The sequence below is a fragment of the Salmo trutta genome, chromosome 21 (assembly GCF_901001165.1).
Source record: "Salmo trutta chromosome 21, fSalTru1.1, whole genome shotgun sequence".
Lineage (NCBI taxonomy): Eukaryota > Metazoa > Chordata > Actinopteri > Salmoniformes > Salmonidae > Salmo > Salmo trutta.
This window is the reverse complement of record NC_042977.1, coordinates 18,791,392-18,935,570: the sequence shown is the minus strand read 5'-3', so window position 1 is coordinate 18,935,570 and position 144,179 is coordinate 18,791,392.

The window sequence follows — 144,179 nt, the reverse complement described above, 5'->3', positions numbered from 1 at the left end:
CTTCTAACATGTAAACACAGCCTCTGATCTGCTGCGAGTGTGTTAAGAGGAACTAACATTACCTCTACAAAGACTGAAATATGATAAATATCTGCTTTCGAGTACACTTGAAATATGAAGCATGCAATATGAATGTTCTTGATCATATGAAGAAGTAACTCCGTTGACCATTTAGCCAATTTATTGGAAGCTATCCAATGTTACAGTTGACTAGACTTGCCAGCTAATACTGTAAAAATCAATGTGCCTGATCAGGAAGCTAATGTTTAATTAGCTATCTCTCTGTCAGTGAATTCAATTTTGAATCCTGTTTTGGCATGATTGTCTCATTTCAAGTAACTAGCTGCAGGCTTAAAGAAACATCAAATCATACAATTTGCATAGAAACACAAATATAAGTATATAGATGTCTGTGTGTGTCATGTATGCTAGAATAAAGGTTTAAAAACTGACAGCTGCATATTAGCCTATACATATGGCACACCTTGCAATACAATCTTCTCTGAAAACAGTCGTACATTGAGCTCTGCAATAAGATAACCAGAGTTTGATTTGTAAACGAGATGACTTCTCAAATAGTAGCTGCCCAAAACCATGGTGGGCATGCGTCACGTTGGATGCATTGGGATAAGGTATGGAGAATGATAAACAGCCAGTAGGATTATAGAAAAAGCAGTTGACAAATACATTTTATGAGTTTCAAATACTAAATGTTCAGTGAATATGAGTATATTTAGTCTGTTTAAATGATTAACTAACCTTTTTAAAAGTTCACGGTGCAAAAACCTTGCCAATACATTCATTATTCTACTAACTATGATTGAGTGTGAGACAATTTCCATAATGTACGTTCCAGCCATATACATTCAAACAAAGAACACCATCACAAATAGTGATAAACCATTTATTGAGTACGGAGACAAATAACAAAGGCGTTTGAGGCAGTATCTGAAGTATCGAAATATAGTGTAACCTACCAATCAATTTATTTCAAGTGCCGTCGAGGGCACAATTTTACAATGTTGCAATCCAGAAATGAGAGCTTTAAGATCTCTGCCTCTGATGGAGACTGTAGAACTGTCATCAACGCATGCTTCAGTATTCTCTCGGAACATTTTTGTGTCCAGGCCCTGTAAGCGTATCAAAAGTACCTTAGCAGAATGCAATCTAAAGCTTGTGTGGTACAGAGACAAGATCTCTACAATTTATGGCAAAAGCCTGGGTTCCTGACGGGGACAATAGAATTCTCACCACTGCATGTTACAATAGTAAAATAACCTGTCACCTGTTAACCTGATTCTACATTGAATTTAGTATATGAGATGCTCAAACAAGCATGTATATCTGTAGTGGGTGTTATACTCTAAAATGCGCTAGACTGTATAAGACAAAATCCACGAAGAAAAGACAACAGGCAAATGCATATGTGGTCCCAATTTCTAAATAGTGACAGCAGGGCTGGTTCAAATAGCACTTGGTTGATCTCTGGGAGCAGGACATAGGAGAGCTGAATAGATAATGTGAGACAAAAGTGAGAGACAAGAATTAATCAAATAAATCGTCACAGCAAAGGAATGTAGTTTGTCAGCAAGAAAATGAACATCCTGACAGTCTGAGGCAGGGTGCTCTGTCATTGTCCTACTCCAACTATTGACAGGGATAATGTGGTATTTATTTTTTGCCAGTACGAATGAAATGAGTGGGTCCTGCCTTGATGAAGGGATTAGCTTTACACTATTTGTCCTATAGATTTTTGTAATGTTAAATTATTACTTAAAATAAACTGATAGCTAAAACGCTCCTTGTCCCAGAATGACATGCACTAGCAAGCTAGCTACAATACTAAGGTGGCTGCGTTTTAAGTTGGGAGTCATTTTACAGTACCAGTCAAAAGTTTGGACACACCTACTCATTCAAGGGTTTTTCTTAATTTGTACTATTTTCTACATTGCAGAATAATAGTGAAGACATCAAAACTATGAAATAGTCCTGGCACCTCTCCGTCAATGTGATCAAGACAAAGGAGACGGACTACAGGAAAAGGAAGGCCGAGCACGTCCCCATTCTCATCGCCGGGGCTGTAGTGGAGCAGGTTGAGAGCTTCAAGTTCCTTGGCGTCCACATCAGCAACAAACTATTATGGTTCAAACACACCAATAGAGTCATGAAGAGGGCTCGACAAAGCCTATACCCCCTTAGGAGACTGAAAAGATTTGGCATGGGTCCTCAGATGCTCAAAAGGTTCTACAGCTGCACCATCGAGAGCATCCTGACTGGTTGCATCACTGCCTGGTATGGCAACTGTTCGGCATCCGACCGCAAGGCACTACAGACAGTAATGCGTAAGGCCCAGTACATCACTAGACCTCAGAGGAAGGCCCTAAAAATTATCAAAGACTCCAGCCACCCTAGTCAGACTGTTTTCTCTGCTGCCGCATGGCAAGAAGTACCGGAGTGCCAAGTCTCGGTCCAAAAGGCTTCTTAACAGCTTCTACCCCCAAGCCATAAGACTCCTGAACAGCTAATCGAATGGCTACCCAGACTATTTGCATTGCCCCCCCTGACTCTTTTACGCTGCTGCTACTCTCTGTTTATTATCTATGCAATGTCATTTTAACTCTACCTACATGTACATATTACCTCAATTACCCCGACTAACCGGTTCCCCCGCACATTGACTCTGTACCGGTATCCCCTGTACTGTATATAGCTTCGCAATTGTTACTTTTCTGCTGCTGTTTAATTAGTTGTTATTTCAATTAAAACATTTCACTTAACACTTATTTTTCTTAAAACTGCGCTATTGGTTTAAGGGCTTGTAAGTAAGCATTTCACCGTAAGGTCTACAACTGTTGTATTCGGCGCATGTGACCAATAACATTTTATTTTATTTGAACACATATGGAATCATGTAGTAACCAAAAAAGTGTTAAACAAATCTAAATATTTTTTTGATTTGAAATTCTTCAAAGTAGCCACCCTTTGCCTTGATGACAGCTTTGCACACTCTTGGAATTCTCTCAACCAGCTTGTTGTTAGTTTAATACTTTAATACTTTTTTAATACTCAGATACTTTGCTATGGCCCACCACCTATTTGGTACAATGTGTTGGAAGATTTTGTTTCCCCCACTGAAGTCCTACATCCAATATTCAAGGTTCTCCAATGAGTATGTCTGTTGAATGAATTTCAAGGTTGAAGATTGAGGTTGGAGAACTTTGATTCCATTCTTTCATCTCTGCATGGGTGAATTTCTCAAAAGCATGAAGATAATCTGTAGCACTAACACCACTGGTAGGAAGTGGCCAAACCATTATCTTAATATAGATTAATAACTATCTATAAATGATTTGCTCAGAACATTGATTGTAAGATGAAAAGCTATTTTAGTGAATTAAATTGTTCACATTACATTTGATCACTTTGGACTGTGGAAAGCAACAAAAGAAAGGTAGCTAGCGCAACACATGCTAATCACTTGATGAATTCAAAATATGTTCTCTCTTCCTGCCACAAGGCATTCTGATATTTGGAGTCCACTAGTATATCCAATACAACAGAAATATGTAAATAGTTTTCAATCAATCACATTAATTACATAGGTAGCCATGAAGTGCTTTGAAAGACTGGTCATGGCTCATATAAACAGCATCCTCCCGGATGCCCTAGACCCACTCCAATTCTCATACCACCCCAACAGATCCAGAGATGACGCAATCTCAATCGCACTCCACACTGCCCTTTCCCACCTGGACAAAAGGAACATCTATGTGAGAATGCTGTTCATTGACTACAGCTCAGCGTTCAACACCATATTGCCCACAAAGCTAATCACTAAGCTAAGGACCCTGGGACTAAACACCTCCCTCTGCAACTGGATCCTGGACTTCCTGACGGGCCGCCCCCAGGTGGTAAGGGTAGGCAACAACACGTCTGCCACGCTAATCTTCAACACTGGCGCCCCTCATGGGTGTGTACTTAGTGCCCTCCTGTACTCACTATTCACCCACGATTGCGTGGATAAACACGACTCTAACACCATCATTAAGTTTGCTGATGACACAACAGTGTCATCAGATCACCGACAAAGATGAGACAGCCTATAGGGAGGAGGTCAGAGAACTGGCATTGTGGTGCCTGGACAACAACCTCTATCAATGTGATCAAGACAAAGGAGCTGATTGTGGAATACAGGAAAAGGTGGGCTTAACAGGCCCCCATTTACATCGACGGGGCTGTAGTGGAGGGGGTCGAGAGTTTCAAGTTCCTTGGTGTCCACATCACCAACGAACTATCATGGTCCAAACACACCAAGAAGAGGGCACGACAAACCCTTTTCCCCCTCAGGAGACTGAAAAGATTTGGCATGGGTCCCCAGGCATGGGTCCCCAGATTATCAAAAAGTTCTACAGCTGCACCATCGAGAGCATCCTGACCAGTTACATCACCGCCTGGTATGGCAAATGCTCGGCATCTGACCGCAAGGTGCTACAGAGGGTAGTGCGTACGGCCCAGTACATCACTGGGGCCAAGCTTCCTGCCATCCAGGACCTATATAATAGGCGGTGTCAGAGGAAAGGCCATAAAATTGTCAAAGACTCCAGTCACCCAAGTCGTAAACTGTTTTCTCTGCTACCGCACAGCAAGCGGTACCGGAGCGCCAAGTCTAGGACCAAAAAGCTCCTTAACAGCTTCTACCCCCAAGCCATAAGACTGCTGAACAATTAATCAAATGGCCACCGGACTATTTACATTTACATTTGTTTTGTACATTGCTGCTACTCGCTGTTTATTATCTATGCATTGTCACTTCACCCCTACCTACATGTAACATTTCCTCAATTAACCTGTACCCCCGCACACTGACTCGGTGCCGGTACCCCCTGTATATAGCCTCGGTGTTGTTATTTTATTGTGTTACTTTTAATTATTTTTTAATTTAGTTTATTTGATAAATATTTTCTTAACTCTTCTTGAACTGCACTGTTGGTTAAGGGCTTGTACGTAAGCATTTCATGTTAAGGCTGACTTGTACTCGGCGCATGTGACAAATAAAGTTTGATTTGATTATAATATAATGCTATTGTATATGACAGATAAATAATATCTGTATATTATTACATTTAAAATAACTCCACCATTTAACTGTAACCATTATAGTAACTGCACAATGTTATCACATTTCAATGAAATATATGACCTATAATTACTTACAATATGAGGGAAATAGTTTTCCTTCCAAAAGATCATATTTAAGTATGTTAAAAAGCAGCTTTTCTGTGTTGGAATGGTGTGGGCAGACCCCAACAACAGAATGGTGTGGGCAGACCCCAACAACAGAATGGTGTGGGCAAATACCGGTCATTAAAAATATTAATGCAAAAATATTAATGCAAGTAGATCGCTGATTGACCAACTCATCCTCCTCTAGACTGCTGATTGAACAGCTCATCCTCCTCAGAGAGATGACTTCATGTTCTATGAGGAAATAGCAAACATTTTTTTAGGTGTTTTTCTTTCTTCTCAGATTTATGCCATGGCCACAAAGACGCATATAGGACGAGTCAACAACATAATTTTGATATGAGTTAAAATATTATGATCTTTTAAAAGTGAGATGGGCAGTTACTTTAAAATTCCAACACTTGATGCTAAAAATCTTTATATGTTTTTGGGAAACTCACCCCGAATTAGTTAAAGTCAGCGACCTCTAATATGAAATACACCATTTGTACAGTGTCATAGCTACAGTAGCTAACTTCAGATTCTGAATCTATGATGCCTATTTAGTCTGATATACAAAGATATCACAAATACAATCAAAGTGACTATAAATCTGACATAAGAGGGTTAGAAAGCTGCACATTTAAAAAAATTCCACTCGTTTTAATTTCTCCGTTGTGAGGATATAAAGGCTTTGTACTACTGTACAATGGGTTCAATTGAATCAGGCTATTCGGGACATTATTTGATTCACAGGTACTGTGGAACTCGAGCAGCTGAATACATATATTAAATTGTATCACAGTATGACCTGCAATTTTCTCCTTCAGTGTTGTTAGAGTATGGCAGAGTGAGTCTATTGTGAGAGTGCATTATGGTAGGGATAATACAGCCTTGTAAAAACCCAATGTCCAACAGTCTAGAGTGTACCAGGTGAATACCAGACTGAAACTCGGGCATTATCACCTGGAACCAGCCAGAGAAAAGGCTTCTTTCACTGAAACCAAAACAGGGTTAGTCCACAGCAAGCATGCACGCGTATACGTACACGTGGGGTTTCCGAGTAGCGCAGCGGTCTAAGGCACTGCATCTCAGTGCTTAGAGGCGTCACTATAGACCCTGGTTCGATTCCAGGCTGTATCACAACTGGCTGCGATTGGGAGTCCCATAGGGCGGCGCACAATAGGCCCAGCGTCGTCCGGCTTAGGGTTTGGACGGGGTAGGCCGTCATTGTAAATAAGAATTGCTCTTAACTAACTTGCCTAATAAAATAAAAAAATAATACATGCATGTGTACACACACAATCCCATCACAATAGATTGAATGTAATGGATTGTTGATCGAGATGCCATTCATCATGACAAATGCTCATTGCCTTGCTTATCTTGGAAACACACAATGTAATTTGTTTGGACATCCTCACAGTATATCGCCATACATGTGTTGGAGTGAAATATTTTCGACAACTGATCTTCCCATTCTAAGTTACAATGATATGGTCCCCACACTGCATGAAAACATGAAACAGCCATCTCATGTATATTCCATTGGCCTGCTGGCTGGCGTGGCATTGCATCAGTGGCATTTTGAATGTGTTTACTTTAGGAGAGAGATCCTCCAGAAGCCAGGGGATCTCAGCCTTCCACAAAATGTTGCGATGATAATGCGAGACTAGCTCCTAACCTCTCTGGCGCATGTGGAACGAACTCGTCCCACCTACGTAACAGCCACTGATATCCAGTGGCGCGATTTTTGAATCGTTAGAAATACTATTACTTCAATTTCTCAAACATATGACTATTTTACAGCTATTTAAAGACAAGAATCTCGTTAATCTAACCACACTGTCCGATTTCAAAAAGGCTTTACAACGAAAGCAAAACATTAGATTATGTCAGCAGAGTGCCCAGCCAGAAATAATCAGACACCCATTTTTCAAGCTAGCATATCATGTCACATAAACCCAAACCACAGCTAAATGCAGCACTAACCTTTTATGATCTTCATCAGATGACACACCTAGGACATTGTGTTATACAATACATGCATGTCTGTTCAATCAAGTTCATATTTATATCAAAAAACAGCTTTTTACATTAGCATGTGACGTTCAGAAAAAGCATAACCCCCGCAAACTTCCGGGGAATTTACTAACAGTTTGCTAAATTACTCACGATAAACGTTCACAAAAAGCATAACAATTATTTTAAGAATTATAGATACATTACTCCTCTATGCACTCGATATGTCCGATTTTAAAATAGCTTTTCGGATGAAGCACATTTTGCAATAATCTAAGTACATAGCCCGGCATCACAGGGCTAGCTATTTAGACACCCACCCAGGTCAGCCTCCACCAAAATCACATTTCCTATAAGAAAAATGTTCTTACCTTGCTTGTTCTTCGTCAGAATACACTGCCAGGACTTCTACTTCAATAACAAATGTTGGTTTGGTCCCAAATAATCCATCGTTATATCCAAACAGCGACGTTTTGTTCGTGAGTTCTAGACACTATCAGAATGCTACATCACGGTCTCGCGCATGGCGCATTGGCGTGACAAAAAATGTCTAAATATTCCATTACCGTACTTCGAAGCATGTCAACCGCTGTTTAAAACCAATTTTTATGCCATTTATCTCGTAGAAAAGCGATAATATTCTGACCGGGAATATGCATTGAGCCTAAACAGCCGAATTAAATTTATCCTCAGGAGCGAATTGTGCACGCGCCTCATTCAAAGGTCCTCTGATCGGCCATTTACCAAAGGCGATAATGTGTTTCAGCCTGAGGCTGCCTCGTCAACCTTCAGGTATTTCCCGGGTTCTGAGAGCCTATCGGAGCCCTGGGAATTGTCACGTTACAGCTAAGATCCTTACTTTTCAATAAACAGATGCAAGACGCACGACTCCTTGTCAGACAGGGTACTTCCTGCATGAAACCTTGTCAGGTTTTTGCCTGCCATAGGAGTTCTGTTATACTCACAGACACCATTCAAACAGTTTTAGAAAATTCAGAGTGTTTTCTATCCAAACCTGAACAATAATATGCATATTCTAGCTTCTGAGTTGGTGTAGGAGGCAGTTAAAAATGGGCACATATTTTTTCCAAAATTCTCAATACTGCCCCCTAGGCCAAAGAGCAATAAAAGACTGCGCCTATAAGCTGTTCCATCAAATAAATAAGTAGAGCGACTGGGACTTTGTATATATAGTATAGTGCAAATGAATTGAGAGAGGACATCAGAGAGGGTCACCCCCCGGAGGATTCTGACCACACAGAGACACAGCCAGGGGTGCGAAAGGTTGCTATATTGGTGGCGGAGGTATCGCTGATGATACATTGTTTAATGATGACACACCGAGTCAAACATTTTGTTTACACTGAGTCGCTGTTGGCCTATTGTCTATAAGATATTGTCTGTTTCCAATATCATGTACAGTTGAAGTCGGAAGTTTACTTACATACACCTTAGCCAAATACATTTTAAACTCAGTTTTTCACATTTCCTGACATCTTAGGTCAGTTAGGATAACCACTTTATTTTAAGAAAGTTAAATGTCAGAATAATAACAGAGAGAATGATTTATTTCAGCTTTTATTTCTTTCATCACATTCCCAGTGGATACACTCAATTTGTATTTGGCAGCATTGCCTTTAAATTGTTTGACTTGGGTCAAACGTTTCAGGTAGCCTTCCACAAGCTTCCCACAATAAGTTGGGTGAATTATGGCCAATTCCTCCTGACAGAGCAGGTGTAACTGAGTCAGGTTTGTAGGCCTCCTTGCTCGCACATGCTTTTTCAGTTCTGCCCACACATTTTCTATAGGATTGAGGTCAGCGCTTTGTGATGGCCACTCCAGTACCTTGACTTTGTTGTCCTTAAGCCATTTTGCCGCTAATTTGGAAGTATGCTTGGGGTCATTGTCCATTTGGAAGACCCATTTGCGACCAAGCTTTAACTTCCTGACTGATGTCTTGAGATGTTGCTTCAATATATCCACATAATTTTACTGCCTCATGATGCCATCTATTTTGTGAAGTGCACCAGTTCCTCCTGCAGCAAAGCACCCCCACAACATGATGCTGCCACCCCCGTGCTTCACAGTTGGGATGGTGTTCTATGGCTTGCAAGCCTCCCCTTTTTCCTCCAAACATAACGATGGTCATTATGGCCTAACAGATATATTTTGTTTCATCAGACCTCATGTGCAGTTGCAAAACGTAGTCTGGCTTTTTTATGGCGGTTTTGGAGCAGTGGCTTCTTCCTTGCTGAGCAGCCTTTCAGGTTATTTCGATATAGGACTCGTTTTACTGTGGATATAGATACTTTTGTACCTGTTTCCTCCAGCATCTTCACATGGTCCTTTGCTGTTGTTCTAGGATTGATTTGCACTTCTCGCACCAAAGTACATTCATCTCTAGAAGACAGAACGCGTCTCCTTCCTGAGCGGTATGACGGCTGCGTGGTCCCATGGTGTTTACACTTGCGTACTGTTGTTTGTACAGATGAACGTGGTACCTTCAGGCGTTTGGAAATTGCTCCCAAGGATGAACCAGACTTGTGGAGGTCTACATTTTTTTTCTGATGTCTTGGCTGATTTCTTTTGATTTTCCCATGATGTCAAGCAAAGAGGCACTGAGTTTGAAGGTAGGCCTTCAGCCTGCAGTTCCTACAAGTGTAGCTCCAGCGACCACTACACCTGATGTACTTACTACAACAGCCTATCAAAAGCAGCTAAAGCCATGACATCATTTTCTGGAATTTTCCAAGCTGTTTAAAGGCACAGTCAACTTAGTGTATGTGAACTTCTGACCCACTGGAATTGTGATGCAATGAATTATATGTGAAATAATCTGTCTGTAAACAATTGTTGGAAAAATTACTTGTGTCATGAACAAAGTAGATGTCCTAACTGACTTGCCAAAACTATAGTTTGTTAACAAGAAATTTGTGGAGTGGTTGAAAAACGAGTTTTAATGACTCCAACCTAAGTGCATGTAAACTTCTGACTTCAACTGTGTATTGCAAGAACGAAGCAGTTTATTCTGAATAGCTGGGTATGGACAAACGTATTGCCAAGCTTTATTTTATGTCGCATGGTTCAAAGTATGAGTGACAAAGTGTTTGTGACATGATATTGATTCAGCTGAAGGATAATTTGCAAATCTAAGAATTACTACCTGCAAATTTGTGCTGTTCAGTTTTGATATTCCATTTGATAAAAGCAGTAGCGGTCAATATTTTTACTCAAACCCCATCCTAGCTCAAGTACCACATTCAGTGTCTTTCCTATATAGATGAGTCCTCATGGAAAATGTAAAAAATGATCTCTTCTGTTCCTGTCTTAATGAGCAGAAATGGACATCGATTCCGTCAGAAACAGAAATTCAAAAGCGGTTCGAGGATAATACACGTCCTTACCTTTTCATTGATTAGCCTTCAACCATATTTGACTACACATCTTTAGAAAATAACAGAATATGGTCAGGGAAAGGATTTATGCCCTGACAGGTCCCTTCTTCTGGAAGTGGTGGTTAAGGGAAAAGCCTTGCTCCAGCATACTTGTGTGTCTGTGTCCAACATTTAATACACCATCCCAATACAACTCCAAGGACTAGAGACTAGAAAGGAGATATTGTACAGACTCACTATACAGTCCACTGTAACACATTTATAAATGTGTTCCTCTAGATTTTCATTTTATTTAACCATTCCTTTGGGGGACATTGCAGCCTTGCAAAGAACATTGCAGTATTTATTATTATATAGTGATGTCTAGTTGAACGGTAGTGATGTGCTATTAAATATGCATGATTAAAGAAACAACATATTGAAACACATTGACCTTGGTTGTGGTTTTCGTTAATTTACTCTTCTTTCTGCATTTCTATATTGTTACTAATTTTCTTATAATGCAGTTATCTCCGTCTCCTGCCATTTCACCAATATCTGTCATTGTTTCCTATTCACTGATATGTACAGTATGACTGAACACACACACACACACACTCACACACACACACACACACACACACACACACACACACACACACACACACACACACACACACACACACACACACACACACACACACACACACACCTCAGAGACACAGGGCATGGTCACCTTGCTCCACATTAGCATGCTTTCTTCACTTGAAGCAGAATTATTAGCATTCTGAGAAGAGAATGGAGCCCAGAGGCCAGGGAGAAAACATGAAAACACAGCCAAATAGAGAGAAAGGAAATTATTTGTTGGGAAGTGTAAATAACAAGGTGGATTAAGCTGTGCATGTAAATAACTGATGACTTGTGGTCAATGGGCTTAAATGGGGCTTAAGTATGGTGGCCCTAAGAAGCAAACCAGCTTTCAAAATAATAGCCTGTGAAGTTTGGTAAAAGACTTCAAAATATTTTGAAGGCCCACAGTTTAATAAAAGCCTGCAGAATATTTTGGCTTGCAAAGTTCAGTAAAAAGCTGTGAAATATTTCCAAGACTTACACATTTTTCAAAGACCTATTACTTTGAGAGATGGTTTGCTCCTTAGGGCCACCGTAGTGTGGTCATAATTCTGTATTTCATGACCTTTGCTATTAGCAATATTTCCTCACTTTGTTAGAAAGTATGTGGTGAAGCGTATCCTCAAGCATAGATTGAATACAATCTCCTGGTGTTTATGTGACCCCATAAATGTTTCTTTCTAAGGCCAAAGTGTCATGGTTCCACCTCCCACCAGAGGGCGCCTGAGACCGTCCTAGAGACATTAACGACACTCAAGTGTGTCCTATTTACTCATTATGATTTCCCTGTTAAAGGAGGTATGTTTTCTGTTGTCTTTTTGCAGAAGCTTGAATTGTTTACCGTGTGTGTTCGTTTCCTGAGTGAGTTTTCGAGACTTAGTGTTTGTTGTTTTTCAAGTGCACTGTGATCCTGCGACTACCGTTTCTCAGTAAAGTATTATGTTTATCCTCAACCACTGATTCCTCGTCTGGTCTCTTCTCTGCACCTCGATCCAACCTCACCATGCCACAAAGGGGAGATACAGTATGTCTTGTTATGGTACAGTTGACTATTTATCTCACTGACATTGTGTGGCTCAGTTGGTAGAGCATGTTGTTTGCAATGCCAGGGTTGTGGGTTCGATTCCCACGGGGGACCAGTACGGGGGGAAAAAAAAAAAAACGTATGAAATGTATAAGAGTGTCTGCTAAATGACGTAAATGAACATTCAATGTGTAGTTATTTACCAATCAAACAAGTGTTTGAATTCTGAATGTACTGTATTGGTTTATCAGGATGGAGCTTTGATATACAAAAAATGGCTTCTTGAGAGTTTAATGACAGCGGCAGAATTAATAGAAGTGCTTTACAAGAGCAATATCTCTTTTCCAGATGTAATTATTCATAACGAAGGCTTTCAAAGTACTGTCTTCAACACACACACACACAGTGTTGTACAGCTAACCTTGTGGGGACACAACTTCTGGTCCCCACAAGAATAGTTAAACATGTCCACACACGGTCTGCTAACACTGATTCGTTGCTGCCTCATTTACCCAGACAGAGCCATGTAAGGACAGCTGATTTAGGTAGTACTAATGTGCTATCCACATATCCCTGTGCCCAGAATTAATGATCATCTCCTTCACAACAGTAACAAACTCAGACGATTCATCCTGGATTGGCTTTCATTTCATTTCCAATTTTAAAGCATGAAATGTTTTCCTCATCCCATTTCCTTATCTCGCTGATTTCTGTCAACAATGTCTTAAGCAATAAGAAAAGCTTTTCAGAAGACTGGCAAAAAAAGTGGAAAAAAAAGAAATCACATTGTTGCCAGAAATATAGCTTGTTAGCGGGTGGAGTGTGTCACTTGGCAGCTCAGATGTGGCAGGTGTGTCGTCCCGCACACATCACCACATCGACGGAGGTGTGTATTTGTATTCATCTGAAAACAAAATACATACTAATCAATTAGGCTTTCAAGGACTCGATGCTCGGCTTGCCCTGCCTAATCAGATACAGATATCTCAGATTTCTCTCTGCCCCCCAAAAAACATACATTTTAGCAGACGCTCTTATCCAGAGCGACTTACAGTAGTGAATGCATACATTTCATTCATTTTTTTCCCGTACTGGTCCCCCCGTGGGAATCGAACCCACAACCCTGGCGTTGCAAACACCATGCTCTACCAACTGAGGGACCACGAAGTTGCTCTAATTAGGAGGAAACATCAGCAATATTAGCCCACCTCTCTCATACACACACACACACACACACCTCACATACAAGGCTAGTAAGCTACCTCGCTAACATCTAAGGTCTAAAGATGTATCACACATCAACCTGGCTATGTCGCTAGACACTAACATCATATCTAAGTATTTGCATTTGCTTTTAGAGATGTGCCACGGTGCCCATTTTAAACATATCACCAAAAAAACTACGCTAGCTAACATCACTCACATCTAACAACATATCTGCTTTTAGAGACGAGCCACCATTCCCATTTTATGTTTTTGACATCTCACCCCGGCTGAGCTGAGGGGGGGGGGTATGTCAGCCATTGAAGTTCCCTGGTCCTATCTACTCATGTAATGATCGAACAGCTGTGACCTTCATGGGAGCAGCTCCAACGACACCGGTGGGTGGATAGCTGCTTCTCTCTGTGTCCCTGGTATTAGCCCTCCACAGTGTTCAGGTAGCAGGAGTAATGAGAGAGGAAATGTTTGGAGAGGAGGAGAGTGTGGCCTGGGGACACTGTAATTTGTCTGCTGCCCTAGTGTGGAGAATGGAGTCAGGGGCATCGCTAGGGTAGCACCAGGGTGAGGACAGGGCACAGTAAACACTAACTGCAGATGATGAGTATGTTACTACGAATTGGTCTGTGGACTCGCAGGGCCACAGTACTATTGGTGAATGCATATGGGAAATGGAGAGCTGACATTCTGCATCAGAAAGATGCTTGATTAACTTTCCAATGCCTATAACCCACTGTAGGTTGAAAAGTAAATAGTTTATACTGTAAGTAATTTAAGCTGTGTGGCATATTCTTGCTTTCAGATGTTTTATTTATATATGTAGGCACCTCAAATGTGCTGATATATAGTACAAGAGATTGGAGAGTAGCAATCTTTTGACTAAGCATTCTTCCGTCAATGTTGGCATTAGCACTGCACTTCAGCCCGGCTATGACGATCATTCCTCCACCTTTTGATTCTCCATTAGGTCTCTCCACAGGCCCCTAAAAGGAAGTCACTGCTCCGCGTTTAGGAGTCTTCTCTAAGAACAGGAGGGGGGTGTGAGGGGTGTGTGTTCTGGGGCCTGTGGCACGGTTCCGTTTCCCATACTGTGAATGTAATTAAATCCGGGAGCTGCCAGTATTTACTGGCAAGGCGGGCCGCCCCACTCTGTTTCTCAAACAGCCCTCCATCTGTCTGATTGGATTCCTGCTCCCAGGCAGCGCCAGAGATGACATGGGCACCAAGCGGCCAGCTTTGGGGTCCTCCCAACATGGTTTCGGGCCTTTTTCAGGACAGCACCGGCGAGCCAGGGGGAGAGGGATTCAGCAGTGGTGGTGTGATAAGAATAGAAACAGGGTTAACCCTCAGGTGGTGTGTTGTGTTTTTCTCTCTGTAAACACTGTGATTAGTATTTACTCCCAGATAAATACATTCCTGTGATATTAAAACATGTCTGTTGAACAGTGCTTGTAGTTTCAGAGAGGATAGTGTTTGGATGTAAATTGTTCACTGGAAAAATCAGAGTATAAATTAAGGGACTTGAAAGAAAGGAGAAAGTGTTTTGCTCTGTTGAGTTCAAGGGTCTGCTGGTAAATAGACAGGAGGGAGAAAAAAGACAAGTGCAAAATAGGACAGGGACTTGCTTTATTGGTTCACAAAAAATCCCTGTCAATGTGGAATCTGGCAGTTTACCTAAGATCATAACAGAATGGGCTGTGTCCAGGGTGTTTTAGTGATGCTGTATAAGTGGTTATGTTCCAGCTGGTTCCTTAGAGGCCATAAGCTGCTGAGTCTCTGTAATGTCTCTCTCTCTCCTATCCTTCTCTCGGCTGAGGACACAGAGGATCTGTTGCAGTAACAAACTCACAAATATGTAGAAACACACCCAACAGGGAGCACACGCACTCTCTCTCACACACACATACACACACTTTCCAGCCAAGGTATTAGCCCTGATTCCACAGCTAAGTTGTTTGGATGATTAGAGTATAATTCCACTGCATTCTTGGGTGGGCAACAGAGTAAAATTGCTCTGTCGATATGGTGCTATAACAATAACCAGTGTCTCTCTTGGAGGACAGTCATTCTGAACAGTCATTCTCCTGGGTTTATAAAGGACGACGAACAGACTGTCCTCGCCCATCAGCACAGAAAGAGACCTGCAGTCACACTTATGGCACCACTTGCTTTACCCAACGACTACGCCAGGGCGAGAACGAAAAGAGAAAAAAGCAATACCCGCTGATTATGGCAGTTAGGGTATATTGTAGTGGAAAATTGTGGTGCTTGACATGCAGGTAGTGGGACGAGCCCTTTGAGTAGGACCCAGGGAGGCCAAGACTAAAGACTGAGGCTTGTGATTAGCGCTGCCTGGTGCTGGGTCCTGGGATGGAGCTGAGCGAGGGGGCATGTGCCCCCCCTGCGGAGCCACTGATTAAACAGCATTCTCTGTACTGTACTCTACCACAGAAGGGGCAGGGTTGGGGAGTAATTGATTACATGTAATCAGTTACAGTTACCAGAAAAAAATATTGTAATTACATTACAAATACTTTTGAAAAACTAGATGATAATTTTAAATTCAGAAAGGATGTTTGCAAAAAAAGTACAATATGATACCTTTGTTTTCCTAATGACATTCAATTCAGCATTGAAAAAAGGTGCAAGTTAAAATTTGTGCAAGTTAAAAGTCTGAGTGCACTATGATTACACACTAAATGCATTTGTTGGATCCTGTTTGTCGTCTTCTAATCCTAAAGTTATGTTGCTGATTACAATTTTGGACAGGTAACAAGTAACGTATTACATTTAGAATGTAACCTACCCACAATTGCGTTCTTTTCTCTATAACCTGTTAGTTCACATGCCTTGCCACCATGATATCAGTGGAGGCTCCTCGGAGGAAGGGGAGGAACATCCTCCTCATTGAAAAATTTATATTTTTTTAAACATTAAAACAATAGTAAATATATTCACGTCACCAAATAATTGATTAAAACACACTATTTTGCAAAGGTCTACAGTAGCCTTAAAAAAACTTCTTCAGGCTATGGTCTATTTTTCTTAATTTTCACCTGACTGACTTGCCCAAAGTAAACTGCCTGTTGCTCAGGCCCTGAAGCCAGGATATGCATATAATTGGTACCATTGGAAGAAAACACTGAAGTTTGTAGAAATGTTAAAATAATGTAGGAGACTTTAACCTGTTTAGGATAGGGGGCAGTATTTTCACGGCCGGATAAAAAACGTACCCGATTTACTCTGGTTATTACTCCTGCCCAGAAACTATAATATGCATATAATTATTTGATTTGGATAGAAAACACCCTAAAGTTTCTAAAACTGTTTGAATGGTGTCTGTGAGTATAACAGAACTCATATGTCAGGCCAAAACCTGAGAAGATTCTCTATGGGAAGTGCCCTGTCTGACCATTTCTTGGCCTTCTGTAGCCTCTTTATTGAAAATAGAGGATCTCTGCTGTAACGTGACATTTTCTAAGGCTCCCATAGGCTCTCAGAAGGCGCCAGAATGGGGAATGATAACTCTGCAGTCTCTGGGCGAAAAACAGTAGGGCTTTTGGAAAGTGCTCCTTCTGAGAACAATGACACTGGTGCGCGCATGCATGTGAAGACTCCATTTTCTATTTTCAGTGTTTGAACGGTTGGAATATTATCGCTTTTTTACGAGAAAAATCGCATAAAAATAGATTTTAAACAGCGTTTGACATGCTTCGAAGTACGGTAATGGAATATTTTGAAATTTTTTGTTACGATACGCACCGGCGCGTCACCCTTCGGATAGTGTCTTGAACGCAAGAACAAAACGCAGCTATTTGGATATAACTATGGATTATTTGGAACCAAAACAACATTGGGTGTTGAAGTAGAAGTCCTGGGAGTGCATTCTGACGAAGAACAGCAAAGGTAATCCAATTTTTCTTATAGTAAATCTGAGATTGGTGAGTGCCAAACTTGGTGGGTGTCAAAATAGCTAGCCATGATGGCCGGGCTATCTACCCAGAATATTGCAAAATGTGCTTTCACCGAAAAGCTATTTTAAAATCGGACATAGCGATTGCATAAAGGAGTTCTGTATCTATAATTCTTAAAATAATTGTTATGTTTTTTTGTCAACGTTTATCATGAGTAATTTAGTAAATTCACCGGAAGTTTTTGGTGGGTATGCTAGTTCTGAACGTCACATGCTAATGTAAAAAGCTGTTTTTGATATAAATATGAACTTGATTGAACAAAACATGCATGTACTGTTTAACATAATGTCCTAGGAGTGTCATCTGATGAAGATCATCAAAGGTTAGTGCTGCATTTAGCTGTGGTTTTGGTTTTTGTGACATTATATGCTAGCTTGAAAAATGGGTGTCTGATTATTTCTGGCTGGGTACTCTGCTGACATAATCTAATGTTTTGCTTTCGCTGTAAAGCCTTTTTGAAATCGGACAGTGTGGTTAGATAAAGGAGAGTCTTGTCTTTAAAATGGTGTAAAATAGTCATATGTTTGAAAAATTGAAGTTTTCGGATTTTCGAGGACTTTTTTATTTCGCGCCACGCCCATCATTGGATATTGGAGCAGGTGTTCCGCTAGTCTTCCAATCCTTTGTGGATGAGGTTCTCAGAGACATTCTCGGACAGGGTGTGGTGGTGTACGTCGATGACATTCTGATCTACTCCGCCACACGCGCCGCGCATGTGGCTCTGGTGTGCAAAGTGCTTGGGCGGCTGCTGGAGCATAACCTATACGTCAAGGCTGAGAAATGTGAGTTCTCCAAACGAGCCGTCTCTTTCCTGGGATATCGCATTTCCACCACAGGGGTGGTGATGGAATGTGACCGCGTTACGGCCGTGCGTAATTGGCCGACCCCTACCACGGTGAAGGAGGTGCAGCGGTTCTTGGGGTTCGCCAATTATTACCGGAGGTTTATCCGGGGTTTTGGTCAGGTGGCAGCTCCCATTACCTCACTGATGAAGGGGGGTCCGGTGCGACTGCGGTGGTCGGCAGAGGCGGACAGAGCCTTCCATCGTCTGAAGGTTCTGTTTACCGACGCTCCAGTGCTGGCGCATCCGGATCCCTCTTTGCCATTCATAGTAGAGGTGGACGCGTCCGAGGCTGGGGTAGGAGCAGTGCTGTCGCAGCGCTCGGGCGCTCCTCCGAAGCTCCGCCCCTGTGCATTCTTTTCTAAGAAGCTGAGTCCGGCAGAGCGCAACTATGACGTGGGGGGCAGGGAGTTGTTGGCCGTGGTCAAGGCTTTGACAGTGTGGAGACATTGGCTTGAGGGGGCACGTCACCCTTTTCTCATCTGGACCGACCACCGTAACCTGGAGTACATCCGAGCACCGAGGAGACTCAATCCTCGTCAGGCCAGGTGGGCCATGTTCTTTACGCGGTTCCAATTCACCCTTTCCTACATTCCGGGTTCTCGGAACCGGAAGGCCGACGCACTGTCTCTACGACACTGAGGAGCGGACCATCGATCCAACTCCCATACTCCCGGCGTCCTGTCTAGTGGCACCGGTGGTATGAGAGGTGGATGCAGACATCGAGCGGGCGGTTCAGTCGGAACCCACTCCCCCTCAATGTCCCGCGGGTCTGAAGTTCGTTCCGCTTGGTGTTCGCGATCGCCTGATCCGATGGTCTCACACTCTACCCTCCTCGGGTCATCCTGGAGTGGAACGGACAGTGCGAGGCCTGAAAGGAAAGTACTGGTGGCCCACCTTGGCTGAGGATGTAAGACACTATGTCTCTTCCTGTTCGGTGTGCGCCCAGTGCAAGGCTCCTAGGCACCTGCCTCGGGGGAAATTACAGCCCCTCCCCGTTCCACAGCGACCTTGGTCTCACCTCTCGGTGGATTTCCTTACGGATCTCCCGCCATCTCAGGGAAACACTACCATCCTGGTTGTTGTGGATCGGTTCTCGAAGTCCTGCCGTCTGCTCCCATTACCCGGTCTTCCTACGGCCCTACAGACCGCGGAGGCCCTATTCACCCATGTCTTCCGGCACTACGGGGTGCCCGAGGACATCGTATCTGACCGAGGTCCCCGGTTTACTTCCAGGGTGTGGAGGTCGTTTATAGAGAGCCTGGGGTCTCGGTCAGCCTGACCTCGGGTTTTCACCCCGAGAGTAATGGGCAGGTAGAGCGCATTAACCAGGATGTGGGCAGGTTCCTGCGGTCATATTGCCAGGACCGGCCAGGGGAGTGGGCGAGGTTCGTGCCATGGGCCGAGATGGCCCAGAACTCTCAGCTCCACTCCTCTACTAACCTGTCACCTTTTCAGGTTGTGTTAGGTTGTGTTAGCCGGTCCTGGTGCCCTGGCAGCAGAGCCAGATGGAGGCTCCTGCGGTGGAGGAATGGCTACAGCGCTCTCAGGAGACCTGGAGGGCTGTCCAGGAATGCCTGAGGCGAGCGATAGGTCGACAGAAGGAGAGTGCTGACCGCCACCGCAGTGAGGCTCCCGTTTATAATCCGGGGGACAGAGTCTGGCTCTTGACCCGGAACCTGCCCCTCCGCCTGCCCTGCCGGAAGCTGGGCCGCGATTTGTGGGGCCGTTCAAAGTCCCGAGGAGAATAAACGAGGTGTGTTATAGGTTGCAACTCCCTTCATACTACCGTATTAACCCCTCGTTTCATGTGTCTCTCCTCAGGCCGGTGGTAGCTGGTCCACTACAGGACGCTGAGGTGCGGGAGGTCCCTCTGCCCCCCCTGGACATCGGGGGGGGGGGGGCCCGGCGTACACAGTCCGGGCCATCCTGGAATCCCGACGTCGGGTAGGGGGCCTGCAGTACCTCGTGGACTGGGAGGGGTACGGCACAGAGGAGAGGTGCTGGGTTCCGGTTCGGGACATTTGTGATCCAGCTATGCTACAGGAGTTTCATCGTCTCTGGCCGGACCGGCCGGCGCCTCGCCCTCCGGGTCGTCCCCGAGGCCGGCGTCGGCGCGCTGCGGGAGCTGCGCGTCAGGGGAGGGGTACTGTCACAGTATCCACCGAGGATGGCGCCTCTCCTCGGTCGGGCGGCGCTCGGCGGTCGTCGTCGCCGGTCTACTAGCTGCCACCGATCTATGTTTCTGTGTTCTTTGGTTTTTGTCTGATCTAGCCCGCACCTGTCTCTTGTCTGTCATTAGTGGGGAGGTATTTAGTTTGTTTCTTTGGGTTCGTCTTTGTGCGGGATTGTTTGTTCGTCAGCGGGCAGGTCTGTGAACGTTCTGTGCTTTTTGCACATTTTTCCCCAGCGGATTCTCGCTAGAGGAATATTGTATTTGCCGGGCTGCGCCCCGTGCGTATTTTTGTTTTCTCGGGGTTTACTGTGTTCCCGTATGGTCTCTGGGCGCACCCTATGCCCCTTTGTTACCCTGAGTGGTTTTTCGGTGAAATAAATATATCGTTCTACGACACTACTGGACTACGTCTCCTGCGTTTGACTCTGCCCTTTCCTCCTGCCTTAAGGAACCGTGACACCAGCAAGGAGGGGAACAAGCTTTTCTTGAAATATTGGCCCAGTGGTCTCATTTTATTTATTTTTTCCTCCTCCAAACACACACTAAAATAATGAAACAAAAATATTTTCTTTGTCTGCAGTCAATCTCAGACAGATTTTTTCAGGCAGATTCAAGTTTGCACTTGAAGTTTAGAGTTGCTACCTTGATCTAGAACTGCATGCTGAGATTACATCACGGAGGTCTTCTTCTAGTGAATACTGTGCCTTCAATTGGACTCACTCTGTGTGCAATAGTGTTTAACATGATTTTTGAATGACTATCTATGACTATGACTAGCCCAAACATACAAAAATCTGTAAGGTCCATCAGTCGAGCAGTGAATTTCAAACACAGATTCAACATCAAAGACCAGGGAGGTTTTCCAATGCCTAACAAAGAAGGGCACGTATTTGTAGATACAAATAAAAAAGCAGACATTGAACATCCCTTTGATATTATTAATTACACTTTGGATGGTGTATCAATACACCCAGTCACTATAAAGACAGAGGTGTCCTTCCTAATTCAGTTGCCGTAGAAGGAAACCGCTCAGGGATTTCACCATGAGGCCAATGGTGGCTTTAAAACCATATCAGAGTTAAATGGCTGTGATAGGAGAAAACTGAGGATTGTAACATTGTAATTACTCCACAATACTAACCTAATAGACAGAGTGAAAAGAAGGAAACCTGTACATCATACAAATATTCTAAAAGATGCATCCTGTTTGCAACAAGGCACTAAGGTAATACTGCAAATAATGTGGCAAAGCAATTACCTTTATGGCCTGAATAGAATGTGTTATACTTGGGGCAAATCCAATACAACACAATACTGAGTACCACTAGCCATATTTTTAACCATAGTGATGGCTGCATCATGTTATGGGTATGCTTGTAATCGTTAAGGACTGGTGAGTTTTTCAGGATAAAGAAAAACGTAATGGAGCTAGGCACAGGCAAATTCCTAGAGGAAAACCTTGTTCACTCTGCTTTCCACCAGACACTGGGAGATTAATTCACCTTTTAGCACAGATGACCAAAAACACAAGGACAAATCTACACTGGAGTTACTTACCAAGACGACAGTGAATGTTCCTGAGTGTCACGTCCTGACCAGTTAAAGGGGTTGTTTGTTATTGTAGTTTGGTCAGGGCGTGGCAGGGGGTGTTTGTTTAGTGTGTTTCGGGGTTTTTGGTTGATGTTTTCTATTTCTATGTAGGTTTTCTAGTTTTTCTATGTCTATGTTAGTTTTGTCAATGACCTCCAATCAGAAGCAGCTGTTTGTTGTTTTCTCTGATTGGAGGCCATATTTAAGTGTGTTTGTTTTCACTTGTGTTTGTGGGTGGCTTTTTCCTCGTATAGTCTGAGCACCTTATGGGACTGTTTTTCGTCATTTGTTTTGTATGAGTATTTTTTTCCCCTTCTAAATAAAAAGAAGATGAGCACCTTAACCGCTGCATATTGGTCCGAGGATTTCTCCTCCTCAGATGATGAACTTTATGACACTGAGTGGCCGAGTTACAGTTTTGACTTAAATCTACTTGAAAATCTATGGCAAGACCTGAAAATGGTTGTCTAGCAATGATCAACAACCAATTTGACAGAGCTTGAAGAATCTTTTAAATAATAATGGCCTAATGTTGCACAGTCCAGATGTGGAAAGCTTTTAGACTTACCCAGAAAGACTCACAGCTGTAATCACTCCCAACAGTGTTTCTACAAAGTATTGACTCAGGGGTGTGAATACTTATGTAAATTAGATACTTATGTATTTCATTGTCATACATTTGCAAAAATTAAATAAAACATGTTTTTACTTTGTCATAATGGGGTATTGTGTGTAGATGGGTGGGTAGATAGAAAAAAATATATTTAATGAATTTTCAATTCAGGCTGTAATACAACAAAATGTGGAATAAGTCAAGGGGTAGGAATACTATCTGAAGGTATTTACATTTTAATCATTTAGCAGACACTCTTATCCAGAGCAACTTACAGTTAGTGCATTCATCTTAAGATATCACAGGCATAAAAATACATATTTCCTCAATAACATAGCTATCAGTAGAGTCAGAGCTAGAAGGGGGGTGGGGGTCAAGTGCAAGTGCTGGTTAAGTGTTTTTGTTGTTTGTTTTTTGGGGGGGGTTGAGTTGAGGAGGAGGACTATTTAAGATATGGTTTGAAGGGGTAGGGTTTCAGATGTTTTCGGAAGATGGGCAAAGACTCTGTTGTCCAATCTCAGGGGCAAGCTGGTTCCACCATTGGGGTGGCAGGACAGAGAAGAGCTTGGACTGGGCTGAGCGAGAGCTGGGCCAAGAGACCTGGGGTGGCAGAACGGAGTGCTCTGGTTGGGGTGTAGGGTTTGAGCATAGCCTGAAGGTAGGGAGGGGCAGGTCCTCTTGCTGCTCCGTAGGTAAGCACCATGGTCTTGTAGTGGATTTGAGCTTCAACTGGAAGCCAATGGAGGGTGCAGAGGAGCGGGGTGACATGAAAGAAATTGGGAAGGTTGAAAACCAAGCGGGCTGCAGCGTTTTGGATAAGTTGCAGGGGTTTGATGGCCCAAGTGGGGAGCCCAGCCAACAGCGAGTTGCAGTAGTCCAGACGGGAGAGGACAAGTGCCTGGATTAGAATCTGCGCCGCTCCCTGTGTGAGGTAGGGTCGTACTCTTCAGATGTTGTAGAGCATGAACCTGCAGGAGTGGGTCACTGCTTTGATGTTTGCAGAGAACAACAGGGTCATGCCAAGGTTCTTCGCACTCTGGGAGGGCACTATAAGTACTTCAATCAGTATCTGCTCCTCAGTGAATATGTCAGTGATGTCACTATATCTGAAACCACAGGATAGTTTAATGATCAGAATAAATCATAATAATCAGCCACCTCTCAGACGGAGCAGAAATACCCATTAGAAGTCACTCTTAATCCTTCATATTATCCCTTTACTTATCTTCCTTTATCTCCTCTCTTCTCTTGACGTTATCCTTTCATTGTCTTTCAATTTCCTCCTCTCCTCCATTCTCTTTTTCGCATTTCTCTTTCTCTTTTGTTTTCCTCCTACAGTACACTGTACTTTCCCCCAACTCCCTCCACACCTGCATGTCTGCATTGATCCCATCACCCAGAAACAGCAGCACAGCCCCAGTTGAGTGTATTAGGAGAGGGGCGTGGGATGCAATCTCGATCTAATTTCCCATAGATGAACGACTCAGAGAGATGCTCACTCAAGAACTCCAGTGACATGCTCCTACAGGATACTATCAGAAGACAATATGATCAGTGTTTTCTGATCCAACTTGAGAGGTAATCATAAATTCCTGCGCTTGCAGGTTTCCAGGTTCTCCTCTGTCTGTCTTTCCCAGAAGCACATCAAACCTCCTCGGTGTATGTCAGGAGGTAGTTTTGTACGAACGTCAGAGGATTAGAAGAGAAACAATACATTATGGACTAATAATACATTACATGTGTGGATTAAATATGTATCGTAGCGCATGTGATCCCTTACTTTCATCCCACTCACTTGGCCTCCCATATTACACCACATACTGTATTTAATCAATCAGAGAACTTCCAGTGAATGTTTTTCCATTGTGACAGCTCCTTCCCAGTCTCATGAATTCTACTGCATTTCTTACACTGGATTTGAAGAGTTGAGTTACTCTAATCTCCTACTCAACATCTCCTGAGTTACCAATACTAATACCTTTAGATATGTCAATTTTGTCCACACCACATCAACAGAATGAACAAAAAATTGCTTAGTATTGACCTGAGCTATACTGTAAGAATCTCAGGAAAGAAACGGATAGGCAAATATGATTTCTGCTGATGCTGAGAGGGGTAAAAACATATTTCGTAAAGAATAGAATAAACCTTGATGTGTCGTTTGAATGAATCTGCAGTGGGTGGCTCTTTAAACCCCTTTCTCTTTTCTCATCTTTTGAACAATTGTGTTGCTTTTCTGGTATACCTCAGAATAACCCAAGGGCATGCATTAAACATTTGCACCCAGCGGCTGCAATTTCATACTTTCATTTACGGTTGTCCATTCAATTCCCATATCAATCTGGTTCCTGACAAACAATATTCACCATATGTAGGTTAGAGAACAATTTAATCATCAGCCTAGCTTTGCTTTTCACACATTGACATCAAAAAGGGACCAATAGTTGGAACAAATGTAACAAGAGACAATATCGAAAGAGGCATTTCTACAGTAGTTACAGGTTCCAGAGTTAAATTGTAACATACAGTACTGTAGCTCTGCTAACTATGAAATTGACAAAAGACTGACAATTATTTAAAAACAGTTTATCACACATTATTGGAGTATACTACTATACTACTGTAATAGCACAATATAATAGTACATTTTATTACAGTTGTTCAGATACAAAGTAATACAAATGCAGGCTTTCTCCCATGATATTACAAAAGGGGGAAAAGGATAATTACATGCAAATTGAATGTTCCTCTACTTCCTTGCTGTTCTATAATAAGCACAGGTATGCTAGCCACAGGGAACGCAGCTTACTGGGAGAAAGCCAGAGAGAGTTTGTTTAGGCTACGTTGTGTGTTAGATTTTATCCAGCATCCACAGGGCATGTGGAGTAAATGCTGTTTTCTACAGAACAAATGTAACTTTTTGAAAGTCATTGAAGACTTTCCGGTGTCCCATTCATATTATATCTGTATATAACATCTGATATTATCTTACAATATCTTTATCAAATGTATGTATCAGCAACCATATAGCACAACCTCAGGCTCTTCCCGTGGGCTCTTCCTGGGAGTAACGCAGTGAAGGTCAAAACTCAGTTTTTCCTATATTTACAGTTGATGTCAGAAGTTTACATACACATGTTGGAGTCATTAGAACTCGTTTTTCAACCACTCCACAAATTTCTTGTTAACAAACTATAGTTTTGACAAGTCGGTTAGGACATCTACTTTGTGCATGACACAAGTAATATTTCCAACAATTGTTTACAGACAGATTATTTCACTTATAATTCACTGTATCACAATTCCAGTGGGTCAGAAGTTTACATACACTAAGTTGACTGTGCCTTTAAACAGCTTGGAAATTCCAGAAAATGATGTAATGGATTTAGAACCTTCTGATAGGCTAATTGACATAATTTGTGTCAACTGGAGGTGTACCTGTGGATGTATTTCAAGGCCTACCTTTCAACTCAGTGCCTCTTTGCTTGACATCATGGGAATATAAAAAGAAATCAGCCAAGACCTCAGAAAACAAATTGTAGACCTCCACAAGTCTGGTTCATCCTTGGGAGCAATTTCCAAACACCTGAAGGTACTATGTTTAACAGCAGAGAAAACACCCTAAATGATCTTTTTTCAACTTGAAAATTGATTACTTTTCCTAGAGTGACCCCAACATTAGAAAAAGTGAAACATCGCCTTTGTTCATATTTTAATGAAAGCTGTACAGCACCAGGGTACAAAGATTGTCTTAGGGTCATTTTTGACCCGGGAGTTATAAAATCATTTACACACCACAAAAACACACAATGAGAAATTGAGATTGTGTGCCATTGATTGAACTCAGACAAAACTAAAACTTTATTGTGCATGTGCAGCATCTCCTCTCCATGACCCCAGACATGACTCAAGTTCAGACAAAATAAACAACATGTCAGACAAAATAAACAAAATTTCAGACAAAATAAACATTTCTTGAAACATTGTTTACTAATGGGGAATGCAGTCAGAGGCTATAAAGGTGATGCAGATGACAGTCCCCCCAGTTCTCTCTTTGCTGATGCCACAACAGGTCGTAGATCAGATTTTTTCAGATGTCCAGGAGGAACAAGAGAACAATGATTTAGAAGAGGAGGAGGTATCTGAAGAAGAAGATGGGGAAGAATTCAACCCAGAGCATGATGCATCATCTTCAGATGAAGAAGAAATTCCCCAAGCTGAAAGAGAAACATTTTTGTCAAAGAACAGCAAAATAACATGGTCCTAGTCACCATATGGCAACCAGGGCAGGATGGCAGCACAAAATGTTATTAAGATGACCCCAGGGCCCACAAGACATGCAGTTGCCCATGCCCAGGACATCGCCTCAATATTCTACATGTTCATCACACCAGTCATCAAAAAATCATCCTGGAGATGACAAATTTGGAGGGTTTCCGTAAATATGGAGACAACTGGAAAAGGATGGATGAGATTGACCTGCGTGCCTACATAGGGCTGCTAATCTTAGTGGGTGTGTATAGGTCCCAAGGTGAGGCTACATGTAGTTTCTGGGACGCTGAGAGTGTAAGGGCGATTTTCCTTGCCACAATGCCACTGAAAGTCTTTCACACTTTCTCAAGAATGCTACGATTTGATAACCGTGAGTCAAGACCTACAAGATGTATGAGAAACAAACTGGAAGCCATAAGAGAGGTCTGGGAGAAGTGGGTGGAGCATCTGCCATACCTCTACAACCCTGTGCCTGAAGTAACAGTGGATGAGCAACTGGTTCCATTCAGAGGTACATTTTTATTTTCATATCTGTAATGTAAGTGATTTTCACTGTTAATTGTATTATGTATTGCTGTAATATCATTGATTTATGAAATTGTTTTCTGTGCCACTGATACTAATTACTGATAGTGATCTCTTTTTTCAAAAGGTCACTGTCCTTTCCGGCAGTATATGCCCAGCAAGCCAGCAAAGTATGGCATCAAGATATGGGTGTCATGTGACGGACAATCCAGCTACGCTTGAAGATACAAGTCTACACAGGGAAGCCGACCAGTGGAGGCCCGGAGAAGAACCAGGGGATGCGGGTTGTGCTTGATGTGACAGATGGACTGAGGGGACACAATGTCACGTGTGACAATTTCTTCATCTCTTATGAACTCAGCCAGCAGCTTCTGAAGAGGAAGATCACCATGGTGGGCACAGTTAGAAAGAACAAGCTTGAGCTCCCCCCTGCACTCCTCACAACAAGGGGGAGAGAGGCCTTCTCATCAAAGTTTGCCTTCACCACCACTCTAGTTTCTTACCTCCCAAAGAGGAACAAGAATGTGGTCCTCTTGAGCACACTGCACAAAATAGCTGAGATCAGTGATCGTGAGGACAGGAAGCCAGCCATCATCCTGGACTACAACCACAACAAAAGAGGCGTGGACAACCTGGGCAAGGTGATTGGAACTTACAACTGCAGGAGGATGACTGCCCACTGGCCCCTGGTCTTCTTCTATAACATCATTGATGTGTCCTCATACAATGCCTTCGTGATATGGAACAAGATCCACCCTACCTGGTGTGGTGGTTAATTTCTTTACTATCAAATGAGGAGAGACAAACTTATCACACAAGTCAGAGTTATACTTAAACTAAATCTTTATTAGTGAGAGCTTTGCAATAGTGATGGCTGGTCAACAAATCACCCTCAGATGATTCGTTGAGAGCCCCGAGACAAAAGTACAAAGGTATTTTATAGCCAAGATTACACCCCTTTCAACCTACATGACGAACAACAGATATATAGAATGGGTCACAAGGTTAAGATTTGTATGAAAGATACCTATAATTCACAGCAGACAGTATCTGCTGTAAAAAAAGTCATCTTTGTGTACAGACCAGGATCTGGCCCTGGAGTCATCTCCCCCTGGTACCATATAGAACAGAAACATTAACTCATGCTCTGGAATGCGGTCTCTTTAAGTTTTATCACCCACACATCCTGTCAGTGTTATCTCCCAAAGGCCCATCCTCAGTAGAACACACACACAATAGTTATAAGAATACTCTAATTTGTTGCATAAAACAACTATTTGATGCAATAAAAGTATTATAACAATCTTGATATTTTCCACCATACTGGATGCCTGATAAGTGGAACAAGAGGAGGGTGTTCCTGGAGCAGATGGAAAAGTCACTTGTAACCCCACACATTCAAAGAAGGGAGCGCCTCCCCTGCACAGCAGCCTCTGCAGCGCTTGTGAAAGCTGTTCAGGGGATGAATCTTGTCCTGATCCACCTGAGGCTGCAGCTGGGGCAGGCAAAATGAGGAGATGCCAATTCTGCCCCCCAAAGGACTGTAAAACAAATACTATGTGCTGCACATGTGAGAAGTACATCTGCAAAGTCTATGCACACACACTTGCATACTATCCTACATGTGCTAATTAGAGTTGATTGATTTATATTCTTCACGTTTTTGTTTTGTATCTATTATCTTATTTTATTCTTTTTTATTGTTGTTGTTTATACACCTTGTGGGTGGAGGCAATGGTTAAAAAAATGGGAGAAGACTAGTATTTTGTAGTTGAACTTCTCATTGTACAGTATATTCGAATATATCACTATGTTGCCAAAAATGTTCAAGACTGTTATTGTTTTCCTTCAATAAAATGCATTCAAAACTACTTTCTGCACATTTCTGCAACTTTCTTAGGCTATACACGTGCTATCTCTTGCTAACAAAAATTGTTTACACCTATGCATTACGTTTAGCAATAATAATAATTATAATAAACCTCTACTATAGTAAAGAAAACAATTATGACAGGTGTGTTGTAATAAAAACAAGTGGTGTCCATTGTGAAGAGGGAAAACCCAGATATTCACAAAGTTTGTGATGAATGACAGGTTGTTTCTTCATGCAAAATAGATTTGTGGTTTAAAATTCAATTAAGCCGTTTTATTTTAGGGGTTTAGTGAAGGTGGGTCATTTTTTACCCTTAGGACAAAGGGAGTATAGAGAATGTTAAGACTATACAAAGGTTAAAGCTGCAATATTTAACTTTTTGGGCAACCCGACCAAATCCACATAGAAATATGAGTTATAGACCTGTCATTCTCCTTGAAAGCAAGTCTAAGAAGCGGTATATCTATTCTATGTACGGTATTTTTTTATACTTCCCGTTCTTAAGTTTAGTCTTTTACTTTCAGTTTTGTACACCAGCTGCAAACAGCTGAAAATACAATATTTTTGCTTATGGAAAATATATCTCACAGCGGTTTAGATAGTACAAGGATTCTCTACACTATACTTGCTTGTTTTGGTACATAAACTAAAATTAGGCAAACTATTGTAATTTTAGCAACCAGGAAATGGCAGAGTGATTTCTGCATAGTGCACCTTTAGATGTATTTTTGAATAGTTGTTAAAATAACTGTAAAGAACACAAAGAAATGACTGAATATCTCTACACAACAATCAGAACATTTCTACAGTACAATTTAGTATTTCCACACAATCCACTAGACTGGAGAGTGGCTGCTTTTTGTTTTCTACTTTCTGTTTACAGGTACAACTGTACACAACAAAGACATGCAGATGTGTCTTTTCTCTGTGAGGCCCATAAGATTAAAATATCCTAACGCATTCTGAAACTCTTTTATATCTCCACTAATGAGACGCTAGCCAGCGGGCAACCAGAGTCCCCCGCTGAGCCACTGCCTTTAGTGGGGACTGTGAGGGGTGAAAACGCACCCATCAACCCCCCCCAGGGCCCCTGAAGTCCCAGGTTACCACCACTACTGCTTTAGAGACAGTGACACACAGAGTTTGCAGACACTCCCAACTCTGATCTGCAGAACACTAGACACCAGGAGTCTCGTATCAAGAAGAGCCAGGAAGTTCCGTTTCAAAAGGAAGCCAACAAGAGACGGTGCTTTCATATAACATGACATATGTCTGAGAATGGGCCCCTGTTATGCTGATTTGACTCGGGCTGAGGTGTTCATTGACACCCCGCAGCAGGTGGCCTGACAATCTCGCAGGCACATTGAGATTCAGGCGATTGTGTGCTGTCGGAGCTCAGTTAGATGGGGTTTTCACTGCCGGATTGAACATTGGTTAAGGAATGGATGAAGGTCCTGAATATTGAATGTAAACAAGACACTGTTTGGGCTTCGTTCACATACAGGTAGCAGTTGTGCCATGACTGCCATCTCCTAGATGCTCTTCTAGCAAATACTATGAGAAGTTGAAAGACAATGAGCAGTATGCTAACAGTGTTGACTGTTGAATTTGAGTATTGATATTCCCCTCCAAAGATGTCACTTTCTATATTTCTCCATCTTTGCAGTCCCATTATGCCAGAGTCAATGTAAAGTTCTTTATCTTTTTGGCATACACAACATGGCAGAAGAGTTGACATTATTCACAGAGGTAACTTTCCCGGTAGCGTAGCCAAAGGCAAGCACAAACCAGAGATAAAAATTGCTATTACAACAGAACAGTTACTGACCAATTATCTACTTTCCTTCTTTTTGTCTATCCTGCACATTCCACCACCTGAAGGTTACACACCCTAATTAGTCTCTTCTCTTCAATTGGAAAGCACCCCATGGATTCCATTACATTTTTAAGCAATAATACATGAGCTCATGTGTTATGACATTTTACCTGTTTTTCAATTGACATTTCTTTGTATATATATCCATAAAAATGATTTTGACTGGCTCAGAAAAGCCGCCTGTGTCTAGTCCCGACTCAGGACATGTTCATAACTATGAATTTCAATAATGTTGGAGATAACCTCTAGATGCTTTTTACAGTGGAGATCAAATGTATAATTTGCATGGCTGGGCAGATGAAACAGTGGATCTGAAAAAGTAGTAGTAGTAGTGTGTTGCTAGGTAAAACCATTGACCACTGTGTGCTGGTTCCAAGGGATTGTTAAATAAATGTAAACTATTTAGTTGTAACTTCATCATCTCTTGAAGAGCATAGTCAGAACTATACATTTAGATCTATAATCAGAATTAGGCCTATACAGCATGCAACTGCATTTTTTTTAGCAAACATTATCCCCTTTTCAACATTATTTTTAAGTGTTTAATCATGACTGCTGCTGACAGACATGATAAGCTACATTGATTAATAGACCATTTTAAATTTATCAGCTATCTAAGAACAGATCATGTCAATATGGCTAGTTAATAAGCTAACTTTCAAAGAATAAACTAGATGGCTATATTATTGCTTGCCATCTATAGTGGTGAAGACAGTAGTCTGACTGACAACTTTACCAGGACGAGGATTTGCTGATGTCAAGCTCTTTCCAAAAGCATCATCTCTGATGAAGCAATCTAAATGATACATGTTGTTTGCTTAGCTAGCTAGCTAGCTAGCTACATGGCAAATGGATAGGCTACTCTCATGTATTTGAAAATACATGATCAATGGTGATGTTTACTGATCATGAAAAGCATGCAGTTACTTGCTGTAGAGCTAAGTGTGGAAAAATTGGAAATGTGTAGTTCCAACTACACTCCCTTGAAAACGGCACGTAGTTGTCAATGGTTTTAGCGAAGCTTGGGTTCTCCTTGCCCCCCAGCAGGCAAATCGAACGCACTGCACCTTATTGTGACGTTTTACTGATAACAACCTATAAAGGCATTGACATAAGTTATGGAGTAGGGGACAATTCTATGTCAAAGGAGCCATGAGCACAAATATGTGAAGTTCATTTTGTAGGAGCATGTTAAATTGGTGTCACATGAAAGCTACATGTAAGTGTCTACATTTTTGAAAAATATATATGTACAGTACCAGTCAAAAGTTTGGTCACAGCTACTCATTCAAGGGTTTGTCTATATATATATATATATATATATTTTTATATATATTTACACTGTAGAATAATAGCAAAGACATCAAAACTATGAAATAACAAATATGGAATCATGTAGCAACAAAAAAAGTATATTTTATATTTTAGATTCTTCAAAGAAGTCACCCTTTGCCTTGATGACAGCTTTGCACACTCTTGGAATTCTCTCAACTAAGTTCACCTGGAATTCTTTCAAACAGTCTTGAAGGAGTTTCCACATATGCTGAGCACTTGTTGGCTGCTTTTCCTTCACTCTGCGGTCCAACTCATTCCAAACCATCTCAGTTGGGTTGAGGTCGGGTGATTGTGGGGGCCAGGTCATCTGATGCAGCACTCTCCTTCTTGGTCAAATAGCCCTTACACAGAAAATAGCCCTTGCACAGCCTGGAGGTGTGTTGGGTCATTGTTCTGTTGAAAAACAAATGATAGTACGACTAAGTGCAAACCAGATGGGATGGCGTATCGCCGCAAAATCCTGTTGTAGCCATGCTGGTTAAGTGTGCCTTGAATTCTAAATAAATCACAGACAGTGTCACCAGCAAAGCACCCCCATAGCATCACACCTCCTCCTCCATGCTTCACGGTGGGAACCACACCTAAGGAGATCATCCGTTCACCTACACTGCATCTCACAAAGACACGGCGGTTGGAACTAAAAATCTCAGATTTGGACAGATTTTCACCGGTCTAATGTCCCTTGCTAGTGTTTCTTGGCCCAAGAAAGTGTCTTCTTCTTGTTGGTGTCATTATTAGTGGTTTCCTTGGAGAAATTTGACCATGAAGGCCTGATTCACACAGTCTCCTCTGAATAGTTGATGTCTGTTACTTGAACTCTGTGAAGCATTTATTTGGGCTACAATCTGAAGTGCAGTTAAATCTAATGAACTTATCGTCTGCAGCAGAGGTAACTCAGGTCTTCCTTTTCTGTGGCAGTCCTCATGAGAGCCAGTTTCATCATAGCGCTTGATGGTTTTTGTGACTTCACTTGAAGAAGCTTTCAAAGTTCTTGACATTTTCTGGATTGTCTGACCTTCATGTCTTCAAGTAATGATGGACTATTGTTTCTCTGTGCATATTTGAGCTGTTCTTGCCATCATATGGACTTCGTCTTTTACCAAATACCACCCCTAACTTGTCACAACACAACTGATTGGCTTCAATGCATTTAGAAAGAAAGAAAGTCCACAAACTAACTTTTAACAAGGCACACCTGTTAATTGAAATGCATTCCAGGTTACCATCTCATGAAGCTGGTTGAGAGAATGCCAAGAGTGTGCATAGCTGTCATCAAGGCAAAGGGTGGCTACTTTGAAGAATCTCATATCGAAAATATATTTTAATTTGTTTAACACTTTTTTGGTTACTACATGATTCCGTATGTGTTATTTCATCCGTTTTGGTGACATCACTATTTTTACAATTTTCTACATTGTAGAAAAGTAAAGAACACCCTGGAATGAGTAGGTGTGTCCTAACTTTTAACTGGTACTGTACCTTAGTGTACCTATTTAGGATAGATTACCATGAAGAGAATGACATTCATATATAGTTGAAGTCAGAAGTTTACGTTCACCTTAGTCAAATACATTTAAACTCAGTTTTTCACAATTCCTGACATTCAATCCTTGTAAAAATTCCCTGTCATAGGTCAGTTAGGATCACCACTTAATTTTAAGAATGTGAAATGTCAGAATAATAGTAGAGAGAATGATTTATTTCAGCTTTTATTTCTTTCATCACATTCCCAGTGGGTCAGAAGTTTACATACACTCAATTAGTATTTGGTAGCATTGCCTTTAAATTGTTTAAGGTGGGTCAAACATTTCAGGTAGCTTTCCACAAGCTTCCCACAACAAGTTGGGTGAATTTTGGCCCATTCCTCCTGACAGAGCTGGTGGAACTGAGTCAGGTTTGTAGGCCTCCTTGCTCGCACACGCTTTTTCAGTTCGGGCCACACATTTTCTATGGGATTGAGGTCAGGGCTTTGTGATGGCAACTCCAATACTTTGACTTTGTTGTCCTTAAGCCATTTTGCCACAACTTTGGAAGTATGCTTGGAGTCATTGTCCATTTGGAAGACCCATTTGCGACCAAGCTTTAACTTCCTGACTGATGTCTTGAGATGTTGCTTCAATATATCCACACAATTTTCCATCCTCATGATGCCATCTATTTTGTGAAGTGCACCAGTCCCTCCTGCAGCAAAGCACCCCCACAACATGATGCTGCCATCCCGTGCTTCACAGTTGTGATGGTGTTCTTCGGCTTGCAAGCCTCACCCTTTTTCCTCCAAACATAACGATGGTCATTATGGCCAAACAGTATCCTGGCCAAACAGTTTCATCAAACCAGAGGACATTTCTCCAAAACGTACAATCTTTGTCCTCATGTGCAGTTGCAAACCGTAGTCTGGCTTTTTTATGGCGGTTTTGGAGCAGTGGCTTCTTCCTTGCTGAGCGGCCTTTCAGGTTATGTCGATATAGGACTCGTTTTACTGTGGATGTAGATACTTTTGTACCTGTTTCCTCCAGCATAGCATCTTCACAAGGTCCTTTGCTGTTGTTCTGGGATTGATTTGCACTTTTCGCACCAAAGTACGTTCATCTCTAGGAGACAGAACACGTCTCCTTCTTGAACGGTATGACTGCTGCGTGGTCCCATGGTGTTTATACTTGCGTACTATTGTTTGTACAGATGAACGTGGTACCTCCATGCATTTGGAAATTGCTCCCAAGGGTGAACCAGACTTGTGGAGGTCTTGGCTGATTTCTATTGATTTTCCCATGATGTCAAGCAAAGAGGCACTGAGTTTGAAGGTAGGCCTTGAAACACATCCACAGGTACACCTCCAATTGACTAAAATCTGAAGTTTCTAAAGCCATGACATAATTTTCTGTAATTTTCCAAGCTGTTTAAAGGCACAGTCAACTTAGTGTATGTAAACTTCTGACCCACTGGAATTGTGATACAGTGAATTATAAGTGAAATAATCTGTCTGTAAACAATTGTTGGAAAAATTACTTGTGTCATGCACAAAGTAGATGTCCTAACCGACTTGCCAAAACTATAGTTGGTTAACAAGAAATTTGTGGATTGGTTGAAAAACGAGTTTTAATGACTCCAACCTAAGTGTATGTAAACTTCCGACTTCAACTGTACATAATTATGCATTTCTGTGTCGTATAAATCAGGACCCATTATGAAATTCAGGGACCCAATTTCGTTACCAGTTGTAAATCCACTTCACCGCTTATAGTTCAATAACAAAAATATATATTTTTCAAAGTTATTTTGTCATGTCATAGCTGACAACCCATTCTTTCAGCAGACATTGTTGAATCTTATTTTGTAGCATATATTTAAGATAGGTTTTTGTGTCCACGTTTTCCAAAAACAGAGGGAGAAAAAAATATAAAAAATTATTTTACCAAACTTTGCATCTGTACAGTTTTTCCAGTAAATGTGTTGTCACATTTTTTGTGTAAATTGTTAAAAGTAGTCCTTGTGCATAAAGTTGTCTGGGTTTTCTTCGGCATACATTTTAATTGAAAATTCCGTTACGGTGGAATTGCCCTAGTGTGGATTAAACATATATTTAATGCATATAGTCTACAAATCATTAGTAGTACAAGACAGATCAATTCCAGCAATTAGGTAGCTATGTCATTAAGGGTAATTTTATTTATTAATGTGGAGATTGTATAAGCAATGATAAAGGATGTACACTGAGTGTACAAAACATTAGGAACACCTGCTCATAACATGACATAGACTTACCAGATGAATCCAAGTGAAAGATATGATCCCTTCTTGATGTCACTTGTTAAATCCACTTCAAAATCAGTGTAGATGAAGGGGAGGAGACAGGTTAAAGAAGGATTTTTAAGCCTTGAAATAATTGAGACATGGATTGTGTTCCATTCAGAGGTTGAATTGGCAAGACAAAATATTCATGCTGAACAAAAATATAAACGCAACAATTTCAAATATTTGACTGAGTTACAGTCAATTGCAATATATTCGTTAGACATGACTGGGAATACAGATATGCATCTGTTAGTCACAGATACCTTACAAAAAAGGGGCATGGATCAGAAAACCAGTCAGTTTCTGGTGTGACTACCATTTGCCTCGTGCAGCGAGACACATCTTCTTCGCATAGAGTTAATCAGGCTGTTGATTGTGGCCTGTGGAATGTTGTCCCACTCCTCTTCAATGGCTTTACGAAGTTGCTGGATATTGATGGGAACAGGAACACACCGTTTTACACATCGATCCAGAGCATCCCAAACATGCTCAATGGGTGACATACATGGTGAGTATGCAGGCCACAGAAGAACTGGGACATTTTCAGCTTCCAGGGATAGTGTACAGATCCTTGCGACATGGGGCCATGCATATCATGCTGAAACATGAGGTGATGGCGTAGGATTAATGGCACAACAATTGGCCTCAGGATCTCGTCACAGTATCTCTGTGCATTCAAATTTCCATAGAATTTCCATAGCGTTTGTTGTCCGTAGCTTATGCCTGCCCATACCATAACCCCACCACCACCGTGGGGCACTCTGTTCACAATGTTGACATTAGTAAACCGCTCGCCCACTCAAAGCCATACACGTGATCTACGGTTGTGAGGCTGGTTGAACATACTGTCAAATTCTCTAAAACTACGTTGGTAGAGAAAGTCAAATTCAATTCTCTGGCAACAGTTCTGGTGAACATTCCTGCAGTCAGCATGCCAATTGCACGTGACATTGTGTTGTGTGACAAAACTACACTTTTTAGAGCGGCCTTTTATTGTCCCTAGCACAAGGTGCACCTGTGTAATGATAATGCTGTTTAATCATCTTTATATGCCACACCTGTCTGGTGGATGGATTATCTTGGCAAAGGAGAAATTCTCTAACAGGGATGTAAACAAATGTGTGCACACTCGGTTTTCCAAGATGGCGTAGCAGTCGGACGTATGTTTTTGTCTTGTCCTTTCCTGTCCCTCGTAAACACCGTTTTTCCTTGTATATATATTTAATATTTTAATATCACTTTCTATCTACGGACTGAATATACTCTCCTGCAACCCGCCTCACCCAATGTGGTACGGATCTGCTATCTTTATACTTAAGAACTCATCAAAAGCTAACTGGCTACTAGTTAGCCACGGCCCGCCAGCTGTCTAAAGTACATCAGACTGTTAGCTTAAGAGGCCCATCGGACAAATTCTTTGGCTACTATATCCACCATACGGAGCCCTGCTGATCCGTCGTATGAACCTGAACTGGAACCCCAACAGATGATAGCCAGCTAACTAGCTACTAGCTAGTTGTCAGCTAGCCACTGCTAGCGGTCATCAGCCACCTCTAGCACAGACAACTCTCGCCAGTCTGCACAGCGCGACTCAAACCAGAGCAAATCGGATTTATTTTTCTCCATATCTCCGGATTCCTACCACAAGCTCTGAACCTTTTTGTTATTTAAATGTTTTCAGCTAGCTAGCTGCTATTCGAGTGGCCACTCCTGGCTAACATCACTGTCCCGAAGCAATAACCAATTAGCCTGGAGCTAGCCTAGCTAGGCCATCTCCCGGCTAGCCAAAGAGGTCCATCAGCCACTACTTGGGCTACATCAGCTGATGTAAGAAGGGCTATATAAATACATTTGATTTGATTTGAATACCTCTTTTTGCCAACTGGCTTGGACCCCCGCCGACTCATCACGACTGGACCACCGACGTGATTCGCCCGATGGGGTTTTTCTCAACTGGCTCCGCCGTCGCTTCTGCCGCGGCCTGCTAGCTGTCCAGAGCACATCGGATTGCTAGCTTAAGAGGCCCACCGGACAATATCTTTGGCCACTATACCTATTCTGCAAATTGGCCTGGTTTACCACACGGAGCCCTGCTGATCTGTCTGCCGATGTAATAGCAAGAGGGAGGCCACAACAGACTTTATTCCGTCGCAACGTCCCTCCAAGGCCCTTCTGTTAGCTTGCTAGTCCCGGCCCGCAAGCAGCCTGAAGCCACTCACTGGACTCCTATGATCACTCGGCTACGCATGCCTCTCGCTAATGTCAATATGTCTTGTCCATTGCTGTTTTGGTTAGTATTTATTGCCTTATTTCACTGTAGAGGCTCTAGCCCTGCTCAATACACCTTATTTAACACTTTAGTTCCACCTACCTCACATGCGGCGACATCACCTGGTTTAAAGGATATCTCTAGGGACAATATTCATCGCCACTCTATGCACAGGTTTACCCTCACTGTATCCACATCCTACCATACCTTTGTCTGTACATTATGCCTTGAATCTATTCTACTGTGCCCAGAAATCTGCTCCTTTTAGTCTCTGTTCTGAACGTACTAGACGACCAGTTAGTTATTTTAGCCTTTAGCCGTGCCCTTATCCTACTCCTCCTCTGTTCCTCTGGTGATGTGGAGGTTAATCCAGGCCCTGCAGTGCCTAGCTCCACTCCCATTCCCCAGGTGCTATCATTTGCTGACTTCTGTAACCATAAAAGCCTTGGTTTCATGCATGTTAACATTAGAAGCCTCCTCCCTAAGTTTGTTTTATTCACTGCCCTAGCACACTCTGCCAACTCGGATGTCCTAGCCGTGTCTGAATCCTGGCTCAGGAAGACCACCAAAAACCCTGAGATTTCCATCCCTAACTATAACATTTTCCGACAAGATAGAACTGCCAAAGTGGGAGGTGTTGCAATCTACTGCAGAGATAGCCTGCAGAGTTCTGTCTTACTATCCAGGTCGGTGCCCAAACAATTCGAGCTTCTACTTTAAAAAAAATCCACCTTTCCAGAAACAAGTCTCTCACAGTTGCCGCTTGCTATAGACCACCCTCTGCCCCCAGCTGTGCCCTGGACACCATATGTGAACTGATTGCCCCCCATCTATCTTCAGAGCTAGTGCTGCTAGGTGACCTAAACTGGGACATGCTTAATAACACCCCGGCCATCCTACAATCTAAACTTGATGCCCTCAATCTCTCACAAATTATCAATGAACCCACCAGGTACAACCCCAAATCCATAAACACGGGCACACTCATAGATATCATCCTAACCAACTTTAAAAGTGCCATCCTCACCATCTTAAATAAGCATGCCCCTTTCAAAAATGTTTGAACCAGGAACAGATATAGCCCTTGGTTCTCTCCAGACCTGACTGCCCTTGACCAGCACAAAAACATCCTGTGGTGTTCTGCATTAGCATCGAATAGTCCCCGTGAAATGCAACTTTTCAGGGAAGTCAGGAACAAATATACACAGGCGGTTAGGAAAGCTAAGGCTAGCTTTTTCAAGCAGAAATTTGCATCCTGTAGCACAAACTCAAAAAAGTTCTGGGACACTAAAGTCCATGGAGAATAAGATCACCTCCTCCCAACTGCCCACTGCACTGAGGCTAGGAAACACTGTCACCACCGATAAATCCACTATAATTGAGAATTTCAATAAGCACTTTTCTACGGCTGGCCATGCTTTCCACCTGGCTACCCCTACCCCGGTCAACAGCTCTGCACTCCCCACGGCAACTCCTCCATTTCTCCTTCACCCAAATCCAGATAGCTGATGGTCTTAAAGAACTGCAAAACCTGGACCCCTACAATACAGCCGGGCTAGACAATCTGGACCCTCTCTTTTTAAAATTATCTGCCGAAATTGTTGCAACCCCTATTACTAGACTGTTCAACCTCTCTTTCGTATCGTCTGAGATTCCCAAAGATTGGAAAGCTGCCGCGGTCATCCCCCTTTTCAAAGGGGGAGACACTCTAGACCCAGACCTATATCTACACTGCCTTTCTAAGGTCTTCGAAAGCCAAGTCAACAAACAGATTACCGACCATTTCGAATCCCACCGTACCTTCTCCGCTATGCAATCTGGTTTCCGAGCTGGTCATGGGTGCTCCTTAGCCACGCTCAAGGTCCTAAACGATATCATAACCGCCACCGATAAGAGACATTACTGTGCAGCCGTATTCATCGACCTGGCCAAAGCTTTCGACTCTGTCAATCACCACATTCTTATTGGCAGACTCAACAACCTTGGTTTCTCAAATGATTGCCTCGCCTGGTTCACCAACTACTTCTCTGACAGAGTTCAGTGTGTCAAATCGGAGGGCCTGTTGTCCGGACATCTTGCAGTCTCTATGGGGGTGCCACAGGGTTCAATTCTCGGGCCGACTCTGTTCTCTGTATACATCAATGATGTCACTCTCACTGCTGGTGATTCTCTGATCCACCTCTATGCAGACGACACCATTCTGTATACTTCTGGCCCTTCTTTGGACACTGTGTTAACTAACCTCCAGACGAGCTTCAATGCCATACAACTCTCCTTCCATGGCCTCCAACTGCTCTAAAATGCAAGTAAAACTAAGTGCATGCTCTTCAACCGATCACTGCCCTCACCTGCCCACCTGTCCAGCATCACTACTCTGGATGGTTCTGACTTAGGTATTTGTAGTTGTCCACATATTTTAAGTGTCTGGCTAGACTGTAAACTCTCCTTTCAGACTCACATTAAGCGTCTCCAATCCAAAATTAAATATAGAATCGGCTTCCTATTTCGCAACAAAGCATCCTTCACTCATGCTGCCAAACATACCCTCGTAAAACTGACCATTCTACCAATCCTCGACTTCGGCGATGTCATCTATAAAATAGCCTCCAACACTATACTCAACAAATTGGATGCAGTTTATCACAGTGCCATCAGTTTTGTCACCAAAGCCACATATATTTCCCACCACTGCGACCTGTATGCTCTCGTTGGCTGGCCATCGCTTCATACTCGTCGCCAAACCCACTGGCTCCAGGTCATCTACAAGTCTCTGCTAGGTAAAGCCTCACCATAGCAGCAACCACCCGTAGCACGCACTCCAGCAGGTATAACTCACTGGTCACCCCCAAAGCCAATTCCTCCTTTGGCCCGCCTTTCCTTCCAGTTCTCTGCTGCCACATACTGGAATGAACTGCAAAAATCAATGAAGCTGGAGTCTTTTCTCCCTCACTAGCTTTAAGCACCAGCTGTCAGAGCAGCTCACAGATCACTGCACCTGTACATAGCCCATCTGTAAACAGCCCATCCAACTACCTCATCCCCATACTGAATTTATTTATTTATCTTGCTCCTTTGCACCCCAGTATCTCTACTTGCACATTAATCTTCTTCACATCTACCGTTCCAGTGTCTAATTGCTATACTGTAATTACTTCGCCACCATGGCCTATTTATTGCCTTAGCTTCCTTGTCTTACCTCATTTGCACTCACTGTATATAGATTTTTCTTTTTTATACTGTATTATTGACTGTATGTTTGTTTATTCCATGTGTAACTCTGTGTTGTTGTATGTGTCGAACTGCTGTGCTTTATCTTGGCCAGGTCGCAGTGGTAAATGAGAACTTGTTCTCAGCTAGCCTACCTGGTTAAATAAAGGTGAAATAAATAAAAACTATTTGAGAGAAATAAGCTTTTTGTGCATACAAAACATTTCTGGGTTCTTTTATTTCAGCTCATGAAACATGAGATCAACACTTTACATGTTGTGTTTATATTTTCGTACAGTGTAAGTGCCTTTGAATGGGGTATGGTAGTAAATGCCAGGTGCACCGGTTTGAGTGTGTCAAGAACTGCAAAGCTGCTGTGTTTTTCACGCTCAACAGTTTGCGAATCAAGAATGGTCCACCACCTAAAGGTTATACAGCCAACTTGACACAACTGTGGGAAACATTGGAGTCAACATGGGCCAGCATCCCTGTGGAATTCTTTCAACACCTTTTAGAGTCCATGCCCCAACGAATTGTTGCTGTTCTGAGGGCAAAAGGGGGTGTGTAGAAAAATCCCATGGAGTTGGTGGAATAATCCTTTAATTCATTGCCACTTACTCAGCTGGGCCAGGGGCGCTTTAATTAGGTCAGGTGGAAATCTCCACTCCATAAAAGGAGGGAATCACCATCGCCTGATCGCGCTGCTTTCTCTTCCTTCACTCTGTCTAATCCAGAAGTTCTGTGCGTCCATGATTCCACTAATCTTTCAATGGTCCTTCGAGCCAGATGATGACGGAACCAAAGACAGGTGAAAAGGAAATGAAGGGGGGAAGGAGGAATTGTCTCCACTGGAAGGAGGGAGAAAGGAAGAGAGAGCAGCGGAGGGAAGGGTCTTGGAACAAAGAAAAGATCCAGGAGCTAAGCCTAAAGTAACAATGGCTTCATCCTCAACCACCAGTAGCACCAGGAGAACCAGGCAAGCATCTGGTTATCTTAAGGATTATGTGGTCGAGTTTCCCACATCCAAGGGCAAGCCCACCAGAGCTCAAATTGGTGATGGATCAGCTGTACGTTTCAGCCATCAACCATCCCCTCTGGGCCAAGGACCAGAAACTGCTTTGGGACGGGAAAGTGTTCTACAGGAAGAACCTATGGAGGAGGTAACTCCCACCTCACAGGTCGACCAGCTTCCTGAGACCGGCTCCGCTCACCCCTTAACTGAAGGGAAATCATCGAGGCACTCTAGACAGAGTGAGAGTTCGACTAGTGGATACCCTTTGGATGTGGCCATGGCAGCCGCCATTCACTAGCCCTCAGCGAATCACAGACCGCTGTCCTACAAGAGAGGATGAAACTATTAGCGTTGGAGGAAATTGAGTATCAGATTGAGGAGGAACGACAGGCTGACGAACGATGTCACCTATTGGATGTGCAGGCCCATAGAGCTCTACAGGAAAGGGAATTCATTGCCAAGGACCTGGCACAGCAGTGATAGCACCGTCCGGCAAGAAAGGAATGTGAGGAGGCACGGATGGTCTCATCCTTCCTGGAGAGGAACGAACAGGGAGCTGACCTGACCACCCCTCCAGATGGACCTGACCTGTCTGCCTTTCTTTCCCAATCTGCCCCTCTGGTACAGCATGGCACACAGTCCCCGGAGGCTCCGAGGTCAACAGCCAACATGGAGCACGGGGGACATGCCACTCCGCAAATGCCCTCTATGCCAGTGACAGAAGTTAGCATTACTCCATCTAGACAAAGCATCACTCATTCGCCTTTCTGCCAATTACCAACCATGGCAAATCATTCCTCTTGTCCAGGGCCTGGACCAGGCCAGTCCTTAGACAGCAAGTGGGAGGCCTCTCGCCCAATTCCGGCTGCCACCCATGGAGGGTCTGGGACAGTAGGGGACAGGCCCAATGAGGCCACAGTGGGCTCATCAGAAGTCCTGGGTTTATCCTTCACGCAACCAGAAGAGGGAGCCAACATTATGAAACTGCTGGTAGCCTCAGCCTATGGAATTCCCAGACCCAAACTACCATACTTTGAGAGCGGAAAGGAGAGTGAATTTGTCCTTTTGGAAATAGCATTGGAGAGCCTACTGGGTATTCACAGTCATCTGTCAGAGCGCTACAAGTACCAAGTACTAATGGATCACTTGCGGTTTCCCAGTGCATACAAGCTGGCCCAATCCTTTATGCACTCCGCAACACCATACACTGCCGCTCTCCAGGCCCTGAAAGCGAGATATGGTGAGCCACGGCAGCTAGTCCAGAATGAACTAAACGACATCCTGAACACGTTTCCAATTAAAATGGGAGACCATGCTGCCTTCCAAGAGTTCTCCCTGGCTGTCCAATCCCTGACCTCGATGCTCCAATCCGTTGAAGGAGAAGACGGGAACGAGGTGAAATGTGGCTCCCACGTGGACAGGCTTCTTAGCAAGCTTCCAGCGTCCCTCAGAGACAGTTTCATTGAACATTGTTTGAACAAAGGCATCCTGAAAGAGGGCTCGAGAAGCACCTATGCTCTCAGAGACCTGGCCGCATGGTTGCAGGTGATAGCGAGGGAGAAGAGCATCGCTCACCAGGCCACAATCCCAGCCATAGCCTACGGGGGAAGGAAGCAGTTTGAGCGCCAGGAGGGACAGAAAAGGCCAAATCCCACTACTATGTACTTAAATAGTGAAGCCGGGGAGGAACCCGGGAAGAAGACCCCTTTCAAGAGCAAGAACATCAAATTCCAGCCTTACTGCCCATATTGCAATAGTAAGGGGCACTTCCTTAGCTCTTGCCCCAGGGTAAAAAGGCTCACTCAACCTCAATTGAAGGCCTGGATCACTTCAGGCGAGTGATGCTACAAGTGTGCCCGTAGCCATAAGGCAGAGACCTGCACATTGAGGAAACCCTGCAATCGCTGTACGGAAATCCAACTCACAGTGTTGCATGATGTAATTCCCCAAGCACAGAAAGAGCAGAGTATGCTCATGGTAGGAGCTGCAAAGGAGCTCTACCTCGACCAGCAGAACTGGTCTCCAAGGGTCATGTTGAAGGTGGTCAAGGTCACTCTGCAAAGTGAAGGGAGAAGCATTGATACATTCGCCGTTCTAGATGATGGGTCTGAACGAACAATCATTCTCCCGGCGGCCACCCGTCAGCTTAACCTGGAGGGGACCCCCGAGACCCTTAATCTCAGAACGGTGAGACATGATGTTATCCAAATGAAAGGCTCTGCTGTGACCTTCAGCATTTCACCTTCAGGAAACAGGGACGTGGCCTATACCATCACCAATGCCTTCATGGCAGATGGCCTGAATCTTGCAGAGCACTCCTGCCCGGTAAGTGTTCTACAGAAACAATATCCTCATCTCCGAGGATTACCTCTTCCTAGCCTGGCCAGAGTAGCGCCACTTATCCTGATTGGGTCAGACCACCCACAACTCTTCACCCCGACTGAGCCTATACGAGCTGGACCAGAAGGTGGGCCTGTTGCTGTCCATACATCCTTGGGTTGGGCTGTGCAAGGTCCAGCCCATTTACTTCTCTCCACCCAAGCTGTACAGTCACAGCAAGTCCTCTTCACCAGAAGCAATCCAGCTCCATCCCCCTGTCCAGCCACTGACCTCCTTCGGAATGTTGAGATGCTCTGGAAGATGGACACCTTCTCCAACCGGAAGCTACAGGAGGTCACCCGCTCTAAACAAGACTCCTATGCATTAGACCTCCTGGAGAAGCGCACCACCACCACTGAAATGGATGGCGTTCAGAGGTACGTGACCCCACTGCTACGGGTGCCCAACCATCCTCCTCTGGCAACCACGACACGGGCTGTACTCCCACTATTGCGTGGAACGGAGCGACGCCGGGTGAAGAATCCTGAGTTTGCTGAAGTTCATAACCGAGAGATTCATAACCTTGTAAAGGCAGGCTATGTCACCAAAGTGACAGCTCAAGAAGAGGGAAACGCACTCAGCGACTCCTGGTATCTCCCTCACCATGTTATCCAGCAACACGGTGGGAAGTACAGACTTGTCTTCAACTGTTCATTCCAAGCTGCTGGTCAAAGCCTGAATGACTGTCTACTCCCCGGACCAACTTTAGGTGATGCTTCTGTGATGCTTCGGAGCGAGCTTATGGGGCGGTTTCCTATCTAAGAGTGGAGGATAAGGCAGGCCACATCCATGTATCCTTCGTCATGGCCAGGTCCAGGGTTGCACCCAAGAAGCAGTTGTCAATGCCTAGGCTGGAAGTCAGTGCTGCCCTTTCCGGAGCCCAGTTGGCATCAACCTTGCGAGCCGAGCTCACCTTGCCAATCCAAAGGGTCATCTACTGGAGTGATTCAACCACTGTATTGACCTGGCTCAAGTCGGAGTCCTGCAGGTATAAGGTGTTCGTCGGAACTCGCATTGCGGAAATCCAAGACCTAACAGAAGTCCAGGACTGGAGGTATGTTGACAGCGTAAACAATCCTGCTGATGACGTTACTCGGGGTAAAACACTTAAGGAACTGTCTCAAACCCATCGCTGGAGTTTGGGGCCATCATTCTTGTCCCAACCAGAGGACGAGTGGCCGACAGCCCCCATGCGTGCAGCCCCTCAGCAACCAACTGAAGCTCATGAGTTAAGGAAGTCCACCCGATGCTACAGCATCTCTACGGAACCAACAACAGCTCTCCCTGACCTGACACAATCCCAAACCCTGCCGGATCTGATCACCGCCACAAACCAGACCTCAGATGGGGTGGCTTCCAGACTGTCCTGATAGACGTGGAAGGGATACTGAACTCCAAACCCTTGGGATATCTCTCTGCAGACATCGCTGACCCCGATCCGGTTACACCGAATATGCTCTTGATGGGACGCCGAGATGCGTCACTTCCTCAAGCCATGTATGCTGATACCAACCTCGTTGGCAGGCGCCTGTGGCGACACAGCCAGATCTTGGCCGACCATTTCTGGGCCCGATTCATTCGGGATTACCTACCAAGTCTACAGCACAAACTGGCCAAGTCGTAATGATGGTGGACCCTCAGCTGCCTCGAGCCTCCTGGCCGGTGGGCCTTATCATTAAGATCATGCCTGGGGCCGATGGTCGTGTTAGATCGGTGGAGATCCAGGTAAAGAACCGGACATATATCCGGCCAGTTGCCCGACTAATTCCTCTTTCTGCAATGACAGAGGACGGGGAGCAATGAGCCTTTTTTGAGGAGTGTTAACATGAACCAATTTCCGGGGTGGCTGTAGAAAAAGCCCATGCATTTGGTGGAATAATTCTTTAATTCATTGCCACTTACTCAGCTGGGCCAGGGGCGCTTTAATTAGGTCAGGTGGAAATGGCCGACAGATCTCCACTCCCTAAAAGAGGAAATCACCATCGCCTGATCACGCTGCTTTCTCTTCCTTCACTCTGTCTAATCCAGGAGTTCTGTGCGTCCATGATTCCACTAATCTTTCAGAGTGCAACTCAATATTAGGAAGCTGTTCATATTGAAACTACTGAAGCTAGTATAAGGAAAGAATTTTGCCTACATACTGTATATCATTCACCAATACACTTCTTTCAGAACAGTAAGACTAACTGGTGATAGTTAGCAAAGCTAATTTATAGCTTACCTGAAACCTAAAGATCTGAAAGCCTACTATGTCATGTAGTTAATTGGAAAAACTAAAGACACACACAAAGAGAGAGGGAGAGAGAGAGAGGGGGGGCAGACACTGTTTGCTCTGAAATTGTATCTCCTTGAAAGTGATCTTAGAGACTATTGATTGTAGCCTGCTGCTTTCATCAAGTATCAAAACGCCCAGTGCCTCAGTCTAAGAACTGTGCTGCTCAGATGTATGTTGCCTGTCCTAGCCGGAAGTCAAAAGAGAATAAGCTTTACTTGACTTTGATGATGGGAAATATTCAAAAGAGGCACAAGGTATAGGTTCACATACTAAGATAGCCAACTGGATGACTCAACATTTTTCAATTAAGGTCATGGAGGTAATGGAATGCATGAAGATGAGATATCAGAATGGTTAGATAATGCATGGTTTTGGTTTCTAGCTCTTGATTCAATGGTCATGGAACTGTGTCAAGCAAAGCTTTAAAGGATTCATTATCAACTTCAATTGGGAATAAGCAGCCTAACAAAGCATGTTTCCTCAGTTAATATCACCTATATATTTAAATATAGCTTCAAGATGCCTCATATAAGCTTCCATTCATCTAAGTGAAACTAGGGGGCAATTCAATGATAAAACATTTTATTTTATCTGCATTTAATGATTAATTCAATTAATAACTAAAAGGCATAGATAGCTCTGCATTGACATGATTGGTTTACGGTAGGTGGGGGAGTGAGGTCCTTTATAAACACAAACTCACTTACTTCACAGCAGCTCTTCTCTGCTCCACAAAGCCCAATAACTATGAATGCCCTGACTTCTGCAGAGACAATATCACTGTAAATGCTGTACGGCCACTGCAGTGTGAATAGTCTGGGTAGCCATTTGACTAGATGTTCAGGAGTCGTATGGCTTGGGGGTAGAAGCAGTTTAGAATCCTCTTGGACCTAGACTTGGCGCTCCGGTACCACTTGCCGTGTGGTAGCAGAAAGAACAGTCTATGACTAGGGTGGCTGGAGTCTTCGACAATTTTCAGGGCCTTCCTCTGACACCACCTGGTATAGAGGTCCTGGATGGCAGGAAGCTTGGCCCCAGTGATGTACTGGGCCGTTCGCACTACCCTCTGTGGTGCCTTGCGGTCGGAGGCCGAGCAGCCATACCAGCCAGTGATGCAACCAGTCAGGATGCTCTCGATGGTGCAGCTGTAGAACCTTTGAGGATCTGAGGACCCATGCCAAATCTTTTCAGTCTCCTGAGGGGGAATAGGTTTTGTCGTGCCCGACTGTCATGGTGTGCTTGGACCATGTCAGTTTGTTGGTGATCCCTATAGGCTGTCTCGTTGTTGTCGGTGATCAGTCCTACCACTGTTGTGTCATCAGCAAATTGAATGATGGTGTTCGGAGTCGTGCCTGGCCGTGCAGTCATGAGTGAACAGGGAGTACAGGAGGGGTCTGAGCACGCACCCCTGTGTTGAGGATCAGCGTGTCGGATGTGTTGTTACCTACCCTTACCACCTGGGGGCGGCCCGTCAGGAAGTCCAGGATCCAGTTGCAGAGGGAGGTGTTTTGTCCCCGGGTCCTTAGCTTATTGATGAGCTTTGAGGGCACTATGGTGTTGAACGCTGAGCTGTAGTCAATGAATAGCATTCTCACATAAGTGTTCCTTTTGTCCAGGTGGGAAAGGGCAGTGTGGAGTGCAATAGAGACTGCATCATCTGTGGATCTGTTGGGGCAGTATGCAAATTGGAGTGGGTCTAGGGTTTCTGGTATGATGGTGTTGATGTGAGCCATGACCAGCCTTTCAAAGCACTTTATGGCTACAGACGTGAGTGCTACGGGTCGGTAGTCATTTAGGCAGGTTACCTTAGTGTTCTTGGGCACAGGCACTATGGTGGTCTGCTTAAAACATGTTGGTATTACAAACTTGGACATGGAGAGGTTGAAAATATCTGTTTAGACATTTGCTAGTTGGTCAGCGAATGCTCGCAGTACACGTCCTGGTAATCCGTCTGCCCCTGCGGCCTTGTGAATGTTGACCTGTCTAAAGGCCTTACTCATATCGGCTGCGGAGAGCGTGATCACACAGTCTTCCGGGTACAGCTGGTGCACTCAAGCATGTTTCAGTGTTATTTGCCTTGAAGTGAGCATAGAAGTAGTTGAGCTCGTCCTGTAGGCTCGTGTCACTGGGAAGTTCTCGGCTGTGCTTCCCTTTGTAGTCTGTAATGGTTTGCAGGGCCTGCCACATCCGACGAGCGTCAGAGCCAGTGTAGTACAACTCGATCTTTGTCCTGTATTGATGCTTTGCCTGTTTGATGGTTCGTTGGAGTTCATAGCGGGATTTCTTATAAGCGTCTGGGTTAGAGTCCCGCTCCTTGAAAGTGGCAGCTCTAGCTTTTAGCTGAGTGTGGATGCTGCATGTAATCCATGGTTTCTGGTTGGGGTATGTACAGTGGTTCCTCCTTTAAAAGTTTGCCGACCTTGCACCGCGGGACATAGAGGTACCCAGCGTCACGGCTTCATTGTTCCAGACCACCACAAGGGGGAGTTAGAACACTCAGTATGCATTAGATTCCCAAGGTTTTTATATGAACACAGAACTGTTTAATTACCTCTGGTTATGAACACTTTTGCCAGCAATAAAGCTTCCATGGCCTGTTCCTCAGACAGTGAACATCTGGCAATATCTACATTTTCTACCCCTTGGTCAGCTCGCTCTCTGAAAGTAAAGAAAACAGCTTATTGTTTATAGATATGAAAACAATAACTGAGATATGACCGTTCAATCTAAAGCAGCAGATGTCATTTTTAGGATACGTCAATACAGCGCAGTGCTACTTACCTGAGATGCCATCTTCGTAGGTGTCCACTTTGACTTCCTTTATGTTGGAAAAAAGTTGCATTCAGATCAATTATTTTTGATTGAAAATAAAAAAAGGTTTTGCTCTCGACAAAAAGACACAAATGTACCTCCATAGAATATAACAATTTGCCTGTGAATAATCACAACTTCATACAAACGTGCTACTGTATGCAGAATTCTTGACGCACAACCGAAGATGCTGCCATATCCTGCCAGCATGCCCACAAGCGAGCCACTCAGGAGCAGAATGATGAGGCGTGGAAGAGGGAAATGAATGAGATGGGAACAGCCATTTGTTGCAAGTTGGGGAGGAGGGCTAATAGCTGAACAATAGAATATTCAACCTTTACTAAAGAATAGTCTAATAGCTGAGCTAGGTATGAAAAATCCCCCTCCTAATGACCAAGGGGTAGCTTGCTACTCAATGTAATAAAGTAATGACGGTTCAAATAAGTTACCTCACAAGTTAAGTTGGCTGACAATTTGTTAGCTACGCTGTCCTTACGAACCACATAGCATATCATTACAGTAGTATGTACCGGTATGTTAGCTAGCTACCTAACGTTAGTAGTTATACATCAAACTTGCCAGTGTATTAACTATAGGCTATCTAATGACTTGATAATTCTAGTCCTTCTTAGCCTAGCTAAATGGTATAGTCGTTGTGCTTTCTCAATGGACATTCGGATGCTTTCGTAAATTCGCTCTGGTTATCTATAGGCTGGACAATAGAATGAGTCAAAATTCACCCAGGGCTGAAAAACGGCTTAAGAACGTTGGCAAAACTGGAACACTAGCCGAGCCCATTGCAAATTAATGGAATCGAACATTCGCAGACCCTGTTTTGACTGGAGTCATGCTTAGATTTCCATTAAAAACATACCTCTTTATTTTACCACTACAATCTGTTCGTCGGACGAAACTGGAAAAAAGCAACTTGTGTAGAAAGTAAACATCCGCACCTCGATGGTGCCAACTGTGCTTATGTCTGCGTAATGAAAAAGTAGGAAACATTTTTTAACTTCTGACTATTTCTGGTCTAGCGATCGATGACAAATGAGCTCGCTGCCCAGACTTACATAACTACAAAGAGGAGATTCCCCTGATTTAAAATGGTGCCCATGTAACAGTTTTGCTTCCGTCCCTCTCCTCGCCCCTACTTGGGCTCGAACCAAGGACCCTCTGCACACATAGACAACACACACACAGACACCCTCGAAGCATCGTTACCCATCGCTCCACAAAAGCAACGGCCCTTGCATGGCAAGGGGAACAACTACTTCAAGGTCTCAGAGAGAGTGATGTCACCGATTGAAACGCTATTAGCGCGCACCCCGCTAACTAGCTGGCCTTTTCACACCGGTTACACCCGACTTCAAAAAAATCTAAATATACACATTGTGAGATATTTGCCGAAATAGACAGACATGCCTATATTTCCCCCATAGGAAACAATGGGAAGACCGCAGAGTTCCAATATTGTTTTTGTTGTTTACATTTTCTGTTTACATTTTAACTATAAAACAACGTGAGCAGGTCTCATTGCCAACAATAGCGAAGCAGACATTGTGACGTTGAACAATAAGCTGGGAATAGAATGTTCGGAAGGTGAGTTGGTGCCACGGTGCCCAATAGAACTAATAGGAGCTGGCAGGGTGAAAAATGCACTAAAATAAGGCCTTTGTTTTCACGCTTAATTAAAAATGATGGCATGTAGCTCGGAAATATGGTCATATTATGAAACTGGGCTCCACGGCGGATGCAATGAACTAGTTATCAGAAAAGGACTTTAAAATTGTAATGTGTCCTGCCTACTATCTACACGGATTTCAGAGCACACTTGTCTGAGTGCACCAGAGCGCAGAATAATTACTTTACGAGTGCTCAACACCCATTGAATATGGTGTTAGCCGGTGTTAGTAAACGTCATTTACAGTCACCAACACTGGTTAAAACGAAAACTGCCTTACCAGCTCTGTGAGTAAAATGGTCAGAGTGGTCTCATTTGTGTCTGGAAGCAGCTAGCCAACGTTAGCTTGGGTGCTTGACTGCAAGCCCAGAACACTCAAATCAAGCCTACTCCTCTGCCCGAACGTCCAGTGTGCGCTCCGAGAATGAAACGGTCTGAATTTACAAACTGAAAATTTTTCTCTGAATGGAAACACCATAATATAAATAATATATAATATAAAGGAGGAACCACTGTACGTACAGTCACTGTGGGGACGACGTCATCGATGCACTTATTGATGAAGCCAGTGACAGATGTGGTGTACTCCTCAATGCCATTGGAGGAATCCGGGAACATATTCCAGTCTGTGCTAGTAAAACAGTCCTGTAGCTTAACATCTGCTTCATCTGACCACTTTTTTATTGATCTACTCACTGGTGCTTCCTGCTTTAATTTTTGCTTGTAAGCAGGAATCAGGAGGATAGAATTATGGTCAGATTTGCCAAATGGAGGGCGAGGGAGAGCTTTGTATGCATCTGTGTGTGGAGTATAGGTGGTCCAGAGTTCTTTTCCCTCTGTTGCACATTTAACATGTTCATACAAATTAGGTAGAACCGATTTTATTTTCCCTGCATTAAAGTCCCGGGCTAATAGGAGCACCGCCTCTGTGTGGGCGGAATACAGCTCATTCAATGCTGTCTTGGTGCCAGCCTCTGTGGTGGTATGTAAACAGCTACAAAGAATATAGATGAAAACTCTCTCGGTAGGTAATGTGGTCTGCAGCTGTCACGCCCTGATCTGTTTCACCTGTTCCTGTGCTCGTCTCCACCCCCTCCAGGTGTCGCTTATTTTCCCCAGTGTATTTATCCCTGTGTTTCCTGTCTCTCTGTGCCAGTTCGTCTTGTATGTTTAGCCAAGTCAACCAGCTTGTTTTTTTTGCTATTCTCCTTTTTCTAGTCCTCCTGGTTTTGACCCTTGCCTGTTTCTGGACTCTGTACCCGCCTGCCTGACCATTCTGCCTGCCTTTACCACGAGCCTGTCTGCCACTCTGTACCTCCTGGACTGATCTGGTTTTGTCCTTTTGCCTATCCACGGCCATTCTCTTGCCTACCCTTTTGGATTATTAAACATTATAAGACTCCAACCATCTGCCTCCGGTGTCTGCATCTGGGTCTCGCCTTGTGCCTTGATAGCAGCTTATCATGAGAAACTCTACCTCAGGTGAGCAATGACTCGAGACTTCCTTAGATATCATGCACCAGCTGTTGTTTACAAAAATACATAGACCGCCGCCCCTTGTCTTACCAGACTCCGCTGTTCTATCCTGCCTGTACATCTTAAAACCAGCCAGCTGTATGGTGATATTATCGTCGTTCAGCCACAACTCCGTGAAGGATTAGATGTTAGTTTTTAATGTCCCGTTGGTATCTTCCCAATCACTCTGCCATTTTATTGTCCAAAGATTGCATGTTTGCGGGGAGTGGGGGTTTATTCGATCGCCTCCTACTCCTCAGAAGGCAGCCCGCCCTCCGGCCTCTCTTTCTCTGCCTCCTCTTCACGCAGATCACTAGGGTCGGGAGCCGTATATCCTCCGCCTCAGGCTCGTCAGAGTCATGGAAGAAGAAAAAGGATTCTGAGTAATCGCAGTCCTGATGTCTAGAAGTTGTTTTCGGTTCTAACAGATGGGATAATGGGATTGCAGTCCTGAGTTGAATACCTTAGCAAGGTCTCAAGCAAGATTAATCAATGTATGCACTGAATGACCACTGAGGGACTTACTGGAAACTAATAAAAATTAAAAAAAATTCACTATGAAATTAATATTTGATCTCCTTACAAATTAGGATAAATTCTACCATAGCCTTGTCTCTGGTGAGAATGAGAACAAAATGTGCAGAATTATTTATAGCGGCACACAGACAAAACAAACAAAGGTTATGGGCTAGTTATAGCCTAAAGTTTTAGGCTAGTCTTAACACAAACTTGTATTCACTTGGGAGCACAGTACAGACATTATCCTTGTTTACTGTCACACATAAGGAATTTCACACCATGTTGCTCCAATATCCACCAGAATGAGACAAATATGAAATCCTGTCACCGTCTGCCTGTCAGTCATGGCTGTGAATAAATAGGTAAGCAAAACTTTCCAACAAAAACTTGGAGCCAGATAAACGAGACCACACTAATCTGTCGCCTAATTGTCCACTAATTATATCGTAAATCACCGTGACGATGACAGCTAGTCCCAATTACAGATGTCACGCTCAGCCTGGTCCCCTCCATCACGGCTCATTTCTACTCTGGAAACCACATTGTGTACAAATCACCTCCTTTAATTCATGTCAAGACAGTAGGTCAGGTGTAAAAAGAAACCCACCTACGCACTATAATGTAAATTTCCTTCATGTACCCCTGTTGAATGACGATAAGAAAATAGGGCATTTTCAGTCTACAGAGCCTTCGTCCCACAGAGATTGCACTTATCGAAGCTGTCATAACAAAACCTAAGGGTGGTTGGAAAATAGCCTGACAGAAATGAACAAGAACTCATTTAAGTTATGACAACAGATATCCTATAATATGACGAAGTTGTTGGTTCAACCATCTCAGGCCTTTTGATGAGCTGATATGTCATCATAAGTGAGTTACGAAACCCAGTCAGACATCAGAAACTTTCAAACTTGGTTATAGATATACCATAGCAGCTCTTAGACTCCTAATTGTCTACTTAAAGTTCACAACTGGGGAGGCCTAATCAGGACAACAGAGTTATGAAAGCAGTGATATTTATTTTGCGAAAATGCATTGTGTCTAAAACTCAAATTTTCCCATCATTAGATAAAGGAACATTTATTAAACATATATATAATATGGATTCCATTATGATTTAAGTCGCTCCAAATTCCTGGATTCTTCTAGGAGTTTATACTAATGACAAAGCAGTGAGGATAAGTCTTTGCAGTCTGTCGTTGCAGCAAAATTCATTACTGTTCCGATATAGTCATCAAACAAGCCAGGCTAATGGTGATTAAATATACTCCTTTGATTAAAATGGATTTCCGGAGCAAGATTTATAGTTTGGTGATTTGGGTTAAAGACTGTGGGTTATATGGATGATGTCACACATGGACTGCAGACATTATATTATTTATTTATTTAACCCTTATTTAACTCGGCAAGTCAGTTATGAACAAATTCTTATATTACAATGACGGCCTACCAAACGGCAAAAGGCCTCCTGCGGGGACAGGGGCAGGGATAATATATATATATATATATATATATACACACACACACACACACACACACACACACACACACACACACACACACACACACACACAGTTGAAGTCGGAAGTTTACATACACTTAGGTTGGAGTCATTAAAACTTGTTTTTCAACCACTCCATAAATTTCTTGTTAAACTATAGTTTTGGCTAGTCGGTTAGGACATCTACTTTGTGCATGACACAAGTAGTTTTTCCAACAATTGTTTACAGACAGATTATTTCACTTACAATTCACTGTATCACAATTCCAGTGGGTCAGACGTTTACATACACTAGTTGTCTGTGCCTTTAAACAGCTTGGAAAAATGCAGAAAATTATGACTATAGAAGCTTCTGATAGGCTAATTGACATAATTTGAGTCAATTGGAGGTGTACATGTGGATATATTTCAAGGCCTACCTTCAAACTCAGTGCCTCTTTGCTTGACATCATGGGGAAATCAGCCAAGAACTCCACAAAAAATGGAGACCTCCAAAAGTCTGGTTCATCCTTGGGAGCAATTTCCAAGTGCCTGTAGGCACCACGTTCATCTGTACAAACAATAGTACGCAAGTATAAACACCATGGGACCACGCAGCCGTCATACCGCTCAGGAAGGATACGCGTTCTGTCTCCTAGAGATGAACGTACTTTGGTGCGAAAAGTGCAAATCAATCCCAAAACAACATGTCCTTTGATGAAACAAAAATAGAACTGTTTGGCCATAATGACCATCGTTATGTTTGGAGGAAAAAGGGGGATGCTTGCAAGCCAAAGAACACCATCCCAACCGTGAAGCATGGGGAGGGACTGGTGCAATTCACAAAATAGATGGCATCATGAGGATGGAAAATTATGTGGATATGTTGAAGCAACATCTCAAGACATCAGTCAGGAAGTTAAAGCTTGGTCGCAAATGGGTCTTCCAAATGGACAATGACCACAAGCAAACTTCCAAAGTTGTGGCAAAATGGCTTAAGGACAACAATACTTATTTCCCTCATTAAAATGCAAATCCTTTTCTAACATTTTTGACGTGTTTTTCTGGATTTTTTTGTTATTCTGTCTCTCACTGTTCAAATAAACCTACCATTAAAATTATAGACTGATCATTTCTCTGTCAATGGGCAAACGTACAAAATCAGCAGGGGATCAAATACTTTTTTCCCTCACTGTGTATATATATATACTGCTCAAAAAAATAAAGGGAACACTTAAACAACACATCCTAGATCTGAATGAATGAAATAATCTTATTAAATACTTTTTTCTTTACATAGTTGAATGTGCTGACAACAAAATCACACAAAAATAATCAATGGAAATCCAATTTATCAACCCATGGAGGTCTGGATTTGGAGTCACACTCAAAATTAAAGTGGAAAACCACACTACAGGCTGATCCAACTTTAATGTAATGTCCTTAAAACAAGTCAAAATGAGGCTCAGTAGTGTGTGTGGCCTCCACGTGCCTGTATGACCTCCCTACAACGCCTGGGCATGCTCCTGATGAGGTGGCGGATGGTCTCCGGAGGGATCTCCTCCCAGACCTGGACTAAAGCATCTGCCAACTCCTGGACAGCAAACCGCACCAGCATATGGTCTCACAAGGGGTCTGAGGATCTCATCTCGGTACCTAATGGCAGTCAGGTTACCTCTGGCGAGCACATGGAGGGCTGTGCGGCCCCCCAAAGAAATGCCACCCCACACCATGACTGACCCACCGCCAAACCGGTCATGCTGGAGGATGTTGCAGGAAGCAGAACGTTCTCCACGGCGTCTCCAGACTCTGTCACGTCTGTCACGTGCTCAGTGTGAACCTGCTTTCATCTGTGAAGAGCACAGGGCGCCAGTGGCGAATTTGCCAATCTTGGTGTTCTCTGGCAAATGCCAAACGTCCTGCACGGTGTTGGGCTGTAAGCACAACCCCCACCTGTGGACGTCGGGCCCTCATACCACCCTCATGGAGTCTGTTTCTGACCGTTTGAGCAGACACATAAACATTTGTGGCCTGCTGGAGGTAATTTTTCAGGGCTCTGGCAGTGCTCCTCCTGCTCCTCCTTGCACAAAGGCGGAGGTAGTGGTCCTGCTGCTGGGTTGTTGCCCTCCTACGGCCTCCTCCACGTCTCCTGATGTACTGGCCTGTCTCCTGGTAGCGCCTCCATGCTCTGGACACTACGCTGACAGACACAGCAAACCTTCTTGCCACAGCTCGCATTGATGTGCCATCCTAGATGAGCTGCACTACCTGAGCCACTTGTGTGGGTTGTAGACTCCGTCTCATGCTACCACTAGAGTGAAAGCACCGCCAGCATTCAAAAGTGACCAAAACATCAGCCAGGAAGCATAGGAACTGAGAAGTGGTCTGTGGTCCCCACCTGCAGAACCACTCCTTTATTGGGGGTGTCTTGCTGATTGCCTATAATTTCCACCTGTTGTCTATTCCATTTGCACAACAGCATGTGAAATTTATTGTCAATCAGTGTTGCTTCCTAAGTGGACAGTTTCATTTCACAGAAGTGTGATTGACTTGGAGTTACATTGTGTTGTTTAAGTGTTCCCTTTATTTTCTTGAGCAGTATATATATATATATATATATATATATATATATATATATATATATATATATACACACACACTGTAGGGCAAAACATACATCATGACAAGATAGACACCACTACATAAAGAAAAATCGAATCAAATTTTATTGGTCAAATACACATGGCTAGCAGATGTTAATGCGAGTGTTGCGAAATGCTTCTAGTTCCGACCATGCAGTAATATCTAACAAGTCATCTAATAATTTCACAACAACTACCTTTTACACACAAGTGCAAAGGAATGAATAAGAATATGTACATATAAATATATGGATGAGCGATGGCCGAACGGCATAGGCAAGATGCGGTAGACGGTATAGAGTACAGTATATACATATGAGATGAGTAATGTAGGGTGTGTAAACATTATATAAAGTGGCATTGTTTAAAGTGACTAGTGATACATTTATTACATCTAATTTTTAATTATTAAAGTGGCTAGAGATTTGAGTCAGTATGTTGGCAGCAGCCACTCAATGTTAGTGATGGCTGTTTAACAGTCTGATGGCCTTGAGATGTTTTTCAGTCTCTCGGTCGCAGCTTTGATGCACCTGTACTGACCTCTCCTTCTGGATGATAGCAGGGTGAACAGGCAGTGGCTCGGTTGGTTGTTGTCCTTGATGATCTTTTTGGCCTTCCTGTTACATTGGGTGGTGTCCTGGAGGGCAGGTAGTTTGCCCCCGGTGATGCGTTGTGCAGACCTCACTACCCTCTGGAGAGCCTTACGGTTGTGGGCGGAGCAGTTGCCGTACCAGGTGGTGATACACCCCGACAGGATGCTCTTGATTGTGCATCTGTAAAGGTTTGAGTATTTTTGGTGACAAGCAAAATTTCTTCAGCCTCCTGAGGTTGAAGAGGCGCTGTTGCGCCTTCTTCACCACGCTGTCTGTGTGGGTGGACCATTTCAGTTTTTCTGTGATGTGTACACCGAGGAAGTTAAACTTTCCACCTTCTCCACTACTGTCCCGTCGATGTGGATGGGGGGTGCTTCCTCTGCTGTTTCCTGAAGTCCACGATCGTCTCCTTTGTTTTGTTGACATTGTGTGAGGTTATTTTCCTGACGCCACACTCCGAGGGCCCTCACCTCCTCCCTGTAGAGGCCATCTCGTCGTTGTTGGTAATCAAGCCTACCACTGTAGTGTCATCTGCAAACTTGATGATTGAGTTGAAGGTGTGCATGGTCACGCAGTCATGGGTGAACACGGAGTACAGGAGATGGCTGAGAACGCACCCTTGTGGGGCCCCAGTGTTGAGGATCAGCTGGGTGGAGATGTTTCCTACCCTCACCACCTGGGGGCATCCCGTCAGAAAGTCCAGGACCCAGTTGCACAGGGCGGCGTCGAGACCCAGGGTCTCGAGCTTAAGGACGAGTTTGATGGGTACTATGGTGTTAAATGCTGAGCTGTAGTTGATGAACAGCATTCTTACATTAGGTATTCCTCTTGTCCAGATGTGTTAGGGCAGTGTGATTGTGATTGCGTCGACTGTGGACCTATTGGGGCGTAAGCAAATTGGAGTGGGTCTAGGGTGTCAGGTAGGGTGGAGGTGATATGATCCTTGACTAGTTTCTCAAAGCACTTCATGATGACGGAAGTGAGTGCTACGGGGGCGATAGTCATTTAGCTCAGTTACCTTAGCTTTCTTGGAAACAGGAACAATGGTGGCCCTCTTGAAGCATGTGGGAACAGCAGACTGAGATAGGGATTGATTGAATATGTCCGTAAACACAGCAGGCAGCTGGTCTGCGCATGCTCTGAGGATGCGGCTAGGGATGCCATCTGGGCCGGCAGCCTTGCGAGGGTTAACACGTTTAAATGTTTTACACACGTTGGCTGCGGTGAAGGAGAGCCCACAGGTTTTGGTAGTGGGCCGTGTCGGTGGCACTGTATTGTCCTCAAAGCGAGCAAAGAAGTTGTTTAGTTTGTCTGGGAGCAAGACATCGGCGTCCACGACGGGGATGGTTTTCTTTTTGAGGTCCATGATTGACTGTAGACCCTGCCACATATCTCTCGTGTCTGAGTTGTTGAATTGCCATTCTACTTTGTCTCTATATTGACGCTTAGCTTGTTTGATTGCCTTGCAGAGGGAATAGCTACACTGTTTGTATTTGGTCATGTTTCCGGTCGCATTGCCCTGATTAAAAGCAGTGGTTTGTGCTTTCAGTTTTGCGTGAATGCTGCCATCAATCCACTGTTTCTGTTTGGGGAAGGTTTTAATAGTCGCCGTGGGTACAACATCACCGATGCACTTGCTAATAAACTCGCTCACCGAATCAGCGTATACATCAATGTTGTTGTTCGACGCTATCCTGAACATATCCCAGTCCACGTGATCAAAGCAATCTTGAAGCGTGGAATCAGATTGGTCGGCCTAGCGTTGAACAGACCTGAGCACGGGCGTTTCCTGTTTAAGTTTCTGTCTACAGGCTGGGAGCAACAAAATGGAGTCCTGGTCAGATTTGCCAAAAGGAGGGAGAGGGAGGGCTTTGTATGCATCACGAAAGTTAGAGTAACAATGATGCAGAATTTTGCCAGCCCAGGTCGCGCATTTGATATGCTGATAAAATTTAGGGAGACTTGTTTTCAGATTAGCCTTGTTAAAAGACCCAAAACACACCTCCAAGCTGTGTAAGAGCTATTTGACCAAGAGGGATAGTGATGGAGTGCTACATCAGATGACCTGGCCTCCACAATCACCCGACTTCAACCCAATTGAGATGATTTTGGGATGAGTTGGACCGCAAACCAGGAAAAGCAGCCAACAAGTGCTCAGCATATGTTGGAATAGCATTCCTCATGAAGCTGGTTGAGAGAATGCCAAGATTGTGTAACGCTGTCATCAAGGAAAAGGGTTGCTTCTTGGAAGAATCTCAAATATAAAATATGATCTTTTTGGGCTATGACATGATTCCATGCTTCTACACCTGCATTGCTTGCTGTTTGGGGTTTTAGGCTGGGTTTCTGTACTGCACTTTGAGATATCAGCTGATGTAAGAAGGGCTATATCAATACATTTGATTTCATGTCTTCACTATTATTCTACAATGTAGAAAGTAGAAAAACCCTTGAATGAGTAGGGGTCCAAACTTTTGACTGGTACTGTATATTGGACAAAACCCACTTGGAGTGGGTCTGTGGACTTGTCCATGTGAATATTAAAGTCACCAAAAATGTGAATATTATCTGCCATGACTACAAGGTCCGATAGGAATTCAGGGAACTCAGTGAGGAATGCTGTATGCAGCCCAGGAGACCTGTAAACAGTAGCTATACAAAGTGATTGAGTAGGCTGCATAGATTTCATGACTAGAAGCTCAAAAGACTAAAACGCAGTAATTTTTTTTGTACATTGAAATTTGCTGTCATAAATGTTAGCAACACCTCCGCCTTTGCCAGATGCATGGGTGACATTGTCACTAGTGTAACCAGGAAGAGAGGCCTCATTTAACAAAGTAAATTCATCAGATTTGAGCCATGTTTCAGTCAGGCCAATCACATCAAGATTATGATCAGTGATTAGTTCATTGACTATGACTGCCTTGGAAGTAAGGGATCTAACATTAACTCTTACATCTAGATGTTCCGCTAGCGGAACGCCTCACCAATATCCAATGGTATAGTGTGGCGCGAATTACAAATACCTCAAAAATGCAATAACTTCAATTTTTCAAACATATGACTATTTTACACCATTTTAAAGACAAGACTCTCCTTTATCTAACCACATTGTCCGATTTCAAAAAGGCTTTACAACGAAAGCAAAACATTAGATTATGTCAGGAGAGTACCCAGACAGAAATAATCACACACCCATTTTTCAAGCTAGCATATGTCACAAAAACCAAAACCATAGCTAAATGCAGCACTAACCTTTGATGATCTTCATCAGATGACACTCCTAGGACATTATGTTATACAATACATGCATGTTTTGTTCAATCAAGTTCATATTTATATCAAAAACAGCTTTTTACATGAGCATGTTTTGTTCAGAACTAGCATACCAACCGAAAACTTCCGGTGAATTTACTAAATTACTCACGATAAACGTTCACAAAAAACATAACAATTATTTTAAGAATTATAGATACAGAACTCCTTTATGCAATCGCAGTGTCCGATTTTAAAATAGCTTTTCGGTGAAAGCACATTTTGCAATATTCTGAGTAGATAGCCCGGCCATCATGGCTAGCTATTTTGACACCCACCAAGTTTGGCACTTACCAAACTCAGATTTAATATAAGAAAAATTGGATTACCTTTGCTGTTCTTCGTCAGAATGCACTCCCAGGACTTCTACTACAACACCCAATGTTGTTTTGGTTCCAAATAATCATAGTTATATCCAAATAGCTGCGTTTTGTTCTTGCGTTCAAGACACTATCCGAAGGGTGACGCGCCGGCGCATATCGTGACAGGGACTGCATTGTTATCATTCCACATTCTGGCGCCTTCTGAGAGCCTATGGGAGCCTTAGAAAATTTCACGTTACAGCAGAGATCCTGTATTTTCGATAAAGAGGCTACAGAAGGCCAAGAAATGGTCAGACAGGGCACTTCCCATATAGAATCTCAGGTTTTGGCCTGCCATATGAGTTCTGTTATACTCACAGACACCATTCAAACAGTTTTAGAAACTTTAGGGTGTTTTCTATCCAAATAAAATAATTATATGCATATTCTAGTTTCTGGGCAGGAGTAATAACCAGATTAAATCGGGTACGTTTTTTATCCGGCAGTGAAAATACTGCCCCCTATCCTAAACAGGTTAAGTAACCCTATTTTGAGATATCACAATCTCTTTCAATAATAACAGGAATGGAGGTCTTTATTCCAGTGAGATTGCTAAGGCGAACACAGCCATGTTTTGTTTTGCTTAACCTACAGTAGATCGAGGCACTGACACAGTCTCAATAGGGATAGCTGAGCTGACTACACTGACTGTGCTCGTCAGACTCCACTAAGTTGGCAGGCTGGCTAACAGCCTGCTGCCTGGCCTGCACCCTATCTCATTGTGGCGCTAGAGGAGGTAGAGCCCTTTCTATGTTCATAGATAAGATGAGAGCACCCCTCCAGCTAGGATGGAGTCCGTCATTCCTCAGCAGGCCAGGCTTGGTCCTATTTGTGGCTGAGTCCCAGAAAGAGGGCCAAATATCTACAAATTCTATTTTTTGGGATGGACAGAAAACAGTTTAACCAGCGATTGAGTTGTGAGACTGCTGTAGAGCTCATCACTCCCCCTAATTGGGAGAGGGCCAGAGACAATTACTCGATGCCATCTTTCTAGCTGATTTACACGCTGAAGCTATGTTGCGCTTGGTGACCTCTGACTTTCATCCGAACATCGTTGGTGCCGACGTGGACAACAATATCTAATAGTGTCTACAGAAAATTGAGCAGGCATGACACTACTCCTCGCTCCGAGGGCGCGGAGTGACCGGTACGGACGGCGGAGATGGAAATCCCGGATAATGTTGGTAGCCACAGTACACTGTCCTCTTCTCCATTTGCCCATCCCTTAACCCAGGGGACAGACTCACTGAATTACAAGTTTGGTTATATTAGACAGAAGTGCTCTTTGTGAATTTCCTCTGCAGTGTAAATTTGTATTCACACCGCGTGCATATGTTAGGAGTGACAGCTATTTAGCATTAGGTTTGAATGCCTTTGAAAAAGCACCTCTTCAAAGCACCACAGGGACTAGAACACATACCAGATGGTGTTAAAATGGGATGTTCTCACCAGGGGGTAATGCAAATGTTCATCACTCATTAATATCTGGGATAAGTAATTTGGTAATGATAGAATACATGTAAGACTTTTTCATTATGCCATTGTTCTAAAGGGAGACTGACTGGATCAGTTAATGCTCGAGATCAAAGCATGAAGTTAACAGAAAAACAAAACTGTTCCAGCAAATTCTAAGCAGATACTTTATAACCATGTCTGGTGAGACACAAAGTGTCAAATTGAAACACAGGCAGAGAAATATTACTTGTGTGGTCCAAACATTGGTTCCAGTTTTGCATGGTATATAGACCACAGAGCTAGCTCCAAGTGAGCCTCTTCAGTCTGCACTTAATGAAACGGATCAATCTTTATATGCCTCAAGGATGATCGAAACAGGTCAGTCATAAAGTTATGAATTCAGAGAGTGCAGAGGCATCCCACAAAGGTTATTATCAACGTTTCATGTAATTGAATTGGGAGGAAACAAAAGAGTGGACCGCAACTAACTGGACTGGGAAGATAAAAATCAATTCATTAAGAAGAGTAATTGACAACAGTATCATCAGTCTTTCTGAGCAATGTCAGAATGGCCGTAAACCATTATCCATGCATTGAGTCTCATAACTATTTTGGCATTCCTATGTCAGAGATTTATTACGTCAACTCCATACATGGCTTTGGCACCACAGGGTCATCAAAGCTTCATGAAAATGCAGATAAACAGAAGTTGGAGGGTATACTGTAAGAAACTAGCTTACATCTTTCAGTGAATTTGGCTTGTCCATTTCACGTCTTTCCAATTCACCTCATCTCGAATCATGACAAATCCAGCGTGGAATATATACAATGAATCTCATCGTGACATACAGTACCAGTCAAAAGTTTGGACACACCTACTCATTCAAGGGTTTTTTTTGTATATATTTTTTTTATACTATTTTCTACATTGTAGAATAATAGTAAAGACATCAAAACTATGACATAACACATATGAAATCATGTAGTAACCCAAAAATATTTTTGATTCTTCAAAGTAGCCACCCTTTGCCTTGATGACAGCTTTGCACACTCCTGGAATTCTCTCAAACAGCTTCATGAGGAATGCTTTTCCAAAGGTCTTGCTGAGCACTTATTGGCTGCTTTTCCTTAGCTCTCATCCCAAACCATCTCAATTGGGTTGAGGTTGGGTGATTGTGGAGGTCAGGTCATCAGATGCAGCACTCCATCATTCTGCTTCTTGGACAAATAGCCCTTGCACAGCCTGGAGGTGTGTTGGATCATTTTCCTGTTGAAAAGCAAATGATAGTCCCACTAAGCGCAAACCAGATGGGATGGAGAATGCTGTGGTAACCATGCTGGTTTAGTGTGCGTTGAATTCTAAATAAATCAATCAACGACAGTGTCACCAGCAAAGCACCCCTACACCACCCCACACCTCCTCCTCCATGCTTCATGGAGGGAACCACACATGCAGAGATCATCCGTTCACTTACTCTACGTCTCCCAAAGCCACGGCGGTTGGAACCAAATATCTTGAATTTGGACTCATCAGACCAAAAGGACAGATTTCCACTGGTATAATGTCCAGTGATCGTGTTTCTTGGCCTAAGCAAGTCTCTTTTTATTATTGGTGTCCTTTAGTACTGGTTTCTTTGCAGCAATTTGACCATGAAGGCCTGATTCACGCAGTCTTCTCTGAACAGTTGATGTTGAGATGTGTCTGTTACTTGAACTCTGTGAAGCATTTATTTGGGATGCAATTTCTGAGGCTGGTAACTCTAATGAACATATCCTCTGCAGCAGAAGGAACTCTGGGTCTTTCTTTCCTGTGGTGGTCCTCATGAGAGCCAGTTTCATCATAGCGCTTGATGGTTTTTGCGACTGCACTTTCTAAAGTTCTTGAAATTTTCAGAATTGTCTGACCTTCATGTCTTAAAGTAATGATGGACTGTCATTTCTCTTTGCTTATTTGAGCTGTTCTTGCCATAATATGGACTTGGTCTTTTACCAAATAGGGCTATCTTCTGTATACCACCCCTACCTTTTCACAACACAACCGATTGGCTCAAACACATTAAGAAGGAAAGAAATTCCACAAATTAACTTCAACAAGGCATAGCTGTTAATTGAAATGCATTCCAGGTGACAACCTCATGAAGCTGGTTGATAGAATGCCAAGAGTGTGCAAAGCTGTCATCAAATCAAAGGTTGGCTACTTTGAAGAATCTCAAATACTATAGCGTGTACGCTGGGAGTCGGGAAGCAAGTACAGGGAGTGAATAATTTAATAAATAAAATGAACATGTAACTAATTCAGAAATACGAAAAGCATACAGACATGAAACAGAGTCAATAACGCCTTAGGAAAGAACCAAGGGGAGTGACAGATGTAGGAGAGGTAATAAGGAAGTCCAGGTGAATCTCATGAGACGCAGGTGTGCGTAATAATCTGGAGATGTCGAGCGCCGGAGAGGGGGAGCGGGAGTACACATGACGGTAACCCCTCCCTGACACGCGGCTCCAGCCGGCTGAGGGGCGGGATTCCGATGAGCTGGCTGAGGCGCGGGATTCTGACGTGCCGGGTGAGGCATGGGGAGCCTGCCAAGCCAAACGAGGCTTGAGAACCTGTCAAGCCAGCTGAGGCATGGAAGCCTGATGAGCCAGCTGAGACATCCCCGGTTGCTTCGGCAACCACACCTGGACACGACATGACAAAAAAAATAAAAGATCCTTTTGCTTCCCTTTGGTGAGGTGTTTATTCTAAAACGTGTATGCTGGGAGTTGGGCAACAAGTACAGGTAGTGAATAATAAATAAAAAAATAAACGAACATGGTACAAAACAAGAAACATGGAAAGCGTACAGACATGAAATAGAGTAAATAACGTCAGAGGAAAGAACCAAGGGGAATGACAGATATAGCGGAGGTATTCAGGAAGGTGACGGAGTCCAGGTGAATCTCGTGAGGCACAGGTACGTGTAACGATGGTGGCAGGTGTGCGTAATAATCTGGCGATGTCGAGCACCGGAGAGGGGGAATACACGTGACAAATAAAAAATATATTTTGGTTACTACATGATTCCATATGTTTTATTTAATAGTTTATGTCGTCGCTATTATTCTACAATGTAGAAAATAGTATAAATAAAGAAAAACCCTTGAATGAGTAGGTGTGTCCAAACTTGTGACTGGTACTGTACGTAAGCATTAAGTAAAACCTGAAAGATGAAGACAAACAAAGGCCTTGTAGTTAACCTATCCTCTGTCCTCTTGGGCCCAGTGGTGTGAATGAACCCATAATATTGACGAAGAGATGGGGGACCTCATCCATCCACACCACACATCCATGACACCTACATGGAGGTCCTCTTTTAGAGACCCGTTCACTGCCTCAACCCTGGGATCCTGATAACTAATCAATATATAATCTCTGTGTGGCTATGCTCGACCAATCCCCCATCCATCACCCTGTGTTGGCTTCATCACTCTGGGAGTTTATATAGGCCACTGCATGCATGTACAACTATACTCTGTCCCAGCAGTATACTAGAAGCTCAAAAGTCTGCCCATTAGTTAGAACTTTCGGTCTTTCTGGAGAATGTCATGAGGTTTGTGGTGGTTTCGCACTCATGATGTCAAGAGGTTCTTCATGTAATGAAAGGGACTGGTCATTCGCTAGCAACATGCATAGCAACAAGAGCTGCTGATGTCATAGTAATGACCATTGTTTATTTCCACATCTCACCTGTTGATAGATCTGCCTCCTACTAGTCTCTATCCATCTCTATCGTCTTGACACTCTCATTGTCTTGTCTTTGCTCATTTGTAAGAGGCATAATCATTACATAGGCCAAACAACACACTTGTAGCTTACAGTTGAAGTCAGAACTTTACATACACCTTAGCCAAATACATTTAAACTCAGTTCTTCACAATTCCTGACATTCAATCCTAGTAAAAATTCCCTGTCTTAGGTCAATTAGGATCACCACTTTACTTTAAGAATGTGAAATGTCAGAATACTAGTAGAGTGGGATTTATTCTAGCTTTAAGTTCTTTCATCACATTCCCAGTGGGTCAGAAGTTTACATACACTCAATTAGTATTTGGTAGCATTGCCTTTAAATTATTTAACTTGGGTCAAACGTTTCGGGTAGCCTTCCACAAGCTTCCCACAATAAATTGGGTGGATTTTGTCCCATTCCTCCTGACAGAGCAGGTGTAACTGAGTTAGGTTTGTAGGCCTCCTTGCTTGCATACGCTTTTTCAGTTCTGCCCACAAATATTCTATAGGATTGAGCTCAGGGCTTGTGATGGCCACTCCAATACATTGACTTTGTTGTCCTTAAGCCATTTTGCCACAACTTTGGAAGTATACTTGAGGTCATTGTCCATTTGGAAGAACCATTTGAGACCAAGGTTTAACTTCCTGACTGATGTCTTGAGATGTTGCTTCAATATATCCACATAATTTTCCTGCCTCCCGATGCCATCTATTTTGTGAAGTGCACCAGTCCCTCCTGCAGCAAAGCACCCCCACAACATGATGCTGCCACCCCCGTGCTTCACGGTTGGGATGGTGTTCTTCGGCTTGCAAGCATCCCCCTTTTTCCTCCAAATATAACAATGATCATTATGGCCAAACAGTTCTATTTTTGTTTCATCAGACCAGAGGACTTTTCTCCAAAAGTAGTCTGGCTTTTTTATGGCAGTTTTGGAGCACTGGCTTCTTCCTTGCTGAGCGGCCTTTCATGTTATATCGATATAGGACTCGTTTTACTGTGGCTATAGATACATTTGTACCTGTTTCCTCCAGCATCTTCACAAGGTCCTTTGCTGTTGTTCTGGGATTGATTTGCACTTTTCGCGCCAAAGTACGTTCATCTCTAGGAGACAGAACGCGTCTCCTACCTGAGTGGTATGACGGCTGCGTAGTCCCATGGTGTTTATACGTGCGTACTATTGTTTGTACAGATGAACGTGGTACCTTCAGGCGTTTCGAAATTGCTCCCAAGGATGAACCAGACTTGTTGAGGTCTACAATTTTCTTTTTGAGGTCTTGGCTGATTTCTTTTGATTTTCCCATGATGTCAAGCAAAGAGGCACTGAGTTTGAAAGTAGGCCTTGAAATACATCCACAGGTACACCTCCAATTGACTGAAATTATGTCAATTAGCCTATCAGAAGCTTCTAAATCCATGACATCATTTTTTGGAATTTTCCAAGCTGTTTAAAGGCAAGATCAACTTAGTGTATGTAAACTTCTGACCCACTAGCACTCTGATACATTGAATTATAAGTGAAATAATCTGACTGTAAACAATTGTTGCAAGAATTACCTGTGTCATGCACAAAGTAGCTAATTAACAAACGATCTATAGTAGATTGTTAACAAGACATTTGTAGAGTGGTTGAAAAACGAGTTTTAATGACTCCAAACAAAGTGTATGTAAACTTCCGACTTCAACTGTATATCTTGTGTCACACTGATAATTGTCCCCCTGCGTTCTTGTGTGGAGTGCACACTGCTCAGAGACATAGCTAAAGATCTGGTAATAAAGCTCTGAGTGGTTGTGATCTTAGGGTCGGTTTTTCTCAATGTCTTTTTCTCCTTTCCTTTTCCCCTTCTACGTTCTCCTCTCTAATCCTTTCCACTATCTCCCTCTCTCTCTCTGCCCCCCCTCTGCCTCTCTCTCTGCCCCCCCTCTGCCTCTCTCTGTGTCCCCCCCGCCTCTCTCTGTCCCCCCACCCCGCACCTCTCTCTCTCCGTCCACCCCGCACCTATCTCTGTCCACCCCGCACCTATCTCTGTCCACCCCGCACCTATCTCTGTCCACCCCGCACCTATCTCTGTCCACCCCGCACCTCTCTCTCTGTCCCCGCCTCTCTCTCTCTCTGTCCCCCCTGCATCCCCCTCTCTCTGTCCACCCGTCCTCCCCCCTCTCTCTCTCTCTCTCACCCCACTGTCTGTAGCCCGTGGACCCTGGTACTGGGAGGTGCAGACAGAATAGGGTTCCAGAGGTCATTCTACAATAATTAAACAGAAATGAGATGATGAATTTCAATTGGAGATGGTGTGGACACACAATACAGGCCCAGTTATTTTATCTCCTCTTTTTTCACCCCGTTTTGCTGCTTTCTTTATTTGCCTCGTTCTTTCAGACAGCCCCAACACACTTGAATCCTTCCATTTCCATGGGTGCAGACACCTCTCCAGGCGAAATTAGCACATTTATGACGATTTCACCCAATTTTGTTGGACTGCAGTTGACATTTAATTCCACAACTCCACTAGCTCTCTTCTTTCCCAAACTGCTTCCAGATTAATTAGATTTAATAGCCTTTACAAACGGCAGATTTTCAACTCACACCATATAGAATATGGCTTCTGTCATGGTCATGACCAACATACCCTCAGGGTAAAAGTGTAACTGAAGTTGTGATCAATAATTTAGCTGAGTATATGCACTCAGCTCTATCACCTGCTTCTCAAGGGCCCTGCAAAATTATGAAATACAATACTGGCTGATTTGAATGAGCAAGTGAAAATGCATATGGAAATAGGTCTATAGGAGTGGGTACTAGAGGAGTCTATTTGCAGTTGATGATATTGCAGTGCAGATTGATGCAGTGGGCACATTTTGGCTGAGAAGTCAATGATATGGTTGGCTGTATGAATCAGGCTCTTAGCTTTCAGATTATGTGCGTTTGTCAATCCCACCTGTTAGAGCTGGGCTCTGACAGCGACAGTCAGCACTGCTGTCTAACTGGCGAAGTAAAACAATGTTAGGATGGCATGGGATATTGGAAAGCGAAATAAATGTTTGTTTGTTTGTCCATTTATGTTTGCTGGAAGGTGTTACGTACGCCTCTAGGAAGAGGGAACGCAACACCCTGCTACAACTCAACTCTACGTGGAGTGGAAGAGGTATGGGACTGTAGGTGCGAGTAAGGATGACAAAGGCAGAGAATTTACCGTTTACTGGGAATCTATTCCTTCACACGGTAGATTTGGGGAAAATGGGCTGGATGGAACCAAAGCAAAGAAAGTAAATGTTAATGGCCCCTTTCCTACCTTACCTGCCTACCCACTACTTACCTACAGTCCCATACCTCTTTCACTCCACGGGGAGTTGAGTTGTAGCAGGGTGTTGCGTTCCCTCTTCCTAGAGGCGTACGTAACATAATGGGGGCTCATCCGGGATTCCATTAAACCCACCGGACCCTGCTGCTCTGAGCTCTCTGTGGTTAGTGATTGAGGTGTGATGGTAGGTTGTCAGTTTGGATGACTTGTTTAGTTTGCGTGTGTTCAGTAGGCTGCAGTGTACAAGATGGCTGCCTCAGCCATCTCCACGGTTTTTGAAGTGCCCTCTATTGATCGTTTGGTGAGGTTGCGAAATGTAGACCTTTGCGCTATAGCTGACAATTATGGACTCCCCATCCCTGAGAAAGCCCTAAAGGCTGAGCTTTTGGTGCTAGTCAGGGAGGGTTTAGTGAGAAAACACATTTTCTCGTTGAAAGATGTGGAGTGGGAGGCTTCAGGCGAGGAGACGGGTAGACCTTCCGATGCCAAGTCGGAGGACAGGGCGGAGGAAGGGGTTGCTCGTACCCCCTTTACATTGCCCCGATATGACCCTTTATCTTCTGCTTTGGGTCATTCAGACGGGACCGCTAGGCTGAAGGTGAGGCTGGCCCGTTTAGGAATGGAGCAAAAAGAAAGAGACAAATTAAGTTTGATCTAGAAATAAGGAGAATGGAAATCGACAAGGAGGTGAGGATCCAACAACTGGAGCTAGACGCTGGCTCCCGTGCGACTCCACAACCTGCTAATCATCAAGCCCACTTCGATGTGAGTAAAAATATAGCTTTAGTCCCTCCATTCCGGGAGTCAGAAGTGGATTCCTATTTCTCTGCGTTTGAGTGTGTGGCCGCTGCGCTGCATTGGCCACTCGAGGTTTGGCCGCTCTTGTTGCAATGTAAATTGTCTGGGAAAACCCAGGAAGTAGTAGCTGCTCTCTCCCTGGAAGACAGTTTACACTATGATACAGTACAGTTAGTTTTAACGTGTTGCGGGCTTATGAGTTGGTGCCTGAAGCTTATAGGCAGTGCTTCAGGAACCACAAAAAACCCTCTCACCGTATGTTTGTTGAGTTTGCAAGGGACAAAGAGTCTCAGTTTAACCTGTTGGGGATAGGGGGCAGTATTTGCACGGCCGGATAAAAAACGTACCCGATTTAATCTGGTTACTATTCCTGCCCAGTAACTAGAATATGCATATAATTAGTATATTTGGATAGAAAACACCCTAAAGTTTCTAAAACTGTTTGAATGGTGTCTGTGAGTATAACAGAACTCATTTGGCAGGCCAAAACCTGAGAAGATTCCAAACAGGAAGCGCTCTCTCTGACTATTTCTTGGCCTTCTTGATCATCTCTAACCAAAACAGGGGATCTCTGGCATAACGTGACATTTTCTAACGCTCCCATAGGCTCTCAGAAGGCGCCAGAACGATGAATGGTGACTTTGCAGGCCATGGCTGAAAAACAGTAGCGCATTTGGATAGTGGTCGATCTGAGAACAATGAGACTGAGGCGCGTGCACGAGCCGACACCATGTTTTTATTTTTTCGTCTTTGAACGAAAACAGGGTTTCCCGGTCGGAATATTATCGCTTTTTTACGACAAAAATCGCCAAAAAATTGATTTTAAACAGCGTTTGACATGCTTCGAAGTACGGTAATGGAATATTTTGAATTTTTTTGTCACGAAACGCGTCGGGCGCGTCACCCTTCTTTACCCTTCGGATAGTGTCTTGAACGCACGAACAAAACGGCGCTATTTGGATATAACTATGGATTATTTGGAACCAAACCAACATTTGTTATTGAAGTAGAAGTCCTGGGAGTGCATTCTGACGAAGAACAGCAAAGGTAATCCAATTTTTCTAATAGTAATTCTGAGTTTGGTGAGTACCACACTTGGTGGGTGTTAAAATAGCTAGCCTGTGATGGCCGGGCTATCTACTCAGAATATTGCAAAATGTGCTTTCACCGAAAAGCTATTTTAAAATCGGACATAGCGATTGCATAAAGGAGTTCTGTATCTATAATTCTTAAAATAATTATGTTATTTGTGAACGTTTATCGTGAGTAATTTTGTAAATTCACCGGAAGTGTTCGGTGGGAACGCTAGTCACATGCTAGTCACATGCTAATGTAAAAAGCTGGTTTTTGATATAAATATGAACTTGATTGAACAAAACATGCATGTATTGTATAACATAATGTCCTAGGAGTGTCATCTGATGAAGATCATCAAAGATTAGTGCTGCATTTAGCTGTGGTTTTGGTTTTTGTGACATTATATGCTAGCTTGAAAAATGGGTGTCTGATGATTTCTGGCTGGGTACTCTGCTGACATAATCTAATGTTTTGCTTTCGTTGTAAAGCCTTTTTGAAATAGGACAGTGTGGTTAGATTAACGAGAGTCTTGTCTTTAAAATGGTGTAAAATAGTCATATGTTTGAGAAATTGAAGTAATAGCATTTTTACACATTACAGCTAAGATCCTGAGTCTTCAATAAATGGAGGCAAGAACAACAACACCTTGTCAGACAGGCCACTTCCTGCATGAAATCTTCACAGGTTTTTGCCTGCCATATGAGTTCTGTTATACTCACAGACACCATTCAAGCTGTTTTAGAAACTTTAGGGTGTTTTCTATCCAAAGCCAATAATTATATGCATATTCTAGGTACTGGGCAGGAGTAGTAACCAGATTAAATCGGGTACGTTTTTTATCCGGCCGTGCAAATACTGCCCCCTATCCCCAACAGGTTAAGAAGACGTTTATCTTTAATCCTATGTATAACACTTGTATCTTTCATCAATGTTTATGATGAGTATTTCTGTAATTTGATTTGGCTCTCTGCAATTTCACTGGATGTTATTTAACCTGTTAGGGCTAGGGGGCAGTATTTACACGGCCGGATAAAAAACGTACCCGATTTAATCTGGTTACTACTCCTGCCCAGTAACTAGAATATGCATATAATTATTGGCTTTGGATAGAAAACACCCTAAAGTTTCTAAAACTGTTTGAATGGTGTCTGTGAGTATAACAGAACTCATATGGCAGGCAAAAACCTGAGAAGATTTCATGCAGGAAGTGGCCTGTCTGACAAGGTGTTGTTGTTCTTGCCTCTGTTTATTGAAGACTCAGGATGTTAGCTGTAAGGTGACACTTCCTACGGCTCCCATAGGCTCTCAGAGCCCGGGAAAAAGCTGAACGATATCGAGGCAGCCTCTGGCTGAAACACATTATCGTCTTTGACAAGTGGCCGATCAGAGGACAAAGGGCTTAGGCGCGTGCCTGAGTCGACACCATGCTTTATTTTCTTTCGTCTGTTTACCTAATTGCAGATTCCCGTCGGAATATTATCGCTTTTTTACGAGAAAAATGGCATAAAAATTTATTTTAAACAGCGGTTAACATGCTTCGAAGTACGGTAATGAAATATTTAGAAATCATTTGTCACGAAATGCGCAATGCGCGTGACCCTTATTTACCATTCGGATAGTGTCTTGAACGCACGAACAAAATGCCGCTGTTGGAACATAACTATGGATTATTTGGGACCAAACCAACATTTGTTATTGAAGTAGAAGCCCTGGGAGTGCATTCTGACGAAGAACATCAAAGGTAATCAAACTTTTCTAATAGTAAATCGGAGTTTGGTGAAGGCTAAACTTGCTGGGTGTCTAAATAGCTAGCCCTGTGATGCCGGGCTATCCACTTAGAATATTGCAAAATGTGCTTTCACCGAAAAGCTATTTTAAAATCGGACATATCGAGTGCATAGAGGAGTTCTGTATCTATAATTCTTAAAATAATTGTTATGTTTTTTGTGAACGTTTATCGTGAGTAATTTAGTAAATTGTTAGTAAATTCGCCGGAAGTTTGCGGGGGGTATGCTAGTTCTGAACGTCACATGCTAATGTAAAAAGCTGGTTTTTGATATAAATATGAACTTGATTGAACAAAACATGCATGTATTGTATAACATAATGTCCTAGGGGTGTCATCTGATGAAGATCATCAAAGGTTAGTGCTGCATTTAGCTGTCTTCTGGGTTTATGTGACATTATATGCTAGCTTGAAAAATGGGTGTCTGATTATTTCTGGCTGGGTACTCTGCTGACATAATCTAATGTTTTGCTTTCGTTGTAAAGCCTTTTTGAAATCGGACAGTGTGGTTAGATTAACGAGAGTCTTGTCTTTAAAATGCTTTAAAATAGTCATATGTTTGAGAAATTGAAGTAATAGCATTTCTAAGGTATTTGAAAAACGCGCCACAGGATTCAACTGGCTGTTGAGTAGGTGGGACGATTTCGTCCTGCCGGCCCTAGAGAGGTTAAGACAATGCGTTACTGAACATAACGCTCCCATTTAAACTGAGATCTTTGGACATAAAAAGGGACTTTATTGATTAAAGCGAACATTTATTGTGTAACATGGAGTCCTGGAAGTGCCACCAGATGAAGATCAAAGGTTAGTGATTCATTTAATCGCTATTTCTGACTTTTGTGAGTCCTCTCTTTGGCTGGCAAATGTCTGTATGGTTTCTTGTGGCTAGGCGCTGTCCTAACATAATCGCATGGTGTGCTTTCGCCGTAAAGCCTTTTTGAAATCAGACACTGTGGTTGGATTAACAAGAACTTTATCTTTAAAATGGTGTATAATACTTGTATGTTTGAGGAATTTTAATTATGGGATTTCTGTTGTTTGAATTTGGCGCCCTGCAATTTCACTGGCTGTTGTCGAGGTGGGATGCTAGCGTCCCAATGATACCAGAGAGGTTAACGAGGGCACAATCTCGCAAGCTAGGAGATGTGGTGGGTTGAGGTAGAAGATAATGCACCGAGTTGTCCTTCTGCAATGCCGACAGTTTTTACCCCCGTAAAAACTAAGGCAGGGGAAAGCGAAATCGTGACCCAATTACATGACATTCTTTTGTCTGTCATCCCCGAGAAGGTGATTGAATGTCAAAAAGGAGACACCAGTCTTCGCAAGTGTTTTGCTTCGGTAATTTCCATTGAGGAAGCTAAAACTAGAGAGACTGCCTACTTTACGGAAGCAGGAGTTTTGATGTGTAAATGGGCAGCTCATGACACCGTTAGTGACTGGAGTGAAGTGTGTCAAGTGGTTGTTCCTACACTGTTCCGACAGCAAGTGCTGTCACTCGCCCATGACCAGGCGTGGTCCGGACATTTAGGGATCACAAAGACTGATAACCGAGTCCTTCAACATTTTTTCTGGCCAGGTTTGAAGTCTGACGTTGTCCAATTTTGTAAAATATGTCACGTATGTCAACTCACTGGTAAAGCGAATCAAACAGTTCCTCGAGCGCCGCTCTGCCCGATTCCTGTGGTGGGGGAACCATTTGAAAGAGTGATAATCGATTGTGTAGGTCCATTGCCAAAAACCAGGTCAGGTAACCAGTTCTTACTAACAATAATGTGCAGTGCTACTCGATACCCAGAGGCTATTCCTCTCCGTACTATAACGGCTAAGACTGTGGTGAAGGCACTAGTGAAGTTCTTCTCTACGTTTGGACTCCCTAAAGTAATCCAAACTGATCAGGGAACCAACTTCATGTCAAAACTGTTCTCAAATGTGTTAATAAAGACACTGTGTATTTCCCATCAGGTCTCCAGTCCGTATCATCCGGAGAGTCAAGGGGCCCTCGAACGCTGGCATCAGACGCTAAAGGCGATGCTACGCAAGTATTGCATGGATACCAGTACCGATTGGGACGAGGGGCTGCCCTTTGTCCTATTTGCTATAAGGGAAACAATACAAGAGTCATTAGGGTTCAGCCCTGCTGACCTTGTGTTTGGACACACCCCACGGGGTCCGCTGAAAGTTTTGGAGGAGCATATCTTATCTCCTACAGCCAGTAGCGCCCCTAAAAATGTGTTGGATTATGTCAGTAAGATGCGGGAGAGACTGCACGCCGCATGTGCGTTAGCCCAAAAGTCTCTCTCCTCGTCTCAAAAACGCATGAAGTTGCATTATGACAAAAAGGCTGTTGGCCGTTCTTTCGCACCAGGGGATCAAGTTTTAGTTTTGTTGTCAATCCCTGGCTCATCTCTGTCGGCACATTTTTCTGGGCCATATCTTGTGGAAAAGAAACTCCATGACACCAATTATGCGATAAAGACCCCAGATCGGAGTTGTTCTTCCCGTATATGTCATGTTAACATGCTGAAAGCATATTATGTGAGTGATTCTCCCTACAGTTCCTCAGGTAAGCCGGTCCAGGCCGTCGTCTCCAGTGTGGCTGCGGTGGTGCTGAAGCCTGGCTGGGACCTAGAGGAGGATAAGGAGGACGGGTTGGAGTTACGCCATACGTTACAGCAGTGTGAACACTTATGTAATTCAGAGATGCTGAAAAAGTTACCCTCTCAAATGGAACATTTGGAGAACGATCAACTAATGATCTAATCCTATTGATAAAGTTTTCTCAATGTGTTTCAGGACGTTCCAAGTCGCACGTCCATCTTGGAACATGACGTGGATGTGGGGAACGCTGCACCTATACATCAGCATCCGTACCGGATTAATGCAAAGAAAAGGGAGGTAATGAAAAGTGAGGTAGCTTATTTATTACAGAATGGCATGGCAAAACCCAGTAACAGCTCCTGGAGTTCCCCGTGTATTCTTGTTCCTAAGCCTGACGGTAGCTGGGTGAAAAAAAACAGACTCTTCTTTGTAACGAGTGCGCTGAGAGTATGGGAAGCAAGTTCAGGGAGTGAGCGTTTTAGTAAACAAAAGATACAATGAACACGAAACACAAACAACGCACCGACATGAAAACAGTTTCAATAACACCTGAGGAAAGAACTAAGGGGAGTGACTGATATAGGGAAGATAATCAAGGAGGTGATGGAGTCCAGGTGAGTGTCATGAGGCGCAGGTGCGCAAGACGATGGTGACAGGTGTGCGGAATAATCAGCAGGCCAGAGGGAGTATGTGACATTCTTGAAAGTGAGGACAGATAGAGTCCCCTCCATGATAACCACAATGCAGGTCACAAATCTAATTTATATCCACCAGAAATTCATGAAGAAATTAAAATATTGCATTTGAATATTTGTAAGGGTGGTGACAATTGTTCAGTTTGAGCTGAACAAGGGTAGCAAGATGGTGACTCGCCTCTCACGTACCTCGCATATAGGAAAAACTAATCGCATGATTCCACGACATGTCTCAAAGAGTGGAGGTCATCCTTAATGACAAAAAAAATAATAAAACAACCATTGTTATTCCAAGGAAAGTGTCTGTCACTTCCCGCTCGCCCGTAGGCCACATTTCATTATTCCCATCAGCGAGGTAATTCACAGTAAAATACAGAGGCTAAACTGCAGAGCGTGAGAAGCCTCCCAATGTGATCACACTATCGACGCATCTAACGCAGCCACAGGTCGTGTTAATGAAAAAATAAAAAGAGTCTAAATGAGACAGGTGCCTACTGTATATGCTGCCACGGCGTACCAACTAATTTCCCCGGTGTTGATTTATTTGTCCATATGTATTCTCGGCCATCCTCGAAGGTCGTGCCACATGTTGTGTAATTGCGTGACATGGACACTGAGGTTTATAGTCCATTTTAGTGTCGCAGTGCATTCCCTCCTAATCAAGCTCAATATTATCACTATATTATTTTCTCCTCGGTTTCTCGGGGGCTTATTCAAACAGGCAGGTGCTTAGAAATACTCATACCTTTATATGAGTGGGAATTGAAATTAAAGATTGTCACTATATGCTGTCTATAAGTCTATCCTCGACGTTCTCATTTCAAAAGGGCACAGTTACTGTTTTTGATCAACCAGGATATTAAATAACTTTCAGAGACAATTTAACCTGCAAGAGAGATATTAGTGTTACCTTATTGAGATAAAGCCAGTGGGACATCATCAGGTAATATTTTACTTTGATGCAGACGCATTGTTTACATTGTACCGCTTTTAATATTCAAAGCAATGCTTACAATAGATTTCAGACTTTATGTAATCCTTATCCCCACATATAGTACTCTAGCTTCAAACCTATCTAGGTACATGTATATTATCATTAACCGATCAAACTTTGAACTGCAGTTAGCCTACCAATGACCTCAGTTGACCGTCAGCTGATACGGTAGCTAAACATTTCATACCTTCCTCAATTCTCACAAAAAAAAGTCAACAACTGACAGTACAAATGAGGTGGATATGTCTCTGCACAGAATTCTATCATGCATTGGAGGCACACTGATTCACTGCTATGATAGATTATATGTATCTGCTGACTGCTGGTGTGAACCGAATTAAATCGATAGTGTTTAGTCAACAATGGGATTCAGTGAGTTGTCACCGTCAGATATAGTGCCAAATGTTTGTGTCGGCACATGTCACAGTGGAAGGAAGAAGATTGGCAGATGCTGGGGAGGACAGGGACGGAGCTTTGGAAATTATGAATAATTATAAATGCTATCGTATACGGTAATGAGAAAACAATATGGAACCAAGAATGTAAGCAGGTGGAATGAATTAGGAAGAACATGGCAATTTGTGGGGGAGGGTGTGAAGGGGGATGGGGGATAAGAAGAAGAGGTAGCTGGATTCCAGAGAAAGGAGCTAAATCAGAATATAATGACTGTGTATAGATGAGTTAGGTAAAAGGGACTTTGTAATGTAGACCCTCTCATGCTAAAATAAGATTCTGAATCATACTGTATGGCCATGTGACGATGACTTGTAATGATTTACGACTTGAGATTGTGAGAGATGTCAATCACTTGCCCTGTTCGAATGATCACTATTATCATAGGTCATTTTACACACAATTTGATTGTCCAGTAAAAGCTCATACACAGATAGAACCATCAGATGAAGTGTAACCGTACAACCACTGTTGACTGTGCGGTTTAGCAGACCCTAGTGTTGTATAACACTTTGTCATGATGTGGACAGAGGAGCTGAGGCAGATGTCTATAGGGACTGACAGTGTGAATATCTGCTGCGGGGAAAGGGCACCGGCTTTGGGTGAGGAGCAGATCTACATGATGATGATCATTTTTTGGAAAAAGGGATGTGTGCAAGTCAAACTAATCCATGCCTTTCGCCTTCTGATTTCCATTGTGCATGACACATATTGCGTGAAGTAAGCTTCATCAGCCGTTACGAATAGTATTGGATTGCACTGAGGTTGTCTGTAGGTAGATATTGTATTGTTTTGACCATCAATTTGAGAATGTTCAAAATCAACAGAAAAGTAAACTGCTTGCAGAGTTCAACACCCTTTGTTCAAAAAGACCCCTAGAGTAATTAATATTCATGAAAATCAGCTACTGATAAAACAATTTAATTTCCACACAGATTTACATTCAAACAGATGAGAAATGTCTTTCAGAATTTGAACAATTCACTTAGAAATGTTGAATAGAACTTTGATGATATTGTTGCTGTTGTTCCTCAGTAGACTCCAAATACTTGTAATGGCAAATATATTGGCAAATACTTGTATTCAAGCATAATTCAGAGTGCCTTGTTTACAGAATAATGACATGTTGTGAATTGAACAAGCTGTCTGTATCACAGTTATAATTTGATACCTCCTGGGGGGAAAAAACATATCACACTGTTCTCTGCGTTAGCTGGTAAAATTCAAATAACTCAATAAAAACGTTTTAGAACAGTGTGTCGATATTCGCATAACAAGGAATTCTCCACGACCACGCCCACAAATTGGAGAAAACAAATATTCTCTCATTGACCCCATTGTAAAAGAGCCAACTTCGTTGTCTATTCTTAGTTATACAGAAAGAAAATGACATGTCTAAAAAACTTCTGTGTCGTTCAATGTACATGTAACCAGGACAAAAAATCCTGACCTACGGGTCGCAATACTTCCAGGAAATAGAGCCTGTGAGAAGAGCCCTGTGGCTTAAGGCTATTCGGGCATGGGAAATGTGGGAACCCGGTGTCCAAGTAGGCTACACGTAACTATATGTGTGGAAAACATTTCATCACAAGTAAGACATTTAACTTGTTTAGTTTTGTCCATTAGTAACTCCACTCACTACTTGTAACAGTATAGTCAGTTTGTTTGTGGTGTTGGTCTTGGCTAGCTTAATGTTCCATTAGGTAGCTAAGTAGACGACCAGTTCTTATAGCCTTTACAGCTTCTATCTCAAGGCCATCAGACTGTTACACAGCCATCACTAACATTTGAGTGGCTGCTGCCAACATATTGATTCAAATCTCTAGCCACTTTAATAATTATGTAATAAATGTACCAATAGTCATTTTAAACAATGCCACTTTATATAATGTTTACATACCCTACATTACTCATCTCATATGCATATACTGTACTCTATACCATCTATACCATCTACTGCATCTTGCCTATGCCACATGGCCATTGCTCATCCATGTATTTATATGTACATATTCTTATTCATTCCTTTACACTTGTGTGTATAAGGTAGTTGTTGTGAAATTGTTAGATTACTTGTTAGAAATTACTGCACGGTCGGAACTAGAAGAACAAGCATTTAGTTACACTCGCATTAACATCTGCTAACCATGTGTATGTGTCCAATAAAATTTGATTTGATCAGCCGTACCCTCATCCTACTCCTCCTCTGTTCCTCTGGTGATGTAGAGGTTAACACAGGCCCTGCAGTCCCCAGCACCACTCACATTCCCCAGGCGCTATCATTTGTTGACTTCTGCAACCGTAAAAGCCTTGGGTTCATGCATGATAACTTCTTAGGGATAGGGGGCAGTATTCGGAAGTTCGGATGACTGACATTCCCTAAGTAAACTGCCTGTTACTCAGGCCCAGGCTAGGATATGCATATAGTTGGTAGTATTGGATAGAAAACACTATGAAGTTTCTAAAACTGTTAAAATAATGTCTGCGAGTATAACAGAACTGATATGGGAGGAGAATCCATCCGGATTTTTTGTTGTTGTTGAGGTGACCACTCATTGAAATGCCTGTCTATGGGAAAATCAAAGGAAATCCTCCCAGATTGCAGTTCCTATGGCTTCCACTAAATTTCAACAGTCTTTAGAAAGGGTTTCAGGCTTGTTTTTTGAAAAATTTGCTAGAATTTGCACTTCAATATTTATCTCCGGTATTGAACACACTATTCTTCGTCTTAAATTTGATAGTTTATTTACATATTAGGGTACCTGAGGATTGATTAGAAATGTTGTTTGACTTGTTTGGACGAAGTTATTGGTAACTTTTGGTATTCCTTTGTATGTATTTTGAACAAGTGGAACAGGTGGATTACTGAATCAAGCGCGCCAACTAAACTGACTCTTTGGGATATAAAGAAGGACTTTATCAAACTAAACGACCATTTGTTATGTAGCTGAGACCCTTGGGATTGCAAACAGAGGAAGATTTTCAAAGGTAAGTGATTTATTTGATCGCTATTTCTGTTTTTGTGATGCATCTGCTGGTTTGGAAAATGTTTTTAATGCTTTTGTATGCGGGGCGCTGTCCTCAGATAATTGCATGGTATGCTTTTGCCTTAAAGCCTTTTTGAAATCTGACAAAGCGGCTTGATTAACAAGAAGTTAAGATTTTAAATGATGTTTGACACTTGTATTTTCAGGAATGTTTAATATTACGATTTTTGTATTTTGAATTTCGCGCTCTGCAATTTCACCGGATGTTGGAGAGGTAGGTCACTAGCGCCCCACCCAACCCAAAGAGTTTTTAACACCCCAGCCGTCCTACAATCTAAGCTAGATGCCCTCAATCTCACACAAATTATCAAGGAACCTAGCAGGTACAACCCCAATTCCGTAAACATGGGCACCCTCTTAAAAATTGTCAAAGACCCCAGCCACTCCAGTCATAGACTGTTCTCTCTACTACCGCTTGGCAAGCGATACCGGAGTGCCAAGTCTAGGACAAAAAGGCTTCTCAACAGTTTTTACCCCCAAGCCATAAGACTCCTGAACAGGTAACCAAATAGTTACCCGGACCATTTGCATTGTGTGCCCCCCCAACCCCTCTTTTACGCTGCTGCTACTCTCTGTTTATCTTATATGCATAGTCACTAACTATCCCTTCATGTACATACTACCTCAATTGGCCCGACAACCAGCACTCCCGCACACTGGCTAACCGGGCTATCTGCATTGTGTCCCACCACCCGCAACCCCTCTTTTTATGCTACTGCTACTCTCTGTTCATCATATATGCATAGTCACTTTAACCATACCTACATGTACATACTACCTTAATAAGCCTGACTAACCGGTGTCTGTATATAGCCTTGCTACTCTTATTTTCAAATGTATTTTACTGTTGTTTTATTTCTTTACTTACCTACACACACACCTTTTTCCGCACTATTGGTTAGAGTCTGTAAGTAAGCATTTCACTGTAAGTTCTACACCTGTTGTATTCGGTGCACGTGACAAATAAACTTTGATTTGACATCATCCTTACCAACTTGCCCTCTAAATACACCTTTTCAACCAGGATCTCAGCGACCACTGCCTCATTGCCTGTGTCCGTTATGGGTCCGCGGTCAAACAACTACCCTTCATCACTGTCAAACGCTCCCTAAAACCCTTCAGCGAGCAGGCCTTTCTAATCGACCTGGCCCGGGTATCCTGGAAGGATATTGACATCATCCCATCAGTAGAGGATGCCTGATTGTTTTTCTTAAATAAGCATGCCCCTTTCAAAAAAATGTTGAACTAAGAACAGATATAGCCCTTGGTTCACTCCAGAATTGACTGCCCTTGACCAGCACAAAAACACCCTGTGGTGTACTGCACTAGCATCGAATAGTCCGCGCGATATGAAACTTTTCAGGGAAGTCAGGAACAAATACACACAGTCAGTAAGGAAAGCAAAGGCTAGCTTTTTCAAGCAGAAATTTGCATCCTGCAGCACTAATTCCAAAAAGGTTTGGGACAAAAAAAGTCCATGGAGAATAAGCGTACCGCCTCCCAGCTGCCCATTACACTGAGACTAGGAAACACTGTCACCACTGGTAGATCCATGATAATTGAGAATTTCAATAAGCATTTCTCTACGGCTGGCCATGCTTTTACACCTGGCTACCCCAACCCCTGCCAACAGCTCTGCACCCCCCGCAGCAAATGGCCCAAGCCCCCCTGCTTCTCCTTCACCCAAATCCAGACAGCTGATGTTCTGAAAGAGCTGAAAAATCTGGATCCCTACAAATCAGCTGGGCTAAACAATCTGGACGCTCTGTTAAAAAATTATCCGCTGCCATTGTTGCAAAACCTATTATTAGTCTGTTCAACCTCTCTTTTTTGTATCGTCTGAGATTCCTAAAGATTGGAAAGCTGCCACAATCATACCCCTCTTCAAAGGGGAAGACACTCTAGACCCAAACTGTTACAGACCTATATCCATCCTGCCCTGCCTTTCTAAAGTCTTCGAAAGCCAAGTGAACAAACAGATCACCAACCATTTTGAACCACACCGTACCTTCTCCACTATGCAATCTGGTTTCCGAGCTAGTCACGGGTGCACATCAGCCATGCTCAAGGTCCTAAACGATATCATAACCGCCATCGATAAAAGACAGAACTGTGCAGCCGTCTTCATCGACCTGGCCAAGGCCTTCGACTCAACAGCCTTGGTTTCTCTAATGACTGCCTCGCCTGGTTTACTAACTACTTCCCAGATAGAGTTCAGTGTGTCAAATCGGAGGGCCTGTTGTCCGGACCTCTGGCAGTCTCTATGGGGGTGCCACAGGGTTCAATTCACGGGCCGACTCTTTTCTCTGTATATATCAATGATGTCGCTCTTGCTGCGGGTGATTCTTTGATCCACCTCTACGCAGACAACACCATTCTGTATACATCTAGCCCTTCTTTGGACACTGTGTTAACAAACCTCCAAACGAGCTTCAACGCCATACAACACTCCTTCAGTGGCCTCCAACTGCTCTTAAATGCATGCTCTTTAACCTGTTAGGGCTAGGGGGCAGTATTTACACGGCCGGATAAAAAACGTACCCGATTTAATCTGGTTACTACTCCTGCCCAGTAACTAGAATATGCATATAATTATTGGCTTTGGATAGAAAACACCCTAAAGTTTCTAAAACTGTTTGAATGGTGTCTGTGAGTATAACAGAACTCATATGGCAGGCAAAAACCTGAGAAGGTTTCATGCAGGAAGTGGCCTGTCTGACAAGGAGTCGTTCTTATTGTCTCTGTTTATTGAAGAGTGGGGATCTTAGCTGTAACGTGACACTTCCTACGGCTTCCATAGGCTCTCAGAGCCCGGGAAAAAGTTGAACAATGACGAGGCAGCCTCAGGCTGAAACACATAATCGCCTTTGCCAAGTGGCCGATCAGAGGACAAAGGAATTAGGCGCGTGCCCGTTTCGACCCCGTGCTGTATTTTCTTTCGGCTGTTTACCTAATTGCAAATTCCCGGTCGGAATATTATCGCTTTTTTACGAGAAAAATTGCATAAAAATTGATTTTAAACAGCGGTTGACATGCTTCGAAGTACGGTAATGAAATATTTAGAAATCTTTTGTCACGAAATGCGCCGTGTGCGTGACCGTTATTTACCATTGGGATAGTGTCTTGAGCGCACGAACAAAACGTCGCTGTTGGAACATAACTAAGGATTATTTTGGACCAAACCTACATTTGTTATTGAAGTAGAAGTCCTGGGAGTGCATTCTGACGAAGAACAGGAAAGGTAATCAAACTTTTCTAATAGTAAATCTGAGTTTGGTGAAGGCTAAACCCCCCGCAAACTTCCGATGAATTTACTAACAATTTACTAAATTACTCACGATAAACGTTCACAAAAAGCATAACAATTATTTTAAGAATTATAGATACAGAACTCCTCTATGCACTCGATATGTCCGGTTTTAAAATAGCTTTTCGGTGAAAGCACATTTTGCAATATTCTAAGTACATAGCCCAGCCATCACGGGCTAGCTATTTAGACACCCGGCAAGTTTAGCCTTCACCAAAATCACATTTACTATAAGAAAAATGTTATTACCTTTCCTGTTCTTCGTCAGAATGCACTCCCAGGACTTCTACTTCAATAACAAATGTTGGTTTGGTCCCAAATAATCCATCGTTATATCCAAACAGCGGCGTTTTGTTCGTGCGTTCTAGACACTATCCCAATGGTAAATCAGGGTCGCGCGCATGGCGCATTTCGTGACAAAAAAATTCTAAATATTCCATTACCGTACTTCGAAGCATGTCAAACGCTGTTTAAAATCAATTTTTATGCAATTTATCTCGTAACAAAGCGATAATATTCCGACCGGGAATCTGCGTTTCGGTAAAAAGAGGGAAAAACAGAAAGACGGGGGCGGACAGTGCACGAGCATGAAGCCCTTTGTCCTCTGATAGACCACTTAGCAAAAGCGCTCGTGTGTTTCAGCCAGGGCTTTGAATTACGTCATTCAGGTTTTTCCCGGGCTCTGAGAGCCCATTGGAGCCGTAGGAAGTGTCACGTAACAGCAGAGATCCTTTGTAATGAATAGAGATGACAAAGAAAGCCAATAAATGGTCAGACAGGCCACTTCCTGTAAAGGAATCTCTCAGGTTTTTGCCTGCCAAATGAGTTCTGTTATACTCACAGACACCATTCAAACAGTTTTAGAAACTTTAGGGTGTTTTCTATCAATATCTAATAAGTATATGCATATTCTAGTTACTGGGTAGGAGTGGTAACCAGATTAAATCGGGTACGTTTTTTATCCGGCGGTGTAAATACTGCCCCCTAGCCCTAACAGCTTAATTAACTTCTTGGGGCTATGTGGGACGTTAGCGTGCCACCCGTGGCGCACCCTATCAACAGCAGGTGCATTTCAAGAGCGGCAAATTTGAAACCAAATAAATGTCAAAATTCAAATTTCTCAAACATACAACTAACTTACAGCCTTTGAAAGATAAACATCTTCTTAATCTAACCACGTTTACCGATTTCAAAAAGGTTTTACGGGGAAAGCATAAAGTTAGGTTATGTTAGGAGAGTACATTGACAATAGCTGTGTGTAGTGTATTGTTGATTCAAAGACAGGCTTCACCAAAACCATAAAATCAGCTAAAATTATGCACTAACCTTTTACAATCTCCATCAGATGACACTCCTAGGACATTATGTTAGACAATGCATGCATTTTTAGTTCTATCAAGTTCATATTTATATCTAAAAACAGCGTTTTACTATGGCGTTGATGTTCAGGAAATCGTTTCTCTCCAATACCGGCAGTCAAGTCATGACAACAAAATAATTAATTAATATTAGAAAACATTGGTAAAATATTATATTGTCATTCAAAGAATTATAGATTTACATCTCTTGAACGCAATGGACTTGCCAGATTTAAAATGAACCTTACTGGGAAATCACACTTTGCAATAATCTGAGCACTGCGCCAGAAAAATATGCATTGCGATACAGACTAACCGCCATGTTGGAGAGATCTAAAATCGAAAATAATATGTAAATAATCCATTACCTTTGATTCTCTTCATCAGATGTCACTTCCAAAGAATCCCAGGTCCATAACGAATGTAGTTTTGTTCAAAAAAGCTCATCATTTATTTCCAAAAACCTCCGTGTTGTAGCACATGATCTAAGCCAGCCGGACTTCACTTCACTTCAAGAACGGAAAAAATATATTTTCGTTCGTTCAAACATGTCAAACGTTGTATCGCATAAATCATTAGGGCCTTTTTTAACCAGAACATGAATAAAATTCAAGGCGGACCATTGGGTTCTCTTTTAAAACGTTTCGGAATGAGAGTACCCACCATCAAATCGCACGCCAGGTGTCTAATGGGCCATCGCCGTTCCAACGCTCTTCTTCAGTCAGATCTCACTGTAGAAGACTCAAAACACTTTGTAAAGGCTGGGGACATCTTGTGGAAGCAATAGGAAGTGCCAAAACATTCCTCACCCCCTTTGTTTTTCAATGGTATAGGCTTAAAGTCAATTCAACACATCAGGTATCCACTTCCTGTCAGAATCTGTCTCAGGGTTTTGCCTGCCAAATGAGTTCTGTTATACTCACAGACACCATTCAAACAGTTTTTGAAACTTTAGGGTGTTTTCTATCCATATATAATAAGTATATGCATATTGTAGTTACTGGGTAGGATTAGTAACCAGATTAAATCGGGTACATTTTTTTATCCAGCCGTGAAAATACTGCCCCCTATTGTATTTATGTTACCTTGGTTAATAAATATGTTTTTGTTATTCTTCATCTCCACGTTGTCTACCTTTTTTGTTACGGACTTCGAGCTGGTTTGTGACAAGTGGGGGCTTGTCCGGGATCTTGAAGGTATTGTGTTTGGGAGAAAATATGGAGTTAATGTTTGAAAACTGTAGGTGCTTTGTTTGCATCTTTTGTTACAGCTTTTGAGTTAGGCCCAGTATTGGTTGGCTTTGTTTTGTTTGGTAAACTTGCCACTGCTGTGGATATTTGGTTGTGTGCTGTGTTGGAGAGTACATTGGTTAGTTTCCAGGCCCCTTGCCCAGGCTGGAGACTCTTGCTGTACTCGTTGTTGATACATCGGTCTGAGGTGAGTACAATCGGCTGTGTACCTAAGTGGGAGATTGCGGTAGGGTAGTGACACTTGCTACCTGGAGCTATAGCCTTTTTCCCCTGTTAGGCTTAGCAATGTGTTTCACTTTGGGCATGGTTATTTAGTTTATTTGTGTTGTTGTCTGTGGACTGAGCAGTTGTCTCAGGGGCACATCCTTGGCTTGGGGGAATCTGCCAGCTTGCTGGGTGTTTTTTATCCTTGCCAGCGGGCTACAGTGTGTAATTACCCAATGCAAATCCGCACAAAGACTAGGGTTGAGTTATTGTAGGTTTTGGGGAAGCTCCATATGTGTGCCAGAGTGCATATCTCATCTCTCTTCTGTAGTGCCCAGTGTGATTGTCATTTCTCTTGTTGTGGTCCGGTCTGGTGTGCTCAGAGGGGAAGAACCTCTCTCCACGCAGACACACTGTTAGGATTTTGGTTGTGGCATTTTTGTGTCCGTTTTTATTTGCTTTGGCACCTTTCAACACCCCTATTATCACATTTATGCATGCAGCCACTCACACTACTGATTAGACTTCACACAGCATTAAGTGTGTATCTTATTTCAGTTAATAAATATATTTGTTATTCCTCATCTCCACGTTGTCTCCCTTTTTGTTATGGACTTTGAGCTGGTTTGTGACACTTGGTAGTCCAAAAGATGTAACGGGTTGTAAACCAGAGCTGGTCTGGTACATTGTTTGCTGCCTCCATTCAGGATGCACTGTTTCAGTTTCAATGACTCAATATTCTAGACCAAAACGGACGAATGTAACTAAGGCTGGGAATGTCAATACAATCAAACAAGTGCAATAATGTGGCTAATAAGTTAGCGTATCTATTTATGGAGCAAAATAAAAACACAGCTTAACATTAGCTGGCGAGCTATGTGATGTCGTTGGGGGAGGCAGGTGTCATTTGGTTAGCCAGCAAGAACTTGTTACTCAGCATATCTTTTGAGTTTGCAAATTCACTGGCCATCTACTCCAATTTCAGAGCACTCTCGTCTGTGTGCCAGAGTGCAGAATAACTGATGAATTTACAAACGCGCAACACCTGCTGAATATGACCAGTGTCAGTAAAAACAGGCCAAAAAAATAGTCACAAACACTAACATGTAAACAGCCTAGCTAACCAGCTCTGCTAGGGTCAGTGAGGTGTTCTCTCATTTGTGTATGGAAGTAGCAAGCTAGCCAACGTTAGCTTGGGTGCAGGCCAACTGCAGAAGGACGAGTAGGCTACAATTCCCCATCGTTTATCAATGCAATTGTGACGGCCAACTAGCTGAAACAGTTTGAGAGGTTTTATATAGCATTCCTTTGTTATATTTTAGCTCATCTTGCTCTGGCTAGCATTAGTTGATCTTGTTGACGTGCATAACTGAGGGAGAGAGCTTACCTTTTCATGTGTTTGATAAATAGGCAAGTAAAGTTCCAAAATGTAAGACGACTCCTGTGGTATTGACATATTTTCAGAAATCCATTCAGGTGTATTTTGTGGCTTTTGGTGAATGCATTCTAATGATCTAAATGTACACTGTTGCTACTGCCTGTAAACACAGTCCAGTTCAAAGTGAACGATGGCAGGTCCAACGGCCTGTAAACACACAGTCCAGTTCAAAGTGAATGATGGCAGGCCCGTGTGGCAAATGGCTTGTTTGCATGAAGGCCTACTGCAGCTATGTTTTGTCGTGCCCTCTTCACGACTGTTTTGGTGTGCTTGGAACATGTTAGTTTGATGTGGACACCAAGGAACGTGAAGCTCTTAACCTGCTCCACTACAGCCCCGTCGATGAGAATGGGGGCGTCCTCGGTCTTCCTTTTCCTGTAGTCCACAATCATCTCCATTGTCTTGATCATGTTCAGGGAGAGGTTGTTGTCCTGGCACCACACGGCCAGGTCTCTGACCTCCTCCCTATAGGCTGTCTCGTTTTTGGTGGTGATCAGGCCTACCGCTGTTGTGTCATTGGCAAACTTAATGATGGTGTTGGAGTCGTGCCTGGCCGTGCAGTCATGAGTAAACAGGGAGTACAGGAGGGGAATGAGCACGCACCCCTAAGGGGCCCCTGTGTTGAGGATCAGCGTGGCAGATGTGTTCTTACCTACCCTTACCACCTGGGGGAGGCCCGTCTGGAAGTCCAGGATCCAGTTGCAGAGGAAGGTGTTTAGTCACAGGGTCCTTAGCTTTTTGATGAGCTTTGAGGGCAATATGGTGTTGAACGCTGAACTGTAGTCAATGAATAGCATTCTCACATAGGTGTTTCTTTTGTCCAGGTGGGAAAGGGCAGTGTGGAGTGCAATAGAGATTGCATCATCTGTGGATCTGTTAGGGCGGTATGCAAATTGGAGTGGGTCTAGGGTATGTGGTATAATGGTGTTGATGTGAGCCATGACCAGCCTTTCAAAGCACTTCATGGCTACAGACGTGAGTGCTACGGGTAAGTAGTCATGTAGGCAGGTTACCTTAGTCTTCCTGGGCACAGGGACTATGGTGGTCTGCTTAAAAAATGTTGGTATTACAGACTCGGACAGGGAGAGGTTGAAAATGTCAGTGAAGACACTTGCCAGTTGCTCGCAGTACACGTCCTGGTAATCTGTCCGGCCCTGCGGCCTTGTGAATGTTGACCTGTTTAACAATGGTGTGTGTGTGTAGTCAGTAGTGTAAGTGAGTGGTTGCGTGCATAAATGTGATAATGAGGGGTGTTGAAAGGTGCCAAAGCAAGCAAACATGCCACAAACAAAATCTAACAGTGTGTCTACATGGAGAGAGTCTCCTCAATGAATGGGGAAGAGGTGTATTTATCCTGGGACACACCCGGGCCCAGGTGTGTCCATGTCTCTGACGACTCTCCCAGCTCCGCCCACCGACATCCTATTAAGGAAAACAAGAGCAAAGAGAAAGAATTCGCCAGACAGAGTGGGAGGGTCATCAAACAAGAAATGTATTGGTGAATTATATTAATCATGCATTGAACTGCATCCATCTATTTTGCCAAGTGTGCGTCATGGAATTTTGAGTCAAATAGAACCTATTTTTAAACCTCTGATGAAGTTAATTTTGTAGCATGAACTGGGAATTTTATATTTTTGACTGATTATGATTGTGTGTTTGTTTCATGTCTGCAAAGTAGTTAAAACGCTGTCAGTTCCAGGTGCACCAGTTTGTGTCAGGGACGCTCAACAGTTTCACGTGTGGTCCACCACCCATACATTTGATTTTTGGCATTTAGCAGACGCTCTTAACCAGAGCAACTAACAGTAGTGAATGCATACATTTTATACATTTTTTTTCTTCCGTACTGTAAGAAACACATCCAAAACACCCAAAACACATCCAGCCAACTTGACACACCTGTGGGAAGCACTTGAGTCAACATGGGCCAGCATCCCTGTGGAATGCTTTCAACACCTTGTAGAGTCCATGCCCCGACGAATTGAGGCTGTTCTGAGGGCGTATAAAGGTGTATAAATTTGAGCACAAAATGCGACTGGCCGGCACAGAGCCCTGACCTCAACCCCATCGAATACATTTGGGATGAATTGGAACGCCAATAGAATATGGAGTTGGTCCTCCTTTGCTTCTATAACAGCCTCCACTCTTCTGGGAAGGCTTTCCACTAGATGTTGGAACATTGCTGCAGGGACATGCTTCCATTCAGCCACAAGAGCATTAGTGAGACTGGGCACTGATTTTGGGCTATTATCCTCCCAAAGATGTTCGATGGGATCAGGGCTTTGTGCAGGCCAGTCAAGTTCTTCCACACCGACCTCAACAAACCATTTCTGTATGGACCTCGCTTTGTGCATGGGGGCATCGTCATGCTGAAACAGGAAAGGGCCTTCCCCAAACTGTTGTCACAAAGTTGGAAGCACAGAATTGTCTAGAATGTCACTGTATGCTGTAGCATTAATTGTGGCGAGTTTTACACCACTCCAGCCAACGCTTGGCATTGCGCATGGTGATCAAAGTGGCCCACCACTTCGCGGCTGAGTCGTTGTTGCTCCTAGACGTTTCCACTTCACAATAACACCACTTACAGTTGACCGGGGCAGCTCTAGCAGGGCAGAAATGTGAAGAACTGACTTGTTGGAAAGGTGACATCCTATGACGGTGTCACGTTGAAAGTAACTGAGCTCTTCAGTAAGGTCATTCTACTGCCAATGTTTGACTATGGAGATTGCATGGCGTGTGCTCCATTTTATCCACTTGTCAGCAACTGGTAAGATCTGTCCGCAGACCCCATTTTGAGAACCGCTGCTCTATTCCATCTAAATTGGGCACATAAAAGTAAAGGGTTTGAGTTAACAGTACTAAATGGTGCATATGCAATCATTTTATAATCTCCACTTAGTCCGATCTTTACTTTGTGTACTATGCAAATGTCATGATCTGTTATTGTTTCATGTTTAAGTCTCAGAGCACTGCACATTGTGACAGAATGCACTTCTCCCCAGTTGGTTCCCCAGCTCTCTATCGAGTGGGAAGGAAGGAAAGGGAAAACATAAGTGTGCGATGTGGTAATAGAAAATGAACGCCTTTGATATGGGTCCCTATGGATGTCGGCATCAGCTGGATATCTAACAGTGGGATGTATGAATCTCTGTAGAAGGGTGTGTGTGTGTGTGTGTGTGTGTGTGTGCCTACTCAAAGCAAGAAAGCAACGATGACACACGCTTAATAGAACTCAAACACGATCCCTTCGATATTCAGATCAGTATATACAGTATAGCGCTCTCTCTTGGAAGTTTCTTTGAAAAGCCCTTGGTATCACCGTCTTATAGAATACATCTATGGAAATGTTGACTTACAAGAGGGCTAAATTCGTCAAATAATGTGGCATATCAACTATTCCACATTCACTAACATGTGGACAAAATGCATAAATGCATACGGTATTGTTTATCAATGACTCCAGGATATTTCCTCCTTCCGCCTCTGTGAATACATGCATTGTAATGAATTGAGACTTAAGTTTACCCATTTCACAGTGAACATTGTTCAAGTAATTGACTTTGTTTGCAGCAGGAACAGTCATATTTGCCTAAACTTTATTTGAGTGGCCATCTGTATTGGAATCTATTTTACCCCTCTTCATTAGAAAGACCACTTCCACATACTTATTACAGTAGTTGTAATCATTATGAATTAACCCTGTGAAGAAGAAATGTGATCTTTATCCCGATACCATTCTCTCTCTCTCTCTCTCTCTCTCTCTCTCTCTCTCTCTCTCTCTCTCTCTCTCTCTCTCTCTCTCTCTCTCTCTCTCTCTCTCTCTCTCTCTCTCTCTCTCTCTCTCTCTCTCTCCTCTCCTGGGACCTCATTCATCTGATTGACATTTATATTCTTTCATAAGAATCTTCATTAGCCATATGCAGTTATATAACCTACAGTGCTGTTGCTAGTTACTCTGGGTTGACTGTACTATGTTCAAAAAGTTCAATTGCGGTTACATCAGCAATGTTTTACAAGCAAGGTTGGCAACTGTGTTTCAGTATGGAAGAAAACTCAAGTACATTCTGAATGCCATGCTTTAGACACAGGGGCCCCTCAGGGGTGATTTCAACATTCAACAACATGCCTACATGGCTCTTTACAATCCATATTGCATCGAGCTGTGAGCAAATGCTAATTCCTACTCTGAGACAGCAGGGTTCTTGTACAGCGTGCAGTACAATCAGCTTATATCAATCATATCATGCCCTGCCTCTCTCTGTGTCTCCATTGTAATTTCCATTGCATGACCTGACCCCCTCCCCCACCCTCCCAGTCAGTTGAAACAGAGCCTGGATGCAGTGGGTATTGTTGCTCTTTCATTACAATCTACTACAGCCACTCAATCATCAGAACCTCGGCAGTGACAGAGACAGGTAGATGTCAGCCACATGCAGGCAGACCGCTGATATGATATGACTGACAGCCTACCTCACTCACTTACTCAAAACGTCTAACCCACCTCTTCCTAGCCCTCTTGTGATAAGCATAAACGACAAATCCCTTCCTTGGAGATCCTTTTCAGTGGGATGGTTTGTGGTTCCATAGATAAGATGTATGCATGCATGCAGTACACACACACACACACACACACACATACACAAACCCTTCACAACCGTATGCCTGTAAGAGGTCACATGCACACACAAACACTTCTCCACCGAGCTCATAACCCACCAGTCCTGCAGGGCTCATCAGTCTAGCTAGCGCTCCTCTCCACACTCTACACTCTGCTGCTGTTGGACCACACTCTATTTTGTGATTGCCCTGACAGCTCCATTAAGGGACAGAAAGGTGATTGCATTGTGCTCCTGTCCCAGAGCATGCATGGCTAACCAGGCCCAGTCAGTGTCTCTGCAGATGCTCCTCATGCTCGGTTCCAGTGCGTTTCTGTCAGTTCTGACAGAAAGCTTTCATGTAAGCAGGGGCTCAGCATATTCCACTGTTCTCCAGTGTCCAATGAGCTATGAGCTGAGGCTGGTGTGGAGAGAGAGAATGTCACTCCTCTAAACTCCTCTCAGGCCTTTGGTTGTTGTTGTCGCAACACTGCTAGCAAGCTACTTACAGCAGTGCTACTTATCTATGGATACATTCATCACCTGTAGCACTGTAGCATTCTGATTTGGGTTTATACATGTGGGGATGGGATTGGTTTTTCATTTCAGAATACATTAACGAAATGCTCGAAATGTTCAGCAGTGCTCACTTACGATTCAGGGATACACATTGGGTTTAATAGAACATTTTGACTACTCTCTTACACAGTCTGTAACTTTGTTATTGTAACGTCAGAACCTCAAGCAAATGAGACCAGCTGGGTTTGAACACAGGTCTTCTGCACACCACAAGACTGTTAGCCCGTTGAGCTGAAGCCTAGACACTAGCATCAAGGAGCTAACACAAGTCTTCAGATCTCAGGCAAGGTTACTCATTACACAAATAGGTTACATGTAGTTCACTGGAACAACTCCACCACACCAATGCATGCACACCAAAGCCTCCATCTGAGAAAAGAAATGGCATTGCCAACAAGTGAACCGTTCACATGTCCTTGTGTCAATATTAAAACAATAGGCGGTTGACACAAGGATAATGTGCTGTGTTCAAACCGAATTTAACGAGAATGTTTAACACTAGCACAAACAAAGGCAGGAAAATGAAACAATTTGGGCAAACAAGCCCACAGTACAGTTGAGGCAAATTATTTTGGAAGGCTATTTATTTTAATCTAAGCTGCAATTTGTAATGCCAAAGTCAGAATTAAACCAAATAAGATTGATGGAGAGTTCCGTAGAATGCCCTTATAAACAGTTCAAACAGAAACAAGGATTTTCAAAGAAAGCAGCGTTGGTTTATGACATTGATTTTATCATCGATGTCTTAAATCTGGGTCTGAGCGAATGATAACTTTATGAATAAAACATTGATACATGTTGTCAGACTTCATCACACAGCCCTGTTCCCCCCGGAAATCAACCAGTTGCACATAACCTACTCTGGTGGATTAAACTTGACTTCCAGAAATGTATATTCCAAAATAGTTATTTCAAAGCCATTCAAACCGTTTTGGAGACACACAGCAAAGATCAGATCGAGACTTGCAGAGTACAAACCACTTTTCTCTGTTTCCTGATGAAGACCTATTGAAGGAGACATTTAAAGAGGATAAATATATTTGCACACAAAAAGACAGACCGAGAGACAGAGAGAGAGAAGGCGGCAGTCACCTCCCATTATGCAGGATGTCTGACAGAGCTCAAAGCAGCTAACCAGGTTTGCCCTCCCGGCTTCACCAAGGTCAGAAACACGCACACGCGCACACACACACACTTCTCTCCTAGCCGTGTGTGTGTGTGCGCGTGTGCGTGTGAATGTCTACCCATGTGTATACAGTATCTGTGAGGGTGGCGGTTATGTATTTGAACAAATGTCTTTTCTCTCAGAATTTCCTTTCCGATTCCAGCCGTTTCTAAAGCTGCGCTTTAACTCAATTCAACTCCCATTATCACCTTGTTGAGGCAATTAACTGGCTGCTGAAATCTCATCAGTCAGAGAGACAGTCAGACAGGCAGACAGTTGATTGTTTCTTTCTTATCTTTTGTTCTCACTCTTTCTCTTTGTGCCTTTTTCTTCTCCTCAGTCTTCCATCTTCCTCTGGCTGGGAGGCTGGCATATGCATTGACAGACAGGGGACCTTTCTCTCTCTTTCTCTCACCAGGCACAGTTAGCGGCAGACAATACCAAACCTCTAGCCAAAGCTACTACATTCCTAAACTGTGCCTTCCTTCATGACTAACTGAGAGGACAGCTGGGAGATATACAGTACCTGTCAAAAATTTGGACACACCTACTCCTTCAAGGGTTTTTCTTTATTTTCACTATTTCCTACATTGTAGAATAATAGTGAAGACAACAAGACTATGAAATAACACATATAGAATCATGTAGTAACCAAAAAAGTGTTAAACAAATCAAAATATATTTTATATTTGAGATTCTTCAAAATAGCCACCCTTTGTCTTGATGACAGCTTTGCACACTCTTGGCATTCTCTCAACCAGCTTCATGAGGTAGTCACCTGGAATGCATTTCAATTAACAGGTGTGCCTTTTTAATTCCAGGAGAACGCTACCTGCCCCAATGCATAGTGCCAACTGTAAAGTTTGGTGGTGGAGGAATAATGGTCGTGGGGCTGTTTTTCATGGTTCGGGCTAAGATACTTAGTTCCAGTGAAGGGAAATCTTAACGCCACAACAGCATACAATAACATTCCAGACGATTCTGTGCTTCCAACTTTGTGGCAACAATTAGGGGAAGGCCTTCTCCTGTTTCCGCATGACAATATCCCTGTGAACAAAGCGAGGTCCATACGGAAATGGTTTGTCGAGATAAGTGTGAAAGAACTTGACTGGCCTGCACAGAGCCCTGACCTCAACCCCATCGAACACCTTTGGGATGAATTGGAACGCCAACCGCAAGCCAAGCCTAATTGTCCAACATCAGTGCAAAACCTCACTAAAGCTCTTGGGGCTGAATGGAAGCAAGTCCCCACAGCAATGTTCCAACATCTAGTGGAAAGCCTTCATAGAAGAGTGGAGGCGGTTATAGTAGCAAAGAGGGATGAACTCCATATTCATGCCCATGATTTTGGATTGAGATGTTCGATGAGCAGGTGTCCACACACTTTTGGTCAGGTAGTGTATATGTGTATGTGTGTCAGTGTAGGATACTCGGAGGAGGAAGGGGAGGCCCATTCTACACAGTGAATTTCATTTTTAAAAAAATGGTGAAACATTTAAAAAGTTATCCTTTGGGGGGCGCTGTTGGAAGCGAAGGATGTAGAACGCATTTCCCTATCGCTCCTGAGTTAGTGATCAAATTTATATATTTAACCTTGCAAAATTGTATATATTTGTGTTTGGCCAGGCATCTGAAGAGACCCATAAACAATTCAGATCAAGTTTGAGAAATGTACGTTTGTAATGTTGTCTACCTGGCCAAAAACGGAGTCTGCAAGAGCAGGCCGCAGCAAGCCCGCCCCCTCTCCTGATTCACCCCCGCCACCGGACGCTGCTAATGCCGGCCCCATGGAAACACTGACTGTGGAGATATTACAATCCGTGATAGGCACCCTCAAAACTGATATTTTCGGCAAAATCGACTCTCTCTCTACCAATCTCAGGTCAGAGATATCAATGGTCAAAGACGAGCTTAAAAAAATCTATCGAGAGTATACAGAATAAGCTCGACGCACACGGAGTGGCCTTATCGGATTTGGAATGAGGTTCTACAGATCACAGCACTCGCATTAGCGAGCTAGAGGCTAACGTTGGCTTATTGATAACTAAGGTGGCATACCTCAACAATAGATGTGAAGATATGGAAAGTAGAATGTGGAGGAACAACATTTGTCTACTGGGAATACCGGAGGGAGTGCAGGGCCCAAGACCCACGGAGTTCATGGCCCAGCTGCTTCAAGAGCTGCTCGGTCTAGAGGAGAAGCCACTGCTAGACCGGGCGCACCGCACTCTGCGTAGCCGACCCCGGGATGGAGAACCCCCGTGACCATTTGTCATCAGGGTGCTTTTCTTTCACGTCCGCAATGACATACTGAGGAGATCGGGAGAAGCCCCTGTCCTCTATAAGGGTAAAAAAAAGTATCGATATTTGCGGACTACACCACAGCTGTGGCTAAGAAGTGGGCTAGCTTTGGAGCTGTGAAGCGCCAGCTACGTGCCTGCCGAGGCATGAAGTTCGGCCTCATCTACCCTGAGGTTCTGAGACTGACTTTACTCCACGCACAGATTCGAGGACCCAGCTTTAGTGGCAGATTTCATCAACAAGAACGTGAAAGCGGCTGTTGTACCGCATGGTGTGGAACAAATGGTTGGTTAGCTGGTATTCTTAGCAGGCTAGTTAGCAGGCCGAATGGTTTGCTAGCGAAGCCAATTTTGCTGGGTTCATCGACATTTGAATGCCATTCTCTTTAAAAATAAAAATAAATTCTAACCCAGGTTTCATAACCCAGGTTTTCATGGTTCAGTCGTAGTTTAACCATCTGTATTGCTGTTAAACCTCTCTTAACCGAGGTTAGTTTTCCTTAGACTCTGTTGGGGACCAATCTATGTATGTTTGGCTTACTCTAGTTAAATGGTCACAAATCTCAGGTAGCACAGAGTAAGAGTTATGTGCATGCATGCTTTGTGCTAAACTATTTTTGTATTTAGGGTTTTGCTTGCATCTCAGTTGGGGAGATGCTTCGGCAAGGGAGGGTGTGAGGGAAGGAGTTTTTCCCTCTTTATTTGTATATAGTTTTTATGTCTTTTGTGCCTCGTCACTTGTCTTTGTTTTTTTTTATTTGCGCTTTTAGATTCAACTAAGATATTCAGTTTACATTGTACCTTGTCCTTTACACGTCCTTTCTCTCTTAAGACATGACTCAGCCTAGTGTAGCCCATCCTGCTGGAGGGAATGGCTTTAATTTTCTCACTTGAAACTGCAGGGGCATAAATAACCCAGTTAAACGTAGTAAGGTGGTGTACACCACCTTCATCAATTGAAAGCTCACATCATCTTTCTCCAAGAAACTCATTTGAAAGTATCACAACACTCAAGTCTTAGGTGCAGATGGGTGCGTCAGGTGTTCCATTCCTCATTTCAGAGTAAGGCAAGAGGGGTGGCTATTTTACTTCGCAGATCGGTACCTTTTACATGTTCTAATGTGATCGCAGATCCCCATGGTAGATAAATAATTGTCAGTGGTAGGCTGCTGAATACAAAGGTACTTCTTGTTAATATTTATGCTCCTAATTGGAACAATGGTGATTTTTTCAAATCGGTTTTCTCTACACTCCCAGGTATGTCCTCTCATATGTTGATCTTAGGTGGTGACTTTAACTGTTGGTTAGGCCCACATTTGGATCGATCCTCCACTAAACCTACCACCTTATCAACCTCAGCTAGAGTTGTCGAACCTTTATGTCTGAATTCGCAGTTTCAGATCCTTGGAGAATGTTTAATCCAGCTGGAAAAGCATACTCTTTTTTCTCATCAGTTCACCACACTTTTACACGCATAGACTACTTCCTTGTAGATGACAGGCTCCTCCATTCCATATCTTCATGTTCATATAATCTAATTGTTGTATCTGACCACGCCCCTGTTACTATGGAAGTAGCCTTTCAAAATGTTGACAATCTGCGACCGCCTTGGCGGCTAAATACCCAGCTGCTCATCAATGAACACTTTGTCAATTTTGTTTCGAGTCAAATCGACTTTTTCATGATTACAAATAGAACCCCGAACTTCTCTGCGTCTACTCTCTTGGAAACTTCGAAAGCTTATATCAGAGGTGAAATTATTTCCGACACCGCACATGAGAACAAACTGAAAAGGGATAGGGTATCTATGTTAACACCATCCCCAGATATTTATAAGGAATGTTTAACTCTGCAAGCAGAATTTGACACATTATTAACAGACCAGGTTACTGAACTGGTTGTCAAGTCTAGGAGCACTTACTATGAACATGGAGATAAAGCCAGTAAATTATTATTACAAGTTACGTCAACTATCATCATCATTTCAGATTCCTAAAATTCGTACATCATCTGGGATATCATTAGATCCTAGGGGGATCAATGATGAATTCAAGAGATTTTACCAGTCTCTATATACTTCAGAAAGTAAAGCGGATACATTGGAATTGGATGATTTCTTCCACTCAATTGCTGTGCCTTCTGTCAGCCGGGATTTGGTAAAAAAATTAGAGCAGCCGATCACTGTTGAAGAATTGTCTACTGCTGTCAAATCCCTTCAATCTGGGAGAAGCTCAGGGCCTGATGGCTACTCGGCAGAGTTCTATAAAAAGTTTATCTCCAAAATAGCCCCTATTCTAATTGAAATGTACAATGAAGCATTTGTAAATGGTGCTCTCCCACAGACTCTCACTCAGGCAACCATTTGTTTTATTCTTTAAAAAAACAAAGACCCTCTTGACTGTGTATCATACTGTCCAATTAGCCGGCTAAATGTTGACTATAAAATTCTAGCCAAACTTCTTGCAACTCATCTGGAAACAGTCCTCCCATCAATTATCTCACCGGATCAAACATGATTTATTAAAAATAGACACTCATTCTTCAATCTTCGGTGATTATTTAATGTTATATATAATCCTTCTGTCGTCAATACCTCTGAAGCCATTATATCCCTGGATGCGGAGAAAGCGTTTGATCGGGTGGAATGTAAATACCTTTTTTACACTCTAAATAAATTCGGCTTTGGCTCCAAATTCATGGCTTGGATAAGACTTCTGTACTCATCCCCTCAAGCCTCTGTCAGGACTAATAACACTCAATCAGACTGCTTCCCTTTGCAACGATCGACACGCCAGGGTTGCCCTTTAAGTCCATTACTATTTGCCCTCGCCATAGAACCACTTGCAATAACACTTCGCTCCAACCCCCTCACCAAAGGTATAGTCAGATACGGACATGATGACAAACTGTCCTTATATGCAGATGATTTATTATTATACACATCCAACCTTTCTGTCTCTGTTTCAGCTGCCCTTGCCACTTTCGCATCCTTCGGTCACTTATCAGGGTATAAATAGAATCTCAGTAAAAGCGAATTGATGCCGCTGAATATGGCCGCAAAAAATTCCTCTTGACATAACTTGCCATTTAAAATTGCTCACAGTAGTTTTATTTATCTCGGGGTACATGTCACAATCAGAATTGAAAACCTTTTTCAAGCCAACTTTGCTCTTCTTTTAACCCGTACTAAGGACGATTTGGAACGCTGGTCTTTGCTACAACTCTCCTTAGTCGCAAGAATTAATTATATTAAAATCAAATCAAATTTATTTATATGGCCTTTCTTACATCAGCTGATATCTCAAAGTGCTGTACAGAAACCCAGCCTAAAACCCCAAACAACAAGCAATGCAGGGTTAGAAGCACGGTGGCTAGGAAAAACTCCCTAGAAAGGCCAAAACCTAGGAAGAAACCTAGAGAGGAACTAGGCTATGAGGGGTGGCCAGTCCTCTTCTGGCTGTGCCGGGTGGAGATTATAACAGAACATGGCCAAGATGTTCAAATGTTCATAAATGACCAGCATGGTCAAATAATAATAATCACAGTAGTTGTCGAGGGTGCAACAAGTCAGCACCTCAAGAATAAATGTCAGTTGGCTTTTCATAGCTGATCATTGAGAGTATCTCTACCGCTCCTGCTGTCTCTAGAGAGTTGAAAACAGCAGGTCTGGGACAGGTAGCACGTCCGGTGAACAGGTCAGGGTTCCATAGCTGCAGGCAGAACAGTTGAAACTGGAGCAGCAGCACGGCCAGGTGGACTGGGGACAGCAAGGAGTCATCATGCCAGGTAGTCCTGAGGCATGGTCCTAGGGCTCAGGTCCTCAGAGAGAGAGAAAGAAAGAAAGAGAGAAAGAGAGAATTAGAGAGAGCATACTTAAATTCACACAGGACACCGGATAACACAGGAGAAATACTCCAGATATAACAGACTGACCCTATCCCCCCGACACAAACTACTGCAGCATAAATACTGGAGGCTGAGACAGGAAGGGTCAGGAGACACTGTGGCCCCATCTGAAGATACCCCCGGACAGGGCCAAACAGGAAGGATATAACCCCACCCACTTTGCCAAAGCACAGCCCCCACACCACTAGAGGGATATCTTCAACCACCAACTTACCATCCTGAGACAAGACCGAGTATAGCCCACAAAGATCTCCGCCACGACACAACCCAAGGGGGGGCGCCAACCCAGACAGGAAGACCTCGTCAGTGACTCAACCCACTCAAGTGATGCACCCCTCCTAGGGACGGTATGGAAGAACACCAATAAGCCAGTGACTCAGCCCCTGTAATAGGGTTAGAGGCATAGAATCCCAGTGGAGAGAGGGGAACCGGCCAGGCAGAGACAGCAAGGGCAGTTTGTTGCTCCAGAGCCTTTCCATTCACCTTCACATTCCTGGGCCAGACTACATTCAATCATAGGACCTACTGAAGAGATGAGTCTTCAGTAATGACTTAAAGGTTGAGACCGAGTCTGCATCTCTCACATGGGTAGGCAGACCATTCTATAAAAATCGAGCTCTATAGGAGAAAGCTCTATAGGAGTGAATACTCTCCCAAAATTCTTATCTCTATCAGTGCCTTCCAATTTTTCTTCCCAATACATTTTTCAAAAAGATTGACGGTCTAATACTACCCTTCATATGGGACAAAAAGCCCCCCAGGATGCGAAAAGAGCTTTTGCAGAAGCCCACACCAGGCGGCGGTCTAGCTCTACCGGATTTCAGAATCTATTATTGGGCCGCTCACTACTGGTTGCAGAGCAGAGAGATATTCCCACCTCCAACTTGGCTGGGGATGGAGGCTGCCTCGTCTATACAGGCATCATTGTCTTCCCTCGCTCACTCCTCCATACAGGCCCTTACTCCTCCTTCACCAAAAATATATATGTGTCAAAACAACATTGAAGATCTGGAATCAATTTAGGTGCCACTTTGGGTTTCAAACAACCTCTTCGTTGGCTCCGGTAGCCTCAAACCCAGCTTTCCCCCCATCTATGGTTGATGGTGCTTTCTCAACATGGTCTAGTCTCGGTATTAAAAGATTCAGAGATCTGTATATTAACAATACATTTAGTACGTTTGAACAATTATCAGCTATATTTGGTCTCCCCAGACATATTTCTTTTAGGTTCTTACAAGTCCGGAGTTACATCCGCAGCATAGATCCAGGATACCCCACCCTTCCTGGTGAAACCCAGTTCGACACATTTCTTAACCCACTTCCTACTCTGAAAGGCACCATGTCAGTAATCTATAGTCAAATTTGCTCACTACAAGTCATCTAATTAAACAATATAAAATCCTCACGGGAGGAGGAACTGGGTGAGGAAATATTTGATGAACTATGGGAAGGGGCACTCAAAAGGGTGCATAGCTCTTCTATTTGCGCTCGACACGGCCTCATTCAATGCAACTCATTCATAGGGCCCACTGGACCAAAGCAAGATTATCCAAAATTTACAAGGATGTGAACCCTAATTGTGTACGGTGTAATCAGTCTCCTGCTAATCATGTACACATGTTTTGGTGTTGCCCATCTCTTGTTGGTTTCTGGGAAAGACATCTTTAACACACTCTCAGAACTAAGCGGCACACAGATCGAGCCAGACCCTTTTATTGCACTATTTGGGGTTTCCTTACCCACAATACAATTGACCAAAATGAATAAGGATGTAATTTCCTTTGTCACTTTGTTAGCGAGACAATTCATTTTACTTAGATGGAAATCCTTTGCACCCCCTTTTCATGCTCTTTGGATTAAATCTGTTTTGAATTGCATAAAATTGGAAAAAATTAAACACACACTCAATGGGTCTGTAGACAAATTCTATGCAATGTGGGCTCCCTTCTTTTCTTATGTTAAACGAATACATTTCCCTGCAGTTCCAGAATGATGTATATTTATAAATTGGTGAGGTAAGAGGCCTGGTATGTGCATACACGACATCTCGGATGTTAAGGACGGTATTATCTGTACTAGTTGACCTATAACAAAATATATACTGTTCCTTATTATTATTATTATTTCTTTTTTTATGTCTGTCTCTCTATGTTCTGCTGTATTGTTGTCTTTGATGTGTTGTTTTGTACTACTACCAAATAACTTACAAGTGCAATTATTTTCTAAATGCTGGTACTGAAAATTCAATAAACAAAGTATTAAAAAATATATATTTTCTAATTGTACTTTTTAGATAAAACTATCCTAAATATATTCACTTCACCAAATAATTAATTAAAACACACTGTTTTGCAATGCAACAGTACTCTGTAGGATAGCACCATGGTGTAGCCAGAGGACAGCTAGCTTCCATCCTCCTCTGGTTATATTGACTTTAATACAAAACCTACAGTAGGAGGCTCATGATTCTCACACCCTTCCATAGACTTACACAGTAATTATCACAACTTCCGGAGGACGACCTCCAACTTATTGGAGCTCTTGCAGCATGAACTGACATGTTGTCCACCCAATCAAAGGATCGAAGAATTAATCTAATACTGAAAGTATAAGCATAAGCTGCAGTGCATAAAATGTGTTAAGTAGTTGACTCAGAGAGAGAAAGACAATAGTTGAACAAATTAATTTATTATAAAAGGAAGGAAAAGCAAGAGAGAGAGAGATAGCTAGCTATCACTTTCACTTACTTAGCTAGTAAATGCAGCTAGCTAGTTTAGCCTACTCAAACACCCTGACTCAAACAGAAGGATGCTATGTTAGTTAGCTGGCTATGACTATCCAACACTGGAACTCTTCCAAGTCAAGGTAAGCTTTTGGTTTTACTAATTTATTGACACCGGGGGCCTGCAGGTGTAACCATTAAACTGCTTACGGACTGCACACTGTACTGAATGATTGTACTAATATGTTAGTGCTATTAGCTATGTTAACTATGATTTTACTTTAGTTAATATGGTGACAACAATGTAGGCTGTGTGCAGCGGTTTGCGGTTATGATATGGTTTGGCTTGGACAGGTTTTTTCGCCTGGTCACAGACAGCTGTTGTGTTGAAGTCCACAAGCAAAGGAAAAAGGTGAGAGGAGAAGAGTCAGTAGATTCGAGAAGGAATGCAACGTGACTGCTATGAAAGTGAACTGGGTTAACATGTGATCAGGGGTGTATTCATTCCGTCAATTCTATTGAAAAACGTTTCTTTATAGGAAGCAAACGGAACGGGGATAAACATACCTGCATTTGTCCAATAGAAACTCTCGTTTGCAACTGTTGGACTAATGATTACACCCTAGATCAGCAAGATGCAGGCAAGATTGTGCAAGGCGGTATTAAATGTGTTAATATCTGTCACCTCAAATGTTTCTCTCGACATGTGTGCACCTACGTTGTAAACTTACTTTCATTCATAGGCTATGTTGTAGCAACCTCATGATGGGTACAGGGAAAATGTATCATGTAGTAGCCTAAACCTATCGATGTTACATTGACCCGGGTGAATGGAATATGAATGATTGTGATCCAATATGCTGTAATAGAAATAATGGCAAACTCATACAGAAAATTATCGTCCTCCCTCATCTTAAACGGCACCAACAGCCACTGGTGTGTGTGTTTGTGCATTTGTGTTGTGTCAGTACACATGGGTGTGTTATGTGAATGTGTGCGTGCGTATATAGTGTATGTGAATGTGTGTGGGTTTTGCGTGAAAGTGTCAGTGTAGTGTGTGTGAGCATTTTTTCCATATTTGGTTAAGTTACAGCCTTATTATTAAATGGATTACATTGTTTTTCCTCCCACATCAATCTACACACAATACCCCATAATGACAAAGCAAAACATTTTTTGGGAAATTTCTTACAAAAAAACCCCTGAAATGTCATATATACATAAGTATTCAGACCCTTTACTCAATACTTTGTTGAAGCAGCTTTGGCAGCAATTACAGACTCAAGTCTTCTTGGGTATGACGCTACAAGCTTGGCACACCTGTATTTGGGGAGTTTCTCCCATTCTTCGCTGCAGATCCCCTCAAGCTCTGTCAGGTTGGATAGGGAGTATTGCTGCACAGCTATTTTCAGTTCTCTCCAGAGATGTTCAAAGACATTCAGAGACTCCTGAAGCCACTTCTGCATTGTCTTGGCTGTGTGCTTAGGGTCGTTGTCATGTTGGAAGGTGAACCTTTGCCCCATTCTGAGGTCCTGACTGCTCTGGAGCAGGTTTTCATTAAGGATCTCTCTGTACTTTGCTCTGTTCATCTTTCATTCAATCCTGACTAGTCTCCCAGTCCCTGCCACTGAACAACATCCCCACAGCATGATGGTGCCCCCACCATGCTTCACCGTAGGGAGGGTGCCAGGTTTCCTCCAGATGTGACGCTTAAAATTCAGGCCAAAGAGTTCAATCTTGGTTTCACCAGACCAGAGAATCTTGTTTCTCATGGTCAGAGTCCTTTAGGTGCCTTTTGGCAAACTTCAAGTGGGCTGTCATATGCCTTTTACTGAGGAGGGGCTTCCGTCTGGCCACTCTACCATAAAGGCCTGATTGGTGGAGTGCTGCAGAAATTGTTGTCCTTCTGGAATGTTCTCCCATCTCCACAGAGGAGATGCTCAGATTGGCCAGGCGGCCAGCTCTGGGAAGAGTCTTGGTGATTCCAAACGTCTTCCATTTAAGAATGATGGAAGCCACTGTGTTATTGTGGACATTCAATGATGAAGACATTTTTTGTTACCCTTCCCCAGATCTGTGCCTCGACACAATCCTGTATCAGAGCTCTAAGGGCAATTCCTTCGACCTCATGGCTTGGTTTTTGCTCTGACGTGCACTGTCAACTGTGGGACCTTATATAGACAGATGTGTGTCTTTCCAAATCATGTCCAATCAATTGAATTTACCACAGATGGACTCCAATCAAGTTGTAGAAACATCTCAAGGATGTTCAATGGAAACAGGATGCACCTGAACTCAATTTCGAGTCTCATAGCAAAGAGTCTGAATACTGTAAGTACATTTGTAAACATTTCTAAAAACCTTTTTTCGCTTTGTCATTGTGGGGTATTGTAAGTAGATTGATGAGGATTTTTTACATTTAATACATTTTAGAATATGGGTGTAACATAACAAAATGTAGAAAAGGGAAGAGGTCTGAACACTTTCCGAATGCACTGTATATAGTGTGTATACAGTCTTGTGAGTTAATTTAATGAACTATTTAGCAGTCTTATGGCTATTTAGTAGTCTTACGGCTTGGGGGTAAACTGTCTCGGAGCCTGTTGGTCCGAGAGCCGATGCTTCGGTATCGCTTGCCGTTTGCTAGGCGGTAGCAGAGTGAACGGTGGCTAGGGTGACTGGAGTCTTTGGCAATTCTTTTGGCTTTCCTCTGACACCGTGTGACATAGAGGTCCTGGATGGCAGGGAGCTCGGCTCAAGTGATGTACTGGGCTGTCTGAAACAGCCTCTGTAGTGCTTTGTCGTCGAGGGCGATGCATTTGCCATACCAAGTGGTGATGCAACCTTTTGAGGACCTGAGGGCCCGTGCCAAATCTTTTGAGCTTCCTGAGGGGGAAGAGGTGCTGTCATACCCTCTTCATAACTGTGTGGGTGTGTGTAGACCATGTTAAGTCTTCAGTGATGTGGACGCCTAGGAACTTGAAGCTCTCGTCCCGTTCCACTAATCCCCGTTGATGTGGATCGTGGTGTGCTCCCCCCACTTTTCTCCTATAGTATACGATCAGCTCCTTGGTCTTACTAACGTTGAGGGGAGAGGTTGTTGTCTTGGCACTACACTGCTAAGTCTCTGACCTCCTCCCTGTAGGCTGTCTCATCCCTGTCTGTGATCAGGCCTACCATTGTTGTGTAGTCAGCATAATCGCTGTGAAGTTGTTGCCTACCCTCACCACCTGGGGCCAGCCTGTCAGGAAGTCTAGGATCCAGTTGCAGAGGGAGGTGTTTAATCCCAGGGTCCCCAGCTTGGTAATGAGCTCAGAGAGGACTATGGTGTTGAATGCTGAGCTGTAGTCTATGAACAGCATTATCATAGTTCTCCCCTCTTGTCCAGGTGGGAGATGTCAGTGTGAAGTTCAATTGAGATTGCATCATCTGTGGATCTGTTGGGGTGGTATGCGAATTGGAGTGGGTCCAGGGTGTCTAGTATGATGGTGTTGATGTGTTTCATGACCAACCTTTCAAAGCACTTCATAATTACAGATGTGAGTGCTACAGGGCAATAGTAATTTAGGCAGGTTACCTTGGAGTTCTTGGGAACAGGGACAATGGTGGTCACCTTCCTCTTATATTGACCTTTTGCATGTTTGACGTCTCGTCGAAGGTCACAGCTGGCTTTCATGTATGTGTCAATGTTTGTGTCCCGTTACTTGTAAGCAGAAGCACTTGCCTTTATCCCAGCGTGTATATTGCCTGTAATCCATGGTTTTTGGTTTGGAAATAATTGTATAGTCACTGGGGACAACGTCATCCATGCACTTGTCGTGGAAATTCTACATGAGACACTCAAAGTCAGTCTTAACCTCTCTGGGGTATGTGGGACGATTTCGTCCCACCTACGTAACAGCTACTGAAATTCCAGTGGCGCGATTTTTGAATCGTTAGAAATACTATTACTTCAATTTCTCAAACATATGACTATTTTACAGCTATTTAAAGACAAGAATCTCGTTAATCTAACCCCACTGTCCGATTTCAAAAAGGCTTTACAACGAAAGCAAAACATTAGATTATGTCAGCAGAGTGCCCAGCCAGAAAAAATCAGACAGCCATTTTTCAAGCTAGCATATCATGTCACATAAACCCAAACCACAGCTAAATGCAGCACTAACCTTTGATGATCTTCATCAGATGACACACCTAGGACATTGTGTTATACAATACATGCATGTCTGTTCAATCAAGTTCATATTTATATCAAAAAACAGCTTTTTGCATTAGCATGTGACGTTCAGAAAACGCATAACCCCCGGCAAACTTCCGTTGAATTTACTAACAGTTTGCTAAATTACTCACGATAAACGTTCACAAAAAGCATAACAATTATTTTAAGAATTATAGATACATTACTCCTCTATGCACTCGATATGTCCGATTTTAAAATAGCTTTTCGGATGAAGCACATTTTGCAATAATCTAAGTACATAGCCCGGCATTACAGGGCTAGCTATTTAGATACCCACCCAGGTCAGCATCCACCAAAATCACATTTCCTATAAGAAAAATGTTCTTACCTTGCTTGTTCTTCATCAGAATACACTGCCAGGACTTCTACTTCAATAACAAATGTTGGTTTGGTCCCAAATAATCCATCGTTATATCCAAACAGCGACGTTTTGTTCGTGAGTTCTAGAATGCTTCTTCACGGTCCTGCGCATGGCGCATTGGCGTGTCAAAAATGTCTAAATATTCCATTACCGTACTTCGAAGCATGTCAACCGCTGTTTAAAACCAATTTTTATGCCATTTATGTCGTAGAGAAGTGATAATATTCCGACCGGGAGTATGCATTGAGCCTAAACAGCCGAATAAAATTTCTCCTCGGGAGCGACTCATGCACGCGCATCATTCAAAGGTCCTCTGAGCATCCACTTACAAAAGGCGATAATCTGTTTCAACCTGAGGCTCCCTCGTAAACCTTCAGGTTTTTCGCGGGCTCTGAGAGCCTATTGGAGCCCTGGGAATTGTCACGTTACAGCTAAGATCCTTACTTTTCAATAAAAAGATGCAAGACGCACGACTCCTTGTCAGACAGGGTACTTCCTGCTTGAAACCTTGTCAGGTTTTTGCCTGCCATAGGAGTTCTGTTATACTCACAGACACCATTCAAACAGTTTTGGAAAATTCAGAGTGTTTTCTATCCAAACCTGAACAATAATATGCATATTCTAGCTTCTGAGTTGGTGTAGGAGGCAGTTAAAAATGGGAACATATTTTTTCCAAAATTCTCAATACTGCCCCCTACCCCAAACAGGTTAAATGAATCATTGTTTATTAACAGCATGCGGGAGAGGTCACAGTCAAACTTAGATGCATAAAGTACCGGTCTGAAGTGAGCTTAGTCGGGGACGTCCCGGTAGATATCTTATATACTGCTTACACTGAGAAGTTATTTTTGCATGATTTAGCTTATTCATCATTCAAATTAATTCATCATTGTTTGGTTCATGCATATGTCCGACCAATACCTCACAAGGCTTCTTTTCTCCAAGCTGAGACCTTGAAACTGAGATATCCCTTTTGTTCTCAAAACAAGGTTCTGGGCATACTGCCAAATTGCAGATACTGTTAATGAGTAATCCTCCCAGGCACATTCAATCAGTCACTTACATGAACACAGAAATTGGTTATTAGAAAAGCACAAACAACATTTCCATCACACACGTATTGAGGAAGCCTGTGACTGATGTGTTAAACTCCTTAATGTGATCGGATGAATCCCCGAACATATCCCAGTCTGTACTAGCGAAACAGTCTTGTAGCCTCGCGTTAGCTTAATCGGACCACTTCCGTATTGAGTGCGTCACTGGTACTTCCTGTTTGAGCTTTTGATTGTAAACAAGAAGCAGGAGAATAGAGTCGTGGTCAGATTTGCCAAAGGGGGAGGGAGTGCCTTTTATGTGTTTCTGTTCGTGGAATAAAAGTGTTCTCGTGTTTTAGCACCCCTTGTGGCACAGGCAGGGTTGGGGAGTACCTGATTTCATGTAATCCGTTACATGTAAGCAATTACAAAAAAACGCTAACTGTAATCCGTTATGTTACCAGCAAAAATATTGTAATCAGATTACAGATACTTATGAAAAACTAGATGATTACTTCGAGGATTACTTTTAAATTCAGAAAGGATGTTTGTGAAGAACAATCTTTGACACTTCTCTGTTTTCTCAATGACATTCAAATCAGCATTGAAAAAGGCGCAAGTTTAAGTTTGTTCCACCTGAGTGAGTCTGACCACAAGTCAGAGACCACTATGACACACCAAATGTGTTTGATGGATCGCAAAACTTTTGTAGGCTACAGTCCAAGTTATGGCTTCGAATGGTGCGACTGCTGTCGGCATCCAAAAATTATCCAACTTGAAAAAATGCTTTGAGTTAAGGGGGACAGCAGTTCAAATCATATCAAATTTTATTGGTCACATACACATGGTTAGCAGATGTTAATGAGAGTGTAGCGAAATGCTTGTGCTTCTAGTTCCGACCATGCAGAAATATCTAACAAGTAATCTAACAATTTCACAACAACTACCTTATACACACAAGTGTAAAGGAATGAATAAGAATATGTACAAATAAATATATGGATGAGCAATGGCCGTGTGGCATAGGCAAGGTGCAGTAGATGGTATAGAGTACAGTATATACATATGAGATGAGATGAGTAATGTAGGCTATGTAAACATTATATAAAGTGGCATTGTTTAAAGTGACTAGTGATACATTTATTACATCCAATTTGTGTAGTCTACGGTTATATGGATATCACTTATTATTCAAATCAAAATCAAATCAAATTTTATTGGTCACATACACATGTTTAGCACATGGTATTGCGGGTGTTGCGAAATGCTTGTGTTTCTAGCTCTATTTTGGTTAGGCCAGGGTGTGACTAGGGTGGGCATTCTATGTCCTTTTTTCTATGTTTTGTATTTCTTTGTTTTGGCCGGGTACGGTTCTCAATCAGGGACAGCTGTATATCGTTGTCTCTGATTGGGAGCCATACTTAGGCAGCCTGTTTTCCTTTGGGTTTGGTGGGTGGTTAATTTCTGTTTAGTTGTCTAACCTGACAGAACTGTGGGCTGTCATTTTTGTTTCTTTGTTTATAGTGTTCTCAGTTTAATAAATACAAGATGAGCACTAACCATGCTGCGCCTTGGTCTACTCCCTTCGACGGCCGTTACAAGCTCCAACAGTGCAGTAATATCTAACAAGTATTATCTAACAATTTCACAACAATACACACAAATTTAAAGTAAAGGAATGGAATAAATAATATATCAAATTTGGATGAGCAATGTCAGAGTGGCATAAACAAAAATACAGTAGAATAGAATAGAATACAGTATATACAGTACATGTGAGATGAGTAGTGCAAAATATGTAAACATTATTATAGTGACTAGTGTCGCAATTGTAACGGTTGTTAAAGTACTATGTGCATTTCACCAGGTTCATATATAAATATGTCATGTTGATTTGTTATTATGCATGCTTGCATCCTGGGAGTAGGGGAGTGTGTACTTACGTTTTGCCCTGCGTGCTCGTGCTCATATCATTTTGATGCACTATGAGAGGTAGGCACGCTTTTTCTGTCGTCTTCAGAAAAGTTTGATTCTTTTAAGCACAAAGTCATACACACAGTGTTTTGTTCATGAATAATGTTGTATATTTAGAGGTTACTCATAAGTGGATGGTATTGTTAAGATGCGCTTGTAATTGCACTTTTTAGGATGATGTCAACATTCTGAATTCAACATGTGGTTAATAGCTAGCTAAGGTATTAGCAGGCTATTGTATGTGTGAACAATGGCTAGCTCCTCGAATGATCCCAGTCCCTTGTATTGTGCATCTGTTGTAGAAAGAGGCGACAATTCGCAGAACATATGTGCTCTACAAATGTTTTATTTTCTTTTGGATGCAGATGCAGGATGCAGAGAGTGAATTCTGCTTGATTAAAACTACCTGATCTCCAAAGTCCACATCTATAGTCTCAATCAACCACACAAAACACAGAGTTACAGCGGTGCAGTACAGCACCGGTTACACAATTATTAAAGTGGCCAGTGATTTCAAGTCGATGTATATAGGGCAGCAGCTTCTAAGGTGCTTGTTATGGCTATTTAACAGTCTGATGGCCTTGAGATAGAAGCTGTTTTTCAGTCTCTCTGTCCCAGCTTTGATGCACCTGTACTGACCACAACTTCTGGGTGATATCGGGGAGAACAGGTAGTGACTCGGGTGGTTGATTGACGCGGGTAGTATGCCCCCGTTGATGCGTTGTGCATTGATATCTACATAGCGCATTGATGTGCTGGGTATTGATACAGTATCTACATTGTGCAAAGAATATGAATCACACTGCTGGTCTCTCATTTAGCTTCTTGCGCCTTAAGGATTGTGGTTGTTGTGGATGGTTGTTCACAAATCTAAATGTGTATTTGAACCCACTAATGGTTGAATTCAAGAACTTTAAACTAATTACCAGTCATTGTTTTTGAAACCAGTATACAGCCAGTGAAAAATGTGATCTTGCAACAGTTGCATAGTGCGGATAAAAGTGGGTCTTTTATTGCTCAGTCTAATTGATAAAATATAAAAATCTAGAGGTCTAATGGACACATGCTTAAACTCGTACACTTTTGACTGACATAAAAGGGCAATCTGTAGTTATTACAACCATTTTTGGACTTATAAATTATATATATATCCATTGGTTCTTGAAGAATATAAATTATAAATGCCTCATGAGCTTAGTTCATGTAACGTGTGCGTAACTGGCTGCAGGGAAGTCAGGTGCAGGAGAGCAGAATTGGGTAGCAAACGGAGCCCTTTATTATGGCAAACAAACACACGGCACTAAGAAAACAAATACAGGTTGACATAACCCGGTGCAACCCAGTCTGACGTGCACATACACGTAACAACAAACAATTCCACACACAGACATGGGGGAAACAGAGGGGAATATACATTCAGTCTGATGAGGGAATGTGAACCATGTGTGCGGGAAAACAAGACAAAACAAATGGAAAATGAAAGGTGACGTCGACCGCCGAACAAGGAAAGGGACCGACTTCGGCGAGAGTCGTGACAGTTCAACTGTAACACTCCATGAGAACCCAAAATATAAGCTATTTTTATCTCCAATGTTTGTAAACATTGAATATGTAAACATACACTGTATAGCCTCATAACATCGTTAAAACTATAATGTTGCTATTATGGATGGTCAGTTATTGCATCCATAGCTCTGTCTATTAATCTGAGAGTGAGGTGAGGCGGGCAACCATTTTGTTATTGTTTCCTCTGTAGATTTGCCCTTTAAACAGCTGCATATTATCAAGATATCAGTGTCATCAACTAAAAGGTAAACAATAGGTCTATAGCAAATGCAGCATATGGCATTCATTTTAACACGTACAGTTGAAGTCGGAAGTTTACATACACTTGGAGTCATTAAAACTCGTTTTTCAACCACTCCACAATTTTGTTAACAAACTATAGTTTCGGCAAGTCGGTTAGGACATCTACTTTGTGCATGATACAAGTAACTTTACCAACAATTGTTTATAGTTTGGAAAATTCTAGAAAATGATGTCATGGCTTTAGAAGCTTCTGATGGGCTAATTGACATCATTTGAGTCAATTGGAGGTGTACATGTGGATGTATTTCAAGGCCTACCTTCAAACTAAGTGCCTCTTTGCTTGACATCATGGGAAAATCAAAAGAAATCAGCCAAGACCTCAGAAAAAAAATTGTAGATGCAGACGTTATACCCCTCAGGAAGGAGACGTGCTATGTCTCCTAGAGATGAATGTAATTTGGTGTGAAAAGTGCAAATCAATTCCAGAACAACAGCAAAGGACCTTGTGAAGATGCTGGAGGAAACAGGTACAAATGTATCTATATCCACAGTAAAACGAGTCCTATATCGACATAACCTGAAAGGCCGCTCAGCAAGGAAGAAGCTACTGCTCCAAAACCGCCATAATAAAGCCAGACTACGGTTTGCAACTGCACATGGGGACAAAGATCGTACTTTTTGGAGAAATGTCCTCTGGTCTGATGAAACAAAAATAGAACTGTTTGGCCATAATGACCATCGTTATGTTTGGAGGAAAAAGGGGGAGGCTTGCAAGCTGAAGAACATCATCCCAACCGTGAAGCACGGGGGTGGCAGCATCACGTTGTGGGAGCGGTTTGCTGCAGGAGGGACTGGTGCACTTCACAAAATAGATGGCATCAGGAGGCAGGAAAATGATGTGGATATATTGAAGCAACATCTCAAGACATCAGTCAGGAAGTTAAAGCTTGGTCGCAAATGGGTCTTCCAAATGGACAATGACCCCAAGCATACTTCCAAAGTTGTGGCAAAATGGCTTAAGGACAACAAAGTCAAGGAATTGGAGTGGCCATCACAAAGCCCTGACCTCAATCCCATAGAACATTTGTGGGCAGAACTGAAAAAATGTGTGCGAGCAAGGAGGCCTACAAACCTGACTCAGTTACACCAGCTCTGTCAGGAGGAATGTGCCAAAATTCACCTTCAACTTATTGTGGGAAGCTTGTGGAAGGCTACCTGAAACATTTGACCCAAATTAAACAATTTAAAGGCAATGCTACCAAATACAAATTGAGTGTATGTAAACTTCTGACCCACTGGGAATGTGATGAAAGAAATAAAACCTGAAATAAATCATTCTCTCTACTATTATTCTGACACTTCACATTCTTAAAATAAAGTGGTGATCCTAACTGACCTAAGACAGGGAATTTTTACTCTGATTGAGTGTCAGGAATTGTGAAAAACTGAGTTTAAATGTATTTGGCTAAGGTGTATGTAAACTTCTGACTTCAACTGTACATAGCACTTTTCAGTAGTGCTCAAGGTGTGCCATTCCATGAGCGCAGCATTTATTTCCCTACTCGAATCAATGAGCCCTATCAGTCCTCCATGACAACAAAATCATAATCAACAGAGTAGGACTGGCTAATAAGTCCTTAGTTTTGGGGTAATGCTCAGGTAAACAATTAGGCTGATCTATACTTCCATATTTCCAAGTCCTATTCTTGAAGATCAAGGGGTGTAACATTTATTGGAATGACTGGAATTCTGATAGACTTTGGTTTTTAATGTAAAGATGTAAATTAATTGTATTATTACATGTAGTGGAACGTGATGGGTTAGAATAAGCCTACATAACCACCCAATAAAGTAAAATTAAACATCCATTTAAGGCCAGCTATGTAAACTTTAACATTGATTTATCATGCAATAGATGTCGTTCAATTGGTAACATACATTTTTGTCTTCTTTTAATGCCTCTTAAGGGGAAAGTAATCTAACAGTAACGGGATGTAATCAGATTACGTTACTGAGTTTGGGTAATCCAAAAGTTATGTTAATGCTTACAATTTTGGACAGGTAACTGTAACGGATTACATTTAGAAAGTAACTTACCCAACTCTGGGTGCAGGAAACGTGTTGGTAAAAGTGAGGTAGAACGGTTTTAAGTCTCCCTGCGTTTAAGTCTCCGCCCCTCCAGAAATGCTTCCTCTGGGTGAGCAGTTTCTGGTTTTCTTATGGCCCCATACAGAGTGCCAAATGGGTGTTGACATGTGGTGGAATGTAGACAGCCGTGATAATTATGAATGTGAACTCTCTTGGTAGATGAAATGGTCTGCAGCTTAACATGAGGCTATCTATATCAGGTGAGTGAAAGCTTGAGATTTCCTTCACACTGGAAGCAGCGCACCAGTTGTTGTTTATGAAGAGGCACACACCTCCGCCTTGGACTTGCCTGAGGTAGCCTTCATCTGATCATGCCGCTGCAAGGAGAAACCACTGAGTTCTACATACCTAAAGTCATCCAGCCACGTCTCTGCAAGGCATATAATTTTGTAGCTTTTTAAGTTTCTCTGATCGGAGTCTCAAATGAAGCTCATCCATCTTATTCTTGAGTGACTGGACATTTGGCAGGGGAGTGCCGGTTGATTTTCTCTTTGTCTCAGTCTCACAAGGATGCTGGCTCGTCTGCCACCCCTACGGCATTTTGGTAGCCCATGAAACAAAGGAATGGGGTCCGGGATAAACAAGGGAACAGAGTTAATGGAGGATTTTAAGTCGAAATTGAGGTTAGTAACTGTCGATCTGATCCAGAAGTGCTTGGCAGTCATATAATAGTATGAACTTTGTGTACAGAAAAGTCAAGATAAACACAAAGAAAGTCACTAAATAGCAAAGTCGGTTGGAACTCATAGAATGTTTCCCTTCTCTATCTGCGCCATCTTTTCCAGATATTATAGATCAATATCTATGACATACCCTCTCAGATTACCTGTATTTACTCTGTATGACTTTCCCTTCTCTTCCTGACTTTGAGTGACAGGTGATTGGCACCCTGGCACTTTAGCTGTCCAGCAGTGGTCTGTCAATGTTTACCTAAACGACAGAAGGAATCTGCACTTGTATCTGTTGACAGGGATGAATCTATATTTAATTTCACCATTTAACCCCCTAGAGTCGATAATCTAAATGACATAACAAAAAAATCCCCATCAAAATCTGTCAATTTAACCTCTTGACGGTCGCCTAGGATAGGGGGCGCTACAGCGATTTTTGAAAAAAATACGTGCCCATTTTAAACGGCCTCCTACTCAAACTCAGAAGCTAGGATATGCATATAATTAATAGTTGTGGATAGAAAACACCCTAAAGTTTCTAAAACTGTTTGAATGGTGTCTGTGAGTATAACAGAACTCATATGGCAGTCAAAACCCCGAGACAGATCGTAACAGGATGTGGAATTCTGAATTGCGGACTCAACTTCAGCACTTAGCCTATAAATCACACCGTGAGCTATGGTTCATTGAGCACTTCCTATGGCTTCCACTAGATGTCCCCAGTCTTTACAAAGTGGTTTGAATCTTCTACTGTGAAAACTGACCCAAAGAGAGGCTGTTGATCTTGGTCACATGGGGAGGGCCGTTACCATTATGATGCGGGTCCCCCTGGCTACCCTCCCCTTTCGAAACGTTTTGAAAGACAATGCAACCGTCCCCCTTGAATATTATTGGAGCTCTGGTTGAAAAAGGCCCTAAAGATTTATGTTATACAACGTTTGACATGTTTGAACGAACTTAAATATATATATTTTTTGCATTTTGGTGAGAGAGAAGTCCCGCGGATGACGGTACATTTGGAGCAGCCTTCAGAACGCGCTAACAACAAGAAGCTATTGGGACATAAATTATTCACTTTTTTGAACGAAAATACATTTGTTGTGGACCTGGGATTCCTGGAAGCGCCTTCTGATGAAGATAATCAAAGGTAAGGGATTATTTACAATAGTATACAAGAGTAGATTTGTTATGCGATTGTTCCAAGATGGCGCTGACCTGTAACGGTAGCCTATTTTTCTGAGTATCGCATCCCCTTTTATCGCAAAGTGTGATTTCCCAGTAAAGTTATTTTTAAATCTGGCATTGCGGGTGCTTTCACGAGATGTTAAACTATAATTCTTAGAATGACAATATTACATTTTAAAAATGTTTTCGAATAGTAATTTAGTAAATTGTAGCGCTGTTTCACCGGATGCATTTGAGGGAAAATAGTTTCTCAACGTCACGCGCCGATGTAAAATGCTGTTTTTATATATAAATATGAACTTTATCGAACAAAAGAATGCATGTATTGTGTAACATGATGTCCTAGGAGTGTCATCTGGTTAAGATTGTCAAAGGTTAGTGCTGCATTTAGCTGTTTTTTGGTTATTTGTGATGCATGTGGTTGGTCGGAAAATGGCTATGTGAATACTTTGACGACATACTCCTCTAACATTATCTAATGTTTTGCTTTTGCTAAAGCCTTTTTGAAATCGGACAACGTGGTTCGATTCAGGAGAGGTGTATCTATAAAACGATATAAAATAGTCCTATATTTGGAGAAAAAAAAAGAAGATATTTTTCTATTGTTCGGTTATGAATATGGCGAAATGATTTTACGCTGGATGTTGATCCCGAATACAGGATGGAGAACTTCATTAAGCTAGAGATATCTGTTTTTTTTGCATTGGATGTGTCTTATTTAATCCACCGCATCCGCCAGTGTCACATTTCTGTATTTGCGGTGAAAGGTGGCAGAGCTAGTGCGGTGTTTGTTAGACCATGAGACATCCTGAAAATCGGTCTTCTCATGTACAGTAAACATCTGTAGCTTCCAAACGGTTTGACCTACAAACTAATGGGTCCCCACTGTGGAAAGGGATTCTCACAAACACGATGGTGTTCTCCTTTTTGCTCTACGACCCCCACAAGTGTCACGGGACTCGTCTAAAGTTAACCGGTACCGGTTTAAAAAAACGAATGGAAGTATGAAGTTGGTTTCTACGGGTTAAATTCATTTTTTTATACAATATCTCCTAGATTTAGAACAGACACTTCAAAACCTTGTTTCTTATGATACATTTTTTGACTGTCCTTTTTGCCATTTATGAATGTGTTATTCAATGCGTTTCTATGGGCTTTGGTAGTGAAGGCCAAAATCAATATTTTTATCAAATCATATATATTTCTTTAGCTAAATTATCCATAGTATGACCATCTTAAAACAATTACATGTCAGTTTACCAGCCCCCCCCCCCCCCCCCTTTCCCCCAATGCCTTAGACTCTAAAGAATTAAAGACAAGCTCTGGAACTTTGGTGACTAGTAAGTATTTTTTAACCTCACACTAACCTATGAGCAGAATTACTCTTTTACCTCATTATCCATCAAATCCCTAGTTTGAAAGCTATTTTCCCCCACGTGGGCCAGCTCCGAGGCTGTGATTGTTGCCAAAGGTGCTTCAACAAAGTACTGAGTAAAGGGTCTGAATACTTATTTAAAATTCATATCAGTTTTACATTTTTTATGAATTCCTTTGTCATTATTGGGTATTGTGTTTAGATTAATACATATTAGAATAAGGCTGTAACCTAACAAATTGTGGAAAAGGACAAGGGGTCTGAATACTTTTCAAAGGCACTGTATCTGCACATATCTGGAGCACCTTTGGCTCATGAGTACTACTTTCAGAACTACTGGCAAAAAAAATGTAAATGTACCGGAGAATCTCTTTAAACTATATCCCCTCAACTGACATTTGACAGTAATACATTCATCTGACCATTTAGTTGCTTTTGCGTATTATCATGCACATATCATGGTCAGGTATTTTACTTCCTCCAACACCAGGAAATAGCTCAGGAAGACATGGTACAGCAGCCATTTTGTGCCCGACGGGTTATTAAGTGGGTAAGTTATTTTAGTGGAGGGATGATGAACTATTCAGGCAAACTTTTTATTCTCCCTCAAACCCTTCCTTGTTTACCAATTGTTTTTTGTCCCAGGCTGTGCCTTTCTCTCTCTCCCTCTTCGGCAGTCAGACGTCACATTCTAGATATTGCACTTATTTCAGACTTTTTAGTATGACTTTCTTGAGCAGTCATTATTTAATTTGTATGTATTTGTTTTTAATCCCACAGCACTGAAAGCCCTTAGTGCCTTAGCGCCCCCCCCCCCCCCCCCCCTCCTTAGTGCCTTAGCCACCCACCCCACTCACTTTCCGGGGTAGTGCCGTGCTAAAACCGGCTTGCTTTGCTTGTGTGATTTACTTTCCATTAGAGGATTAAAAATTAATTATGCAAGAAGCCATGCGTAGGCGTGATTATAGCCATGCGGTGACGGCAACCATTTATCACAGAACCACTCATCTCTGCAGCCGCAAGTTAATGTTACCATACACACCAGGCAGGCCAACCGGGCAGACATCTTTACACATGAACTCAGGCACACATACACTGTTGATTTACAGGAATAATCTTGAAAACACTAATAGTTTATAACAAACCAACATTACTGCAGTGAGCTGCCTTTGTCAGGGATTCTGATACAGAGTTACCAAAGAGATGGTATGGGTCCATGTGTGAATATTTATTTGTGTGTGTTTTATGATTCATATACGCTTGTTATTTTCAAACCTCTGATTTAGTATATGTTTTCAATTAAGAGAGGAAGATCCATCAGAATAGGCTCTACCATGTTTTTTTGTATCTACAGTATTTGTCTTTTCCATGCAGGGTTTTCCCATGTTTCTTGTCAGCATTTACCATGATGATGCATATTTTCTAAGAGGATAGGGAGGAGAGTTTATGCACGGTTGTCCTCTGTAATTAGCCTTGGTACCAATCGGTTTAGCTATCATTCCACTACTTGTACTCCATGTCATATACCAAGCTGACTGGCCTTTCTGCAATCTTCAAATATGAACATTCTATCATCAATGACCTCGAGGAAAACAGAGGATTTGATCCTGATGCGATAACCCTCACAGCTCTCCTCCAATCACAAGGGTTATGCAAATATTTGTCACTCTATCACTTTTTTCTTTATAGATGGTGTTGGCGTCCGGTTGCTAAGCAACCGTTTTATGTCAAACTAAATACATACTGCAATTCCAACAACAAAATGTCTAAGCTTTGTTTGGCATATGACACGGAGTACCAGTGGAATGTTATTTGAAACAGACTGGTACCCAGGCTACTCTGTAATGCCTATGCACAAAAATATGCACAGAAACATTTTGATTGATGACATGTGAAGTAGAGCAATTTTCTGAATCTGAACAGTCCTCTTTTCCTATATTTCTCTCTCTCCATCTCTCTCTTGTTATGACACTGAGGGGCCAAACTTCAGGAGGAAAATGGCTTGTTTGTTTTATATCCCTCTACCCCCCACTCTCCCTCCCCTACCCCCCACTCTCCCTCCCTCTACCCCTGAGCGCTCTCTCTCTCTCCCTCTACCCCTGAGCGCTCTCTCTCTCTCCCTCTACCCTTGAGCGCTCTCTCCCTCCCTCTACCCCTGAGCACCCTCTCTCTCTACCTCCCTCTACCCCTGAGAGCTCTCTTCCTCTCTCTCTCTCTCCCCCTGAGCGCTCTCTCTCTCCCGCTATATATATATATATATATATATATATATATATATATATATATATATATATATATATATATATATCTCTAGTTGAAGTCAGAAGTTTACATACACTTAGGTTGGAGTCATTAAAACTCGATTTCAACCACTCCACAAATTTCTTGTTGACAAACTATAGTTTTGGCAAGTCTGTTAGGACATCTACTTTGTGCATGACGCAAGTATTTTTTCCAACAATTGTTTACAGACAGATTATTTCTCATTTAATTCACTGTATCACAATTCCAGTGGGTCAGATGTTTACATACACTAAGTTGACTGTGCCTTTAAACAGCTTGGAAAATTCCAGAAAATGATGTCATGGCTTTAGAAGCTTCTGATAGGCCAATTGACATCATTTGAGTCAATTAGAAGTATACCTATGGATGTATTTCAAGGCCTACCTTCAAACTCAGTGCCTCTTTGCTTGACATCATGGCAACATCAAAAGAAATCCGCAAAGACCTAAAAAAAAGACCTCCACAAGTCTGGTTATTCCTTGGGAGCAATTTCCAAACGCCTGAAGGTACCACGTTCATCTGTACAAACAATAGTACGCCAGTATAAACACCATGGGACCACGCAACATTTTTCTATTAAAGATCAAAATTGAAAAGGTATGAATGGTAAACAAACATGTAGCAAATGCAATAGTAGTCAACCTTTTGATGTGAAGCTTTTTCAGAGGTGACCGTGTACTGGGGTTCAGAGCAGAGTAAACTCAAGCTGTCGGCTTGGTCATATTTGCCTCCAGGAAAAAGTGTGTCAATAGTAAAGTGTAAAATTTGCCCAAGGTGAGACCATTGATTTTTAAAGAGGCTGCATCTGGTTCCAGGAAGAGGAAAGTGCTGAGGTGCTGAAACACATCTCTCTCTCGCTCTTTCTTTCGCTCCCTCTTTATTTGATAACACACAGGAGTTTGAGTCAATGCTCATTTCCAGCAAAGTCGCAGAACTTTATTAAAATACCTCATAAATGCTGAGCCATCAAAATATGTTCAGGTAACGAGTCATTAGTATACGTGTAGGTGACGAGTCATCAGAATTTGTGTGCTATGCCAGAGGTTTCCAAACTTCTTCCAGCATTGGAGAACATCCCGCACCTCCCCTGCCTGTACCATGTCTATTTCTGTGGGCATGACATAAACTGTTCACACCCCTCTTGTTGGTGGAGAGAACATTTTGCAGGTTAAAACTTATTTCCTGCAATTCTACAATTTTTTTCATGGGGAGGCAGAGACAATTTTGCCATTTTTAAGCTCATAGTCTTGCAATTCTATACATTTTACCATGTCTAATGTGATATGAGTGACTCAAGCCTTACAACAAAAACGATTGAAAGTTTTTTAGCTGACATTGGCTGCCTGATCTAGATATTTCTGACAAGTTATAAATAGCTCTCTGAGGTATGCAATGACTGACATGGCAAGAGGAAAACTGTTGATGCACTACCCAATTTTCGAAATTGCACCTTGTGCTTTCTACGATCACAACTTTCATGAGTAAGTTGAAAGCCTGACTGAGTTCCCACTGTACTATGTGAAGAGGCTAAGGAGGTATCGTATGCCTACACTGTTAAAAAAATATATGGTAACCTACTGGCAGCAAGTTATCTGTAAGTTACTGTAAAAAAAGTACAATATGTTACCGTAAATTCCAAATAAATGTTGGTTTAACAGTACATTACTATGAAGTTTACAGTAATGTTTACAGCAATGTACTGTTAAACCAAAGTTACCATCAAAGGCGGAGACAGTAAAGGTGCATCAAAGCTGGGACCTAGAGACTGAAAAACAGCTTCTGTCTCCAGGCCAACTTGCCAAAAGTGTGCAAAGCTGTCATCAAGGCAAAGGGTGGCTACTTTGAAGCATCTCAAACAAAATATATTTTGATTTGTTTAACAGTTTTTTGTTACTACATGATTCCATATGTGTTATTTCATAGTTTTGATGTCTTCATTATTATTCTACAATGAGGAAAATAATCAAAATAAAGAAAAACCCTTGAATGAGTAGGTGTGTCCGAACTTTTGACTGGTACTGTGTGTGTAAATATATATATTTATTTATTTATTTATTTTCTGGACTCTGACATCTCTCGTTCTGAGAAACATTTTTTTTTGGTTATTGTGTTGCTAGATATTACTGCACTGTTGGAGCTTGAAACATTTAGATACACCTGCGATAACATCTGCAAATTTGTGTAAGCGACCAATACACCTTTATTTGATTAACCTTTTTTTTTACAGTAACTTACTGTACAGGTATCTGGCTGCCAATAAGTTACCTTAAAAACAACAGGATTTATTTTACAGTGTAGGTAATGACCCCAAGGCAGAGAGATAGCGAAAGAGAACGGAAAGTGTTCAGACCCCATTACTTTTTCCACATTCTGTTACATTACAGCCTTATTCTAAAATGGATTACATAACAAGAGTCAATCTACACACAATACCCCATAATGACAAAGCGAAAACAGGTTTTTAGAAATACCTTATTTACATAAGTATTCAGACACTTTGCTATGAGACTCGAAATAAAGCTCAGATCCATCCTGTTTCCATTGATCATCCTTGAAATGTTTCTACAACTTGGAGTCCACCAGTGGTAATTTCAGTTGATTGGACATGATTTGGAAGGCACACCTGTCTATATAAAGGTCATAACAGTTGACAGTGAATGTCAGATCAAAAACAAAGCCATGAGGTTGAGGGAATTGTCAGTAGAGCTACGAGACAGGATTGTGTTGAGGCACAGATCTGGGGAAGGGTACCAAAAAATGTATGCAGCATTGAAGGTGCCTAAGAAAATAGTGGACTCCATCATTCTTAAATGGAAGAAGTTTGGAACCACCAAGATTCTTTTTAGAGCTGGCCGCCCGGCCAAACTGAACAATCTGGGTAGAAGGGTCTACAAACATTTTTGTAGACCTCCACAAGTCTTGTTCATCCTTGGGAGCAATTTCCAAATGCCTGAAGGTACCACGTTCATCTGTACAAACAATAGTACACAAGTATAAACACCATGGGACCACGCAGCCGTCATACCACTCAGGAAGGAGACGTGTTCTGTCTCCTAGAGATGAACGTACTTTGGTGTGAAAAGTGCAAATCAATCCCAGAACAACAGCAAAGGACCTTGAGAAGATGCTGGAGAAAATAGGCACAAATGTATCTATATCCACAGTAAAATTAGTCCTACATTGACATAACCTGAAAGGCTGCTCAGCAAGGAAGAAGCCATTGCTCCAAAACCGCCATAAAAAAGCCAGACTATGGTTGCAACTGCACATGAGGACAAAGATTGTACTTTTTGGAGAAATGTCCTCTGGTCTGATGAAACAAAAATAGAACTCTTTGGATGGAAAAGGGGGAGGCTTACAAGCCGAAGAACACCATCCCAACCGTGAAGGATGGGGGTGGCAACACCATGTTGTGGGGGTGCTTTGCTGCAGGAGGGACTGGTGCACTTCACAAAATAGATGGCATCATGAGGATGGAAAATGATGTGGATGTATTGAAGCAACATCTCAAGACATCAGTCAGGAAGTTAAAGCTTGGTCGCAAATGGGTCTTCCAAATGGACAATGACCCCAAGCATACTTCCAAAGTTCTGGCAAAATGGCTTAAGGACAAAAAAGTCAAGGTATTGGAGTGGCAATCACAAGCCCTGACCACAATCCTATAGAAAAGTTGTTGGCAGAACTGAAAAAGCCTGTGCGAGCAAAGAGGCCTGCAAACCTGACTCAGTTACACCAGCTCTGTCAGGAGGAATGGGACAAAATTCACCCAACTTATTGTGGGAAGCTTGTGGAAGGCTACCTGAAACGTTTTACCCAAGTGTCAAGGCTGTGGGTAACTGGTGAATGGAGTCAGGCGCAGGAGAGCTGAGATGCGTGGACAAGGTATTTAATACAAGATAATACCAGTATTAACACAATACTACGGTGTGGGAAAAATACCGGTACCACAAAATAAACGGGCGTAATAACAAAACCCGACAACAAAGTAACAGCCTGAACAATAGAACAAACACGCACACAAACATGGGGGAAACCAGAGGGTTAAATAATCAACATGTAATGGGGGAATTGAAACCAGGTGTGTAGACAACAAAGACAAAACAAATGGAAAATGAAAAGTGGATCGGCAATGGCTAGAAGGATGGTGACGTCGACCGCCGAGCGCCACTCGAACAAGGAGAGGGACCGACTCCGGCGGAAGTCGTAACACCAAGTTAAACAATTTAAAGGCAATGCTACCAAATACTAACTGAGTGTATGTAAACTTCTGACCCACTGGGAATGTGATGAAAGAAATGAAACCTGAAATAAATCATTCTCTACTACTATTCTCACATTTCACATTCTTAAAATAAAGTGGTGATCCTAACTGACCTAAGACAGTGAATTTTTACTAGGATTAAATGTCCGGAATTGTGAAAGACTGAGTTTAAATGTATTTGGCTAAGGTGCATGTAAACTTCTGACTTCATCTGTGTATGTATGTATGTATGTATGTATGTATGTATGTATGTATGTATGTATGTATGTATGTATGTATGTATGTATGTGTATATATATATATATATATATATATATATATATATATATATATATATATATATATATATATATATGCTCAAGAAAATAAAGGGAACACTTAAACAACACAATGTAACTCCAAGTCAATCACACTTCTGTGAAATCAAACTGTCCATTTAGGAAGCACCACTGATTGACAATACATTTCACATGCTGTTGTGCAAATGGAATAGACAACAGGTGGAAATTATAGGCAATTAGCAAGACACCCCCAATAAAGGAGTGGTTCTGCAGGTGGTGACCACAGACCACTTCTCAGTTCCTATACTTCCTGACTGATGTTTTGGTCACTTTTGAATGCTGGCGGTGCTTTCACTCTAGTGGTAGGATGAGACGGAGTCTACAACCCACACAAGTGGCTCAGGTAGTGCAGCTCATCCAGGATGGCACATCAATGCGAGCTGTGGCAAGGTTTGCTGTGTCTGTCAGCGTAGTGTCCAGAGCATGGAGGCAAATACCAGGAGACAGGCCAGTACATCAGGAGACGTGGAGGAGGTCAAAGGAGGGCAACAACCCAGCAGCGGGACCGCTACCTCCGCCTTTGTGCAAGGAGGAGCAGGAGGAGCACTGCCAGAGCCCTGCAAAATGACCTCCAGCAGGCCACAAATGTGCATGTGTCTGCTCAAACGGTCAGAAACAGACTCCATGAGGGTGGTATGAGGGCCCGACGTCCACAGGTGGGGGTTGTGCTTACAGCCCAACACCGTGCAGGACGTTTGGCATTTGCCAGAGAACACCAAGATTGGCAAATTCACCACTGGCGCCCTGTGCTCTTCACAGATGAAAGCAGGTTCACACTGAGCACATGTGACAGACGTGACAGAGTCTGGAGACGCCGTGGAGAACGTTCTGCGGCCTGCAACATCCTCCATCATGACCGGTTTGGCGGTGGGTCAGTCATGGTGTGGGGTGGCATTTCTTTGGGGGACCGCACAGCCCTCCATGTGCTCGCCAGAGGTGCCTGACTGCCATTAGGTACCGAGATGAGATCCTCAGACCCCTTGTGAGACCATATGCTGGTGCGGTTGGCCCTGGGTTCCTCCTAATGCAAGACAATGCTAGACCTCATGTGGCTGGAGTGTGTCAGCAGTTCCTGCAAGAGGAAGGCATTGATGCTATGGACTGGCCGTCCGTTCCCCAGACCTGAATCCAATTGAGCACATCTGGGACATCATGTCTCGCTCCATCCACCAACACCACGTTGCACCACAGACTGTCCAGGAGTTGGCGGATGCTTTAGATCAGGTCTGGGAGGAGATCCCTCAGGAGACCATCCGCCACCTCATCAGGAGCATGCCCAGGCGTTGTAGGGAGGTCATACAGGCACGTGGAGGCCACACGCACTACTGAGCCTCATTTTGACTTGTTTTAAGGACATTACATCAAAGTTGGATCAGCCTGTAGTGTGGTTTTCCAGACCTCCATGGGTTGATAAATTGGATTTCCATTGATTATTTTTGTGTGATTTTGTTGTCAGCACATTCAACTATGTAAAGAAAAAAGTATTTAATAAGATTATTTATTTCATTCAGATCTCGGATGTGTTGTTTAAGTGTTCCCTTTTTTTTGAGCAGTGTACATTTTCATAAATATATATAAATATTTATATTCTGGACTCTGACATTGTATTGCTAAACATTACTGCACTGTTTGAGCTAGAAACATACATTTCGCTGCACCTGCGATATCTGCAAATTTGTGTAAGCGACCAATTATCCTTTATTTTATTGTATTTACTTTTTTTAACTTACTGGACAGGTATCTGGCTGGCAGTAAATTACCTTAAAAACAACAGGATTTATTTTACAGTGTATGTAATGACCACAAGGTGGAGAGAGAGAGAGAGAGAACGAGGCAGAGAGGCACACAGACATACATAAACAGACCACAAAAAAACAAAGTACCAAAGTATCTATGCCGCTGTCATGTTCTAAAGTTGAAATAACATGGGACTCGAGATGACTCAGTAGAAAAAGCATGCATCCAGGAAATAAATTGTTGCCATTTTCTGTGCTATGATTAAAGTGGAAAAATGTATGGAGTTGTTTGGAGTTGGGCAGCTATATCCGGATGTCCCCACTGCTGCTGCTGCAAACAGGCATAGCGAACAGCAATATCGATTTGTTTCGGGGCATAATTTAGTTTTCCGCAAAATGGCAGTTCTTTCTATCATCTGAAGCGACACAAGCACAGGCACACACAAGCACACACATCATATACATACAGTACAGTGGGCTGTGTGTGGTGTTAAAGAAGAGTATCACTGCTGGGAAACTCATGCATCTCCACCACATATGACTGTCATTATGGGTGAGCTATGGGATCTGTATTCTGCTGATGTTGCACATGAATTTAGTGTATAAAACAATAGGAACACCTTCCTAATATAGAGTTGCACCCCCTTTTGCTCTCGGAACAGGGCATGGACTCTACAAGCTGTCGAAACCTTCCACAGAGATGCTGGCCCATGTTGACTACAATGCTTGGCTGGATGTCCTTTGGGTGGTGGAACATTGTTGATATACATGGGAAACTGTTGAGCGTGAAACACCCAGCAGTGTCACAGTTCTTGACACACTCAAACCGGTGCGCCTGGCACCTATTACCATACCCTGTTCAAAAGCAGTTAAATCTTGTGTCTTGGCCATTCACCCTCTGAATGGCACACAGACACAATCCATGTCTCAATTGTCTCAAGATTTGAAAATGCTTCATTACCTTGTCTCTTTCACTTCATCTACACCAATTGATGTGGATTTAACAAGTGACATCAATAAGGGATCTTAGCTTTCACTGGATTCACCTGATCAGTCTACAGACGAGTCTACAGACCCCCCTTTACCTTTTACACATTTTGTTACGTTACAGCCTCATTCTAAAATGGATTCCGTTTAAAAAAAATATCAATCTACACACAATACCCCATAATGACAGAGCGAAAACAGGTTAAGAAATACCTTATTTACCTTATTAAGTATTCAGACACTTTGAGTGTTGAGCTCAGGTGCATCCTGTTTCCATTGATCATCCTTGATGTTTCTACGACTTAATTGGAGTCCACTTGTGGTAAATTCAATTGATTGGACATGATTTGGAAAGGCACACACCTGTCTATATAAGGTCCCACAGTTGGAGGAGGAGGGCCTTGGTCAGGGAGGTGACCAGAAACCTGATGGTCACTGACAGAGCTCCAGAGTTCCTCTGTGGAGATGGGAAAATCTTCCTGTAAGGACAACCATCTTTGCAGCACTCCACCAATCAGGCCTTTATGGTAGAGTGGCAAGACGGAAGCCACTCCTCAGTAAAATGCACATGAAAGCCCGCTTGAGTTTTCCAAAAGGCACCTAAAGGACTCTCAGACCATGAAAAACAAGATTCTCTGGTCTGATGAAACCAAGGTTGAACTGTTTGGTCTGAATGCCAAGTGTCACGTCTGGAGGAAACCAGGCACTGCTCATCACCTTGCCAATACCTTCCCCATGGTGAACATGCTGTGGGGATGTTTTTCAGAGGCAGGGACTGGCCGACTAGTCAGGATACAGAGAGATCCTTGATGAAAACCTGCTCCAGAGGGCTCAGGACCTCAGACTGGGGCGAAGGTTCACCTTCCAACAGGACAACGACCCTAAGCACTCAGCCAAGACAACGCAGGAGTGGCTTCGGGAAAGGTCTCTGAATGTCCTTGAGTGGCCCAGCCAGAGCCTGTACTTGAACCCGATCGAACATCACTGGAGAGACCTGAAAATAGCTGTGCAGTGAAGTTCCCCATTCAACCTGATAGAGCTTGAGAGGATCTGCAAAGAAGAATGGGAGAAACGTCCTAAATACAGGTGTTCCAAGCTTGTAGCATCATACCCAAGAAGACTTGAGGCTGTAATCGCTGCCAAAGGTGCTTCAACAAAGTACTGAGTAAAGGGTCTGAATACTTACGTAAATGGGTGGCAGGTAGCTTAGTGGTTAAGTGCGTTGGGCCAGTAACCGCAAGGTTGCTAGTACTAGTCCCGGAAGCACTTAACCCAAATTGCTTCTGTAAGTTGCCCTGGATAAGAGCGTCTAAGAAAATACAAAAATATGTAAATTTGATATCTTTTTCATTTTTAATACATTTGCTAAAAAAATGTAAAACCTATTTTTGTTTGGTCCTTATGGGGTATTGTGTGTAGATTGATGAGGGTGGGAAAACTATTTAATCCATTTTAGAATAAAGCTGTAATGTAACAAAATGTGGAAAAGTGAAGGGTGCATACTTTCGGAATGCATTGTATGTCATGGAATGTTTTGTACACACACACACACACACACACCTGTACAAACACACACAGCATTTTAACAGTGCTATAGTTCTTGAACACAGTATAGATCACCCTCATTGTAATATGGCTGCAGCTGTGGTTACAGCAAAACTATGTGAAAAACCCTAATGATCTCTCAAACATGCAAAAGAGTGGCTACACCACATCTCTGCATAAGTGCTGGGACTCAAACCAAAGGATTAATGTCTATATGGGTAAGCGAGACCAGAGAACCACTAATTCCACACTGTAAAAAAATATATAAAAACTTTACCAATTGCTTAATCAGTGTTATTCTGTGAGTTGAGTAGACTTCAAATTGAAAAAGAATGTTAGCTAATGTGTTAAAGTTTGTTCACCCAACAAACTCTGCTCGAAGTGAGCTGAATTTGAAAAAGCTTAAATGCTTTTTGAGTAAAATTACAAATTCATGTTTGCCTTTGGAAGGTGTTTGCGATAAATACGGTATGTTCGCGGTAATTATAATTAAAGGTTAACTATAATTAAAGGTTGAGTGAACATACAATTCAACATGAGAATGTATGTTGGTTCAGCAATATATACCCAACAGTTGAGCAAACTCACAATTATATTGCAGCTGGGTGCCTAACAATTGTACGTTGAATCAAAAAACTCTGCTCGAAGTGAGCTGAATTTGAACAAGCTTGTTGAGTAAAATTACAAATGTATTTTTCCTCAAAACCATTTAAAACTACACCCATCAATATCATGGTTGATTTTCAGAATTGTTTGTTTCAATACCTGTCTTTCTGAATGTACATTGATTGGTTGTTAATCTTATGCTACACAAACATAAATAACCATTTTTTCTAAGCTAATTCAATCTGTTGGTGTTTGGACTTTTTGCACCTGTTAATGATATGGCTTTTCCAGTTTATATGACTTAGGGAAGATAGGTAGTCTTAAAAACCAATCTTCCCTGCAGGTGATTTAAAGTTCCACTTGTTAGATATTGTCACGTCCTGACCAGTATAGGGGTTATTTGTTATTGTAGTTTGGTCAGGACGTGGCAGGGGGTGTTTGTTTTATGTGGTTCAGGGTGTGTTTTGTGTATGTGTTTAGGTAGAGGGGTATTTGATTTATTAGTCCGGGGTTTGTTAGTCATTGTTCTATGTTAGTATATTTCTATGTTTAGTTAATTGGGGTTGGACCTTCAATTAGAGGCAGCTGGTTATTGTTGCCTCTGATTGAGGGTCCTATAATTAGGAGTTTGTTTTTCATGGGTTTTTGTGGGAGATTGTTCTTGTTTAGCTGTTTGCCTGACGAGACTGTCAAGTTCGTTTTGTTTAGTATACGTTTATGTGTTTTCCTTCTTCACCAATAAAAAAAGATGAGTGTACATTTTCCCGCTGCGTCTTGGTCTCTACCCTACGACACTCATGACAGATATCCTCACTCTAGCTGGATTCCAACAGGAATTACACATCAGTTTGCAAGCCCCCCCAAAAAAAGTATTAAAGAAAATATCTAAATATATTTTATATTTGAGATTCTTTAAAGTAGCCACCTTTTGCCTTTATGACAGCATTGCACCAGCTTCATGAGGAATGCTTTTCCAAAAGTCTTGAAGGAGTTCCCACATATGCTGAGCACTTGTTGGCTGCTTTTCCTTCACGCTGCGGTCCAAATCATCCCAAACCATCTCAACTGGGTTAAGGTCGGGTGATTGTGGAGGCCAGGTCATCTGATGCAGCACTCCATCACTCTCCTTGGTGAAATAGCCCTTACACAGCCTGGAGGTGTGTTTTTGGTCATTTCCCTGCTGAAAAACAAATGGCAGTCCCATTAACCGCAAACCAGATGGGAATGTGTATAGCTGCAGAATGCTGTGGTAGCCATGCTGGTTAATTGTGCCTTGAATTCTAAATAAATCACTGACAGTGTCACCAGAAAAGCACTCCTACACCTTCACACCGCTCCTCCATGCTTCACGGTGGGAACCACACATGAGGAGATCAACCGTTCACCTACTCTGCGTCTCACAAAGACACGGCGATTGGAACCAAACATTTTATATTTGGACTCATCAGACCAAAGGAGATTTCTTTGCAGCAATCTGGTTTCTTTGCAGCAATTCAACAATGAAGGCCTAAGTCTCCTCTGAACAGTTGATGTTGAGATGTGTCTGTTACTTGAACTCTGTGAAGCATTTATTTGGGCTGCAATCTGAGGTGTAGTTAACTCTAATGAACTTATCCTCTTCAGCAGAGGTAACTCTGGGTCTTCCATTCCTGTGGCTTTCCTCATGTGAGCCAGTTCCATCATAGCGCTTGATGGTTTTTGTGACTGCACTTGAAGAAACTTTCATAATTCTTGACATTTTCCGTATTGACTGACCTTCGTGTCTTAAAGTAATGATGGACTGTCGTTTCTCTTTGATTATTTGAGCTGTTCTTGCCATAATATGGACTTGGTCTTTTACCAAATAGGGTTGTTTTCTGTATACCACCCCTACCCTTGTCACAACACATCTGATTGGCTCAAACACAATAAGAAGGAAAGAAATTCCACATATTAACAAGGCACACCTGTTAATTGAAATGCATTCCAGGTGACTACCTCATGAAGATGGTTTAGAGAATGCAAAGCTTTCATCAAGGCAAAGGGTGGCTACTTTGAAGAATCTAAAATATATTTTGGTACATTGTTTAACACTTTGTTGGTTACTACATGATTCCATTTGTGTTATTTCATATTTTTGATGTCGTCACTGTTATTCTGCAATGTAGAAAATAGTAAAAATAAAGAAAAACCCTGAAATGAGTAGGTGTCCAAACTTTTTACTGGTACTGTATGTAGTAATTCATTGTTATAAAGAGTTACATTTTTACACTCGGAAATATCCAAATAAGATAGAATAAATACTCAAGTTGAATTGTTTGTTCTCTCAACCTAAAATTCAAAGTTGAGTGAACATACAATTCAACATGAGAATGTGTGTCGGTTCAGCTATATGCCCAAATGTTGAGCAAACTCACAATCCTATTGCAGGTGGTTTCCTTACAATTGTACGTTGAATCAACATATATTTTTACAGCGCAGTAGATGTACATAATAAAGGGCTCAATGTCCACTGTTCTACTGATAAGAAGGATATGCAGGCATTTAGTATAATCAAAAAGTATAGCCTTTTAGAAGAAAAAGAAGAAGAAGAGAATGAGCTCTGATGCAGTGATCCAGTGCTGTGGTAACAAGTTCTACCACTAGAGGTGATCTTTCCCACTATTACATTACTCCTTGGCAGTACCGTGGTTTGGCTTGACATTTTCACATTGCACTACCGAAACTTGCGGAAGAAGGGAATAGGTAATGTCAAAGCTTATAGGTGCAACTGTGATATACTGTATCTGTTAGGTACTTTAGTAGAGGTTAAGCGCAATGACTAAGATTATTGAACTCTGAAAAAGGAGAATTCGAAAGTGTCTCCAAATGTCAGTCGGAATTCTGTTTGCATCTGCACCTCACTCCTTTACACCAGTAAAGTGCCAACATCTGACCAAACCTATGTGACTGCTGGACTTGTTTCGGTAGTGCAAGGTAAGGCCACAGATAGCCTAAGGTCAGGCGCCAGATGCATGCACACACTCTCACACCCCAGGGTTTATGTGAGGTCGAATAACAGTAAATGTCATGTCACCTGCACTCTAGGACTGTCTGAACGTCAAGGTGTAAACCTGAAGGAGAATGTTGCACCTAGATTGTGTGCACACAATTAGAGTGGAGGGTGAGAGAAACAGAGAGAAAAAGAGCGAGAGAGAAAGGAATGTATAAACATATAGCAAAAAGCATCCACACAAACACCCAGCCCAGGTCTCGTGGCAGAGGCATGGGACAGCTAGCTCACCCTCCCAGACATGGTGTGGAGAAGTTATTTGTTATAATTCAGCTATAATTTACATATTTTGAAACAGTCCTAGAGGTTTATAAGTGCAGGGTGAAGGGGCATCCATCTTAAGTCAGGGCCTGCGCCAGCTTCAACTGGGCCATGTCACATGATAGATGTTTTTCCTTGCCCTCTGACACCTCAGGGCGGTCACATGGGCCTCCGTCAAGCTTGGTTAACACCTCACTCATAGCCGCAAGCGCTATTAGCATATGAATGTCCACTTCCCCATACATATTCTATATCCATGCATGGGGATTTTTGAAGAAGTCAGGCTTTTCTGCTTTTCTAGTAAATGTAAAAGCTCGAGGGGATCGGCGGGGATGGAGGAGGATTGGGACATGGGATGTTTTTGCAGATGACATGGTGATGATGAATTGGGATGTTATGTATGATTAATCTGTGTTTAAATGTAACATTACCGTCTCCAGACGGGTAAGACCACCCCGTTTTCACTGGACCGTGGCCATCGAGCATCTAGCAGCAAAACGTTGATTATTCGGAGCTCTAGTGGAATGAGACCAAACAAAGTGGGAGGATTGGAGAGTGTAGCGATTAATTGGTGTCAGACTGTGGGAGAGACTGGAAGAAACATTTTTGACTGTGTGAACAGTACGATAAAATCAATGCAAAACCTGAGACAGCTACTGCTGTTGTAGCAAAAGACAGACTAAAACGTCAATGCTAAGTCATGTTATTGTATAGGCCTATAAGCATAGACTCTTTCTATGCTTATAGGCCTATACAATAGGCCTATATTTGTGTGAGATGAAACAATGGAGACCAAGGTTGGCTGAATGGACGATAAAAGCTTCCTCCTCCATTGCGACCGAGAGGACAAACGCTCCACCCCTCTCTATTGTGTGTCCTCCTCACCGCCTTTTAAGAGCCAAGATGGTGTTAAAGTGAGAGTCGGGTTTCCACCCCCATTATTTAGTTCCCACACGACCTTGTCCAAATACAAAGGTGACCGCGGAACAGCTGCCGGCCGCTACGACCGACGAGCGCTTTACGAGGGCGAAATCAAAACCCCAAACCCCTAAAACGCCAGCGCCAGCTGACCAGGCCGAGATGAGGGAAATAAAAATCACGAGCTGTAGATTATGGGTCTATTGAGGCTCTTGTGTCTCGAGTCCAAGGCTTTGGGTTGTCAGGCTTGTCATCAGTGCTCATAATGTGAGCTTTCCCATATGCTTCTGTCCACTGGTGTTATGATTGGGACATAACGTGTTATGGCTGCACATTCCAAAACACTGATCCGGGTCAAGTGGGGGACAGAAACAGCATGGGCATGAGAGAGACGGTGCATGTGCTTTGACTGAGACATGAGGTTGAAATGTGTCAGCGTGTGCTTTCTATGCTGAAAAAATTACATTTTGAAACAGTCCCCATGAGTGCTGATAAAATTGATATGGGTGATGCCAGAGGTTAAACTTTCCTAATCTTGAACAGGGAGTAATTTTATAACATTGCGGAATCTTTAGAAAACCTGGAAAAACCTGGTGTCCTGTTCCATAGCTGGAACATGTTCTGACGATCGCTCATTCCCAAACTGCCGACAACCATCTGGTCTGTTCTGTTCCAACAGTAGTCTGGTGTCCTACCATATATATACCAGTGGTCCAACTCCCCTCTGGATTGTTGACAATGGAGAGATGTTTTGGCTGTTGCGACACATTGCTACAGTACACGATGATAAATGGCAAACTATCATGTTACCTTGCAATATGTCTGAGAAATGCTCAATACATGTCTAGGAAATTGGTCATAGGTCCAGGCAAGTCTATGAATTTGTATGTGTATGAATTTGATGAACATTTCATTTCAAAAACCATCTAATTCTGGTTGATTGAGGGAAACCCATAGGAATGGTCTTAGTTCCTTTTGACTAGGCAGATAGCTGGGGGAAGCAGGGATAAGAGCATCACAGACCACTATAATAATTGGTTGGTTTGGGGACCATCTCACTGCAGACCAGCAGACAGTCTTTAAAAAAAACTCCCAAAATGCCTGAAATACTATTTTACATCTACAATGCAGAAGAGTGATATCAGTGCTGGATATGAAATTAACAATGACAGAAGCAAGGTAATTTGACACATTTCTGACAGGTCTAGCTTTTTTAAAGGATGAGAGAGCGAGGGACAGGGAGGGTTGATTTTTTTGACAATGTGCCTAAACAATATAATATATTCTCCACTTAAAAAAAGATCAGATCTACATTTCCATACTGAGCTAAACCTTACCTTGAGTTTTAATTCACTCAACATGAACGGTAAGCACTTTTTGACCTTCCCTTTTTGGGGGGATAATTTATACAAATGTAAGCATTTTTACCCTCATGCTCTGTAACTGGGGTTTGCGTGAGCTTTTCAGGGGTTGGTGGGGTCTTGCTTTGAATTATCGTCTATTTTATCTCTCTCTCTCTTGCTCTCTTTCACTTTTTCTCTCTCCATCCTCACTCTATCCCTGGGGAGTTTAGCATGTTATGGGGGGAAACAGAGGGAGGGGGTTAGGGGCGGGATCATCAAAAAACTGAAATTAAAGATTTGTAGCAGTTCAGTGCTTCTTCACTTAAATTAGAGCCATTCATGCATTCTGACGAGGGAAAACCGACCAGCTTAATGAAAATGTACACACTGTGGCAAATGGCTTTGTAATGCTCTGGTAATAAAGCATTAGAGAGAGAGAGAGAGAGAGAGAGAGCGAGAGAGAGAGAGAGAGCGAGAGATATATTTTGGAGGGTAAACAGAGAAGGGTAAATATTTACAGTGGTAAATAGTGCTGCTATGTGGCCTAGCTCATATCAGTTAATGTGCCACTGTGTGTATTTGTGTGTAATTGATTCACATAGAGGATAATGAAAAAACAATTGCGATAAGAGGATGGTTTGAAGACAATTTAGTTTCAGGTGAAATTTTCTGAAATGTTGGTAATTAAAGGTAACATATGGCAATCTAGACTTGAATTATCTTTTAACAAATTATATATATATATATATATATATATATATATATATATATTAATAGTAATCTATATATATGTCTGTGTCCATATTGTCCCTGTGTTTCCAGTGAATAGACCATAGGGTTCAAGAGAAAATAGCCTAATTAATTAAAAAAGCATCTAATCAACAATGGCATTATTTTTCATTCACTCTGTAACTCTTCCAACTACTGACTTTTTTCACAACTGCCAAAAGTTTGGCGCCAAAACATTTACAAAAAGACATGTTGACGTAGTAAGTGTGTAAAAATATTTCATGTTTAAAAACACTCATATTAAACACCAATTACAAACACCTGTGATAATCTGAAGTACCCAAAAAGGCCACTAGATATCTTGTGATAAATTACATCAAATCCTTACCAACATTCTGGTAGTTTACTATTAAACTTAGAAAGTTTTCACTAATATACCCTCCCTTTGCAACCCTAATTTCAATAGACTAATGTTGTTTTTCAACTGTAACTGCATTCAATTACAACAGGAGCCCTATTATAGAGTCCTTTTAAAATACTGACAGAATAAGAATAAGTTGTGTTTTTAACATGTAAAGAAGTTAGATGATAGGAGAGCAGTGGGTACTGTATGCTTGATGACTCACACTAAAATATTCCGATGCTCTGTCATTCGTTACTGTATATACTTTAGTCTGAGACTGCCATCACTGAAGTCCTTTGTAGTGACGATGGGCATGAGGGCCGCTTTACCCACGTGTGTTCTGGCTCTGGACCAACCCATCAGTTTCTGGACCAATCAGACGGCCCCGAATGTGTTCGCATTCGGTGAAGGGTCGAGAGGTACTCAGATCCAGACTCAATGCGGAGAAGAAACGAACGTCCGTGGGCGTGGCGTTGCGTTCGGCCGAAGCGAGGAGTTTGGGTATCCAGGCAAAAACAACTCCAGCTAATATTGTGCAATTCCTGGAAAACTTAACATGTAACCAGTATGCAACTTCCTATGAAAAACATTATGCTGTTAGGACACATGTTTGCGTCCTGTAGAAAAACATACGTCAACAGAGGTTCATGGAGAGAGTGGGGTATTCTCAACACCCTCCTCACCCTATCCCTCTGTTTTGGAGTAACTTTGTAATTATTCCTCCCTGCCAATGATTATTCTGAAAGCACATTTAGATGGAGAAGGAAATACAAAAGCCCATCCAGGCGGACACTGAGGCAATTGAGAGACATCATGGGAGCCTCTTTCGTTGTCAGTCTCCATACACACACACACACTCAGAACACACGTCCCGGGCGCCATTCAAGCAAACAATAACCGGAGGAGCGAGGATATTCTTTCCAGTCATTTTAATTTGTTCCCAGCAGCTACAGGAGGCCCATGGCGATAAAACGTCCGCTTTACACATCAGCGTGCCCCCCCCCTCTCTCTTTCACTCACTCTCTCTCCCTGAGTCAGGCCTATGGCATTTGCATTTAAAGTGGGTTGCTGAGGGGAAAATCCTGCTCTTCTTTAATTTGGTTTCTGATAATATGAGGCCTCCTGTCTAGCATTATCCACCTCGACCTTTTTCACACCTCCTCCTCCCCTCCTCCCTCTCTTGTTCCCTCTTTACCCCTTGGGGTGTGTGTTGAGCTGAGGTGAGCGGTAAATCTGTCGTCCCAGGCATCGCTGAACAAAAGGGGAAAACAATCATGCAGAGAAACAGACACCCGGGAGGACCGGGACCTGTAACCGCCAGCCATTAGACATGAGCTCAACAGGAGGAGGAGGGGGGAGCAGGTGAGGGTTGTCACTCCTCTGCTGGGTGTCCTCCCTCTCCTCTCTCTCTTTCCTCACTCTCCATCCTCTGCTATTCCTTCTCTCTCCCCCTCTATCTCACTCCCTCTCTCCCTCTCCCTCTCCCCCTCTCCCTTTAACCTGCTGAGGTAATTATGACAAGAGGGACCAATGCGGTGGTTTAATCCTGTCTCTCTCGCGACCTCCCTGACCTTCACATTGTTTTATGCTATAGTAAATGACATAAATTACAGCCCTCGCCCTGTAGACAACTCGGGATGATGCATAGGAAATTAATGGCGTACAATGGTGTACACGTACACTGACTTATTAGCACACTGTCAACAATGCACTATACAATGCAATTACACTACAAGTTATCAATAATCCTTAATGCCTCATAATCCTATCTGTGTACAGCTCACTCATGTAGACATTCAGACAGTGGGGATCCGTATCTGTATATAAAAATAAATCTGTATATATTTTTATATATTATCATTTGTAATTTTGTTTTAATTGATTTAATCTTTTTTGTCTTAATTGTCATGATCTTTCTGTTGAATTTCTTCAGTTTGTGTTGGAAAAAGAAGGGATAATATCCAAGAGAAAAAAATATCCAATAAGAATTTTTCTTTGGTAGTCAGTCTCTTGGTAGAAATAATCTAGCTGGGGACAACGCTCATTGGCTAGGCCCTCAGGATTTGAATAGAAAGCACCAGCCAACATCATTGATATTGACTTCAATTAGAGCAGTATTTTGGAATGACAGTAGAATCAACCAATCACAAGTTGTCTTGTAATAGGTGGGACAATTGTATGATGCCTCAAGGCCCTCTAGATGGCCTAAGGATACGCCACTAATTCAGAGTCAATAGCGAGCCTTATCTTGTTTTCTCACACTTGAGCCTAGCTAGCTGGCTAGCTTTTTGCATTGAGTGTATGTAACGATGGCAATGGCAACTGCAGAGAGAGTAATCAAGGACGATATGGTGGCTAAATTGTTAGCATCGCCCTTTTCAAGACTAACTTTTAATGAAAAGTTTAATCTTGTACAGAACGGGAGCCCAACTCCTGCACTTCCTGATTTGGTGCAACGAGGAAAGAGTTTTGAAAGGCATTTTCAAGTTAATAATTATGTACGCTATCCGTGGATAACCGGCTGTGAGCTGACAAAAAAGCTTTACTGTTGGAATTGCCTTCTCCTCAGCACCGATAATAGCTCAATCTGGACAACTGGTTTCAAAGATTTAGCCTGTTTGACAAAGTCAGCACTTCGACACCAAAACTCAACTTCACACCTGCGAGCTACAGTGAGTTTAAAAACATTTGGGGAAACGAGTAGCCCTTCTTCTTAACGAGCAGCGGCGCAATGAGACACTTGCTCACAATGATAAAGTCAGGCACAACAGGGAGATTCTAAAGTGCCTTATTCATACAGTTGTGTTTTTAGGCAAGCAAGAATTAGCATTCAGAGGACATGATGAGGGTAAAGAGTCAGCTAATAAGGGAAACTACTTGGAAATACTGGATTTCTTGGCTGAGTATGACAGCACGTTAAACTGCCATTTGGCTATGGCTACCGTGTTCTCAGGCACTTCCAGCAAAATCCAAAATGACCTGATACACGCTATCACGAATGTAATGACAGATGTCGTGGAGGACGAATTGAAGAAAAACCCCTTGGTAACCATCATGGTTGACGAGATGACAGACATCAGCAATGTAGCCCAAATTTCTTATGTGTTGCGTTACACTACTGATGCTGGTGTGAAGGAAAGGTTTTTCAAATTTGACGGTGTAACTGAGGATAAACGTGCAGAAGCGGTTGCTGCCCGAATTATCAGCTTTTTAGAGGAGTGTGAATTTGTGGCACAGTTTTACGATGGGGCCGCAGTCATGGCCTCTGGTATAAACGGAGTACAAGCCAAGGTGAAAGAAACTATTCCGCAAGCTCTGTTCATTCATTGCTGTTCATTCATGCACTCTCTTAATCGGCTGGTGAACTAAAAGAATGCAAGATTTTTTTCCTCATCTTGGTGGCCTAGCAGCGTTTTTCTCAAGATCTGTCAAGTGAACAAAACTACTGGATGAAATATGCCAGTGAAGACTGCCCAGAGTGGCGCCAACACGATGGAACTTCTCCTCACGCTTAGTTTGCACTATGTAGGGAAAAAAAGCGGAACTCATTGACCTCTTTCAATACATAGCGGACCATCACGATGACTCTGATGAAGACCGTTCACAGCGCACATGATGCACCTGACAGGCTTCGAATTCTGCTTCCTGCTATCCGCGTTGTACTCCATATTTGCATACTCCGACGTGCTGCTTGGAATATTGCGAAACAGGGAGTTTGTCATGCAGTTCTTCTTGTCCAGGGTGGACGACTTCTGCAACATCACAGAGAGGGAAAAACGAAAATTCTATTCCATCTAAGAGGACACTGAGTGAGACCGGAGTTCCAAGGGGGCACAGGACACACATGCAAGGAGACATTCCCGGGTAGTACCAACAGCTACACAGTGCGATCATCGACAACATTGTCACTCAGCTAAGAAACAGGTTCAATGACAATGAAGGCTCATGTTCCTTGCCCTACTTGACCCAAGGAGAAGCCTATCTATAATTCTTTCATTAACCTCTCTAGTACATGTGGGACGAACTCGTCCCACCTACGTAACAGCCACTGAAATCCAGTGGCGCGATTTTTGAATCGTTAGAAATGCTATAACTTCAATTTCTCAAACATATGACTATTTCACAGCTATTTAAAGACAAGAATCTCGTTAATCTAACCCCACTGTCCGATTTCAAAAAGGCTTTACAACAAAAGCAAAACATTAGATTATGTTAGCAGAGTACCCAGCCAGAAATAATCACACAGCCATTTTTCAAGCTAGCATATCATGTCACATAAACCCAAACCACAGCTAAATGCAGCACTAACCTTTTATAATCTTCATCAGATGACACACCTAGGACATTGTGTTATACAATACATGCATGTCTGTTCAATCAAGTTCATATTTATATCAAAAACCAGCTTTTTACATTAGCATGTGACGTTCAGAAAAAGCATAACCACCGCAAACTTCCGGTGAATTTACTAACAGTTTGCTAAATTACTCACGATAAACGTTCACAAAAAGCATAACAATTATTTTAAGAATTATAGATACATTACCCCTCTATGCACTCGATATGTCCGATTTTAAAATAGCTTTTCGGATGAAGCACATTTTGCAATAATGTAAGTACATAGCCCGGCGTTACAGGGCTAGCTATTTAGATACCCACCCAGTTCAGCCTCCACCAAAATCACATTTCCTATAAGAAAAATGTTCTTACCTTGCTTGTTCTTCATCAGAATACACTGCCAGGACTTCTACTTCAATAACAAATGTTGGTTTGGTCCCAAATAATCCATCGTTATGTTCCAACAGCGACGTTTTGTTCGTGAGTTCTAGAATGCTTTTTCGCGGTGTCGCGCATGGCGCATTGGCGTGTCAAAAATGTCTAAATATTCCATTACCGTACTTCGAAGCATGTCAACCGCTGTTTAAAACCAATTTTTATGCCATTTATGTCATAGAGAAGTGTTAATATTCCGACCGGGAGTATGCATTGAGCCTAAACAGCCGAATAAAATTTCTCCTCAGAAGCGACTCATGCACGCGCATCATTGAAAGGTCCTCCGAGCATCCACTTACAAAAGGCGATAATATATTTCAACCTGAGGTTCCCTCGTAAACCTTCAGTTATTTCGCGGGCTCTGAGAGCCTATTGGAGCCCTGGGAATTGTCACGTTACAGCTAAGATCCTTACTTTTCAATAAAAAGAGGTAAGACGCACGACTCCTTGTCAGACAGGGTACTTCCTGCTTGAAGCCTTGTCAGGTTTTTGCCTGCCATAGGAGTTCTGTTATACTCACAGACACCATTCAAACAGTTTTAGAAAATTCAGAGTGTTTTCTATCCAAACCTGAACAATAATATGCATATTCTAGCTTCTGAGTTGGTGTAGGAGGCCGTTAAAAATGGGAACATATTTTTTCCAAAATTCTCAATACTGCCCCCTATACCAAACAGGTTAACTGTTGAATATTTTATCAACGTTTATGATGAGTATTTCTGTAAATTGATGTGGCTTTCTGCAAAATCACGGTAAGTTTTGGTGGCAAAACATTTTCTGAACATCACGCGCCAATGTAAAATGGGGTTTTTGGATATAAATATGAACTTTATCAAACAAAACATGCATGTATTGTGTAACATTGAGTCCTGGGAGTGTCATCTGATGAAGATCATCAAAGGTTAGTGATTCATTTTAGCTGTATTTCTGGTTTTTGTGACGCCTCTCCT